This window comes from Oncorhynchus mykiss, chromosome 1 (genome assembly GCF_057628025.1).
Source record: "Oncorhynchus mykiss isolate SJ-2025 chromosome 1, ASM5762802v1, whole genome shotgun sequence".
Lineage (NCBI taxonomy): Eukaryota > Metazoa > Chordata > Actinopteri > Salmoniformes > Salmonidae > Oncorhynchus > Oncorhynchus mykiss.
The window spans coordinates 18,886,038-19,010,475 of NC_143022.1; the positions used below are offsets into that span (position 1 = coordinate 18,886,038).

Here is a 124,438-nt window from a genome sequence, read left to right on the forward strand (position 1 = left end):
TCGAGTAAAGTAGTAGACGACAACACTTAAGCTGGAAGTAGAAGCCTTTACATACTATATACACTGCTCAAAAAAATAAAAGGAACACTAAAATAACACATCCTAGATCTGAATGAATGAAATATTCTTATTAAATACTTTTTTCATTACATAGTTGAATGTGCTGACAACAAAATCACACAAAAATTATCAATGGAAATCAAATCTATCAACCCATGGAGGTCTGGATTTGGAGTCACAATCAAAATTAAAGTGAAAAACCACACTACAGGCTGATCCAACTTTTATGTAATGTCCTTAAAACAAGTCAAAATGAGTCTCAGTAGTGTGTGTGTGGCCTCCACGTGCCTGTATGACCTCCCTACAACGCCTGGGCATGCTCCTGATGAGGTGGCGGATGGTCTCCTGAGGGATCTCCTCCCAGACCTGGACTAAAGCATCCACCAACTCCTAGACAGTCTGTGGTGCAATGTGACGTTGGTGGATGGAGCGAGACATGATGTCCCAGATGTACTCAATTGGATTCAGGTCTGGGGAACGGGCGGGCCAGTCCATAGCATCAATGCCTTCCTCTTGCAGGAACTGCTGACACACTCCAGCCACATGAGGTCTAGCATTGTCTTGCATTAGGAGGAACCCAGGGCCAACCGCACCAGCATATGGTTTCACAAGGGGTCTGAGGATCTCATCTCGGGTACGTAATGGAAGTCAGGCTACCTCTGGCGAGCCCATGGAGGGTTGACTGACCCACCTCCAAACCGGTCATGCTGGAGGATGTTGCAGGCAGCAGAACGTTCTCCACGGCGTCTCCAGACTCTGTCACGCCTGTCACATGTGCTCAGTGTGAACCTGCTCTCATCTGTGAAGAGCACAGGGCGCCAGTGGCGAATTTGCCAATCTTGGTGTTCTCTGGCAAATGCCAAACGTCCTGCACGGTGTTGGGCTGTAAGCACAACCCGCACCTGTGGACGTCGGGCCCTCATATACCACCCTCATGGAGTCTGACCGTTTGAGCAGACACATGCACATTTGTGGCCTGCTGGAGGTCATTTTGCAGGGCTCTGGCAGTGCTCCTCCTGCTCCTCCTTGCACAAAGGCGGAGGTAGCGGTCCTGCTGCTGGGTTGTTGCCCTCCTACGGCCTCCTCCACGTCTCCTGATGTACTGGCCTGTCTCCTGGTAGCGCCTCCATGCTCTGGACACTACGCTGACAGACACAGCAAACCTTCTTGCCACAGCTTGCATTGATGTGCCATCCTGGATGAGCTGCACTACCTGAGCCACTTGTGTGGGTTGTAGACTCCGTCTCATGCTCCCACTAGAGTGAAAGCACCGCCAGCATTCAAAAGTGACCAAAACATCAGCCAGGAAGCATAGGAACTGAGAAGTGGTCTGTGGTCACCACCTGCAGAACCACTCCTTTATTGGGGGTGTCTTGCTAATTGCTTATAATTTCCACCTGTTGTCTATTCCATTTGCACAACAGCATGTGAAATGTATTGTCAATCAGTGTTGCTTCCTAAGTGGACAGTTTGATTTCACAGAAGTGTGATTGACTTGGAGTTACATTGTGTTGTTTAAGTGTTCCCTTTATTTTTTTGAGCAGTGTACATTTTACAGACACAGTATGGTTTACAATAGTTATCTTCCACTAAACCCCTCCCATCTACCTCTGAACACCATCAAGTTTTGATTTCTATTTGTCATATATTTTTCCACTGTGCTGTGATGTTTCACAAAAGTTCTGAACCTTTCTATTCTCATAGATTCTACATATTGTAAATTAAAGACCTTTTTTTTCTAAGAGTATTATAATATTATTAATTGATTGACTATGACTTTTTAAATCACTTCTATGTATTGCTTTCAATCTTTCTGTCCATTGACTTGGCTGTGCCTTACCTGGTTGTGAGTAAATTGGAGATGGTCTTCTTTGGGCTAATGAGGGTGATGGAGAGATCTCCACGTCTGCTATAGGTCAGTGTAAGACGGGCCTGGATGTGCTCCAGAGACCGAATCCAGTTCCTGGTGCCGTGACAAGCTGTCACATTCCACCTCAATGTCAGTTTCCTGCGGAGTTCACTATCAGACAGACAGAGCATCAGGTATAACACATCTAACTGGCCAAGTTGGCATTATGAATTAGTGGAATTACTTTATCAGTGGTGGCTGGTGGGAGGAGCTAATGGAATGGTATCACCCACCACACAAATGGAAACCACATGTTTGACTCCGTTCCATGCATTGCATCCCAGCCATTACAATGAGCCCGTCCTATAGCTCCTCCCACCAGCCTCCACTTCTGTTTATGCTCAATAAAATCTGACGATCATGTTTATGTTTACTGTAAACAGCTATAGAACACACTAGTGGCTGTTTTCCTACTAACTATCCATAAGTGAGATGAAAGGACAATGGTGTTTTCCTTACATGGCTCTGGTAATGAGGTCAATGGTGCATTTCCTTTTAGGTTTGACTGCTTTCCATTTACTGGCCAACTCCACCAGTCTCCCTGCATCCAGTAGCCCATATCCATAGTAATGGCTGACTACAATAAAGCAAATCAGGTGTATGATGCTATAGCTGTGTTTACACAGGCAGCCCAATTCTTATATTTTTCAAAAGACCAATTAGTGAAAAAAATATCAGAATTGGGCTGCCTGTCTAAAAGCAGTTCATTCATTTCAACTCTATTTCTGGCCCTACAGTGTAGCAAATCATATCCCAGTTTCACAAAAAAAAAATGTTATTTTTACCTTCATTTAACTAGGCAAGTCAGTTAAGAACAAATTCTTATTTTCAATGACGGCCTAGTAAATTGGAGATGGTAAATAATGATGGAGAGATCTCCATTCGGCAGAATGACAGATTTGTACCTTGTCAGCTCTGGGATTTGAACTAGCAACCTTCCGGTTACTAGTCCAACACTCTAACCACTAGGCTACCCTGCCGCCCCTGGTCAACTACCTAACTAGCCGCCCCTGGTCACTAGCCACTAGCTGCCCCTAGCCACTAGCCGCCCCTGGTCAACTACCTAACTAACACTAGAAGGTAGTGCTTTATGTCTCACCAGGTCTTCCAACACCATTGGTCCGCCAATCATTCGTTCGAAGATCTACCGGTCTAGATGCTCGCACCACGAGGTGTTGCACATCACGCCAGTTGAGTGTCGGGCTGTGGGAGAAGTTGGGATATTATCATCTTTCTCAATGACTCAAAGCCTCAAATTTACAACAAATAGGTTATTGAGTTACAGGTGCACAGAGACAAGAGAATGGTTACTTTGCCTCCAGAGCCAGTGCAATGATCCCAGCAGCCAGAGGGGCAGAGGCAGAGGTCCCAGTATGGTCTGAGGTGCAGGATTGATGCAGGTCGGTGGTGACCTGGAAGGGAAACAACATCCAGGTACTTTGTTGAGGCTTTGCTTACTGTTGCTGTAGGTGGTAAATGTGAGATAAATATTGACCATTTTCAGAGTTCCACACATCTTCAGCAAACCTTTACATTCATGTGACTACTTTGTTAAGCACAATTAAACTAATGCTAAACTAGTCAAAGATTTAACAGAATGCTTTGTCACTCTAAATGCATCTTTCCAAAGAAATATATGGATGTTAAAAACACTAGTGTGGGATGAGTTGAGGACAAAGAGACTTACAATACTGCGGTGATGAAAGCTGCCACCACTGTAGGTCGTTGTTAGAATGGCAGAGCAGGGTTCACTGTAGAAGGGCAGTGTTCCCCTCTCAGTGGTACTACCAACAGACAACGTGTAAATGCTGTTGGTGTAGCCATCGCAGTTGCAGTTGTCAAAGCTGGCGCCCCCATTGCCTGAAGCCCAGACGTAAATGGAACCCAAGCCACCTCGGCCCTGTAAGGTATTGAATATGTTTTTTAAGACTCATTGTATGATCTTACCGCTTTAGTTGCCAATGCCGATTACATTGTTTTATCTTATCTAACAAAATGGACACTACTGATGAAACAGGTAATATAGGATAACCAGTACAAGTTGTATCATACATTGGTAGTGCCTCTGATAAAGGCTTCTTGGGCCAATGTGTTTGGCCCCTCCAAATTCGTCCCCAAATCTTCAGGTCCCCAGCTGGAGCTGTAGATGTCAATGTGTTGCTGATTCAAATTTAAGGACATGGCTTCTATCAGGTCAGTCACTTGTCCATCCAACATCCGAACTCCTGGACAAAACAGAACAAGTAACAGGACACAAATTAAAGCAGGATAATTGCAGTACAGTTCTATATGCTATTAAAAGAGACCAAATGAGTGAATGTATGGGTAATACTTACCTCCGATCTTGGCCTGATATGCCACTCCAACCCCACACACCCCATTATTTGCCACCGCTGCCACCACCCCAGCACACCGTGTTCCATGCCTATGGAACAGAATACAAAAGGGGTTCATCCATACAGAATGTTGTTACATAGTGCACTTCATACATGATACATGATGTAATATCTTGCATTAAAATCTTAACATCATAGCAAATTACCTCTTTGGTCTGGTCAGAGTGTATTGGGTGTCTGGGTTGGGGTCATTATCGTTCATGTCATAGCTAGCCTGTGGATCCTACAGGTACAATACATTAGGTCTTTATAAGGATCATTTGCCACTTGTATTTTATTTTTGAAATAATATTTGTCTTTTTCCATTTTTGTTACAACACTGTATTGCTGGAACAAAATTCTAAATACATTTAATATTGATGTTCTAGTGCCATTCAGGCAATTTAAAGTATTGATTGGGGACATTTTTGTGGAGGAATGTAACTTTTTCTGGGTGATTTGTGCTTCCCATTAATGTGTTTTTGTATTTTAATATATATATATAGGGTATAATCTGTATATTTATGTTGTATTATACAAGGCACATTTGTAAAAGAGACCTAGGTCTCAATGTGTTCCCTGTTAAAATAAAGGTTCAATAAAAAAATATATAATAACAACTCACATAATTTTCAGCAATGTCTGGGTGGCTTGTCTCTAGGCCATCGTCTAAGATGGACACCACCACTCCTTTTCCTGTGTAGCCTCGAGCCCATGCAGCCACCACATTCTGATCAAAGGCCTCACTCTGGAAAAGCAGTTTGAATACATTCTTTTTTCTGTTAAAACGGGGATAACCATTTGTTTTCACTCAAGGCAGAAAAAACTAAAACAGGCTGAATAAAAATGTAAAGAGCTTGTATTAAGGAAATATACTTCAAACAAAAATGGAAGCTTAATGTTGACATACCAGGTACCACTGCTGATTGAAAAATGGATCAGTTGGTACTGTGAAAGAGTGTCTTCTCTTTCTACTCCTTCCAGATTGCTGTGCAAACCAAAGCACCTACGAAACAGAAAGTACATCATCACACTCATTACAATAAGAGAAATGCTGGGACTGGTTATTCCAGCCAATTTTGGATAGTATTGACCTATTGGCTATTCACCTTAGGGTCCATTTTGAATATAAGATTATGCAAATAGTGTGCCTGCAATGATTGTTTTGCCACCTGTCTTTGCTCCATATGGTAATAGTTGCCATCTGGAAATATCTACAAATATAATATGCCAGAAGAAATTAGCTAGTCATAATATGCCAAAAGATCTACACATAAAAATACAAATCATTATATGACATAAACAGTGAACTAACATTGTTTTACCTTTCCTAGGTTATGGAAACCATGCTTCTTTGCAATCTTGTTGATTTGTTCAGGAGTACAATTCAAATGTAGAGCCCAAATGTTAGTGTAGATGACCTCGGCATACATTGTGCACACATACAACATACACAAGAAGCAACTGATAAACCTCATTCTGTCTGCTGTTTGAACTGATCAGCTGATACATTGTTGGTCATAGAGAAGCAATCCTTTCATTTCGCTAACTCTCATGTCTACAACTTGATTTTAACTGATGTTGACAGTTTCATCACTAACGGTTGTACTTGACATTCGAATAGGCCTACTACACGAGCGTGAACAATAACTAATATTCCCGCCACAGATAATCAAGACTGGCGCGCAAGTATCTGTGCATTGTTTGGTCACTTTTGCGTTGTGTAACGGCATTGACAAGACTATGATTTGGGACCGATGTAAAGACAATTTCAAGTTGGATATTCGACGGATATTCGGCTGTAGTTTTAATTACGTTCACCAACAGCAGTTAGGGACCGTCAACATAGTGACAAATTACATTTTTCAAATGTCAAACATCTTGGCCATGTTCTGTTATAATCTCCACCCGGCACAGCCAGAAGAGGACTGGCCACCCCTCATAGCCTGGTTTCTTCCTAGGTTTTGGCCTTTCTAGGGAGTTTTTCTAGCCACCGTGCTTCTACACCTGCATTGCTTGCTGTTTGGGGTTTTAGGCTGGGTTTCTGTACAGCACTTTGATATATAAGCTGATGTAAGAAGGCTATATAAATAGATTTGATTTGATATTTCAATAGCTCTTTACCATTACTCCTAACACTTTCAAAACTGGTTGTTGCTAACCCGATGGCATAGACACACATTGCACACCCTTTAGTTTGTCCATTTTCATCTCACATGGTTTTACATTAATTTTTCAAAGTTTAGAATTTCAATAGCTCCTTGGTCATGTGACCTGGTGACTTCAAACCAGGTTCAGAATGTCCACTCAGTGGGCCTACACATTGCACATCCTTTACTTTGTCCATTTTTATCTCACACGTTTTTACATTAATTTTTCTAAATGTAAGATTTCAATAGCTCCTTAGTCATGTGACCTAATGTCCGCTGACTACCCTTCTATATTGCACACTCTTGTTTGTGTACTGTAAAATCATGCGGTGTAATGTACATTTTTCATAGTTTCAAATTTGCAATAGCTCCTTGGTCATGTCAATTACACACCTAAGAAGCATGCAGTGGATATACACCCATATTGCATAACCTCTAGTCATGTATCTTCTATATTGTTGTACATTAATATTAGTTTGACAATTAGGGGGTTCAGTCTAGTGTTGTGCTTACCATTTTCTTTCATATTTATCTACAGTAATTGGTAGTTTTAAGTACTTATTTTCCCTATGTTTTATTTTCCACAGTATTTAACAGTGGTACACAATTGGAGTGAGAGAGAATCTCTTTATATCGTTAATATCAACCATAAAGGAAAAGGGCAGAGTATGAGTGTCATGTTATTAATTGTCCAAAGCAGGGATGGAGAGTGAGCTAGTGATGTAGGCTGCAGTGGGTTTGCTGGTCAATACATATACTGAACATGTAACCACAGTAATGGTGGCCAGTAAATCAAAGAATAAAAATGTAATATTGCCAAATAAACAGAAATTGTAGACCTTTCCAATGTGTCAATAGACACTTAACTTCAATTAAGTATGAACAATTTCACAGTGTTATCTTTCTCTTTATCCCTGGTTGATGTACATTTCAGAGCCTCTTCAGTGTGGATGGGGTATAGCATACAAAGACTGCACTAAAGTTCTGCAAACTAAAGGGGGAAAAAAGGCTGCCTAAATATGATCCCAAATCAGAGACAACGATAGACAGCTGCCTCTGATTGGGAACCATACCAGGCCAAACAAAGAAATAGGAAAACTAGAATGCCCACCCAAAATCACACCCTGACCTAACCAAATAGAGAAATAAAAAGGCTCTTTAAGGTCAGGGCGTGACAGTACCCCACCCCAAAGGTGCGGACTCTGGCCGCAAAACCTGACTCCATGGGGGAGGGTCCGGGTGGTGGCTCCGGTTCGGGACATAGACCCCGCTCCGGAATTATGATTAGTTATAGGCAAATGAATACACAAGCCAAATTGTTATGCTGTTTTCCTTATCACTATAATCTAGTAGTAATTTATTAGTAGAGGTAATTTCCTTTATGCCCCATTCTACACACAGCCTAAATTATAGGCACAGAACCATTTACAGGACAATAATAAAAATAGCATATAGGATCCAACCCTATCACAGAGTGAATAAATGTAGAGCGTTTGAAGACTTTAAGAAATAAATATTAAGTGGCAGTTACATCAGTACGTGCTTAAAGAAAGTCATATCACAAAGATCACAGATGACAGTGCCCACCAAATCTATGACAATAGAGAATGAATTGTAAGCACCAAAGTGTGTTTGTCAAAATAATATCTGCAAAGTGTCAGTTGTTCAAAATAATACATATATTTGCAATAGCAATGTATGACATATGCAGTTGAGGAATATTCCAATATACCAACACGACATGTAGGACGGACATAAGACATTCCCACATACAGTAGTTTTTCATTTTTTTATTTCACCTTTATTCAACCAGGTAAGCCAGTTGAGAACAAGTTCTCATTTACAACTGCGACCTGGCCAAGATAAAGCACAGTAGTGTGACACAAACAACACAGAGTTACACATGGGATAAACAAACGTACAGTCAATAACACAACACAGTGTTCGCAAATGACGTAAGATTAGGGAAGTAAGGCAATAAATAGGCCGTAGTGGCAAAATAATTACAATTTCGCATATAAACCCTGAATGTGCAAGTAGAGATACTGTGGTGAAAAGGAGCAAAAAAATAGAAAAAAATGATGGGCTATTTACAGATGGGCTACATACAGGTGCAATGATCTGTAAGCTGCTCTGATAGCTGATGCTTAAAGATAGTGAGGGAGATATGAGTCTCCATCTTCAGTGATTTTTGAAATTCGTTCCAGTCATTGGCAGCAGAGAACTGGAAGGAAAGGTGGCCAAATGAGGAATTGGCTCACTACTATGGTGACCAGTGAGCTGAGATAAGGTGGGGCTTTTCCTAGCAACAACTTATAGATGACCTGGAGCCAGTGGGTTTGGCAACGAATATGAAGCGAGGGCCAGCCAACGAGAGCATACAGGTCGCTGTGTTGGGTAGTATATGGGGCTCTGGTGATAAAAAGGATGGCACTGTGATAGACTGCATCCAATTTGCTGAGTAGAGTGTTGGAGGCTATTTTGTTAATGACATCGCCAAAGTCAAGGATCGGCAGGATAATCATAGGATGCTTTGTTGCGAAATAGGAAGCCGATTCTAGATTTAATTTTGGATTGGAGATGCTTAATATGAGTCTGGAAGGAGAGTTTACAGTCTAACCAAACATCTAGGTATTTGTTGTTGTCCAAATATTCTAAGTCAGAACCGTCCAGAGTAGTGATGCTAGGCGGGTGGGCAGATGCGGGCATCGATCGGTTGAAGAGCTTGCATTTAGTTTTACTTGCATTTAAGAGCAGTTGGGGGCCACGGAAGGAGAGTTGTATGGCATTGAAGCTCGTCTGGAGGTTAGTTAACACAGTGTCCAAAGAAGGGCCAGAACTATACAGAATGGTGTTGTCTGCGTAGAGGTGGATCAGAGAATCATCAGCCCCAAGAGCGACATCATTGATGTATACAGAGAAAATAGTCGGCCCGAGAATTGAACACTGTGGCACCCCCATAGAGACTGGCAGAGGTCTGGACAATAGGCCCTGCCATATGACACACTGAAATCTTTCTGATAAGTACTTGGTGAACCAGGTGAGGCAGTCGGTGATTGCGGTGATTGACAGAGTCGAAAGCCTTGGCCTGGTCGATGGATACGGCTGCACAGTATTATCTTTTGTCGATGCCGATTATGATATCGTTTGGGACCTTGAGCGTGGTTGAGGTGCACCCATGACCAGCTCGGAAACCAGATTGCATAGCGGAGAAGGTACGGTGGGATTCGAAATGGTCGGTGATCTGTTTGTTAACTTGGCTTTCGAAGACCTTTGAAAGGCAGGGTAGGATAGATATAGGTCTGTAACAGTTTGGGTCTAGAGTGTCTCCCCCTTTGAAGAGGAGGATGACCGCATCAGCTTTCCAATCTTTGGGGATCTCAGACAATACGAAAGAGAGGTTGAACAGGCTAGTAATAGGGGTTGCAACAATTGAGGTGATATTTTTAGAAAGAGAGGGTCCAGATTGTCTAGCCCAGCTGATTTGTAGGGGCCCAGATTTTGCAGCTCTTTCAGAACATCAGCTATCACGATTTGGGTGAAGGAGAAATGGGGAGGCTTGGGCAAGTTGCTGTGGGGGGTGCAGAGCTGTTGACCGTTGTAGGGGAAGCCAGGTGGAAAGCAAGGCCAGCCGTAGAAAAATGCTTCTCGATAATCGTAGATTTATCGGTGGTGACAGTGTTTCCTAGCAGTGGGCAGCTGGGAGGAGGTGCCCTTAATCTCCATGGACTTTACAGTGTCCCAGAACTTTTTGGAGTTTGTGCTACAGGATGCAAATTTCTGATAGAAAAAGCTAGCCTTTGCTTTCCTAACTGCCTGTGTATATTGGTTCCTTACTTCCCTGAAAAGTTGCATATCATGGGGGCTATTCGATGCTAATGCAGTGCGCCACAGGATGTTTTGTGCTGGTCAAGGGCAGTCAGGTCTGGAATGAACCAAGGGCTATATCTGTTCTTGGTTCTAAATTTTTTGAATGGGGCATGCTTATTTAATATGGTGAGGAAAGCACTTTTAAAGGATAACCAGGCATCCTCTACTGACGGAACAAGGTCAATATCTTTCCAGGTCGATTAGAAAGGCCTGCTCGCTGAAGTGTTTTAGGGAGCGTTTGACTTTGATGAGGGGTGGTCGTTTGACCGCAGACCCATTACGGACGCAGGCAATGAGGCAGTGATCGCTGAATTCCTGGTTGAAGACAGCAGAGGTGTATTTAGAAGACAGGTTGGTCAGGATGATATCTATGAGGGTGCCCATTTCACGGATTTGGGGTTGTACCTGGTAGGTTCCATGATAATTTGGGTAAGATTGAGGGCATCTAAATTGTAGGACGGCCGGGGTGTTAAGCATATCCCAGTTTAGGTCACCTAACAGTACAAACTCTGAAGATAAATGGGGGGCAATTAATTCACATATGGTGTCCAGGGCACAGCTGGGGAATGAGGGGGGTCTGTAACAAGCGGCAACAGTGAGACACTTATTTCTGGAAAGGTGGATTTTTAAAAGTAGAAGCTCAAACTGTTTGGGCACAACCTGGATAGCATGACAGATCTCTGCAGGCTGTCTCTGCAGTAGATTGCAACTCCACCCCCTTTGGCAGTTCTGTCTTGGCGGAAGTGTATACACATACATAGAGGCATTTTTCAGCTATGATTTTACTACTCAGAATCCAGAATGGATATGACAATGGAGCCAGTACAGGATGTAAATACACCCTTACAACAATCTACTTTTTGATCTTGACTTCTTATCTGGTAAACTGCTACTATGTGTCAAGAAAAGAGCCCCAATTAGGGGTTAGTGTACTCCAGTAAAAAAAGGGCTGGTTTCGATTAAAAACTATTGCCCTGTGTCTCCGTTCATAGGGGCATGAGAGACTAGTTAGTGGTAGAATTGAGTTGGCACTTTATTGGCCCAAACACCCATAGACCCACAAGGTTGAGGTTACTCATGGACAGTCATTAGTAATACTTTTTTTGTTGCATTGTGTCTTCTAACTGTCCAAGAATAGGATCCAAAGTGTTAGGAAATATTTGTTGCCATAAATACAAAGGAGGATGTCTCTCCTCATACCTCTTGCACTTTAGTCAGACTGCCAGACTGTGCACCACAGAGCCAATCAGGAGAGAATACATACAGGTCAACGGTGCCAATTGAAAGTCAATGGTGTGTCTGTGCCTTTTGGATTACTCTCTCTTTGCAGAGATCCCCTGTGATTCAAGTCTGCTCTGTGCATGTCTGAAAGTGGCAGAGCCAGCAGCCAAGAGTTTTTCACAGTATGTCATAAAAAACTATTACACTTATGAATGTACAGTGCCTTGCAAAAGTATTCGGCCCCCTTGAACTTTGCGACCTTTTGCCACATTTCAGGCTTCAAACATAAAGATATAAAACTGTATTGTTTTGTAAAGAATCAACAACAAGTGGGACACAATCATGAAGTGGAACGACATTTATTGGATATTTCAAACTTTTTTAACAAATCAAAAACTGAAAAATTGGGCGTGCAAAATTATTCAGCCCCCTTTACTTTCAGTGCAGCAAACTCTCTCCAGAAGTTCAGTGAGGATCTCTGAATGATCCAATGTTGACCTAAATGACTAATGATGATAAATACAATCCACCTGTGTGTAATCAAGTCTCCGTATAAATGCACCTGCACTGTGATAGTCTCAGAGGTCCGTTAAAAGCGCAGAGAGCATCATGAAGAACAAGGAACACACCAGGCAGGTCCGAGATACTGTTGTGAAGAAGTTTAAAGCCTGATTTGGATACAAAAAGATTTCCCAAGCTTTAAACATCCCAAGGAGCACTGTGCAAGCGATAATATTGAAATGGAAGGAGTATCAGACCACTGCAAATCTACCAAGACCTGGCCGTCCCTCTAAACTTTCAGCTCATACAAGGAGAAGACTGATCAGAGATGCAGCCAAGAGGCCCATGATCACCCTGGATGAACTGCAGAGATCTACAGCTGAGGTGGGAGACTCTGTCCATAGGACAACAATCAGTCGTATATTGCACAAATCTGGCCTTTATGGAAGAGTGGCAAGAAGAAAGCCATTTCTTAAAGATATCCATAAAAAGTGTTGTTTAAAGTTTGCCACAAGCCACCTGGGAGACACACCAAACATGTGGAAGAAGGTGCTCTGGTCAGATGAAACCAAAATTGAACTTTTTGGCAACAATGCAAGACGTTATGTTTGGCGTAAAAGCAACACAGCTCATCACCTTGAACACACCATCGCCACTGTCAAACATGGTGGTGGCAGCATCATGGTTTGGGCCTGCTTTTCTTCAGCAGGGACAGGGAAGATGGTTAAAATTGATGGGAAGATGGATGGAGCCAAATACAGGACCATTCTGGAAGAAAACCTGATGGAGTCTGCAAAAGACCTGAGACTGGGACGGAGATTTGTCTTCCAACAAGACAATGATCCAAAACATAAAGCAAAATCTACAATGGAATGGTTCAAAAATAAACATATCCAGGTGTTAGAATGGCCAAGTCAAAGTCCAGACCTAAATCCAATCGAGAATCTGTGGAAAGAACTGAAAACTGCTGTTCACAAATGCTCTCCATCCAACCTCACTGAGCTCGAACTGTTTTGCAAGGAGGAATGGGAAAAAATGTCAGTCTCTCGATGTGCAATACTGATAGACATACCCCAAGCGACTTACAGCTGTAATCGCAGCAAAAGGTGGCGCTACAAAGTATTAACTTAAGGGGGCTGAATAATTTTGCACGCCCAATTTTTCAGTTTTTGATTTGTTAAAAAAGTTTGAAATATCCAATAAATGTCGTTCCACTTCATGATTGTGTCCCACTTGTTGTTGATTCTTCACAAAAAAATACAGTTTTATATCTTTATGTTTGAAGCCTGAAATGTGGCAAAAGGTCGCAAAGTTCAAGGGGGCCGAATACTTTCGCAAGGCACTGTATGTAAAATGCTAATGTGTATTAGGTCCAGTACAATGGAATAACTAAGACCTGAATTTGAATGCAGTGTGTTCCGATTCCTCCTTCTCTTTCTGTCCAGCAAGGTCAACCAAAAACACTTGGCCTGATGGTTCATGCAGATACTGGGGAAGCAATATAGAAATCTATTGATTCCTTAAATTATTTTAGTATTAAATTACCCATATCACAAACCTCATACCTCTCCACAAAAATGAACCTAAATCATTTTTGAAAAAAGGATTTTACTCACAAAAGACATAGGAATTTATTTTCCCAGTTAGAAATAGTAGGCCATGCATCGAATAACTATTTTCATCAGAAAAACGAACCCTCAAATGCAATATTGCATTTTGTAAGTTGTCTGGAGGTGGCTTGTTGTGAATGCACTCAAGTCATTATCAGGTTATGTAAACTGCGTTCTAATACTCAACGTAGAAGGATTTGTCTTAATGTACAGTATATGAAAGTGATGCTATGAAAATAATTATTTCACGTTATCAAGCTCACTGTGACTGACAAATCATTGCCAATTACTGTGATTAAAAAGAGCATATGAAACATTGTTTTTCATGAGGCCTACCTGTGCACCTTCCTTTAAGCACCTCTGTTTGAACACCTCTCCTGTCCTTGATCCAAACCACATACAGCCATGTGAAAGATAGTTATTGCGAGGATGGAACATTTGTTTGACTTTTTAAAAAAAATGTCACACCCATGTAAAATGAAGGCCTGTAAAGCTTACAGATTTACATCTAATAGCATGAGATGACAGTAGACAAACATCAGTGTGCGATATGAAGGTATAGTTAGTGGACATTCTGAACCTTGTTTGAGGTCAGTAGGTCACATGACCAAGGAGCTATTGAAATTGTAAATTTTGAAAAATTCATGTAAAACCATGTGAGATGAAAATGGCCAAACTAAGGGGTGTGCAATGTGTAGGGCCACTGAGTGGACATTCTGAACCTTGTTTGAAGTCACTAGGTCACATGACCAAGGAGCTATTGAAATTTGAATGTAAAAAATGTTTGTATTTTGTTTACACTCCCTAACTAATTCAACTTGGAATACAAAATGCTGCTCACATTTGCACATGTTTATTAGCTTTGGAACGCCAATTAATGTCCAAATCGTGAAAATAATACCTGTGCAATGTTGTGCGCAATTCTTTACAACATCATGACACTTATTTGGAGTCTGTGGCTCAAGTGGTTTGAAAGCTATTGAGGTTTGAAAGCGCGAATATCCGTCGAATATCCAACCTGAAACTGTCTTTACCTCAGTTGATTGGGTTGTCTAAAGTGATCCCGGATCTGCTCTGAGCTACGTCATAACCCATGAACCACTTGCAAATGTGAAATTATTTCCCACATATTTGGTATTTAAGTTCAGACCAATCAATACGTTTAACTCTTACTTTAGACATTTTTCTCTCCCTGTCAACAAAAAAATATATACCGGTAGGCCCCTATTATTAACTGCTATATTTATTTTAATTAATCATTGGGACGTCCCAACCCTGAACCTAACCATTTTAAATGTCAACTTCAAAGAAGTAGGGACGTCCCAAGGATCACAGATAGGACGGACAGTTCTATCACGTATCCACAGTCAGTGGAAGTCTTCTCATTTTTTGCGAAAGATGGCGGCGTTGGTGGGTGAGTGATGTTATGGCTAATATGCAATGTTCCCAAGTTACTGCGACATAACATTCTGCTAAATATCCGACTTATTTATCCCACTAACATTACTGTATTTCCTATGCCAACTGATTAATGTATTATCTAGGTTTTGCTGTCATTTTCGGTTGTAATCACTGACCTTGCTATCTAGCTATAACTAGCTAGTTGCTATACCTGGCGTAAATCTGAACAGAAACGGCTCTGGCTAGGCTAACTAGCTAATGTTAGCTAGCTAGGGAGAACATGTTTGTTTGTAAATAGCTAACTAGCACGCGTGGAACGTTATGTTCCTCAGTCAGACATGCAGTGTGATCAACCTCTTAGCTAATGGTCATCTAATGGCAAATACATGTATCAAGTATTTCCTTATATAAATATTAACAAGTCAGTTTGGCTAAGTTACAACTAGCCATATCACAAACGTCTGTTATGCCACTCAAGAAATGCGCATTGACTGCCAGTCAGTGGGTTTCCACTAGTTACTACAGCCACACATGTCAATATTGCCTAGCGTAATGATTCATTAAAACAAAAATTGGCTTTTTGGTCGTGATTTTGGGTTAGGCTGTGGTAACAAGTGACAACCTGTGCAGTAACGTTATCCCCCCAGTAAATTGTGTTAGCTAGAGAGTTTGGTGTGGCGTAATGATTTAATTGCATTTTTAAATCTAGCTATGCTTTTTTTGTATTTTCTTAGCAGTCCCTCGCCTCGCCGCGTTTGGTAACTTTTCATCAAGGTAAGGATGCTTTTTTAAAGTTTAATCTGATATTATTTAGGAATGCTTATCTGCTGTCTCTGGCAGCCTGGTTTTAATTAATCACCTTATCAACTGCGTAATTTGTCCAAGACAGGTCTGGCATTCACTATAGTTAGCAACATGGAGGTTCTTTCTGTTTTGGAATCACCAGTAGTCTACATTAAATATGTTTGCCCCATTTGTTATAGTTTAGAGTATTGTGTTATTTCCTTGCAATGCCATTGTGCTTGTGTTGATGGCCAGTCAGTCAGTCAGTCAATCAATCAACTTTATTTTATAAACCTCTTTTACATCAGCAGTTATCACAAAGTTGTCAGTGCCAATCCAATCTTGGTATTTTTTACCACACAGACCCATTTCAGTATTTGTGATACAACAGAGGTTGCTACACCACATTGCTAAAAGCGACAATGCTACAAGGTAATGGAAATCCAGTGAACATCTGAATTTGTCAAGAACTATAAAGAAGATTTGCTCGAGTACTTAATATTCCCTTTTCCTCCAGTGTGGTTCCAGTCAGAGAGAAAAGCACAGCGGTGGCTGCTGCCAAGCCCGCTGCAGTAGCAAGCAGCAAGGGAGAATATGTCATCACTAAACTGGATGATTTGGTGAACTGGGCACGCAGAGTAAGTTACGCAGAGTAAGTTAGGGCTCCGATTGAATACCACACAATATCTCTGTTTTGCAGTGGCATACGGTACATTTTGTATGTTTTCAGTGTCAATTTGGCTTTTATAAAACTCCAAAAGAGCACTCCCCATCCTTTATATTTTTGTAAATGTTTTTCTCCCCAATTTCGTGGTATCCAATTGGTAGTTAGTCTTGTCTCATCGCTGCAACTCCTGTACGGACTCGGGCGAGACGAGAGCTGTTTGTCCTCTGAAACCCAGCCATGCCGCACTACTTCTTGACACTGCCCACTTAACCCTGAAGCCAGCCGCAGCAATGTATTGGAGGAAACGCAGTACACCTGGCGACCATGTTAGCGTGCACTGTGCCTGGCTCGCCACAGGAATCGCTAGTGCGCGATGGGACAAGGACATCCCTGCTGGCCAAACCCTTCCCTAACCTGGATAACGCTGGGCTAATTGTGAGCTGCCCCATGGGTCTCCCGGTTGTGGACGGGAGCCTAGTCAAATAATTAACATCCAATCACATTAACTGTTACACTCTCGCGGGAAACCTTCACTTGCGCAGACATTTTAACAAAACATGACAATTTGAAAAATAAGCCACAGGAGTTTTTTGAGCGAGAATAAAGACGAACTCGTGTATTTTCTGCATTATGCAATGATATGGGCAGTGGCCATGTAACGCTTTTACAACATAGGTGTAGAAGTATACTGGTTATCAGGGGGCTTGCATGATGACGAGTTTCTCACATGACTGGCCTAGCTCGGTGATGTTTATTCTCACCTGAATGATCTGAATCTAGGATTACACTGACTCTCCACAACTATATTCAATCAGCCGGACAAAATTGAGGCTATGATTAAGAAGTTGGAGCTCTTTTCTGTCTGCATTAACAAGGACAACACGTCTTTCCATCATTGTATGATTTTTTTTTTTTTTTGTGCAAATGAATTCAAGCTTATGGACAATGTCAAATGTGATATAGCGAAGCACCTGACTGAGTGAGCTGGGTGCGCAATTACACAGGTGCTTTCCCGAAACGGACGACACAAACGACTGGATTCGTTATCCCTTTTATGCCCTGCCTCCAATCCACTTACCAATATCTAAACAAGAGAGCCTCACTGAAATTGCAGCATGCGATTCTGTGAAAATGTAATCAGAAACCACTGCCAGATTTCTGGATTGGGCGCTCAGTTTTGAAAAATCGCGCTAGAGACAACTTCTCTGCAACCACGTACCTATGTGGATTCTCGGCACAGACTGTGTGTGGAAAATGATTTAAGACCGAGAATCTCTCTCAATATAACCCAACATTGCAGAGCATTCCTTCAAGCACACCCTTCTGACTCATGTGGTGAGTTATTCTCAATGTTATTTTTTTGTAAAAAAAAAATTGTGTGAATTTTTACCCCTTTTTCTCCCCAATTTCGTGGTATCCAATTGTTGTATCTTGTCTCATCGCTACAACTCCCGTACGGGCTCGGGAGAGACGAAGGTTGAAAGTCATGCGTCCTCCGATACACAACCCAACCAGCCGCACTGCTTCTTATCACAGCGCGCATCCAACCCGGAAACCAGCCGCACCAATGTGTTGGAGGGTGCACTTGGCAACCTTGGTTAGCGCGGCCCGCCACCGGAGTCGCTGGTGCGCGATGAGACAAGGACAAGCCCTCCCTAACCCGGACGACGCTAGGCCAATTGTGCGTCGCCCCACGGACCTCCCGGTCGCTGCCGGTTACGAGACAGAGCCTGGGTGCGAACCCAGGGACTCTGATGGCACAGCTGGCGCTGCAGTACAGCGCCCTTAACCACTGCGCCACCCGGGAGGCCGTTATTCTCTATTTTTTATGAACTTTATACATAAGATGGCTAAATAAAGCAAAATTATTGATTTATTATTATTTGTGCCCTGGTCCTATAAGAGCTCTGTCACTCCCCACGAGCTGGGTTGTGACGCACTCATTCTTATGTTTAAATGTATCATATAGTGTGTGTGTGGCAGGCTTACAATGATGGCAAAAAACAACATTTGAGTGTGCTGGAGATACGCAGCTGGAGGTTGAATGTTTGAAGGGGTACGGGACTATAACAAGTTTGCTTTCTCTAAATATTATTCCTTGACCTTTTCACCTTTCTCAAGATGAGTTGAGGATTGTTAGGAAGAGTTAGGGAAAAACATTGACTGACTGAATGAATGATCTTTGTTCAGTTAGGTCAACAAAACAATCGCTCTAATCTGTTTTTGTGGATTTCTACATTAGAGCTCCCTGTGGCCCATGACCTTTGGCCTGGCATGCTGTGCGGTTGAGATGATGCACATGGCGGCTCCTCGATACGACATGGACCGGTTCGGAGTGGTGTTCAGAGCCAGCCCCAGACAGGCCGACGTCATGATTGTGGCAGGCACCTTGACCAACAAGATGGCCCCCGCTCTGCGCAAGGTATTTGACTGAAGAACATGTTTCTTTGGAGAAAGGAGTTCTGCATTTGCTTGAAATCAGCATAGTCTTTTATTGACTATGAATTCAACATGCTTATTTTCCGATAGGTCTATGACCAGATGCCTGAGCCGAGATATGTCATTTCCATGGGCAGGTAAAGTTTTGTCCTAATATTAGGTTCAAGCAGAAAGATGTTAGTGGTTGTCTAGTTTGAAATGAATCACATAATGTCCTTGTAACTTTTTCATTTAAGAATGCCTGATTGTTTAATGTAAAGATTACTGCCAACTGATTGGGATTTAATTCCCCAAACTGTTTTAGCATTACACACACAGTGAGTGCTTTTACAGTGTCGGTTGATGTTTTTCATATGCAGCTGTTAGTTGAGCTACAGTGTATCTTATTACTCTGTCCTTATTAAGCTGTGCCAATGGGGGTGGCTACTACCACTACTCTTACGCCGTGGTCCGAGGGTGTGACCGCATCGTACCAGTGGACATATACGTTCCAGGTATGTATCATTCTGTTATTTGTATTTGATTTTTTTACTCTTTTAAAACAAATAATTTGTTCTGGCCCTGATATACAGTGCCTTCAGACAGTATTCACACCGCTTGACTTAATTCCACTTTTTGTTGTTACAGCCTGAATTTAAAATGGATTACATTTAGATTTTGTCACTGATCTACACATAATACTCCGTCAGTGGAATTAGAAATGTTTACAAATTAATTCAAAATGTGAAGCTGAAATTTCTTGAGTCAATAAGTATTCAACCATTTTGTTATGGCAAGCTTAAATAATTTAAGGAGTAAAAATGTACTTAAGTCACATAGTAAGATGCATGAACTCACTTTGTGCAATAAGTGTTTAACAGGATTTTAAATTGGGTAGTCAATCTCTGTACCCCACACATACAATTATCTGTAAGGACCCTCAGTCTAGTAGTGAATTTCAAACACAGATTCAACCACAAAGACCAGGGAGGTTTTCCAATGGTTTGGATAAAAGGGCCACCAATTGGTAGATGGGTTAAAAAAAAGGGGGGGGGGGGGCAGACATTGAATATCTCTTTGGTCATGGTGCAGTTATTAATTGCAATTTGGATGGTGTCGCACAAAGATACTGGCGCCCTTCCTAACTCAGTTGCCGGAGAGGAAGGAAACCTCTCAGGGATTTCATCCTGAAAAAAATTGATTTTAGAACAGCTAGTTTAATGGCTGTGATGGTAGATAACTGAGGATGGATCAACATTGTAGTTTCTCCACAATACTAACATAAATGGCAGGGTGAAAGGAAGGATGCCTGTACAAAATACAAATATTCCAAAACATGTATCTTGCTTGCATTAAGGTACTAAAGTAATACTGCAAAATGTGACAAATAAATGAACTGTTTGTACTGAATACAAAAGTGTTTTCGTTGGGCAAATCTAGCACAACACATCACTGAGTACCACTCTTCATATTTTCAAGCATGGTGTTGGCTGCATCATGTTATGGGTATGCTTGTCATCTGCAAGGATTAGGGAGTTTTAGGAGAAAAATGAACAGAACAGAGCTAAGCACAGGCAAAATCCTAAACTTGATTCAGTCTGCTTTCCAATAGACACTGGGAGATAAATGCAGGCAAACGTAAATCTGTTTTACCTAATTTCTACCAGCATGTCACATGCAACCAGAGGAAAAATTACTCTAGACCAACTTTACTCCACACAGACGCATACAAAGCTCTCCCTCGCCCTCCGTTTGGCAAATCTGACCATTATTCTATCCTCCTGATTCCTGCTTACAAGCAGAAACTAAAGCAGGAAGTACCAGTGACTCGCTCAATATGGAAGTGGTCAGATGAAGCAGATGCAACGCTACATGACTGTTTTGCTAGCACAGACTGGAATATTTTCTGGGATTCATGCAATGACATTGAGGAGTATACCATCTGTCACCGGCTTCATCAATAAGTGCATCGACGACGTCGTCCCCACAGTGATCACACGTACATATTCCAACCAGGAGCCACTGGATTACAGGCAACATCTTCACTGAGCTAAAGGCTAGAGCTGCCTATTTCAAGGAACTGGACACTAATCCAAACGCTTATAAGAAATCCCGCTATGCCCTCATATTGAACCATCAAACAGGCAAGGCATCAATACAGGACTGAGATTGAATCCCACTACCCCCGGCTCTGACGCTCGTCGGATGTGGTAGGGCTTGCACTACTATTATAGACTACAAAGGGAAGCACAGCCGCGAGCTGCCCAGTGACGCGAGCTTACCAGACGGGCTAAATGCCTCTTACGCTCGCTTCGAGGAAAGCAATGTGCAATGTGAGCAAGACCTTTTAAACAGGTCAACATTCACAAGGCCGCGGGGCCTGACGGATTACCAGGATGTGTACTAAGAGCATGAGCGGTCCAACTGGCAAGTGTCTTCACTGACGTTTTCAACCTCTCCCTCTGAGTCTGTAATACATAGGTTTTAAGCAGACCACCATAGTCCCTGTGCCCAAGGAAGCGAAGGTAACCTGCCTAAATGACTACCGCCCCGTAGCACTCATGTCGGTAGCCATGAAGTGCTTTGAAAGGCTGGTCATGGCTCACATCAACACCGTTATTCCAGAAACCCTAGACCCACTCCAATTTGCATACCACACCAACAGATCCACCGATGATGCAATCACACTCCACACTGCCCTTTCCCACTGGTACAAAAGGAACACCTATGTGAGAATTCTATTCATTGACTACAGCTCAGCGTTCAACACCATAGTGCCCACAAAGCTCATCACTAAGCTAAGGACCCTGGGACTAAACACCTCCCTCTGCAACTGGATCAGGACTTCCTGACCGGCTGCCCTCAGGTGGTAAGGGTAGGCAACAACACATCTGCCACACTGATCCTCAACACCGGGGCTCCTCAGGGGTGCGTGCTTAGTCCCATCCTGTACTCCCTGTTCACCCACGACTGTGTGGCCAAGCATGAATCCAACACCACCATTTTTAAGTTTGCCTGATCAACGATAAGGTGGCCTATAGGGAGGAGGTCCGATGCCTGGCAGTGTGATCCCAGGACAACAACCTCTCCCTCAACGTGAGCAAGACAAAGGAGCTGATTGTGGACTACAGGAAAAGATGGGCCGAACATGCCCCAATTCACATCTATATGGCTGTAGTGGAGCCGGTCGAGAGTTTCATGTTCCTTGGTGTCCCCATCACCAACAAACTATCATGTTCCAAACACACCAAGACAGTCGTGAAGAGGGCACGACAAAGCCTATTCCCCCTCAGGAGACTGAAAAGATTTGGCTTGGGTCCCCAGGTTCTCAAAGTTATACAGCTGCACCATGGGGAGCATCCTGACCGGTTGCTTCACCGCCTGATATGGCAACTGCTCTACAGAAGCTAGTGCGTACGGTCCAGTACATAACTGGGGCCAAGCTTCCTGCCATCCAGGACCTATATACTGGCCAGTGTCAGAGGAAGGCCCAAAAAATTGTCAGACTCCAGTCAACCAAGTCATAGACTGGTCTCTCTGCTACCACACGGCAAGCAGTACCGGAGCGCCAAGTCGAGGTCCAAAAGGCTTCCTAACAGCTTCTACCCCTCCCAAGCCATAAGATTTAACAATTAATCAAATAGCCATCTGGATAATTTACATTGACCCCCACCCCCTTTGTTTTTACACTCCTGCTACTCGCTGTTTATTATCTATTTATAGTCACTTTACCCCAAATGACCTTGACGAACCTGTACCCCCACATATTGACTCGGTACTGGTACCACCTGTATCTAGCCTCGTTATTTTATTGTTTAGTTTATTCTTTTTTTAAACTTTAGTTTGTTTAAACTCTTTCTTGAACTGCATTGTTGGTTAAGGGCTTGTAAGTAAGCATTTAATGGTAAGGTTGACTTACACCTTACACCTGTTGTAAATAAAATGTTCATTTGATTTGAAATTCAACTTTCAGCAGGGCAATTACCTAAAACACAAGGCCAAATATACACTGGAGTTTCTTACCAAGATGACATTTTCCTGAGTGGCCTAGTTAAATTTTTTACCTAAATCTGCTTAAAAATCTGTCAGGACATGAAAATGGCTGTCTAGCATTGATCAGCAACCAATTTGAGAGCTTGAAAAGTTTAAAAAAGAATAATGGGAAAAAAAAATACAATCCAGGTGTGCAAAGTTCTTAGACTTACCCAGAAAGACTCAAAGCTGTAATTGCTGCCACAAGTGATTCTGACATGTATTGACACAGGGGGTTGATTACTTATCTAATCGAGATATAGTGTTTTTTATTTTCGATTAAAAAAAAATAAAAAAAATAAAATTTTACTTCCACTTTGACATTGGTGTAGATCGTTGACAAAAAATTACAAATCAATCCAATTTCGTAACACAACAATGTGGAAAAAGTCCAGGGGTGTGAATAGTTTCTGAAGGTACTGTATGATCAGCAATGTGGAAAATAAACAAATCACAATAATACCTCTGTGAAGATCATCTTATTTACCTTTTTATTTTTTATAGAAAACATTTGACTCTAAGTGACTGTTTTACTTGTCCTCCCATAGGCTGCCCACCCACAGCAGAGGCCCTTCTCTACGGGACGCTACAGTTGCAAAAGAAAATAAAGAGAGAGAAGAAAATGAGGATTTGGTATCGGAAGTGAAATGATGTACGTCTGGCTTTTTGTAGATGTTGTATTTATTGGTGGTCTGATCAGCCAGTAAACCGGTTGGCAATATCCTCAGGAATCACTCTGGGTTGAGCTCTGGCTCCTCCTCTCTGTAGAAACAATAAAGGAATTTCTTGTAATTTGTATCACTGTTCTTGGCCTTGCACAGCTTATGATACTGGCAGGGATATAAATACATTTAGCAATAATAATTAACTGAGCATTTTAAACATTGTTATGGTCATTACTATGTAGATGGAAGGTCACCTTAGGTTTCTTTAGTAGTCCATTCGTTTTTGTAATGTATGTTGGTGTACTTCTTTGTTTGAAGACTCTTTGTGTGTATATTCTGAACCAGTAGATGGTGCACTTGGCACCCCAAAAAATTCTGAGTTTAGACATTTACTTCTATTCACACTGGGTCTACCAAAGAGAGAGTAGTCCCTTTTTTTGAAATATTCCTAAATGTTTCCTTTCTTCCTTGAAGTAATCACTGACCTGACATTGAATTGGTGTAAGCATGCTTTCCTTTTGCAGTGCTTTGACCAATTATGTCATCAGTGTTTACTTAGAGTAAATGAGGATGGATACAATTTACAAGTATTGTCTCAGGGCCAGTCTTTGGTTCTACTCACTAACACTCAATCCCAAATTGACCCCGGCCCTGTATGCAATTGTGTACATCTTAGACAATTGGAAGGTAGCAATAGGGGTGCTATTTCACCTAGCCTATCAGGAAGCAGGGTGTAGCTGTTCATATTTTATAGGAAAGTTGATAGGTGAAAACCGTTTTAACATTTTATTTGCACAAAGACGCTCCCTTTGGATGTAATTTATAGTGACAAATCACACGATCTACATTTAAAAATATATATCACCCTCTAATTCTGCAAGAAATGTAGCATGCATCATAAATACAATTTATGTATTTTCTCAGTGTTTTCAGTAACTCATCTCACCAGGTTTAAGGATTTGTGACCCAATAGTAAATGTGTATAGATTGAGTTAAATTATTGTGAGAGATATGCTATGATGGTTGGCCAATATTCAAAGGTCCTACTGTTCTCAATTTTCTGTTAAAAAAACTTCATAGTTTGGGGTAAGATATGACTAACACTTATCTACCAATCTGCACTGTGCCATGATGACAACTTATCAATTAATGATTAACAAGTTCTAATAGGGACTTTTTCCATCAATTTTCCTAAAGCTCCATGCAGTCTGTTTAAATCATCACTGTATGTCAAATATATTACTTTATTTAATGAAAATAATTGATTTTGCTGAGACTCCTTTTGCCTTTGAAATGCTCAGTGTAATCATGTGGGCGTACATGCACAGCCCTGATTGTCGGATAGGACCGTCTCAACTCCAGAGCCCTCAAACTCAACTCTGGACCACTGCATTTTTTTCATTGTTCACCTCTAATCAGAGACTGATTTAAACTTTGGACACCGGTGGGTGCAATTAATTTATTTAAGACGTAGGCAAGTCGGTTAAGAACAAATTCTTATTTACAATGACGGCCTAGGAAGAGTGGGTTAACTGTCTTGTTCAGGGGCAGAACGACAGACTTTTACCTTGTCAACTCTGGGATTTGATCTAGCAACCTTTCAGTTACTGACCCAACACTAACCACTAGGCTACCTGCCACCCCAATTAACAGGTAGAACAGAAAACCAGCAGGTTCCGGTCCTCGTAGGGTAAGGGTTGAATACCCCTGCTCTACTTCCCAAAGTAGGAGGATACATATAATAAAAGATGACTGGTCATTGGTCAAAATAATCTGATCTCGAGACTCTGGGTTCGCGCCACAGGCTCTATCGCGACCGGGAGGTCCGTGGGGCAACACACAATTGGCCTAGCGTCGTCCGGGTTAGGGAGCGTTTGGCCGGTAGGGATATCCTTGTCTCATCGCGCACCAGCGACTCCTGTGGCGGGCGCAGTGCACACTAACCAAGGTCGCCAGGTGCACGGTGTTTCCTCCGAAACATTAGTGCGGCTGGCTTCCGGGTTGGATGCGTGCTGTGTTAAGAAGCAGTGCGGCTTGGTTGGGTTGTGTATCGGAGGACGCATGACTTTCGACCTTCGTATCTCCCGAGCCCGTACGGGAGTTATAGCGATGAGACAAGATAGTAGCTATTAACAATTGGATACAACGAAATTGTGGAGAAAAGGGGGGTAAAAATACACACACAAAAAAATTATAATACAAAAAAAAAATCTGATCTCATTGTGCTGTGGGCCAAAACTCCATCCCAGGTGAACAGGCTGAAATTCCAGGCATGTTTTTCAAAAAGCTGACACAGAAAGGGCATTGGCATTTTCAATATTTGAGTGTTATTTCATGCTCCTAGTGTGGAAATATCATTGAAAACAGGAAAATCATGTTTTTTGACTTATTTTGCAGCCCCTCAGGAAATAATTGTACTCCTTTCAGAAGTGAAATATGTTAATGACATTTTTATTCACATTTATTCAAGTGGCCAATCGAAAGCGTTTCCACGGGCAGCCCAATTGTGATATGTTGCCCAATTATTGGCAAAAGATAGGATCTGATTGGTCTAAAGACCAATCACTAAATTGGATATAAGATCAGAATTGGTCTGCCTGTGTAAACGCAGACTTAGTATTATGTCAAATATAGTGCTCATTAACATTGCAATGAAGTTCAAATGTAATGCATTCTATAACGAATTGCAAGAGGTTCTATAGCAAGAGGTGCAAAATTGTTTGAGGTGATACCCAAACAAATTCATTTTCAGAGTGGACATGTTATTTAAATTGGTTTATTGTAAGATGGACATCGCTGAGTGCTTGATTTTTGACAGTAAACCAATGTGGCTTTTAAAATGCAGGCACTTGAGAATTAAAGGAATAAAGACATTACGGTGGCATCAAACCACTTCACTCTTTCAGAATGGTGGGTGTAATCATCTTGCGGAAAGCATAGTATTTGCATTCACTTGGAGGAACAATATCCATGGTTGTGGTGCTAATCTTCTCCCTCTTGAAGCCAGCCTCGAGCAGGTGAGGCATCTGGGTCTCCTGAAAAATCATCATAGGAGGAACTTGCATTTTATAACCAAATCTCTATTTTTTATGTATATGGCATGTTATAGAAGGGTCCAGATACTTTTTGTTGTTGTTGCAATTTCACTTGTTTTTGAGAAACTTACCCCAACCAGCGGGTCACTTACTCATTGTGCAGTACGGGGCTCTGAAAAAACATGAACAACGGCTCCAAAAACATCCAAATGCATCATTTTTAGAAACGGGAAAAGCTCTCAGTATAATGATGCAGGTATTCAGATGTACACATGAACTTGTGTCATTCCAAGCTTTATCCGCAACGTTATAATCCATTTTGTGAGACAAACGGCTTCCCCTATCCAGCTATTCTCTGTGTAGCCTGCTGCTAGAATGGACGTAGAGGTATTGCTCGAGTCGCAACAAAATGGAATTACACAATTTCATGTGTACAACATCTGAAGACCTGCATCATTATACTGAGAGCTTTTCCGTTTCTAAAAGGACATTTTGCATGTTTTTGGAGCCTTTGTTAATGTTTTTTTCAGGGCCCCATACTGCACAACGAGGATGAAAGTGTCTGGACCTGTTTATAACATCCCATTTACCTATTCTTGGGGGATTTGGTTGAAAAAAAAAAAGATATATATAAATAAATACAAATAAATTCTCAGATCTTGTAGTTCAGGTCAAATGTATTATTACCTTTGTTTAGTCAAGAAAGGTAATTGAGGACGCATTCTAACAGTGCTACGACCAAGTGCAATAAATATGGTAATAGTAAATGGCAGACACCGGTGATAGATAAACTAAACCAATTACTGTTGTACTGCAGTTATTAAACCAAATCCAATGTACTATAAAGAAATGTTGGAAGCAGGTAGCAGGCAAATTAGTTAGTACTGAAGCTACAGACAGACCAAATAAGCAAAATACAACAGACAAATAGTCACTGCACGTGAATGAAACAAATGGGTTAATGATTTAATGAACATCAAACCAAACAAAATGGAGGGCCACACTTTAAATGACATGTTATACCACAGTAATGATTAGCGGTATAACATCACATATGCAATTACACTGTACCAGACTTGTACTGTAAGTGCAGTACTATCTGAGACAAGGACAGAATACGTGCAAGAAATGAAATGTGTCGTGCCCGAGAGGACACGTGTACACAAGCACCTCACAGAGAGATTAGGTGTTGTTGATCATTGATTGGCTGAGAGCCGGCTCACCTGGAACATGTTGTCGATGTTGTCATATTTGGACTTGAGAAGTTCACCCCAAGAGGTTAGGTTGCAGTAGGTGAGGACACCACGGGGCTTCAACAGCCTATGGGCATGGCCCTATAGAGACACAATTCAAGAATTATATTATAATGGAAACGTCATTGTGGCACGAAAGCCAATGTTTGTAATGAGTGATAGGAATCAGATTCCATTAAGAAATATTTCATTCCATTTGGATTAATTTGTTTAATAATTCATTAATTTGGTGGGTGCTTATATTTGTCCTATTTCGGATGTACAAATGTGTATTAATAAAAAAGTGGGCAATGGCAACTCTGGAGCAATTAGGATTAAGTGCCTTACTCAAGGGCACATCAGCAGTTTATTTTCTCCTTGATGGCTCTGGGATTCGAACTAGCAACCTTTTGGTTGCTAGCCCAACACTAAGCGACCTACCACCCTAGACATCTGCCATATGTTTGCGTTGGATTCAGCTACAATATCATATGTAATACCAAACATTTTTGTGTTTTATAAAGTCTTTAATACAGGAGAAATCCCTATTCCGCTGTTGATTCTGGTGCTTTTGCTAATATATTTGTAATGTGCAGTCTTTGTCATAGAAGTGTTGTACTTACCTTGATGAAGTCAAACTGGTGAGTGTGCCATGTGTCTTCAGACAGAGGGTATGTGTCGTACAGAATGCCTTTGATAGAAGAGGCATTATTAGAATTACTTAGTTATGTGTCTGAAGCAATTTTCCCTGCTTAACAATACAAAGATACAATGGATAGACCAATAGAATGCCTTTTGAAACGTACCATCAAAGTGGTTGTCAGGCAGGCCGCCTACTACCTGTTCCCACAGTCCTTTGAGGGGCACAATCTATGAGGAGAATAATTTAGATACATTTTATTCACATTAAATGAGGGAAAAGTCTAAATAGAACCTAATGTGAAGTTGAAGATGTCTCACTCTATGTGGCTGAGCCTTGGCCCACTTCTGCAATCTCGCAAACACTCCATCATTGCACTCAATGATCCAGTGCTCCTCAATGGGGAAGGACTCGACTTTAGTTGCGGCGATGGCCATGCCAAATCCAATCTCCAGAACCCGTCCACCTGTGGGGGAAAGCAGAACAAGCATCTCAATTGGTGTTTAAGTATCTACCTGTATCAAGACTTGGTTTCAAATACGTGTATTTGGGTATTTGTTATTAAATATTTGTTCTTGGTATTTGAGCATTTTCAAATACACAGCCCAAAACAAGTACTTTTATTTGAGTATTTGAATGGTTATTTGTATAAAAAAAAAGAATAAAAAAAAAAATAGGTGACCAAATTTGTCATTTCAAATTCCTAGGTTAAATGCATAGCGCATTTGATTCAGTGTATTTGAACATTTCCAAATACATTCCAATATTCAACTACTTACTTTTTCCAAATAAAGGTTATCTGAGTACTTGCTTTGAAATGTATTGAAAAGTAACTGAAATACATGAAATGGTATTTGAACCCAGGTCTGACCTGTATTGAAGTATTTCCAATGCTGTGGCACCTTTCATGAAAAGCAAAACAAAAATAATGGACTGTTTTTGTTTATTTGAGAGACCTCTCTGAGAACCACAGTATAGAAATATAAGAAATATATGGGGAAAAGAAGGAGGTGGTGGCACGTGATAGAAAGTCCACTTCAAGGATTTCCACAGAAAAGTCTTTCATTGATGTGTAAAAATAGATTAGAGAAAAATACGATTTGGTTTTGCATCGACCTATACTATTATCAGGCTTATACTCTGCTACTGCTCTGTTGTCAAATTTCCACCAAATATGAGCATTTTCCAATATTAAGCAATATAAAGAAAGTATAATACCCTATTTAATAAACTCGACGGACTGCATTCCTACTACATGCAGCAACATGTGTGCTATGGTGACATGAGCGCGCAAACAACTCCAAAACACAACTTTTACGTGCAAAACGTTGAATTCTAAACATAAAAGTTCAAGTCTGTGCACGTATTGTGTGCAATAAAAGTTAAATCAGTGATCAACAGTTGTAGTTAGTTATAAAACGTATTGAATGGCATGTCGTCATAAATTATTGGCACTCCCAAGTCCTCACTTGGCACGATTCCATGGGTAGAATAACACCTGCTGGAAGCACAAGCATTATGTCGAACATATGTCTAACTCCACTAGCATGTGCATTGGGTGAAACAACTCAGAAGTAATATAAAAAGTAAATGCATTTGTTTCATAAACTTTTCCCAATAGCCTAATTGCTGATTTATTGATCATCTGATTTGACTATATTGCAGCTCTGAATTAAGTGTAGGCCTGGCCAATGATTAGGCTATTGGGAAAATATTAGGCTGTCCTTTACGGCTTATTTATTTCACACATTTGTAAGAAAAAAATATTACAATAATGTAAAAGGTTATTATAGAACTATAAATAATCATAGAATACCGGAATTAATTACTATCTAGTGGCCCCGGTGCGTTCATAGGGACCACCAGCTTGCACATTGTGCGTTGTACCTTTTGAGGAGGCTACAGTTGCCAGCGAGTGCATGTACGGAGTTTCCCAACGTTCCATCACAGGCTTGCCCAAAATCTCGAGATGAGTGTCGGTCTCATTGTAACCAGCACTAGCGTCGTGCCAACCAGCTTTGCAGTCTTCTCCCTTGGAAAATATGGCTTGTGCCGTGGTCATTTTGGTGATTGTTTTTCTCTAATCGCTGGGGAATAGACGGTTGCTGTTTCCACGTCGTGCCAGAGGAAAGTGAGATTTTGCGGCGGTGGGGATTTATATGGGTTAGAAGTGCTGACTCTGCAAGACATGTTTGCAATGTCAACGAGGCGTACTACTGCTGGTCAATAGGTGGCATTCCAAGGAGTGTTGGGGTCACTGACGTCCTTAGTATGGAAAGCTGAGAGAAAAAAAAACATGATGTATTGTATTTTCATGATCGTGGCATATTACAGTCTGTTTTACAGCATTGCACTGCACCCTAGTTTCGTCTAGATTATTTGATCATCTTTATTATCCCACGGGGAGATTTATTTGGTAAAGACAGCTACATAAAACATAAAATCACAGAATAATACAAAATACAATTAATTTGAAAGTGTGATGGGCTACATATTTAAAACTATAACTAATTAATTAACAACATTATACTGACCAGAACTAATTTAGCCTTTTAGTGGAGCAGGCAGAGAGAGGTCTGCAATTATCAAATTGTATCTACCAGCAGTTTCCACAGCGAACCCCATTGCCATCACTTTTTTCTTCTAACTTTCACATACGTTTCAAGTTTTATTAGACTTATGTACCGGACACACATGGAATACGCCGTCCAACAAAATGCTTACTTGCAGGTTCCTTCTTGACAATGCAACAATAATAAGAAATAATATAAGATAAAAATACAAACTGTAAAATCTAATTTTATTGGTCACATTCACATGGTTAGCAGATGTTATTGCAAGTGTAGCGAAATAGCTCAGTAGAATATAATATAAAACATATTTTAGCATAAGTATTATACAGGAAGGCACAATTTATAGTCCAATATTTACCCGTATTTTGGGAAAGAGGGGATTGGTTCAATATTTAGCTATTATAATAAGAGTGGTAAGCAGCAGTTATGATGTGTGTGTAACATTATAGCTTCCGTCCCTCTCCTCGCCCTAACCTGGGCTCCTCTGCACACATCAACCAGTCACTCACGAAGCAATGTTACCCAATGTGCCACAAAAGCCGCAGCCCTTGCAGAGAAATGGGAACCACTACTTATTTTTATTTATTTTTACCCCTTTTCCGTGGTATCCAATTGTTTTTTTTTAGTAGCTACTATCTTGTCTCATCGCTACAACTCCCGTACAGGCTCGGGAGAGACGAAGGTTGAAAGTCATGCGTCCTCCGATACACAACCCAACCAAGCCGCACTGCTTCTTAACACAGCACGCATCCAACCCGGAAGCCAGCCACACAAATGTGTCGGAGGAAACACCGTGCACCTGGCAACCTTGGTTAGCGCGCACTGCGCCCGGCCCGCCACAGGAGTCGCTGGTGCGCGATGAGACAAGGACATCCCTACCGGCCGAGCCCTCCCTAACCCGGACGACGCTAGGCCAATTGTGCGTCGCCCCACGGACCTCCCGGTCGCGGCCGGTTACGACAGAGCCTGGGCGCGAACCCAGAGTCTCTGATGGCACAGCTGGCACCCTTAACCACTGGGGAACCACTACTTCAAGGTCTCAAAGCGAGTGACGTCACCGATCGAACCGCTAGCGCACCACCCCTAGCACCCCATTTCACATCGGTTACACTCACACCTCCTTTTCCGCTGCAACCAGTGATCGGGGTCAACAGCATCAATGTAACAGGATAACTTAAGTCCATCCCCTCGCCCCCAAACCAGGGACCCTCTGCACACAGACAACAGTCACCCACGAAGCATCGTTACCCATCGCTCCACAAAAGCCGCGGCTAGCCATTTCACATCGGTTACACTTTGCAGACAGAGTTCAGTGTGTCAAATCGGAGGGCATGCTGTCCGGTCCTCTGGCAGTCTCTATAGGGGTGACACAGGGTTCAATTCTCGGGCCGACTCTTTTCTCTGTATATATCAATGATGTTGCTCTTGCTGCGGGCGATTCCCTGATCCACCTCTACGCAGATGACACCATTCTGTATACTTCCGGCCCGTCCTTGGACACTGTGCTATCTAACCTCCAAACGAGCTTCAATGCCATACAACACTCCTTTCATGGCCTCCAACTGCTCTTAAACGCTAGTAAAACCAAATGCATTTTCAACCGTTCGCTGCCTGCACCCGCACGCCCGACTAGCATCACCACCCTGGATGGTTCTGAATTGAACCTTGCGAAAGTATTCGGCTCCCTTGAACTTTGCGACCTTTTGCCACATTTCAGGCTTCAAACATAAAGATATAAAACTGTATTTTTTTGTGAAGAATCAACAACAAGTGGGACACAATCATGAAGTGGAACGACATTTATTGGATATTTAAAACTTTTTTAACAAATCAAAAACTGGAAAATTGGGCGTGCAAAATTATTCAGCCCCTTTACTTTCAGTACAGCAAACTCTCTCCAGAAGTTCAGTGAGGATCTCTGAATGATCCAATGTTGACCTAAATGACTAATGATGATAAATACAATCCACCTGTGTGTAATCAAGTCTCCGTATAAATGCACCTGCACTGTGATTGTCTCAGAGGTCCGTTAAAAGCGCAGAGAGCATCATGAAGAACAAGGAACACACCAGGCAGGTCCGAGATACTGTTGTGAAGAAGTTTAAAGCCGGATTTTGATACAAAAAGATTTCCCAAGCTTTAAACATCCCAAGGAGCACTGTGCAAGCGATAATATTGAAATGGAAGGAGTATCAGACCACTGCAAATCTACCAAGACCTGGCCGTCCCTCTAAACTTTCAGTTCATACAAGGAGAAGACTGATCAAAGATGCAGCCAAGAGGCCCATGATCACTCTGGATGAACTGCAGAGATCTACAGCTGAGGTGGGAGACTCTGTCCATAGGACAACAATAAGTCGTATATTGCACAAATCTGGCCTTTATGGAAGAGTGGCAAGAAGAAAGCCATTTCTTAAAGATATCCATAAAAAGTGTCGTTTAAAGTTTGCCACAAGCCACCTGGGAGACACACCAAACATGTGGAAGAAGGTGCTCTGGTCAGATGAAACCAAAATTGAACTTTTTGGCAACAATGCAAAACGTTATGTTTGGCGTAAAAGCAACACAGCTGAACACACCATCCCCACTGTCAAACATGGTGGTGGCAGCATCATGGTTTGGGCCTGCTTTTCTTCAGCAGGGACAGGGAAGATGGTTAAAGTTGACGGGAAGATGGATGGAGCCAAATACAGGACCATTCTGGAAGAAAACCTGATGGAGTCTGCAAAAGACCTGAGACTGGGACGGAGATTTGTCTTCCAACAAGACAATGATCCAAAACATAAAGCAAAATCTACAATGGAATGGTTCAAAAATAAACATATCCAGGTGGCCAAGTCAAAGTCCAGACCTGAATCCAATCGAGAATCTGTGGAAAGAACTGAAAACTGCTGTTCACAAATGCTCTCCATCCAACCTCACTGAGCTCGAGCTGTTTTGCAAGGAGGAATGGGAAAACATTTCAGTCTCTCGATATGCAAAACTGATAGAGACATACCCCAAGCGACTTACAGCTGTAATCGCAGCAAAAGGTGGCGCTACAAAGTATTAACTTAAGGGGGCTGAATAATTTTGCACGCCCAATTTTTCAGTTTTTGATTTGTTAAAAAAGTTTGAAATATCCAATAAATGTCGTTCCACTTCATGATTGTGTCCCACTTGTTGTTGATTCTTCACAAAAAAATACAGTTTTATATCTTTATGTTTGAAGCCTGAAATGTGGCAAAAGGTCGCAAAGTTCAAGGGGGCCGAATACTTTCGCAAGGCACTGTATAAGTACCTAGGTGTCTGGCTAGACTGTAAACTCTCCTTCCAGACTCATATCAAACATCTCCAATCGAAAATCAAATCTAGAGTCGGCTTTCTATTCCGCAACAAAGCCTCCTTCACTCACGCCGCCAAAATTACCCTAGTAAAACTGACTATCCTACCGATCCTCGACTTCGGCGATGTCATCTACAAAATAACTTCCAACAGTCTACTCAGCAAACTGGATGCAGTTTATCACAGTGCCATCCGTTTTGTCACTAAAGCACCTTATACCACCCACCACTGCGACCTGTATGTTCTAGTCGGCTGGCCCTCGCTACATATTCGTCGCCAGACCCACTGGCTCCAGGTCATCTACAAGTCCATGCTAGGTAAAGCTCCGCCTTATCTCAGTTCACTGGTCACGATGGCAACACCCACCCGTAGCACGCACTCCAGCAGGTGTATCTCACTGATCATCCCTAAAGCCAACACCTAATTTGGCCACCTTTCGTTCCAGTTCTCTGCTGCCTGTGACTGGAACGAATTGCAAAAATCGCTGAAGTTGGAGACTTTTATCTCCCTCACCAACTTCAAACATCTGCTATCTGAGCAGCTAACCGATCGCTGCAGCTGTACATAGTCTATCGGTAAATAGCCCACCCAATTATACCTACCTCATCCCCATACTGTTTTTATTTATTTACTTTTCTGCTCTTTTGCACACCAATATCTCTACCTGTACATGACCATCTGATCATTTATCACTCCAGTGTTAATCTGCAAAATTGTAATTATTCGTCTACCTCCTCATGCCTTTTGCACACAATGTATATAGACTCTCCTTTTTTTTCTACTGTGTTATTGACTTGTTAATTGTTTACTCCATGTGTAACTCTGTGTTGTCTGTTCACACTGCTATGCTTTATCTTGGCCAGGTCGCAGTTGCAAATGAGAACTTGTTCTCAACTAGCCTACCTGGTTAAATAAAGGTGAAATAAAAAATAAAAAAATAAACATGTGTGTATGGATGGATGTGTGTACTGAATGTCTGAAACTTTGCGGGAAATTTCAGGAAATTTTCCCATGGTAAATTAAGCCCAGGAATTTGGGGAATTTTGCTTAAATTCATTTAAAAAAGTTAGCTTATAAAAGTGAACCTGTTTTTGTGGGATACACAAGGCAATTCTAGGTATTGTGGCATATTTTGGTTGAACAATCCCCAATTCAATGGAATTGCAACCCTCTGCATGCACAGTGTATTCTTCTATCACATGTGTTGTGCACTCTTCCATCACATGTACAGCTGATTCTCAAGGTCTTGCACACTAATGAGATGCTATTTGAGCCCACACTACTACACTGTCTGAGCCATGAACTACATGCTTTCTGTTAAGTTTTGATTACAATACTGGTTGGGGTGAATATATTTTATATGACATACATGATTTTTTGTTAACTAGTAGCCTACAGGAAAGTGTGTTTAAATCATTTCTAACTTGTTAACAATTTCTGCTACTTAGTTTTTGCTACCATGTGGATTTTAGCTGCTTGAGCCAGCTAACTGAGGGGTGTTAATTCACCGGTTTCCATACATTTAATAAAAAAATGTTTTTTTACAAAGGAGTTGTTTAATCTAACTGCTTAACTATTTATCTGTACATGGAATTGTATTAGAGTTTTCCAAAATTTGTTCTAATCTTTCAGGAAAATGCCACGGGCACTATCTGATGTGTAGAGACATTTCACTGCAGCTAATGTAGAAGGAAAAGCTGTGTACATTTGCAAATACTGTGCCAAATCATATGTGAAGAATGCAACAAGGATGCAGAATCATCTGGCCAAGTGTATAAAGTTCCCTCAGCGCTCACAACAAGAAACCTCTGACAAAAGTCCCGCTACTTCTATTCGAGGGGAAAATGATGAATCAGACACCTTATCGATAGCAACAGCTCATGGTCTTTCTGGAATCAGAAGTGTTTTTGACTCAATGGAGGAACGTAGTTAGTGAAATGCTGATGAATGTCTGGCTCGAGCTGTGTATGCAACTGGTTCACCTCTGATGCTCAAAGGCAATGTGTATTGAAAGAGATTTCTGAATGTTCTTCGCCCAGCATACACCCCTCCAATCAGATATGCTTTATCTACTAATTTGCTGGATGCAGAGTTCAACAGAGTTCAAGTGAAGGTCAACCAAATCATAGAGAAAGCAGACTGTATTGCAATAATCTCTGATGGGTGGTCGAATGTTCGTGGGCAAGGAATAATTAACTACATCATCTCCACCCCTCAACCAGTATTCTACAAGAGCACAGACACAAGGGCCAACAGACACACCGGTCTCTACATTGCAGATGAGCTGAAAGCAGTCATCAATGACCTTGGACCACAGAAGGTATTTGCACTGGTGACAGACAATGCTGTGAACATGAAGGCTGCTTGGTCTAAAGTGGAGGAGTCCTACCCTCACATCACACCCATTGCCTGTGCTTCTCATGCATTGAATCTGCTCCTAAAGGACATCATGGCACTGAAAACAATGGATACACTCTACAAGAGAGCCAAAGAAATGGTTAGGTATGTGAAGGGTCATCAAGTTATAGCAGCAATCTACCTCACCAAGCAAAGTGAGAAGAATAAGAGCACCACATTTAAGCTGCCCACCAACACCCTTTGGGGTGGTGTTATCATAGTGTTTGGCAGTCTCCTGGAGGGGAAGGAGTCTCTCCAAGAAATGGCCATATCACAGTCTGTCGACATGGACAGCTCCATCAAGAGGATCCTCCTTGATTATGTATTTTGGGAGAGAGTGGTAAGCAGCCTGAAACTCCTGAAACCCATAGCAGTAGCCATTGCACGGATTGAGGGAGACAATGCCATCCTGTCTGATGTCCAGACTCTGCTTGCAGATGTAAGAGAGAAAATCTGTACTGCCCTGCCCACTTCACTGTTGCTCCAAGCAGAGGAAACTGCAGTTCTAAAATACATCAAAGAGGGTGAAGACTTCTGCCTGAAGCCCATACACGCCGCTACAGTACGTACATGTTGGACCCCAAGTATGCTGGCAAGAGCATCCTGTCTGGCGCAGAGATCAACAAGGCCTATGGTGTCATCACTACCGTGCCTCGCCATCTTGGCCTGGATGAGAGGAAGGGTCTTGGCAGTCTGGCAAAGTACACTTCCAAGCAAGGGCTTTGGGATGGAGATGCAATATGACAGTCGTGCCAACATATCTCATCAGCCACCTGGTGGAAGGGATTTTGTGGATCTGAGGCTCTTTCCCCTGTTGCCTCCATCATCCTCCAAATCCCACCAACATCAGCCGCCTCAGAGCGCAACTGGTCCTTGTTTGGGAACACATACACCAAAGCACGCAATAGGCTGACCAATACAAGGGTTGAGGAATTGGTGGCCATCCGGGCAAATTTTAGGCTTTTTGAGCCTGACAACGAGCCATCGTCAACAAGGATGGAAAGTGACAGTGAAGATGAGACCTCAGAGTCTGATGAGAGTTAATTCCCATATATTCCCGTTAATTCCCACAGAAAATGTCCACCTCTGAATATTCCCCAAAATGTGCAACCCTATTCAGCAGTCTTATGGCTTGTAGATAGAAACTGTCTCTGAGGCTGTTGGTATCAGACCTCATGCTCCTATACCGCCTGTCCAACTGTAAGGGAGTAAACAAATCATAGGAAGTGAATAAATCATTGGTGGGAGTTTTTAGGCTGCCATTGACTAACACTGAGAAAAACGTATTGTTAACACCTAATCATAAACCAGTCCCCTGAAGTCCACACCAGAGATATTCTATTTATTTGAAATACAGTAATTAGGCCTACATAGACTTGTATGCAGGTAATAACAGTGAAGGTTTACATTATTATTATTGTTTGACTACCTAATCCTTAAAGGCCTGTTTGCGGTGTGTTTGAGTGTGTCAATTACTACTAAATTAATTCAAAACACCGATCACTGTCTGAAATGGAACACAAGTAATGTGAAAATCATTGAGTGGTGCAGCGGTCTAAGGCACTGCATCGCAGTGCTTGAGGCTTCACTACAGACGCTTAGTTAAATAATGGTTAAATAAAAATACAAAATAAAAATGAAGATACCATGCTTAAAGCCACGGTAGTACGGGCCATTATACTGACAATGTTTGTCTATGGAGATTGCATGGCTGTGTGCTCGATTTTATACACCTGTCAGCAATGAGTGTGGCTGAAATAGCCAAATCCACTAATTGTGTCCATATACTTTTGACCATGTAGTGTATCTGTGACCAACAAATATTTGTATTCCCAATCATGTTAAATCCATAGATTAGGGCCGAATGAATTTATTTCAATTGATTTATTTCCTTATTTGAAATGTTACTCAGTCAAATCTTAGAAATTGTTGTGTGTTGCATTTATATTTTTGTTCAATGTATATCATTATGTCAACCCTTCAGAGCCAAGTCAATGGCCGTCAAAGTGCAAGACCATGTTGACCACTGTAATATGTCAGAGGTATAATCAGTCACCTGCGTAGCAATGGTTGCAAGTGGCAGTGAACTCTTTGATGATAATGCTGTCATTGTCAATCAGATCAAGGAGCAATGAAAGCATACTGAGTGTGATACAAGATGGTCATCTTGGAGAGTCAAGACTTGATCAACTAAATCTGCACCCCTGATTGATGTAGATCTAGGCCTACTACACAATAATCTGCACTCATAGAAAACAAACTAAAAACTATTGTAAAAGTGGTCCTTGTGAAAAATGTAGCTCCTGACCTACTGGAACAAAATAACCAGGCTGCTTATTTTGTGCAGGCTAGTTGGCTTACAAAGTCACCCATCCTATCTCCTTGGTCCATGGTCAAGGGTATGCACTCAGTGTATGTGCCTGTGCGGGGCAGTATTATTTTATTTTCTGATCGAATTTGTCAATAAAGAGACTACATCTTGAATTTCAACTACATATCCCAGAACTGTTCGTTTTTTTTATTTTATTTTTTTACCCCTGGCAGGTGGCCCCGTGGCAAACATGTCGTCATTGCGCAGATTCAGTTTGAACCAAAAGCAGAGTGACCTTCCTCTGGTATCAGTACAGTAGCTACAGTAGAGGGGCGGTAGTAGCTACTGAAGCAATACACCGAACCGGTGACAGCACACCAGTTCCCTGCACACTAGTCTAGAAATGAACAGCAACTTAGCCGGAGATGAAGTTGGGTAAGATGTGATCTCCATATAATTAATGACAATTAGTTAAATAGCTATATACATTTTTTAACTTGAATGAATTATTACTGTGGTAGATCTCACCCGCATCACCAGTTTTACTCAGCTAGCTACATTAGTTAGCATTTTGTTAAGTATATGTACTGGTAGCCATCTAGATAGTAAACGAACGTTAGTTGACTTTAGCCTAGCTACTACAAGCTAATAATTTGGAAACGCATGACATTGGTTTAGATACCATTTAAACATTACTTTTCAAGTTGTCATTGAATAATTAATTGGAAAAACTCAACTATTTAGCTAACAAACCACCTAGCTAAATAGAAACTGAAACGAGTCAGCAGCTACAATGTTAGCGGCTAACTAGCAAGCTACTGTATTTAGCTAACGTTAGCTATTGTGTGGTAAAAATGTGGGCACCGCACCATCAGGGGTCGAAGCTTTGCTATCTTCATGTTTACGTTAGTTGTTGCCAATTTTATTTTGAGTGTGATGGTAGAAGTTTGATTGAAGTTGACAGATTAACAGATTTCCCCCCAAAAAATATTAGAGCCAACTAGCTAACGTTAGCTAGCCAACGTCTTCAATTGTAGCTGGCGCGAGTTTTATTGCGCTGTTACTCACTTGATGAACTTGATAGAGGACTCTTTCAGGACATTTAGCGGGCATTGGATTGAGAGGATTTGGATAATGTTGGTTTGATCTATCTAAATTATCCATACGAAATTATAGTTGAGGCTATGATATCTTCCCTAGTTTTGAATGTCGGCATACAGCTGATAAGAGTATAATGTCATATGTAGCTAGCCTAGATCGATGTGCAGTTAACGCTATTTTCAATATCCAGCAAGGATAATTTATTTTAGCTAGCTAACGTCTCTCATGTCTGGCTTATTTTAGCCTGCACTGGATACGTCGCAGTAGGAATAAAACAAAAAAAGACCTGAAGTGTTGTCGGGGCTAAACAAGTCATCCTCTATATTCCAGCCTTTTAATAGAAAGTACCTAGGGTTCATAGCTATGCATAATGAGCCACGCGTAGGACTAACGTTAGGACGTTTTGTGTTGATACGAAACATCAGCTACCTATAGAAACACCCGCTCAAATACAACTCAAGCTATTGTAAGGTTGCATAAAAAGTATAGTTATGTGGCACAGTCGCACAACTAATAGTCACACATTAACGCCACAAAACCATTTGAGACTGGTTTATTGTGTCCACGGAATGATGGACCATCTCAAGTGTCCTCAAAGGACGTCTTTTTTCTAAATTTTATAGGAAACTGTTTGTGGGTGGCTTGGACTGGAGTACAACACAGGGTGAGTCAGCTGTCTAATTACCAACCTGTCAATATTAGGTGTATTGCAATGCAGATAGTGTTGTGCTTGAACATGAAAGTGTCTGCATGGAAATGTTGTTCTGGAGTACCCAAAGGGTAGCATGTTATCATGTATTGCAGTTAAACCACACATGCAGGCTTTTCTCATAATTGCTCAGACCTAGTAGCTTTACAATAGTTTTTCTTTAGCCACAGGCATTCAGAGCCCTTCTCTGTATCATGCTTAATTAGACAGTGTGTGTCTTTGCACCACACTCTTCACTCTGACAGTGTTTTCTGAAGTTATGAGCAGTAGCCACAGTACTATGTATTTCTGTTTGTCCTTCCATGGGATTACCTTGTGTGTGTGGGGGGGCTTTCAATGTGAATGATATGACTCTTACTTGTTGAAACCTCTATGCCATGCCTCCAAAGATACATGCCTGTAATGTAAATGTATTGTTCATGCTTTGCATCCAGTGAACTTTTAAACACATTACCCATAATGTCAGGACACTAGGCTTTGTATATATCCCTAAAGGATTCTGTAATGGCGTCGTCCGACTCATGTCAATGTCCTCTTTTCTATCAGAAACTTTGAGAAACTATTTCTCGCAGTATGGGGAAGTAGTTGATTGTGTCATCATGAAGGACAAAACCACAAATCAGTCCCGGGGCTTTGGTTTTGTCAAATTCAAAGACCCCAACTGTGTCCGGACTGTACTGGAGACCAAACCCCATAATCTCGATGGCAGAAATGTGAGTGTGAAATACGTGTCTTTCCAATGATGCCCTTTGTGAAGTGTGAGATAAGGATTAAGCACTGCATGGGAATGGGGACTTTTTTCAGTAAAGTATTACACAGAGCTAATGAAGTAATAGTGAACCCATAGCGCGCGCTGGCATCTTCAGAAAACAAAAGACTGGCTCTCTGAAGGACATCCCTGGACTGTTCTGATGAGCTATATGCAAAACAGGCTGAATGTTGCCTGTTCAGATGCTTAACAACATTTAACAGATAATTAACTGCAGACAGTGCGTTTTATATGCAGCAATATGAACATGACCATTTTGCTATAATAAAGGTTATTTTCTTGCAATTAAATTGTGATTTATTGTACAGTTAATTGTATTGCACATATTTAATTTATTCCATTTGTATGTGGCCTTATTGAGTAGTCTAATTCACCTGATAAATTGGAGGGAACATTTGAAGGTGCTTTTTCATTGAAGGCTGAGATTTCATCCTTTGCCTTTAGATTGACCCCAAGCCATGTACTCCCAGAGGAATGCAACCTGAAAAAGTACGAACTAAGGACGGCTGGGTAAGGAGCGTATTTCGTTTCGTGGAGGCTAGGTACTGTATGTCCTCTACAGAAATAGGGCACCAAGCCTGGGTAGAATGGATTGAATTGGATCCTTTTTGTCCTTTGATAAGCTGGGTCCTATCTGCCTCTAGAAATCGCGTCTGTCACACTGAGGCTTATTGCTGTTAACATGACTTCTGCTAAGGAGCTTAAAATGTAATTATTTCCAAGTAATTGTTAGACTAAGTGATTCTGTAAAAATGAATTACGCTGCAATCCTGAAATAGCTTGTCTCAGTAACGCTGAAGCGAAGGCACTAGTGCACCCTGATCTGTGTGGACTAGTGTTTGCATCGCCGTGACATTTATACCCCAGGGCAAAAGGAGAGAGAAGCTAATTTCTTCTCGACTGTCTAGCTAGATGATGGTGAATTGCCTCGTCTTCAGTGTGATTCTCGATCTGGCTTTGAGACCCCATTCTTTGTTTCAGAAGGGCAGCAAAGCTGACAGCAATAAATCAAAGAAGATATTTGTCGGCGGAATCCCCCATAACTGTGGTGAACCAGAACTCCGGGAATATTTCAATAGATTTGGAGTGGTGAGTCCTGTTAAGATGGTGTATACTGTATTGTATAGCTTTATACATTTGTTTTATACCTAAAACAGTTACCAGGATCCAATACAGGAACTGCTTCTTGGAAGAACACAGGAAAAACATACTTTTCTGTTAAAATGCTATCAATTTGAGGATATAGAACGTGTCAGTGTTTAAACCATAGAGAGCCTATTAAATTCGTATCCTAATTCCTAATTCTATGGTTCCAACTGAGTGATGCATGCTATGGCAATACTAGTGGTCTGAATCCTAATGCAGCCCATGTTCTCCTTTGTGTAATCCAAGGTCACAGAGGTGGTAATGATCTATGACGCGGAGAAACAGAGGCCCCGAGGTAAAAGCTGATCTCGTTTTTCTCTTCCATACCTCCCATCTCTAAATCTCATGACAAACTATTCTGACCCAAATAGGATAAGCGCATTCATTCCCCCTCACCCCCACCCACCCTCAATTATAACTATACCCCCTGTGTCTTGTGGTGGAACATTTTTTTCATCCTTAACCATTGAACTTTCCCCATGCAGACCTGTTTACATGGTGAGAAAGTTGAATGACGTTGGCATTCATTTAAGACATCTTCCCTTGACTTTGTGTGACAGAATCAGCTTCTGATGCATATAGACTGCATTTACACAGGTAGCCTAATTCTGATCTTTTGCCCTATTATTGGCTAAAGAGCCCGTCTGATTGGTCAAAAGACCAATTTGGTGGAAAGAATATCAAAATTGGGCTGCCTGTGTAGACGTTTTAGTTCTATTAGGAACATGTTAACATGCTATAGAAATACATGTAGTTTGAAATAAGCTTATTGCGATGAAGGTTTATTGTTTTTTGTTATTCAGGATGTGTGAATAGATTTTGGGTCTCATTTCAAACTTTTTAATATTCTTTGACATACAGTGGGGCAAAAAAGTAGTCAGCCACCAATTGTGCAAGTTCTCCCACATAAAAACATGAGAGGCCTGTAATTTTCATCATAGGTACACTTCAACTATGACAGACAAAATGAGGGAAAAAAATCCAGAAAATCACATTGTAGGATTTTTAATGAATTTATTTGCAAATTATGGTGGAAAATAAGCATTTGGTCAATAACAAAAGTTTATCTCAATACTTTGTTATATACCCTTTGTTGACAATGACATAGGTCAAACATTTTCTGTAAGTCTTCACAAGGTTTTCACACACTGTTGCTGGTATTTTGGCCCATTCCTCCATGCAGATCTCCTCTAGAGCAGTGATGTTTTGGGGCTCTTTCTGGGCAACACAGACTTTCAACTCCCTCCAAAGATTTTCTATGGGGTTGAGATCTGGAGACTGGCTAGGCCACTCCAGGACCTTGAAATGCTTCTTATGAAGTCACTCCATCGTTGCCCGGGCGGTGTGTTTGGGATCATTGCCATGCTGAAAGACCCAGCCACGTTTCATCTTCAATGCCCTTGCTGATGGAAGGAGGTTTTCACTCAAAATCTCACGATACATGGCCCCATTCATTCTTTCCTTTACACGGATCAGTCGTCCTGGTCCCTTTGCAGAAAAACAGCCGCAAAGCATGATGTTTCCACCCCCATGCTTCACAGTAGGTATGGTGTTCTTTGGATGCAACTCAGCATTCTTTGTCCTCCAAAGGAGGACAAAAAGTTATATTTTGGTTCCATCTCCCCATTCTCCCAATCTTCTTCTGGATCATCCAAATGCTCTCTAGCAAACTTCAGACGGGCCTGGACATGTACTGGCTTAAGCAGGGGGACACGTCTGGCACTGCAGGATTTGAGTCCTTGGCGGCGTAGTGTGTTACTGATGGTAGGCTTTGTTACTTTGGTCCCAGCTCTCTGCAGGTCATTCACTAGGTCCCCCCGTGTGGTTCTGGGATTTTTGCTCACCGTTCTTGTGATCATTTTGACCCCACGGGGTGAGATCTTGCGTGGAGCCCCAGATCGAGGGAGATTATCAGTGGTCTTGTATGTCTTCCATTTCCTAATAATTGCTCCCACAGTTGATTTCTTCAAACCAAGCTGCTTACCTATTGCAGATTGTCTTCCCAGCCTGGTGCAGGTCTACAATTTTGTTTCTGGTGTCCTTTGACAGCTCGTTGGTCTTGGCCATAGTGGAGTTTGGAGTGTGACTGTTTGAGGTTGTGGACAGGTGTCTTTTATACTGATAACAAATTCAAACAGGTGCCATTAATACAGGTAACGAGTGGAGGACAGAGGAGCCTCTTAAAGAAGTTACAGGTCTGTAAGAGCCAGAAATCTTGCTTGTTTGTAGGTGACCAAATACTTATTTTCCACCATAATTTGCAAATAAATTCATTAAAAAGCCTACAATGTGATTTTCTGGATTTTTTTTCTCATTTTGTCTGTCATAGTTGAAGTGTACCTATGATGAAAATTACAAGCCTCTCTCATCTTTTTAAGTGGGAGAACTTGCACAATTGATGGCTGACTAAATACTTTTTTGCCCCACTAAGTGCTAACATTCCTCGTTTAGTTTGACTTAAATGTTGAAATAGCAGAGCTTCACCAGTGTATTGATAGTAAACAAGCACAATTATGCAGAGGATTCTGCAAAACTACCTCTAACTTCCTTCATACCGGACACAGAGACATACAAATGGTATCCACAAGTTAATCTGACTCTGGGAAGTAGATAAAAGGGCGCATTGCCAAAATCCCAAAGTATCCCTTTAAGTCAGGGGTGTTCAACTCATTCCTCGGTGGGCCGAGTGTCTACAGGGTTTTAGTTTTTCCTGTCAATTAAGACAGACAACCAGGTGAGGGGGGTTCTTTACTAATTAGTGACCATGATTGATGAATTGAGTACAAGGGTATTGCGAAAACCCACAGCCACTCAGCCGTCTGTGGAACAATGAGTTTGACACGTGCTTTAAGTGGAAGTCCTTACTCATTCTGTTTAAATTAGTTGACAGTTAGAATGACAAGACAAGCACGGGTTGATGTTGTTTAGTCTGGTCAGTTTTCTCAGAACAGTTTAAATATACATTAGTTTGGTCTGTTTGCTCAGAGCTGTTTCTTTTGCACTTGTCCTACATAGCAATGATGCAGTGGTCATGAATGACTTCCATAATTTATTCCCCCTCTTCTCCTTCAGAATCCATTGATCTCTTTGGGGAGACCAACAGAATAGTTTGTCATCTGAATTTACACGATGATACGCAGCAATAACCTTAAAGATAATCAAGGATAATATCCAGACTTTTCTTTTAATAAAATACTTTTAAAGTCCGGCATTGAACTAAGTTTTCTTTTGTTTAATTTAGACATGTCTGATATATCTAAAAATATATATATATATATATTACGTGTTTTCCCATATGTAGAAAGTTAAGTATTTTTGTAAGTAAGCCCTTTCTATTTTTCTTTCTCTCTTCTCCTTCTTGTGAATGGTTTGAATGTGATTAATGGTGTCTCTTAAGATTTGTCTTTTCTCCTTTAGGTTATTGTGTACTGAGTGGTATCACAGAGGTACAGGCCAGATGTAAAATCCCCAAATGGAATGTGCAGGCTGTCAATTTGGGGTGTATACAAAGTTTAGATTCATCATATGAACTGAGTTTTGTTGCGCTAAGAAGGACCTAGGATGTTTTGAAACTTGTATTATTTAAAAATATATATTTTCTAGGAATGTTTGCGGCTTTCAGTTTGCAGCAAATGTTCGACTTGAATGTTACCAATATGTCTCTAAATGCTTAAACTAAGTTTTGAATCTAGATTAAGGACAGGTCATCGATGGATGGTATTTTTAGTTGTAGATCAGGCGGCTTGGGAAGGCTTGACATGTAATTAGAGGTTTCAAAATCTATTTTGTCTCAAAGGACATTGAATTGGAATCAGGTTAGGCCCCTCAGTGGAGATGTTCTCACAACCCAATTCTGCCACTGGTATACATTTATCAAAATGAAACTGGTTCAGTGTTGTGTGCTTTTGCTACTGCAAACTCTGAAAAGTTTTTTAGAGCCTTAGATGTGTACTCCCCTTAGACCTTATCAGAACCAGGACATTTGCCAATGTTTGCCTTCTAAATGTACAGTTGAATCAAAGATGGTATGGCTATGCTAAATTACAGTGCTGTATATCCATAAGTTCAGCTAGAGCTCTTTTTCATATCATGAAGAGACTGTAGTCATTGTGCTTAAAGGGTGTGAGAATAACCTAGGGTCTATGTTAGACTTTGTCTATTTCAATGTAAAGCTACCAGAGGATTCACCATCAATCCTTTATCAAGTCTTTGTTGGTTTGCTACTTAATTTCACTGTTTTTGTTTTATATAGTAAGTGTTGAATCCTCACACAGCGGGGTTTTTCTCCTTGTTTTGAAGGGAACTTTGTTTATCCCCCATGTAAACTCTTGACAGCATCATTAGTTATTACTTACACATTCGGAAGACAAAATGGCCTATATCTTTGTGTTGCTGTTGTAAGTAATATTGTAATTTTCCATTTAGGCTTATCCTGGCTGACTCAAAACATAAAACCAAATTTGGGAAAGCTTGGAGAAATCTTTAGACATTGTACAGTTTCTGTTTCTCCATTTTTTGTTATGCATTAACATTGGATGCTGCCAGTTTGTGCTGCACAGAAATATACCAAGGGGCAGATCAAGGTGGGGTTTGGATGAAACTGCATGAAGTCACATCAATAGCACAGGTCAAATTGGAATCCAGTATAGAAATGAATGCTTTGAAACCACTCAAATGTGTCATAAAATCTATAGTTTTTATATTCCTCGGCAGTTCCACTGACTGCACTGCATGTAAATATATTAAAGTTGTATATAAATTACATTTTCAATCCCCTATATAATGCATGAATGCAGTACAAGCAAATGTTACTTACATTTACTTTGCTATGTTAGAAGTATTCAAAAAATATTTTTAAGAGTTAGCATGGAGAGGATTGGTGCAAAGTTTATTGGATGATAAAAGTGCCTCAGCCCCCAAACTTCAACTTGTGTATTGCTGCAAGTCAGCGACATCATCCAAGCCCCAGGAGCCTCCAGCTCAATCTTGATGGATCCCTGTCTTGCTGACCCCAATACTGTTCTTCATCTTGTGTTGTCACAACACCCTGCTACCTTGATTCACTCTTGGTCGTTGGCTAGGTTTTGGATTTATTACTTTCGAGGCCGAACAATCAGTGGACCAGGCTGTCAACATGCATTTTCACGACATCATGGGCAAAAAAGTGTGTAGTTGTAGTTTTATTTTACCCTCAAGATCAAACAGAGGCTTGGGCGACGGGAAGCATTGTTTGGCGCTGTTACCTTTGGAGTTACAGCTCTTATTTCCAGGGGCCACCAATGAGGTTGGTTACTCTTTCATGAAGGCCTAAAGCTCCTGTAAACTTCATGTGATAATGACACGGTTGAAGATTATGGAAATGTGGTACTCCAAATATTTTCCTAAAGATCAGGGCACTATTTTTTTTCTTGACTGCAACCTTTCAATGGCCTGGTTGGCCTTGTACTTGTTGCAAAAAAGACTTGGTCTCCCCTCTGAAATATTATGTACAACTCCTGTAGTCGCCCAAGGCTTTGTTTATTTTGACCTCTCCTTTAGGTTGTTAAAGATATTCCATATCTTACTTCAAATACAATACTTACTCTGGCATTTGAGATTCAAGTTGCCAGTTTTGGAGCATATAATGGTAGATAAGCAGGGGTGAAAGTAGATTTTTATTTCTTCCCGGTACGGGATCTCATATGTTTGCAGGCGATTACAAGGGCCTGATCATAGAATTATGTATAGAATCCCTATTCATTTAATAGGATCTCTAATTTTACTAAATTAATATGTATTACCTTTTCATGTAGCATAAACACAACCAGTCATGATGTTTTCAATCTGATTGTCAAACATATGCTAGCTTTTCCTGTAGACTTCCAGTCATTGTGCTAATGCTAGTTAGTGTTGGCTCGCGAAACTACCTCTACCTTCATACTGAACGCGGATACAGTGTCTGAAATTATTGTTTCCCTTGATAAAGATGAGTAAAAATAACTATAAAATAAATAATTAAAATACTGAGTTATTGTATAGAAAAAAATTGGGAAATTATATTATTTTATGCTAATTGTTGCTCAGAGAAAGATTTTGTTTGACAATCATAAATTGTTTTTAAAAAAGTGTAAAAATTGACAGCCCTGTTTTCAATACCTTTCAATAATTCACCTTATTTTACTTCCACTGGACCTGGGGCCCTTGTTAAGGTCAACGGCTTCATGAACTTTACCCAGTACCAGGACATTTTATCCAAAAACTTGGTTGCCTCTTCCAGGAGACTGAAACTTGTCCGCAAGTGGATCTTCTGGCAAGACATTAACCCCAAGCACACATGAAGAAATTGGTAATTGGCTCTGTGCTGTTATCCTCGCAAGGTGAGGTATTGAGAAAAAAGGGGTGTCATATATTTTGACCGCTACCTTTTTGTGAGGAAAAAAAGTATGACTTGTTCAACTATATCTATTTCTCTGGGCAATTGTATTAGTATAAACGAATGTTTAAAAAAATAAATAATAATAAAAAAAGAATTGTTAATCTGTATCAAGGGTGTCAATCAAATCGAACACCACCATACATAAAAAATTATATCCACAAGTTCATCAGACTCGGGAAGAAGATGATAAAGGGCCACATAGCCAAAAGGAAGATGATGATAAAGGGCCACATAGCCAAACTATCCCTTTAAAACACCAAACATGTAATGACATTAAGCTATCATTATGCCTACACTTGTAGCCTGAATTGATGTCTACTGCTTTCTGTGCGTGTCGGTCTCAGCCAGTCATCTGACTTATAAAAATGTCAGTGTTCTCGTTGAACCACCGTATTTGCATCGTAGGCCTGTATTCCACCCATTTTCAAGTCCGTTCGCTAATTTTTCATCCGGCTGACATGCGGTTATGATAAATGTTGTAAAAGCATACAGTTTTCTTGACATTTTGTTTTAATTATTGTGATAGGCTCATGTTTTACCGGTACGGTGTAAGTCCACTTTCTTTTGCCGGGAAGACTTACCGGCTTACTTTCACCCCTGGAGATAAGTGTGTATTTTACCACAACGAAATCACCTAAAGGATTGGTCTTGTTCAGTTATTTTTTTCTTATTTTGTTGGCAGGTCACTTACTTTTTGAGCTATTTGATATATTTCCTATTCAACTTGTTAAAAAGTGAAACAACCTCAATTAAGTGACCTCAGTTTAAGAATCTCCATACTGTGTTGATCAATTCTGACAACCAAAATGGGTGGGTCTTTTTCAAGGGCTAGTTGAAGCCCCTATTCATTCAATAATTTCTCCCAATGGAGATTTCTTAGCTAATTGGGTGCCTAAAGCCACAGTTCTGTGATACCAGCAGAGTTTTTTAATTTGTATTTATTTATGCCCAGTCATTCATCATTTATAGTTTTAACAAAACACTTTAGCTTAGCTACTTCTGAGACATCCTCTCTTACAGATGTAATTATCTTGACAAAATACATTTTAAACATTTGGAAAAAATTGAGTTCAGCACTCCGATCCCCCCCCAAACGAGGATACTTTTTATTTTATTGAAAGAGAACATTAAATGGCCACACAGACATTTTTTACTTATTTACAAATGTATTCATAGTTTAACCCATTCTGACCTCGTTAAATGTACAAACTAAAGCCATGTCTGTTCATGATTGATATATGAGACCCTACCTACATTGTGCTGTACTCATACCGACTCTCCTTGACTTTGTCCTGATTTCCAGCAGGAATTGGGGCTCGACTTGAGATATTTTTCTTGAGTTGACATTACCTTAGGCTGGGACTTAGGGGAATAAAAGTGATAAAATTAGAAAGTGGAGCACATCAAACTGTGGCACAAATCCCAGGTCTGCTGTTGGGGAGTGTACCGAAGTCGTGGTATCCATCACTCCAGCCGCGATGCCCGAGGGAGAGGACCCAGGTATCTGCGCTATAGGCTAGGCGGGGGGCACTCATGGAAACGTGCCTGTAATTAGGTCGACAGAGAAGGGGAGCCAAAGAAGGTAGCACCACCTTAAAGCAGGGGAAGAATTGCGATTCGTTTTCCTCATGCAAGGTGACCTCAATAACTCAACCTCTATAGAGCCTAGTCTATTTCTATCTAGTCTCCCCCCTAGTTTTAAACCCATTTTTCGCTCTGGTAAACTGCTGGTATCTCTGTTGCTGGCTAGCTACAGCAAGTGACGCTACAATTTTTTTTTTTTAGGGCAGATAATGGCTGGTAGCCTCACAAGCCATCTGGCATGTTAAAAGAACAGGCTTTTCAACCTCATTGAACGTTAGACCAGTCCAATACCAGGTACTTCTATTCTGTCTGAGATGAGCAAATCAGATGGGTATTAGTCAATTAAGCAACATTGCCATTTTCTCCATTATCTGACACAGTATGAAGATTCATTTCTATATTGACTTATGACTATCCATTTCTATTGTCTGCATGTTGTACCTCTTATTCTGATAGATATGATACACATTTCTTTCTACATCCATTTCCCTCTGAAATTCTACTCCAAGTTAAACATAATTGAGATTATTTAAGCGTTAGCCCGGGAAAGGTAAGTCTTGACCTTCCATTAGATGTTTTTATAAAAATTAAAGGGCATAAAAAAAACAGTAAATAGGAATTCTATGTTTCTCAGGTAGACCAGTTGTACTGTAGTTTTCATGACGTTTTTAGCACCATTTTAAATCAATTGTATAAATTGATGTATCAAAACCTTATTGTGACTGAAATACCTGAGAAACATATTGTTAAGCAACTTTTTATCTGTATTAGGCAGCAGTGTTGGCTCAGATAAGATGTAAAACTGAAACCCTCTCAAGCTGATATGTTAAAGATAAATATTAGTAATGGGTGAGTTTAGATAAGGAAGGGATTTTGAAGATAAATTACTGGTCTTGCAATGTGTGCCCTCCTTGTCCTTTGTCCAGGTGGAAGTGAAAAAGGCTGAACCTCGGGACAGCAACGCTCCTGGCCAGCTTGGACCTAACCAATGGGGACCCAGAGGCATCCTGAGTGCAGCCAATGGTTGGTCGGCACAGCCTGCCCAAGGCTGGCAGCAGAGTTATGGGCCTCCGGGTGAGTGGGAGACCAGCCAGGCACGGCTCGATCTCTCAGACCAGGAACATTACATTATTTTATAACTAGAAGAAAGATAGCATTGGAAACTGTTACAATGTCTGATGCCTTATGTTATAACATTGTATTTCTGGGTCAGCGCTGAAATGTAACTTTTAGGAATGGTCAACTTACTGACAACAGTACCACAGTTACCAATTACATATTGCGAGATTGGTTTTGTGCCAGCATAAATAAACTGTCAACTATTTTCTCTTTGAAGGAGTTTGGGTGTCTACAGGCCAGCCCTTGGGTATGTTTTGTCCTTGAATCACTTGAACATTTCAGATATCTCACTAACTTGCTTTTTTAAATAGTAAATAGTCTTGTGTGACAGTTAACTTATCAAGAAAGTATTGCGACATAGACATTGCCTTGCACTTTGTATTTTCCATATTGACCAATTAGTTATTGTCCGTTAAGCACCAGTGTTATCACGGTGTCAGCTGTAATGGCTGAGGTCACTCTGCTCATTTCCCTCTCAAGACAGATAATGGGCTTAATGATTCTTACCTCTCTTCACCCTCGCTTGTCATGTATCATACAACCAACCCCCAAACAATCCCAGCGGTGTTCCTGTATCTTAGGTCAAGCAAGTGCTATTGTAGCTTTAATGCTCGAGTTCTAGAATGCACCACATTCATATACAAGTTGCATTTTTGTTATTTTTGACACGGTTCTCCCCATGTTGAAAATATTGTCTAATATGCAGTGTCTGCTGACAGTGGGTTTCATCTAGGGTATATCTGGGACTGAACATGTAGCAATAGACACCTGTCATCATGTGTGTATGTATATACGTAACTATACGTTGTGTTCTGTCTCAGGTGGGTACGGGCCCCCTTTATCTGCGGGTCGTGGAGCTCCCGCACAGCCCCCCTCGCCATTCAACGCATTCCTCGTCACAGCGGCCCCGGCGGGGGGGTTTGGGGCACCTCAGGCCTACGCTCAACAGGGATACAGTACACCACCTCAGTTTGGTCAGTAGCTGTGCTGTATTGTCATTTTTTTTAAAAGTGTTTCCATCTACATACATTATTTTGTTTTCATATCGTAAATATTGTGATTAACAATATTATGGGCCAAAATATGATTACAGTGTTTTGCTTTGTTAAAAACGTCTACACACATTTACAAATACCTCTTAAGTAACTCTGAAAGGTCACTGCGAGTTTCATATGCAGGCATTGATGAAAGTCAGCTAAATCAGAAAATGAAGGAGGAAAATCATTGTACTTTCACTGCCAGCTTTGTCTTGAATAAATTGATAGCAGTGCTGCAACACCAACAGTAACACACACGTTTATGGTTCTGAAATATATTTTAATGTCGTCTTCACAAGAACGTTAATATAGTCTTCACAATATATTATTTTATAATGCCTAGGGTTGCAGCTCCTACTACAATAATCATGTTATGTTTCTTTTGATTATGATAACCTGTACGAGACATTAACATTTTATCATTGATAGTTCAGAATGTACATTATAATGATTCTTCCATCTGGCACTGGTTTAGGGTACAGTTTTGGCACGCCTCATGGTGACCAGTATGCACCACAAGGAGTGCCGCCCCCGCCCACAACTCCAGGAACAGGGCCGCTGGGGTTTGCTCCAGCCACCACACCTACTCAGGACATGAGCAAAGCACCCACGGGACAGCCGGACTTCCCTTACAGCCAGTATGGTAAGTAGAGCCTCCATGAATTCCTCAGCCCCGCCCTCAACCCTACTGTTATTATGGCCTGTACTGGATGGATCCATTATGTTGGATGCTTTATTGGGTCAACAACCGCCCCCTTGCCAAAGCTCATTACTGCAACCCTCAAACAAGCAGGAGCTTGCCTTTTGGTACAATTTAGCTTTAATGGCATCACATGCATACACACGCTTGCATACATACCCTCCAGGCCATGGAAATGCTATAGAAGTCCCACCATACCCAGGACTCTTCAGTGCCACCCGTTTCAGCATTTTTCCAGGTGGGGCTGGGGAATAATGGGGATGGGTAACCCATGGTAGGTTTGAATTAGATCATCCTGCCTCTCAATGTTTTTGAGAGGAGTTTGAATGCCCACCAAACTGCAGATAAACCAGGTAGATATTTTACTGGCAAAAGTGACAGGCAGTTTGGCCAACTGTTCCCTTTTTGTCACTGACTTGGTTGGCTTTTCTCTCCTGGCATGAGCTCTGGTGTCGATGGATCCTGCATGTTATTTTTCTCTTGAGCGTAATTGGCCTGAAACCAATATTTTCCTACTAACAGATTACAGCTGTTATGAGAAGACTCAATGCAATACATCATTATGAAATGTATCAGGATTTTTCCAGTCACTCTCCAATTATACTTATTGTACCAATAAATCTAGCATTGTCATCAATTGCGGGGCTTTTGCACAAGGTCTCTCCCTCTTTAAACAAAATGCATTGGTAAATCCTTGCTGTTTGGAAGGTTAATTTATGTAGCCTAGTTAGTTCATTCTGTGTTCCCCCTCATTTCCTACTGGCATTTATCCTTCGTAAACAAAATACAATGGGGAGACACAGACTTGGATATATTGCTTTGTTAATATCTCTTAGTGTATAGCTCTTCAAGACTGTATACACTCAGTGGCCAGTTTATTAGGTACATCCATCTAGTACCGGGTCTGTCCCCTCTTTGCCTCCAGAACAGCCATATTCTTTGGGGCATGGATTCTACAAGGTGTGGCGTTCAAATGTTGCTCAATTGGTAACAAGGGACCTAACGTGTGTCAGGAAACATTCCCCACAACATTACACCACCACCAGCTGTACCGTTGACACCAGGCATTATGGGGCCATGGACTCATGCTGCTTACGCCAAATCCTGACCGCATGGCGCAACAGGAACCGGGATTCGTCGGACCAGGCAACGTTTTTCCACTCCTCAATTGTCCGATGTTGGTGATCACGTGCCCACTGGAGCCGCTTCTTGTTTTTAGCTGATAGGATTGGAACCCGGTGTGGTCGTCTGCTGCAACAGCCCATCCATGACAAGGACTGACAAGTTGTGTGTTCCGAGATGCTCTTCTGCACACCACTGTTGTACTGTTCCATTATTTGTCTGTTTGTGGCCCACCTGTTAGCTTGCATGATTCTTGCCATTCTTCTTCGACCTCTCTTATCAAGGAGCTGTTTTTGTCCACAGGACTGACGCTGACTGGATGTTTTCTTGTTTGTCGCACTATTATTGGTAAACCTTAGACACTGTTGTGCGTTAAAAGCCATAGGGGGCGGCTGCTTCTGAGATACTGGCACCAATGATCATGCCACGCCCAAAGTCGCTTAGGTCACTCATTTTGCTAATTCTAAAGTTCAATCGAACAGTAACTGAATGCCCCCATGCCTGTCTGCCTGCTTTATATAGCAAGCCACTGCCACATGACTCACTGTCTGTAGGAGATAACCATTTTTGTGAACAGGGTGGTGTACCTAATAAACTGGTCACTGTGTGTGTATATCTATATTCTACCATAATTTATATTTGACTATATAAATTGTATATTTCCCTGTAACTGTCAGGTGTGAGATTCCCATCTTGTTCGGTGTTTCATGCTTGTGCTTTGCATACCCATCCTGCTCTTAACCATTAGTGTCAGCCGCCTGATTTTAGAATAATTTAGTACAGTAACCATAGCCACAGGCAGCAAAGGGCATTAGCAAGTAGCCCATCTACCCCATGTGTTTCTAATTCAAGATGTATGTGATTTAGCAGGAGTCTCACAGTAGTCAGAGAGAGTGTAATAAGGATGTGTGCACTGATTTTAGCAGGAGTCTCACAGTAGTCAGAGAGAGTGTAATAAGGATGTGTGCACTGATTTTAGCAGGAGTCTCACAGCAGTCAGAGAGAGTGTAATAAGTGTTAATTTAAGCCAAGCCCCAGGTGGCAGGTCTAAGAAGGGGACCATTTTAAAGTAAAGTAGACTCTCTATCTGGGTTCAGTCAACGTAGTCTCCTCGTCTCCCTGATAGGCCTGGGTAACTACCCTCAGGAGCCCTCTTCCTACGGACCAACGCGTCCTTCTCACAGTAATGGTCAGGATGTGCAGGGAGGAAGTAGTGCAGGTAGGTGTGAGCATCGTCTTTTCCAACCACCAAAAGTACAGTTCGGTACATAGACATAACTGCAACTTTAATGTTCCCTTGCATACTTTTCCCCTGCATGTACTTTGGTATGTTTGTGCATACAAAGTACATACTCCTAGACCAGTGGTAGTCACTTTTTCAGCGGGCACCTCATTTTTTTCCACCAGAATTTCTGTGGACCCAATGTTTCCCCCAAGAATTTCTCACGACCCCACCCCAAATAATGACACAGCCTTAAAATGGTTAACGTTAAAATTTTACATCAACAAATAATCTTCTATTCGTTTTCATCTCTTATCAAAATGAAAATAAACCAATAAATAAATTTTCTAATTCCTTCTCAAAAACATTTGTATATTGTTCCATACAATAATCTCTACACATGACCTTTTGTTCCCCCACGACCCTGACTTTGAATACCACTGTTCTAGAGTATACTAAAATACAGCTACAGTATTCATTGACTTGAGGTTGAGTTATTTTTGTCCATATCTCAAGGTATGAATATTCCATCTAACAGTGTTACACCTCATTTCCTGTAGTAGCTGTAGTTTGTTATACTAACAACACCTGCGTCCTCACTTTGTCCACTCTCTCTCTGCATAGCTTTGCTGTTAAAAGGGGGATGATCTAATTGGCAAAATGTGTTCGTGGTGTACTATGTTCAACATTGTTTACTTTTTCTCTTGCTCTCTGTTATTTTGCTCTGTTATTCAATGTGATGGCAGTCAATTCACTTGTTATTTTTCATATGCCATCTCCTTATGACAGCTAAAAGAATGATGATAATCTAAGGGACTTTTGTATGAAGAAAAAAATAACTTCTGGCTGGTGAACGAATACCCAATTTATATTTGATTTCTTTGGTCATATTAGCCCCTCTGCTATTAGCTCTTCTTAATTCTTTCTTGCAGCCTTGTATTATACCATTTCTATTGTTTCATTTCATAAATGTTTTTGTTATTCTGTACTGTCCGACATGAGTTGGAACTGTTCAGACCTGTCTTCACTGAATGTCTATGCAGTTCCCTGCTTCTCTGACTACAGTGGATTGCAGGGAGATGGTGCCATCCAGTGTCTGGAAAAAGAATGTGTGTGCTTGTGTGACTGAAAACTGATTAAGTATTTGTTATACTGTTTTCCTTTTGTTTATGCCTTTCACAAGAGTTCAGATTACATCTTTGAATCCTCAATTATAAGTCAATTGATTTACACTGGAAGCGCCCATTCCTAATTGGCTAACCAAACTCTGAATGTAGGTTCATGGAGGCTCACGATGGAAGGAATACAATATTTAACATGAACATTAGAAGGCCCTGAAACTATGATCAATGAATTTATTATAGGTCAAATAAGGGACTTTCACTTAATACCATTTACGATCCTGATAATGAACCTCTCTTCCCTGTTCTCCACCTACCCACCCTCACAGGTTATGGTCAGGACCTGAGTGGGTTTGGGCATACTTTCGCAGACCCCAGCCAGCAGACTGCCTCTTACGGGGCACCAACAGCACAACCGGCAGTGGGACCCCAGGCTGCAGCAGCCGTTTTTGCTCGTGTGCAGAATCACAACGTAACGGGCTTCCATCCATACCGGCGCTGAGCGTCTCCAACCGCCACAGCGCTCAGTTCTAATGTCAGGGAAATGTGTTCTGGTGATAAGCAAAACTGGATTTCTGGATTGATGTTTTTTGGAACACAAATACACACAATTTGAGAAAGTGAACTCATAAAACCAGGGATTCCAATTACTTCTGTTACAATGTCACTTGATGTAAAAGTTGATGTAAGACTTTTGCATAACCTGTTGAAATGAAACAACCTTTGTTTCTCCCCCCCATGTTTTATAGTAGGACTTAACTACTTTGCAATAGGTTTTGATTTTCTGGTCAAACAATAGCACAGAGATTGGAAAAATTATATATATATAAGGATATGTATATTTATGCTGGATACAGAAATGAAAACAGGGTCTCAAGTTTCCTCAGCTTTAAATTCTAGGGAAAATGTTTTTATTTTTCATTTGGTGGATTTTGTTTACTTTCTGAGCCTTTCTTTTAAAGTTTGTTTAAAATGGAAAATATGAATATATATATATATTATACACAATCTGTGCAATTTTTTAAGACAATTTTGTACTAAAAATGTACACTTTGCTTGTTTTTTATTTAAAGATGTAGACTTCCCTCAGGTGGCTGTTTGAGTGCATTTTTCACTTATGCAAAAAGAAAGGAACTTATTTCAAATAAAAGATATCCTGCCTCTGGTTGCTGTCCTGCATCTTGGCCATCAATGCTTCAACTTAAATGTCACTAAATATGTTTGAGTATAACTACTAGGGATTGGTTACGGCTACCGGATTCTTCCATCAACTCAGTGGCCTTGTGGTTAGTGTTGCCACCCTGAGATTGGAAGTTTGTGAATTTGATCCCCGGCCAAGTCATACCAAAGACTGTAAAAATGGGACCTGATGCGTCTCTGCTTGGCACTTAGGGCAAGAGGCTATGAGCTGTTCCGGCTTGGACAAGCCAAGGCTCGTGCAAGGCTACTTACTCATGCACTGCCGTACCTGTACTACACTAAAATTATTAAAACCATTTAAAAAAAAAAAAATAGATTAACACCACACTATGTGGTCTTTAAGTTGTACAAATTACTTACTAGGCCAGATAATAGCCTCATTTCCCCAAAACCTGACAATAAGATGCATTTAAACTGCTGAGTCCTCTGTGGAAGTGAATGATTTGGACAGACAAGCATCAGTAGATGGCATACTAGTGCTAAAAATAATTATCTAGTATCACCATGTACTGTATGTTTAGTATCAGCTTGGATTGAATACCATGTTGCTTACACCTATCAAATTATTTTGTATTTACATTAATCATGAAGGGGTAGGAGCTGTGTTGTTTCTGGACAGGGCCACAGTCTGGGCAAAAAACAAATACAGTGGAATTATAATGTACCAGGTTTCACTTACTATATCAACTAAAACCTGAATATTCTGTTACACCCAATCAGGTTGGCCCCCCTAGTTTATCAAAAATATATATTTGCACACATATAAACACTGAACATGTCAATGGTTTTCTCTCCCAAGGTAATGCCAATAGGCTTTAGCTTAGCGGGCTAACAATTGTGCAGATGACACATTTTCAAACCCAGTTGGTCTCATGCTTAGACCATGGAATAGCCATCATAAAATATTATTTGACCTATCATTAGCCTAACTACATTATCATGGCACAGAACCTTTGGGTGCCTTTTTTTTTCTTAAGAAATTCAAAGGGCAGTTTTCCCATGGGTGCTCTAGTTCCAGCTTTGTAATTTTTGGTTTGGTTGTAAAATCTATACTGAAAAATATACATGCAACAATTTCAAAGATTCTACTGAGTTACTGTTCATACAGTAAGGAAATCAGTACATTTTAATAAATTCATTAGGCCCTAATCTATGGATTTCACATGACTGGGGATACAAATATGCATCTGTTGGTCACAGCTTCCTTTAAAAAAAGAAAGTAGGGGTGTGGATCAGAAAACCAGTGAGTATCTGGTGTGACCACCATTTGCCTCATGCAGCGGTACATCTTCACATAGTTAATCAGGGTGTTGATTGTGGCCTGTGGAATGTTGTCACACTCTTCAATGGCTGTGTGAAGTTGCTGGATATTGGCGGGAACTGGAACATGCTGTTGTACACATCGATCCAGCGCATACCAAACATGCTCAATTGATGGCATGTCTTGTGAGTATGTAGGCCATGGAAGAACTGGGACATTTTTAGCTTCTAGGAAATGTGTACACATCCTTGTGACATGGTGACGTGCATTATCATGCTGAAACACGAGGTGATGGCGGCGGATGTATGGCACAGCAATAGGTCTCAGGATATTGTCACGGTATTTCTGCATTCAAATTGCCATTGTTTATTGTCTGTAGCTTATGCCTGCCCATACCATAACCCCACCACTACTATGGGGCACTCTGTTCACAACGCAAACTGCTCGCCCACACGACGCCATTCACGTCTGCGGTTGTGAGGCCAGTTATACTTACTGCCAAATTCTCTAAAAATGACTTTGGAGGCAGCTTATGGTTGAGAAATTAACAAACATTTCCTGCAGTCAGCATGCCAATTGCAGTCCCTCAAAACTTGAGACATCTGTGGCATTGTGTGACAAAACTGCACATTTTAGAGTGGCCTTTTATTATCTCCAGCACAAGGTGCACCTGTAATGATCATGCTGTTTAATCAGCTTCTCAATATGCCACAGCTGTCAGGTGGATGGATTATCTTGGCAAAGGAGAAATGCTCACAAACAGGGATGTAAACAAATTTGTGCACACAATTCGAGATAAGAATATGCTTTTTGTTAATGTGGAAAATTTCTGGGATCTTTTATTTCAGGTCATGAGACCAACGGTTTACGTGTTGTGTTTATATTTTTGTTCATTGACTATATTTTATCAAAGATGGTGGATAAATTAAGATGCGCACGCTTCAAGGGGTCAAAAGTCTGGGTCTTGTGATTCTGTGTGGCCAGATAGTTCGTAACAATAGCTAGGTTTCCATCCAATTGGCAAAATACTTTCATGCGAATATTCAAAAATCTGCTGGTGGAAAAATTTGAATTTTCCCACCAGTGGTGTTTCCAACAAACGGATTTGTTGCTTTTAGAAATTATTGCTTGATGACATAGTGTAACCAAAATGTACTTTTTCGTGTTCATGTACCGAATAAAAATCTAAAGTTAATTGTTTGCATCTGATTTTCACCTCTACGGATAGTTTTGCCACAAAAACGGTTGCGTTAAATAGCAAATGTGCCTACTCTGGTTTTACGTGCGCTCTAGCCAACGGATCGCAGATACGGTGCGGGGAGGCTAGTTTACATGATGACATTATTGTGGATAAGAGCGAGAATATTTTTATTTGTCAAAAAGCAGTCAAGCATCCATCATCACGTCACCAGAATAAGAACCTTAATATTTATTGGAAATGAGCATCAAGCTCATCATCGTGCACGTTCACCACCCCAATGTATTTAATCTGCAGCCTAATAAACGGCATGATTTCAAGAGTCGCAGTGGGAGGCCACACGCCATACCATCTCGTGACTCCAAGTTTACTTCAATATGATGGTTATTATGTCAATATTTGCGCATAAAGGCAGAATTCTCATATAATTAATTACCGACACAAAAAGATCCCACCATGTCAAACGAACAAATTATGTGTCGGCATTTATACTATTTTACCGAAACTTCCTATTTCCATCACAGCTGTCATGACAGTGTTATTTTACCGTTATTTAACTAGGCAAGTCAGTTAAGAACAAATTCTTATTTACAATGACGGCCTGCACAGGCCAAACCCTAACGCTGGACCAATTGTGTGCCACCCTATTGGACTCCCAATCATGGCCGGTTGTGATACAGACTGGAATCGAACCAGGGACTGTAGTGACACCTCTAGCACGGAGATGCAGTGCCTTAGACCGCTTCGCCACTCGGAAGCCCGGTATGACTTTTCTTGCATAACAATTGAGTGGAAACGTGGTTAATGACAAGAAGATGCCATATAGGGAATCATTGGTGGATCGTTTCAGCTAGTTAGGGGTTCAAGCAGCGAAGCTGGTGAAACCCTATTGTTTTTGTTCCGGTTCATTCTTCTTTTTAATCTTCTTCTGTAAAGCCGAAATTCACATGCACATTTTCGTGAGAAGGTAAGTCCCAGGAGGGTGCAACCTGGCATGATGGTAAAGGGACAAAAGCCACACCCTCCCATGCAATGCCATGACAATTGACAACATGGTAGGCCAAAAACAAGCGATTGAAAATGCAAACTTTGAAAGGCCATGCCCCTAACCCTGTGTGACCTAGTCATAAAATGTGGTACATACTGTGGGTCCATCTCCTCACAAGGAACAAATTTGCCTCAAGAACCCACAAGGTCCACCATTTAGAATTTTCAGAAAAACAGTTCAAATGCTACTCCTCTTTCACCAAATGACCGATCTTCACGAAACTTGATATATGGTATCTATGGGCCAAGGTCTGTAAACACATCCAGGATAGTATGTCAAACAACATGACCAATAAACATTCACGTGGGTGCGGTCTGTCACATAAATGCATATACTGTAAATCAGCCACAGATATTCGTATGTTTAATGAAATGTGGTACATATGCAAGCACATTCATATCTACCACACGTTGGGCACATTTTTATATCTCTTGATCTGATGAAATTTGGCACAAATGCTCAAGGGTGTGAGTCTAGCTAACCTGTAAAATAGGGTTGAGTTTGGTCACATTGTGGCGCTGTTGGACAGGAAAAAACATTCACTCAAGCTTGTTGCCTCTTGGCAGCCATATTGTTTCAGCTAGAATCTTGGACAATAGTGTGTTTAAAGATGTTCATCCATAGATGCTATGTACCAAATGTGTTGCCAATCGGTCGAGCGATTCTGGAGGTGAAAACGTTTAAAGTAGTTAACAGCATTGAAAATAGTCCAAAATACATCAAAATCATATTATTTTGCAGGGTCAGTTTGATTTTGAGTTCTGATGTATCGTTTGTATGTTGAGTTCTGAAATTTGGCAAATGTGGTAAACAGTACAGAAGTAGCTCATCCGAAGGCAATATGTCTAATTTTACCCTGTTTGAGCTAGAATCATGAAAATCAGTACATAGGTCATTCTCACAAGGAACACATTTGTCTGAAGGACCCATTAAGGACCCATGATGGATTTTCTGCCACTTAAAATGGCACTCTGGCATCAAATGACCGATCTGCTCAAAACTTGATATGTGGCATCTATGGACCAAGATCTCTCAACGCAATATTTTCCAGACTTATACCAAAAACAAAATGGCCGTTATTGACCAATAAACATTCATGTGGGTGTGGTCTCGCACATAAATGCCTATAAATCACTCACGTTTGGTACACATGTTGCAAACAGTGTCAACACTCAACATATGCAAGCACCTTTAGATCGACCACACGGTGGTGCTATAACGGGCACATATTTAGATGTCTTGATCTGTTTGACTCAATTATATGACTCTAACTAACCTGTAAAGTGTGGCTGAGTTTGGCCACATTGTGGCGCTGTCGGAAAGGGAAAACCATTCATACAAACTCATTGGCTCATAGCGACCACATTGTTTTAGCTAGATTCTTGGAAAATGTGTTTGAAGGTGTTCATCCATAGATACTATAGACCAAATTTGGTGGCAATCGGTCAAGCGGTTCTGGAGAAGACGTTTAAAGTAATCAACGTCATGATTTCAACTGCTGATAATTGTCAAATCAACTCAAATAATGTTATTTGTCAAATGCGCCGTGAAATGCTTACTTACAAGCCCTTAACCAACAATGCAGTTTTTAGAAAAATAAGAATTAAGAAAAATATTTACTAAATAAACTAAAGTAAAAAATAAAAGAGCAACAATAAAATAACAATAACAAGGCTATATACAGGGGGTACCGGTACCGAGTCAAGGTGCGGGGGCACAGGTTAGTCGAGGGAATTGAGGTAATATGTACAGTACGTATAGGTAGGGGTAAAGTGACTAAGCATAGATAATAGATAATAAACAGTGAGTAGCAGCATCGTAAAAAAGGGGGTGGTGTCAATGCAAATAGTCTGGGTAGCCATTTGATTAGCTGTTCAGCAGTCTTATGGCTGGGGGTAGAAAGCCTTATGGACCTAGACTTGGCGCTCCGGGACCGCTTGCCGTATGGTAGCAGAGAGAACAGTCTATTACTAGGATGGCTGGAGTCTTTGGCAATTTTTAGGGCCTTCCTCTGATACCGCCTGGTAAAGAGGTCCTGGATGACAGGAAGCTTGGCCCCAGTTATGTACTGGGCCGTACAGACTACCTTCTGTAGTACCTTGCGGTCGGAGGCCAAGCAGTTTCCATACCATTCAGGATGCTCTCGATGGTGCAGCTGTATAACTTTTTGAGGATCTGAAGATCCATGTCAAACCTTTTCATTCTCCTCAGGGGGTATAGGCATTGTCGTGCCCTCTTCACAACTGTCTTGGTGTGTTTGGACCATGATAGTTTATTGGTGATGTGGACACCAAGGAATTTGAAGCTCTCAACCTGCTCCACTACAGCACTGTTGATGAGAATGGGGGTGTGCTCGGTCCTCCTTTTCCTTTTCCACAATCATCTCCTTTGTCTTGCTCACGTCGAGGGAGAGGTTGTTGTCCTGGCACCACACTTCCAGGTCTCTGACCTCATCCCTATAGGCTGTATCATCGTTGCCGGTACTTCCTGTTTTAGTTTTTGCTTGTAAGCAGGAATCAGGAGGATAGAATTATGGTCAGATTTGCCAAATGGAGGGCGAGGGAGAGCTTTGTATGCGTCTCTGTGCATCGAATAAAGGTGGTCTAGAATGTTTTTTCCCTTTTTTTGCACATGTAACATGCTGGTAGAAATGAGGTCAAACGGATTTAAGTTTCCCTGTATTAAGGTCCCCGGCCACTAGGAGTGCCGCCTGGCTTTATACAGCTTCTTGGGTGTGATCTTAGTACCAGCATTGGTTTGTGGTGGTAAATACACAGCTTCGAAATCTCTCTTGGTAAATAGTGTGGTCTACAGCTTATCAAGAGATACCCTTCCTCAGCTGAGCAAAACCTCGAGACCGCCACCCATTGTCTTACCAGAGGCAGCTGTTCTGTCTTGTCGGTGCACGGAGAAAACAGCCAAATGTATATTATCCATGTTGTCGTTCAGCCACGACTCGGTGAAACATAAGATATTTCCGTTTTTAATGTCCTGTTGGTAGGATAGTCTTGAACGGTACTCATCCAGTTTATTCTCCAATGATTGCACGTTGGCCAATAGGGCAGATGGTAGAGGCGGGTTACCCACTCGCAAACTAATTCTGGTGTCAAGAAGGGCAGCAAAGAAGCCACTTCTCTCCAGGAAAAAGGTACAGAGATTGGACTGCGGTAAAGTCATTTTCTCTGATGAATCCCCTTTCCGATTGTTTGGGGCATCCAGAAAAAAAGCTTGTATGGAGAAGACAAGGTGAGCACTACCATCAGGCCTGTGTCATGCCAACAGTAAAGCATCCTGAGACCATTCATGTGTGGGGTTGCCTCTTGGCCAAGGGAGTAGGCTCACTCACAATTTTGCCTTAAGAACACAGCCATGAATAAAGAATGGTACCAACACATCCTCCGAGAGGAACTTCTCCCAACCACCCAGGAACAGTTTGGTGACGAACAATGCCTTTTCCAGTTGATGGAGCACCTTGACATAAGGCAAAAGTGATAACTAAGTGGCTCGTGGAACAAAACATCAATATTTTGTGTCCATGGCCAGAAAACTCCCCAGACCTTAATCCCATTGAGAACGTGTGGTCAATCCTCAAGAGGTGGGTGGACAAACAAAACCCCACAAATTCTGACAAATTCCGACAAATTCCAAGCATTGATTAAGCAAGAATGGGCTGACAGCATGCCAGGGCAGATTGCAGAGGTCTTGAAAAAGAAGGGTCAACACTGCAACTATTGACTCTTTGCATCAACTTCATGTAATTGTCAATAAAAGCCTGTGACACTTTTGAAATGCTTGTAATTATACTTCAGTATTCCATAGTTACATCTGACAAAAATGTCTAAAGACACTGAAGCAGCAAACTTTGTGGAAATTAATATTTGTGTCCTTCTCAAAACTTTTGGCCACGACTGTAAAGAGTTTGGGAACCACTGCACTAGAGGAATGGCTACGTTCTGCGATTTATTTTTGGGCATATCTATCCAAGATATTTGCTCAGCAGCGAGTTGGACTTCACCTCATACATTTGCGAAGTTTTATAGGCTCGATGTCACTGCACCGACCCTGGCGCATACTGTTTTACGTGTTGGATCTTCTAGTGGCAAAGCCCATTTGTGTGATATATCGCACAGGGCAGTCGGTCGTCAAGATAAGCTTGTCTGGCAATACAGGAGTCCGTTTTCCCATAAGTGAAATACCGAAACAAATACTTGAAAAATAACTTTAGGTCACTGGACCACCCTCTTTGCATGTGCGAGGACTAGGTGTTGCTTATTTTTGAAAGACTCAGAGACGCTGACTTGGACCTTTTAGGGTAGGATAGACACTTTCCCCCCGACACACAGGTCTCGACGTCCAGCCAATCATGGCTGGCTTAAAGGCCTCTTCTTAAAGGCTTCTGAGGAATACATACCTCACTCATACTATCAGAGAACGGGGTTACGGTCGTAACCTAAAGTTTTGTTTCTAAACAACCAACCCATCAACGCAATATCAGCTGGGTCTGGCCTACTTAGTCAATTGACTTCGATTGAACCAGAAGACAAAAACGCAGCCTGTGTTAAAAATAATAATAATAAAAAAAAAACATGTTAGGGGGAAAAAAAAGCAGTCTGTGGGGTGTCTCGCTTCCTCTTCCGTCTCTGATATTAGCAATGGTTGATGCTGAAATATGTATGATTTCCGGTTGAAGGGTCGCTTTCGTTAAGGCTTCCCAAATTCGTTTCTGTGATTGTTTTGTCTGATGAGCTACAGGCCATGGACGCAGTTATAACTGGTTAACATCTAATTGCACCATTAAAGCAGAAGTTAGAAACGTGTGAGAGAAAATCTAGGGTTGAACCTGTAAGTACCAAACCTGATGTTGTTATTTCCGTAAACCGACAGTTCTAGATCCGTTTCTAACCGTTAGCTTGCTAGCCGCTGAGGCTAACTCGCTAGCCAGAACAGCCCCCTGCTGTCAACACTGCAGTGTAGCTAGTAAAACTCCGACAATTGCTTAAATTGATCCTGAAATGAATTACTGAAAACGGGTCCTTGTTAAAACATTTTTTTCCCGTTACGTTTAGAGTTTGTTGGATTGCTAATGGCGTGACATATAACAATAAAACGTACTAGTTCACGTTATCTAGCTAGCTAGCCATAGAACCAACTAACGTTACCTAACTCCAATCGTCATTGTCAGTATCCGAGGATGAATCTATTTAACTTTTACTAGCTAGTTAATAAAATCGTTTTTTATGGACCTGGACAGATTACAATCCACACTTGGGCATGTTTAATGTAAGTGAATGTATGGGCTGTGTTGACACTGCCACCAACCCCTAACATTAGGAGTTTTAAATAATTCAAATAACAATGTAGAGTTGCTAGCTATGGACCGCCGGCTTTACCGGCTTTATCAGATTTGCAGCGGACAGTATTTTTCAGTGAAAACACGTTTCTGGCGGCCTTCTTCCGTTAAACACCGGTGTACGTGTACCCTCTGTAAATAGCCTCGCTATTGTTATTTTACTGCTGCTCTTTAATTATTATTATTATAATTATATTTTCTATTTTATTTTCTTAAAACTGCATTGTTGGTTAGGGGCTTGTAAGTAAGCATTTCACTGTAAGGTCTACACTTGTTGTATTCGGCGCATGTGACAAATACATTTGTTCGGAGCATGCTAATTAGCACCTCTGTCTTCCGTAAACACGCACTGTAACATGGATATATGGCCGTGTGGGAACACTAACCCTATAAAGGTGTGTATCAATTTAACCTTTTTGTTTTTTGATAAGGTTCTTATGCTACCAAAACCGTACTGCAAGCGATGCTTGTTAATGTTCCGACCGAGCGTCGCAGCTCTTAAACAAAACTCCCCTGTACAGTAGATGCCTTCGTCCAATGACTCTTATGTGTAATGTAATGGAACTGAGTCATGATCAACGGCCAACCCAAAACTAGCCTTGTACCACGGTAGGTGCTTTTAGCAACGCAGGGGTATTTACATACACTAGCGTTGCTTTCTATTGGATTGGGTTGCATAAAAACACTCCGTGGGAAGCCAGATGTTAAATGCAATGCTATTTCAACTTTGTGTCTGTAGGCAGGAAGGTTGGTCATTATGATTGGGGGAATTTGAGACAAAATATCTAAAGGATTTTGTTATTCAACAGACTTCCAAACATGAGTCTGTTGTAGACCCGCTTCCTCTCTACTTACCTCATGTCAAAAACAAGTTATCCCTTTTTTGTCCACATATGGCAGACATGCAGGACTTTTATTTTGACATGAGGTAAGCAGAGAGGAAGTGGGTCCCACATTTGGGAAGTCTAAGGTCCCTCACCTCCTGCCTGTAGGCTGTCTCTTCGATTTTGTGTCGTCTGCCATTTTGGTGGTTGAGTTGAGACATGCTTGATCAAGTGAAAATATAGTTCAGGAGAGGGCTGAGCACGCACCCTTGTGGGGCTCATGTGTTGAGGATCAGCGGAGGTTGGCTACCTTCAAAACCTGGAGTCGGCTCGTCAGGAAGTCGAGGACCCAATTGCACAGGACGTGGTTCAGACCGGGCTTAGTGGTGAGCTTGGAGGTCACTATGGTGTTGAAAGCTGAGCTGTAGTTGAACAGCATTCTTACATAGGTATTCCTCTTGTCCAGATGGGATAGGGCAGTGTGCAGTGCAATGGCGATTGTGTCATCCATGGATTTGTTGGGGTGGTATGTATGATCCTTAACTAGCCTCTGAAAGCACTTCATGATGACAGAAGTGAGTGCTACGGGGCGATAGTCATTTAGTTCAGTTAGGCTGCCTTTGTGAAGAAGGTGTTTAGCTGGTCCTGGAGCAAGGTGTCGGTGTCCTCGACGTGGCTGGTTTTTCCTTTATAATCCGTGATTGTCGGAACTCCCTGCCAAATACATGTCGTGTCTGAGCAGTTGAATTGCGACTCGACTTTGTCTCTGTACTGACGTTTTGGCTGTTTGATTGCCTTACAGAGGGCATAGTTGGACTGTTTGTACTCGTCCATGTTCCCAGTCACCTTACTGTGGTTAAATGCGGTGGTTCCTGCTTACAGTTTTGTGCAAATGCTTCCATCTATCCATGGTGTTTGGTTTGGAGAAATTCTAATCGTCACAGTGGGTGCGGGCACAACTCAGTGAACGAGTCAGTGTATAACGTCAATGTTACTGAGGTAACCCAGAACATATTCCTGTCGTCATGATCAAAACAATCTTGAAGTATAGTAACCCACTAACCTGCGGATTGTGTAGCTCATTTGGATAAAAGCATACATATTCTTCTTTTTAGGGTTGCACATTTTGGGGAATATTCAGAGGTGGAAACTTTCCATGGGAATATAAGGGAATTAATGGAAATATATGCAAATTAATATTAATACTGTTTAAATATTTGTTTTTTGCATTGGATATATTTACCATATCATATGGAGACAGAAACATTAACATTTTACCTTATCATAAGTGGACTTAATTGCAAATGATTAAATCCTTCCAATAGAAATAAAAACAACTATTTAGTTCCGAATTTAACTTGAATTTAGTTGACTCTTCACATGAGATGATTTCACTGAACAACAAAAGGGAAAATTGAATGATCCATCACATCTCCCAAAAACGGTTTCAACATACATCTGTAAAATGATAGTCTAGAAACTAAACTTCTCACTGGACCTCCTCAATGTCCACCTCTTGAACATCAGACTCTGAGGTCTCATCTTCATTGTCACTTTCCATCCATGTTGACGATGGCTCGTTGTCAGGCTCAAAAAGCCTAAAATTTGCCAGGATGGCCATCAATTTTTCAACCCTTGTATTGGTCAGCCTGTTGCATGCTTTGGTGTGTGTGTTCCCAAACAAGGACCAGTTGCGCTCTGAGGCGGCTGATGTTGGTCGGATTTGGAGGATGATGGAGGCAACAGGGGAAAGAGCCTCAGATACACAAGTCCCTTCCAACAGTTGGCTGATGAGATATGTTGGCACGACTGCCATATTGCATCTCCATCCCAAAGCCCTTGCTTGGAAGTGTACTTCGCCAGACTGCCAAGAACCTTTCCCTCATCCAGGCCTAGGTGGCAAGACACGGTAGTGATGACACCATAGGCCTTGTTGATCTCTGCGCCAGACAGGATGCTCTTGCCAGCAAACTTGGGGTACAACATGTACGTAGTGGTGTGTATGGGCTTCAGGCAGAAGTCTTCACGCTTTTTGATGTATTTCAGAACTGCAGTTTCCTCTGCTTGGAGCAACAGTAAAGTGGGCAGGGCAGACTGTGATATGGCCATTTCTTGGAGAGACTCCTTCCCCTCCAGGAGACTGTCAAACATGATGACAACACCACCCCAACGGGTGTTGATGGGCAGCTTCAATGTGGTGCTCTTATTCAAATCAAATTTTATTAGTCACATGCGCCTTTACAGAGTCAATGCGTGGGGCCGCTGGCCAGCCGAGGTAGTATGTACATGTAGGTAGAGCCAATTAAAGTGACCATGCATAGATGACAACAGAGTGGCGGTGGGGCAGCCACCTAACTAGATGTCCTGGAGTCTTGTGGTTTGGCGGTAGAAGCTGTCCAGAATCCTCCTGGACCCAGACTGGCTTGTCGTGCAGCAGCAGAGAGAACAGTCCATGACCAGGGTGGCCGGAGTCCTCGACAACCCCCTCTTCTCACTTTTCTTGGTGAGGTAGATTGCTGCTATAACTTGATGACCCTTCACGTACCTAACCATTTTCTTGGCTCTCTTGTAGGGTGTGTCCATTGTTTTCAGTGCCATGATGTCCTTGAGGAGCAGATTCAATGCATGAGCAGCACAGCCAATGGGTGTTATGCAAGGGTAGGACTCCACTTTAGACCAAGCAGCCTTCATGTTCACAACATTGTCTGTTCTCAGTCCAATTTCCTGCTGTGGGCCAGGGTCATTGATGACTGCCTTTAGCACATCTGCAATGTAGAGACCGGTGTGTCTGTTGTCCCTTGTGTCTGTGCTCTTGTAGAATACTGGTTGAGGGGTGGAGATGGTGTAGTCAATTATTCCTTGCCCACGAACATTCGACCACCCATCAGAGATGATTGCAATACAGTCTGCTTTCTCTATGATTTGGTTGACCTTCACTTGAACTCTGTTGAACTCTGCATCCAGCAAATTAGTAGATAAAGCATGTCTGGTTGGAGGGGTGTATGCTGGGCGAAGAACATTCAGAAATCTCTTCCAATACACATTGCCTTTGAGCATCAGAGGTGAACCAGTTGCATACACAGCTTGAGCAAGACATTCATCAGCATTTCTCTGTCTACATTCCTCCATTGAGTCAAAAACACTTTTGATTCCAGGACGACCATGAGCTGTTGCTATTGATAAGGTGTCTGATTCATCATTTTCCCCTCGAATAGAAGTAGCGGGACTTTTGTCAGAGGTTGCTTCTTGTGAGCGCTGAGGGAACTTTATGCACTTGGCCAGATAATTCTGCATCTTTGTTGCATTCGTCACATATGATTTGGCACAGTATTTGCAAATGTACACAGATTTTCCTTCTACATTAGCTGCAGTGAAATGTCTCCACACATCAGATAGTGCCCGTGGCATTTTCCTGTAAAGATTGTTGTAAAAAAACCCCAAATACAATTCCATGTACAGATAAATAGTTAAGCAGTTAGATTAAACAACTCCTTTGTAACATAAATGTTTTAAAATGAATTAACACCCAGTTAGCAGGCTCAAGCAAGCTAAAACCCATATGGTAGCAAAAACTAACTAGCAGAAATGGGTAACAACTTCAAAATGATTTAAACACACTTTGCTGCAGGCTACTATTTAGTAGTTAACAAAAAAACATGTATGTCATAAAATATATTCAACCACCCAGTATTGTAATCAAAACTTACCAGAAAGCTGTCTTAGTCCTTGGCTAAGACAGTGTAGTAGTGTGGGCTCAATAGCATCTCATTAGTGTGCAAGACCTTGAGAATCAGCTGTACATGTGATGGAAGAGTGCACAACACATGTGATAGAAGAATACACTGTGCATGCAGAGGGTTGCAATTCCATTGAATTGGGGATTGTTCAACCAAAATATGCCAGAATACCTAGAATTGCCTTGTGTATCCCACAAAAAAAGGTTCACTGTTATAAGCTAACTTTTTGTTTGTTTGTTGATGAATTTAAGCAAGATTCCCAGGCTTAACTTCCCATGGAAAATTTCCGTGAACATTTCTGACCCTTTGCAGCCCTACTTCCTTTCAGTATTAATTGGATGGTTATGTTAATGTACTGTAGGCTATGTGAGTGATCTCATTTAGGCCTAAAAAATGAAGGCAGATCAACAAGCCTGACTAACCTCTGAATTGTATAGTAATAGCCAAACATTCCTCAATCTGGTGATATATTCGTGTTGAGACATTAGAGGCATGTAGCATTCTCTAGCATTGTCCTGAGTCACACATAGTTAGACCATCGCAGGAGAAAGGTTTTTCCCAAGTGAGTCGCTGAGCTGTGCCTCAATGAAGCAAGTCAAAGAACAATGGTGTGGAGATTTCTTCAACATAGCAGTTTTTAGGGAATTGTTTTGTGAAGTCTTGTTCATCCGGGATGTTTATGGCAGATTCTGTGCTGTTTCTCTGGCTTGTCCTTGTACGATAATCCTCTTTCATGCAGGGAATTTTCAGTCTGGTGTCAGTCTCCTACGTATTCTAAAAAAAAAATATTTAAAATGTCATGGTAGGGTTTTAGCTTTTGTTTCACACTGTAATGTTCCTTAAGAGAATGGGCATGTATTATAGTGACTGTATCAAATAAATCCAATGTCTCTGTTTTAGGTTTCCAAATCTGGTTCAGGCTTGTTGGCCGGTTAATGCATAGAGTTAAGAGGGTGAAACTTGAAGACGAAACAGAAGGTAGTTGGAAAAGGTGCGTAACTAATCTTGCATTCTACAGTGCTCATTTGGTCAAATGTTGGACCTTTTTAACCTATACAACTAGCTGGTCCGTCTGTTCTCATCGTTTACTTGTATTCAATACTCAGTAACATGTATGTACTTATATTCAGCTTTGTATCATGTTGTTGGTGACTTCTATTGTTATGGGTCAGTTATTCAGCTTTCAGAATGACTGCTGTAGATGAGCTCTCGGACAGCTCGGAGGTAGTGGAGATGGAGGACGTGCCCTCCCAGTTCTTTGTGGAGAAGCACTCATGGGACGGCCTGCGGAACATCATCCATAGTAGCCGCAAGTACACGGGCATGGTCATCAACAAGGCCCCGCACGACTTCCAGTTTGTCCAGAGGCAGGACGAGTCAGGCCCATACTCCCATCGACTCTACTACCTTGGTGAGGTCACACCTCCACACCCTCACTGGAAATCCCATTATGGATTTTGAGGAGTCGTCATAACTTCTGTCAACAAACAGCACCGCAATGGTGACAGTACGGTGTATCGTTATTAACTTATGTGAATAGGTGTGGGAAATGGAGGAATCTCATGTGTGTATTTGATCTCTTCACTTGTGTTTGATTCCCTCTGCACCATTAATGTTAGAAGGTAGGCTATAGGGAACATTACAATGGGAAGAAACTCTTTAGGACAACCTCAGAACAACCAATATCAGTGACAATATCCTTGAACTTTGTGGTTACACAGACAAAAGATAAACAGACTTAGCGATGCAAATATATTCTTTAACTCAACCCGTTTCTTCCACTCCATGTTCATATAGGAATGCCCTATGGAAGTAGGGAAAACTCATTACTTTACTCAGAGATTCCCAAGAAGATTCGGAAAGAGGCCCTTCTGGTGTTGTCGTGGAAACAGATGCTAGATCACTTTCAGGTAATGAACCCTCAGCCCCTTCCGCTGGGCTCCCTTTTGCCACTTGTCGGATTTCTGGGAAATCTAAACATAAATGTTGTTCACCTCAAGAAGTTCGTCACACATTCACAAGGCATTTCTGCATGCATGTCCTCATCCACAGCACTGATGTGAACTATGTAGAGGAGGACATACACGGGTCAGCTCAGTTGGCACCTAATGGAATACTACTGTACTTCCGACCTTTGGCAGTGCCTGTGTTTTGTCTATGCTCTGTTTATGACACAGCCATCAATACTATGCCCCCCAAAAAACATATTATCATTAATTTCCCCTGTAAACACGAGTGGAAAAATGAAGGTACCACTATTGTTGCCCAGAAAACCGCACTTTGGTTAAAGCCAAAACACGCTGGTGTTCATGCGAAGCTAACACTGCATTGCTGTCTCACTGTCTGCTACGTATCTTCCCTGACCATCAGGCCACCCCTCATCATGGGGTGTACTCCCGGGAGGAGGAGCTGCTGAGGGAGAGAAAACGTCTGGGGGTCTTTGGGATCACATCGTATGATTATCACGCCGAGAGCGGCCTTTTCCTGTTCCAGGCCAGCAACAGCCTGTTCTACTGTCGGGACGGAGGCCATAATGGCTTCATTGTGAGTATTATTTACACGACACAGCTCATACCTTCCTATTAAAGTTAGGATCATACTGTTGTTAACACAATACAGTTATCTTGGCATCTTGGTTATTTAGGTGGTCATGAAAGCAAAGTGTCATGAAAGCAAAGTCCTTCAAATATATGTACGGTAGTCCGAACTTGTACATTGTGAAAATGAAGAAGTGTGCAAAGTGCTCTGTGCGTTTTTAAAGGAAATAATTGTTCAAAGTACTCTGTACAGTCGTGGCCAAAAGTTTTGAGAATGACACAAATATTAATTTTCACAAAGTCTGCTGCCTCAGTTTGTATAATGGCAATTTGCATATACTCTAGAATGTTATGAAGAGTGATCAGATGAATTGCAATATCCCTCTTTGCAATGCAAATGAACTGAATCTCCCAAAAAACATTTCCACTGCATTTCAACCCTGCCACAAAAGGACCAGCTGTCATCATGTCAGTGATTCTCTCGTTAACACAGGTGTGAGTGTTGACAAGGCTGGAGATCACTCTGTCATCCTGATTGAGTTCAAATAACAGACTGGATACTTCAAAAGGAGGGTGGTGCTTGGAATCATTGTTCTTCCTCTGTCAAACATGGTTACCTGCAAAAAAACACGTGCTGTCATCATTGCTTTGCACAAAAAGGACTTCACAGGCAAGGATATTGCTACCAGTAAGATTGCACCTAAATCAACCATTTATCTGATCATCAAGAACTTCAAGGAGAGCGGTTCAATTGTTGTTCAGCTGCAGGATCGGGGCACCACCAGTACAGAGCTTGCTCAGGAATGGCAGCAGGCAGGTGTGAGTGCATCTGCATGCACAGTGAGGCGAAGTCTTTTGGAGGATGGCCTGGTGTCAAGAAGGGCAGCAAAGAAGCCACTTCTCTCCAGGACAACATCAGGGACAGACTGATATTCTGCAATCGGTACAGGGATTGGACTGCTGAGTACTGGGGTAAAGTCATTTTCTCTGATGAATCCCCTTTCTGAATGTTTGGGGCATCTGGAAAAAAGCATGTCCGGAGAAGACAAGGTGAGCTCTACAATCAGTCCTGTGTCATGCCAACAGTGAAGCATCCTGAGACAATTCATGTGTGAGGTTGCTTCCCAGCCAAGGGAGTCCATGACCAGGAAACTCCCCAGACCTTAATCCCATTGAGAACGCGTGGTCAATCCTCAAGTGGCGGGTGGACAAACAAAAACCCCACAAATTGTGACAAATTCCAAGCATTGATTATGCAAGAATGGGCTGACAGCATGCCAGGGCAGATTGCAGAGGTCTTGAAAAAGAAGGGTCAACACTGCAACTATTGACTCTTTGCATCAACTTCATGTAATTGTCAATACAAGCATTTCATAAGTACCAAAGGCTTTTAATTATACCTCAGTATTCCATAGTAACATCTGACAAAAATATCTAAAGACACTGAAGCAACTAACTTTGGAAATTAATATTTGTCATTCTCAAAACTTTTGGCCATGACTGTACATTGCTAAAGTGAAGTATACAAAGTGCCTTATACACTTCTAAAATAAAGAAGTATACCAAGTGGTCACCTACAAGTGTTTGTGATAGAAAAGACTTTGACATGTAGGCACTCTGGTAACCAACCTGTCTGTTGCATGGTAACTTCTATACCTGAAAGTCTGTGTGATGTTTAGCAGGCGTCCCCCATGAAGCCTGTAGAGATTAAGACCCAATGCTCAGGCACTCGAATGGACCCCAAGATCTCCCCAGGCGACCCCACCTTCATGGCCTTCATCAATAGCAACGACCTGTGGGTGGCCAGCATCGAGACTGGGGAGGAGAGGAGACTCACCTACTGCCATAAAGGTTGGCACAAATGATGTATAGCAGTGGTCACCAAACTTTACTGAATCAAGATCACTTTCTGAGTCAAAATTCAAGCCGAGATCTACCTCTCAGATAAAAAAACAACTTAAGTTTTTGCAACATTAACCATATAAAAACAGTTATATAGCAATGAGGTTTGTGCTATAGGCCCAATACAATATTATTCAACATTTTAGATATATGATCACACGTAATGGATCATTTGTTGTATTACTTGTGAGGCACAGCTGAGTGAGCATAATTTTTTTTTTTTACTGGACTGAAGGCCTGCATCTGATGGTCAGTGTGAGGGGAGAGAGGGTAGTGATGGGCGTTCTGAGTCTTTTCGGTGAGCTGGCTCATTTGGCTCCATTCACGTAAAAGAGACTGCTTATTTGGCTCCCAAACTGCTCTTTGTTCAAAATGCTTAAAAAAACGACCTAGAACCATGAACAAATGTACTATCTGCAATGTAAAGCCCAAAAGGTAGGAGACCATTATGTCAGATTGTGAAATGCGTGTTCAAGTACATTTTTACCTGGACAAATCGTTAGATGGCCTGCCAAAAAAATAGGTTTTTTTTACGATAAAGAAAAGGCTAATAATCACTGTTTGGAAAAAAGACCGTTCAATGCATGGCTGAGCACGTATAGCTTAGAGTAGGCCTAGGCTATATCAGATAGCCTACCTACCTTTCTTTGGACAGAATTTATTTTTTGGCTTTTTATAAACACATTTCCTGTAATTCTACTAGACTTTACATGACTAGAGGCATTGGCAGAATCTTTTTTATTACAACAAATTACCAATAGCCTACTTTACTGACAAACATATCAATAAAAATGATGTCCATATAAATAGGCCTACAAGAAGGGGAGACACAAACAGAATATAACATCCATCTAAACTGGAGGAGGAAATTGTCCAAAAACAAACTTTGCACTGACCCAACAATGATAAAGAGTGAATATGCGTAGTGCACCCTCACCAATTAATTTGAGAATTTGGATAACTCAGACAGATTTAGTATTTTCATTGCTTTCTCATTACATCAATAACCATTTGCTTTCCAAACTATGTTTTCCCGTGATTGTATTTTTAAATATTCCGATATGCCTGGCTGGGCCTCTACTTTTCACTGACAGTCGCTACACAACAATCATCTGCCCATATTGTGCATGCTGCCTGTAGGCAATGCGATGTAAGAGTCTAATGATCCTCTGTGGCCAAATCATGCTTTAGTAGCCTATTTTGAATTATTTTATTTCTGTATAATAGACAGGAGTAGGCTAATCATGAGCTATATAATTTGGGCAAATTTAATTCAATTTATTTAGAGAGCTTAGCTTCCCCTAGCTTGATGAATGAGCCCCTTATGCATGGGATTATATATGTGTGTGTCTTCTCGAAATAGACTAAATAAATTGAGCCTAGGCTACAATACAACACAGTAAGCTTAACATTTTATGTTTGTTTCATAATTATCACAGTTAAAATCGGAGAGCAACATTAAAGTCCACAAAGCATATTATTACAGTTGCATAACCTAGGCTACACAGCATGGTCACAATATTGATTCAGGAGGACCATGGACAGATACCATCCAGACAGCCTACGCAAAGAAAACAAGAGCGCGGCCTCCGCCATTTCAGCACTACCAGCTGCCTGGACAGCCTCTCCAGCGGACGAGCGTTAGGCCTTATGCTGTTGCAAAAAGTGTCATCATGGCTTATCTTAATGGTTTTGTTCCTAATTTTCCAAGCAGTGAAATCTGCAGCTATGTCCTTGAAATCAAGTGCTCTGAGTAGATCATTCCCTAGAGCCATAAGATTAAAATGTTTGTCTTTTCCTGTCCCATTGTTGATTTGTCTGTTTTTGACGAGCAAGCTTTGAAAAGCACCACTGGCCTGATGCATAGGTAACGGGTAAAGTCAAGAATATTCGCAAGGCAATGTCAACATTGTGAAAGAATGCTTGTAGATTGCTCTGTTAGAACATGTGAAGCAATTTTCCCCCCTACTTTTAATACATTCTTTAAACTGGACAATTTCATCTGGAAAATCATGTTGCAAGTCAGATTGATATTTATTTATTTATATATATTTACTTTGAAGGTTGAGTGCAGATCCATGTAGGTCTTATGTGGAAAGTGAAGGTATATTGTTAAATCCAAAGCAGTTGTTTAGCTCTTTGTATGACTCATACCTCCTATCCAACTCATCAATAAGTGTGTCAATCACAACGGTGAACACAAACAGCAAATTTCTGCTAAACTGTCATTGATTAACGACAGTCAGGCTCTGCCTCTTTTGACTCATCAGCGTGTTTTTGTCATCTTCTCAGTTGTTAGGTCTGTAAAGCGTTGGAACGCTTGGCGACGTCCTTTCCTTTTGCCTCAAAGCTATCAAACTGATCCTGGGGCATAGCCACAATCTCTAAAGGAGGCCACCAAACGAACACCCTTAGACAGGTCCAGTTGGACTACCTTAAGTGCAGTGCTTTCTGAAAACGTTGGAGTATTGTGTTTCACAAGTTAAAGAGAAAGCTATTTCAAGTTTATCCATTTGGGTGTAGAGTGGTAGAGCCATGTTAGATTTTCATCCTCAGATACTTCTAGAAGAGACTGACTAACATTGGCATAATTGAGGCATAATGCTTTTGTTGATTGTGCATGGGCAGGCCACCTCATACTGGAAAAGGATTTGAGGGTTTCAATTAGACTGTTTTCATTTGGTTCTAAACCTGATATCGCAGTCTGCCACGCCAGGTAGATTTGGAGCAAAAGTTAAATATTGACTGCACAGGGCCTCCCAAGTGGTGCAGCGGTCTAGGCTTGAGCCAGGGGTTCGATCCCAGGCTGTGTCATAGCCGGCCGTGACTGGAAGACCCATGAGGCGGTGCACAATTGGCCCAGCCATCGTCTGGCTTAGGAGAGGGTTTGTCCGGCTGGGATTTCCTTGTCCCATCGCGCTGTAGCGACTCCTTGTGGCGTGCTGACTTCGGTCACCAGCAAGACAGTGTTTCCTCCGACACATTGGTGCGGCTGGTTTCCGGGTTAAGCGAGCAGTGTTTCAAGAAGCAGTTCGGCTTGGCAGCGTCGTGTTTCAGAGGACGCATGGCTCTCGACCTTCGCCTCACCCGAGTTTGTAGGGTAGTTGCAGCGATGGGACAAGACTGTAACTACCAATTTGAATATCACAAAAAAGGGGTAAAAGTAATAAAATAAAAAAATATATTGACTGCACAAACGTTAAACACGAATCTGTCTCAAGGCAGCAGTTTACAGTATTTACCCCAACCAAATGCAGAGTACAGTTGAAGTCGAAAGTTTACATACACTTAGGTTGGAGTCATTAAAACTCGTTAACAAACAATAGTTTTTGCAAGTCGGTTAGGACATCTACTTTGTGCATGACAAGTCATTTTTGCAACAATTGTTTAGAGATGATTTATTTTATAAATCACTGTATCACAATTCCAGTGGGTCAGAAGTTTAAATACACTGAGTTGACTGTGCCTTTAAACAGCTTAGAAATTTCCAGAAAATGTCATGGCTTTAGAATCTTTAAGATAGGCTAATTTACATCATTTGAGTCAATTGGAGGTGTACCTGTGGATGTATTTCAAGGCCTACCTTCAAACTCAGTGCCTCTTTTCTTGACATCATGGGAAATCAGCCAAGACCTCAGGAAAAAAAATTGTAGACCTGCACAAGTCTGGTTCATCCTTGGGAGCAATTTCCAAACGCCTGAAGGTACCACGTTCATCTGTACAAACAATAGTACGCAGGTATAAACACCATGGGACCACGCAGCCGTCGTACCACTCAGGAAGGAGACGTATTCTGTCTCCAGGAGATTTAATGTACTTTGGTGCAAAAATCGCAAATCAATCCTAGAACAACAGCAAAGGACCTTGTGAAGATGCTGGAGGAAACAGGTGCAAAAGTATCAATATCCACAGAAAAACGAGTCCTATACCAACATAACCTGAAAGGCGGCTCAGCAAGGAAGAAGCCACAGCTCCAAAACCGCCATGAAAAAGCCAGACTACTGTTTGCAACTGCACATGGGGACAAAGATTGTACTTTTTTGAGAAATGTTCTTTGGTCTGATGAAACAGAAATATAACTGTTTGGCCATAATGACCATCGTTATGTTTGGAGGAAAAGGGGGAGGCTTGCAAGCCGAAGAACACCATTCCAACCGTGAAGCACGGGGTGGCAGCATCATGTTGTGGGAGTGCTTTGCTGCAGGAGGGACTGGTGCACTTCACAAAATAGATGGCATCGTGAGGGAGAAATTATGTGCATATATATTGAAGCAAAATCTCAAGACATCAGTCAGGAAGTTAAAGCTTGGTCGCAAATGGGTTTTCCAAATGGACAATGACCCCAAGCATACTTCCAAAGTTGTGGCAAAATGGCTTTAAGGACAACAAAGTTGAGATATTGGAGTGGCCATCACCAGGCCCTGACCTCAAGCCTATAGAACATTTGTGGGCAGAACTGAAAAAGCATGTGTGAGAAAGGAGGCCTACAAACCTGACTGTTACACCAGCTCTGTCAGGAGGAGTGGGACAGAATTCGCCCAATTTATTGTGGGAAGCTTGTGGAAGGCTACCCAAAACATTTGACCCAAGTTAAACAATTTGAAGGCAATGCTACCAAATATTAATTGAGTGTATGTTAACTTCTGACCCACTGGGAATGTGATTGAAAGAAATAAAAGCTGAAATAAATCATTCTCTCTACTATTATTCTCACATTTCACATTCTTAAAATAAAGTGGTGATCCTAACTGACCTAAGACAGGAAATTTTTACTAGCATTAAAACATTTCAGGAATTGTAAAAAAAAAAAACTGAGTTTGGTTGCCCTTTGTGTTGTGCAGAAAAAAAAAGTTTGGGTATTTTTTGGGGGTAAATCAGTTTGGGTATTTTTCTGGTTTAAGTTCTTGGGCCTGCTGCGTTTTTATCTGTATTTTATATTCTGGGCCCCACACAGGCCATCATTTCAGTAGGCAGGCTAGCTAGCAAGATCTTTGTAACCGAGTACATGTCATGCCATATTTGGGAACAGCTTTCTGATTGGAATATGAAAGACACATGACTCACACAATTGACCAGTTGCATTTATTTATTTTGCAGTAGATGTTTTTTTTAATGATTCAGTTACCCATTCAAGGCAGAGCCTCCCAGTTACCCACGTGGGCCCACTACCTCCTCTCCTCTCCCATGGTGGTTGCAGTAAAAAATATATATATATATATACGCTATATTACATGTTTTACTTATTTTGTTTTGCTGCCTCTTGGGCCCAGCGGCTTCAGCCCCGGTAAGCCACTACGTTAATTCGGCCCTGCTCACAGTATCAACTTTGCTTTTACTTTGACTTTTTTTTTGTTTGTCTTTGGCTCGAGGAAACTGTGATCGGTGATCCGAGCTATCTGATTGGCCAACAGTAGGCATATATACTATCAACAGCACGAAACGAATAAATAAAACAAATAGGAACGCAAGGCTTCATCGCTGTTTTCTTTACAGAAATGTTTGGTGATTGACTAGGGGCGCGTTCGTAAATTCACTCTGGCTATCTACTCCGATTTCAGAGCACTCTCGTCTGAGTGCACCAGAGTGCAGAATAACGGATTAATTTACGAACGCTCAGCACCCGTTGAAAATGACTGGTGTCGGTAAACGTTGGCAAAAAACATATTTAAATTGTTGCCAGCAGCACAGTTAGTCACCAACGCTCTGGATAACATGATAACAGCCTAACCAGCTCTGCTAGGGTGTGAAAAATGGTCAGAGTGCGGTGTTATCTCATTTGTGTCTGGAAGTAGCTAGCCAACGTTAGCCCGTTAGCTTGGGTGCTTGACTGCCATTGTGTGGTCAGAACGCTTGGATCAACTCTACTCCTCGGCCAGAGCCTCCAAGTGTGCGCTCTGAACACTCCCAGAGCGGAGCACTCTGAATTTACGGACGCACACTCTGGCACTCCAGAGTGAATTTACGAGGAATGCCTTGGAGATCGACTGGTTGGTGACCACAGTATACCGGTCCACCGTATTGGCACTCCCCAGAAGAAGCAGTACTCCTTAGGAATGAATGGGATTCTACAGTATTTCAATTAGCTGTTTCAAGAACAAAATTACATGTTTTTTTTGTTGTAGTGGGGCCAGTAACATTAGAACTTTCAAAAATTAGGAGGATAGACTTTCCTACAGCCATGAAGGTTGGCATGCTACTAAACAAGCAAACTATTTTGAGACTGATGTTTGTCAGCTTTCAGAGTTGTGGTATTTCTCAATTGAATAGATTTCTGTTGAATGCACGCTCTTCAATGTATCAGAAAGGGTGCTCTCTTGGGGTAATACCAAAGATGCATAAAGGCCTGGATTTCATTTGCATGACATTTTCATCACTAGGCAGGTAGCCTAGTGGTTAGAGCGTTGGACTAGTAACTGAAAAGTTGCAAGGTCAAATCCCCGAGCTGACAAGGTAAAAATCTGTAATTACAATAATTACAATATAGCAATTAAACACTGGAATGGTAGATTGGCAGAAGATGAATGTGCAGGTGGAGATACTGGGGTGCAAAGGAGCAAAATAAATAAATACCAGTATGGGGATGAGGTAGGTAGATAGATGGGCTGTTTACAGATGGGCTATGTACAGGTGCAGTGATCTGTAAGCTGCTCTGACAGCTGGTGCTTAAAGCTAGTGAGGGAGATGTAAGTCTCCAGCTTCAGAGATTTTAGCAATTCGTTCCAGTCATGGGCAGCAGAGAACTGGAAGGAAAGAAGACCAAAGGAGGAATTGGCTTTGGGGGTGACCAGTGAGATATATCTGCTGGAGCGCGTGCTACGATATATATGATGTGCAAATATACTAGCAAGAGTTTTCTTTAAAATAGTATCATGTAGTGTTGATGACCAATTTTGTTATTATTTTAATCTTTTAAATTAAGGTTGTTAATGAAAGGGCATCATCTTTTAACGTAAAATGGAAAGCATAGAGCATTCTCCTGACAGTGCATCCTTCTCTACCTTTTCTTAGGGATGAATAATGTGAAGGAGGACCCCAAGTCTGCAGGCATTGCCACCTTTGTCATCCAGGAGGAGTTTGACCGCTTCACGGGCTACTGGTGGTCGCCAGCTGCTCCTGAAGGTTAGTCTTTTCTGGATGGTTTTTGTGATGCTTGTCCTTATGTTTCCTTTCCCTCTACCAGAGATGTAGCTTTTGACTGAACAGGGACTCCTGATTTCTCTTTATCTTATCAATAAAATGCACTTTGTTTTTCATTACTACTGTAAGTTTAATAATTTAAAAAAGGTTAGTTAAATCTTACTGGATTGTTGAAGACAAATTAAGCCAGGTTAGGCTACTCAAACACAAAGCACATAGTGGTGGAAAAAGTACCCAGTTGTCATACTTGGGTAGAAGTAAAGATGCCTTAATGGAAAATTACTCAAGTAAAAGTTAGTCACACAGTAAAAGTCTAAAAGTATTTGGTATTAAATATAGTTAAGTATCAAAAGTAAATGGAATTGGTAAAACGTACTTAAGTATCAAAAGTACAACACATTTCAAATGTCTTGTATTAAACAAATAGCTAGGGGCACATTAGCTAGGGGCACATTCCAAAACTCAGACATAATTTACAAATGAAGCAGGTGTTTAGTGAGTCCGCCAGATCAAAAGCAGTAGTGATGACCAGGGATGTTCTCTTTTTAAGTGTCTGAATTAGACCATTTTCCTGTTTTGCTAAGCATTCAAAATGTTACGATTACTTTTGGGTGTCAGGGAATATGTAAGGTGTAAAAAGTACATTATTTTCTCTAGGAATGTAGTGAAGTAAAAGTTGCAAAAATATAAATAGTAAAATACAGATACCCCAAAAAACTTTAGCACATACTTGCTTTTGAATAAAATGGTCAACTCAATAAGTTTCTCTTTCAGACCCAGATGGGGGGAAGACCCTCCAGTTACTGTATGAGGAGGTGGATGAGTCAGAGGTGGAGTTAATTCACGTTCCCTCCCCAGCCCTGGAGGAGCGCAAGGCTGATGTTTACAGATACCCCCGCACAGGTCCGCTCTCACCCTCATCCCCACCCCAAATCGCCTTTTTTTAAGTATTAGTAGTACTGATTCATAACTTTTTATTGAACTGTATTGGCTATTATCTACATTTTCATGTGACTATTGTGGCAAGGCAGAGTTGGATTTTATGCTTCAATATACAGTACCAGTCAAAAGTTTGCAAACACCTACTCTTTCAATGGTTTTTCTTGATTTGTATTATTTCCTACATTGTTCAATAATAGCAAAGACATTAACTATGAAATAACATATGGAATCATGTAGTAAGCTAAAAAGTGTTAAACAAATCTAAATGTATTTTAGATTCTTCAAAGTAGCCACCCTTTGCCTTGATGACAGCCTTGCACACTGGTATTCTCTTAACCAGCTTCACATGGAAGGCTTTTCCAACAGTCTTGAAGGAGTTCCCATATATGCTAAGCTAGGGCTGGGCGATATGGCCAAAATATTATATCATGGTATTTTTTTTTGTTTTTGAAAAGTAGAAGTTCTACATGATCCTAGGGTGGCAGCACATACATTCTAAGTGAATCTTTCTCCATTCTGATTGTTTTATACTGTTCAATTCAATTTCAACCAAAACAAATTTCAGCACTTTTATCATTTCTGCATTTCCTGCACTCAATTGCAGTGGTGGAAAAAGTACCCAATTGTCATACTTGAGTAAAAGTAAAGGTACCTTAATAGAAAATGACACAAGTAAAAGTGAGTCACCCAGTAAAATACTACTTGAGTAAAAGTATTTGGTTTGAAATATACTTAAGTATCAAAAGTACATGTAATTGATAAAATGTACTTAAGTAAAAGTAAAAATCATTTAAAATTCCTTATATTAAGCAAACCAGATGGCACCATTTTCTTGTTTTTTTTATATTTACAGATAGCCAGGGGTATACCAACACTCAGACATAATTTACAAACAAAGCATTTGTGTTTAGTGAGTCCTCCAGAACAGAGGCAGTGGATGACCAGAGATGTTCTCTTGACAAGTGCGTGAATTGGACCATTTTCCTGTCCTGCTAAGCATTCAAAATGTAACGAGTACTTTTAGATGTCAGGGAAAATGTATGGAGTAAAAAGTACAGTATATTCTTTAGGAATGTAGTGAAGTACAAGTTGTCAAACATAGTAAAGTACAGTTACCAAAACATTTTTATTTAAGTAGTACTTGAAAGTATTTTTACTTTACACCACTGCTCAATTGACAATTTCACACTGCCACATAGGGCTGCACGATATGGGCAAATAATCTAGGACTTATATTTTACCAATTGCGATTTGACTTGAGAAGTAGAGCAAAACTGTTGGAATCATGGAAATAGAATGTCTATTCTAATTCTATAGTTAGACTATAATAGTGTGCACTTTGAATAGTGTTTGAGATTACGGCAAATTAAAATGCCAGGGCGGTGTTATTGGGACAGGGTAAGAACCAAAGTGTTTATAAGTGTTTCCTAGGGGATCCTACAAGCTTTAAATACATTGCATGTTTTCTCTTAGCTACTTCATGTAGCTAACATATTCCTGCTTTGCATATTCCTCTTTGATTTGGAAGATACTGTTGCACAAACAACATGCTGATTTAGGTCTACACTGTCACTGGTATTATCAGGCCGTATTAGCTAGCTACATTTGCTCTTACTCAGTACATCTCACTAGCTAGCTATTAGTATTAGCGGCTAACATTTAATATCTCACAAGATTCAGGGCAACTTGCTAAGTGAAGACAAACTAGCTGTTTATTGATGTAAGAAACAAACTAATAGTGTCATTATAGAATGCTAGTGGATTTATATTAAGCTGCAAAGTGAAAACGACATTCTTGTCATCATCAGCATTGTTGTATGTGCTGCATTGACCATGCAGACTGAGCGCAAGTGTGTTGTGGTCGAGGAACATCAAATGCTCTCCTTGAGTGAAAGGGGGCATGGCCTTGTGTGCCTTGAATTCTAAATGAATCATGACCTGTCACCTGCAAAGTACCATCACACCACCACCGCTTCACGGTGGGAACCACACATGCAGAGATCATCCGTTCACCTACTCTGCGTCTCGCAAAGACAAGGCGGTTGGACCTAAATTCTCCAATTGGGACTCATCAGAGCAAAGGACAGATTTCCACCGGTCTAATGTCCATTACTTGTGTTTCTTGGCCCAAGAAAGTCTCTTATTTTTGGTGTCCTTTAGTAGTTGTTTCTTTGCAGCAATTCATGAAAGCCTGATTCACGCAGTCTCCTCTGAACAGTTGATGTTGAGATGGGTCTGTTACTTGAACTCTGTGAAGCATTTATTTGGGCTGCAATTTCTGTGGCTGGTAACTCTAATGAACTTATCCTCTGCAGCAGTGGTAACTCTGGGGTCTTCCATTCCTGTGTCGGTCCTCATGAGAGCCAGTTTAATCATAGCGCTTGATGGTTTTTGCGACTGCACTTGAAGACACTTTCAAAGTTATTGAAATGTTATGTATTGTGTATTGACTGACCTTCATGTCTTAAAGTAATGATGGACTGTCGCTTCTCTTTGCTTATTTGAGCTGTTCTTGATGTAACATGAACTTGGTCTTTTACCAAATAGGGATATCTTCTGTATACCACCCCTACCTTGTCACAACACAACTGATTGGCTCAAACGCATTAAGAAGGAAATAAAATTCCACAAATTAACTTTTAACTAAGCACACCTGTTAATTGAAATGCATTCCAGGTGACTACCTCATGAAGCTGGTTGAGAGAATGCCTTGACAGCTTTGCACACACTTGGCAAAGGGTGGCTACTTTGATCCATCTCAAATATAAAATATATTTGTATTTGTTTTTAATAGTTTTTTGGTTACTACATGATTCCATATGTGTTATTTCATAGTGTTGATGTCTTCACTATTATTCTAGAATGTAGAAAAGAGTAAAAATAAATCAAAACCCTTGAATGAGTAGGTGTTTCTGGTACTGTACATTTGAGTAACTTGAGCTATTAGACAGGAGTGCCAGACAATACGTGATATCTAAGACGGGTAACTTGTATTGCCCTCCTCCATTTTTCTTTTCAGGGAGTAAGAATCCTCAAATTACTTTCAAACTGGTAGAAATCAGAACCGACCACCTTGGCAGAGTAAGAACAGCATAAAAAGTTCTCATGGTTTTGAACTGTATTGGTCTGTCTTCGTATTCTGCATGTCATCTTGTATGTTGCCTTCTGTTCCCTTTTTGTGGTCTTTTATGTGTTCCATATGTTTCTGTATGTCATTCAATGCCTTTCTGCCTATTCTTATGAGTCCTTGTTATCATTAGATTGTAAGCACCCAGGACAAGGAGTTGGTCCTGCCTTTTACCACCCTGTTCCCTGGGGTTGAGTACATCGCTCGCGCCGGCTGGACAAAAGACGGCAAATAGTGAGTTCAAAAGATTGGAATAAACACAACTAAGCAAAGCTATCTGTGCGGATTATATCTGTGATGTAAAGGTGTAATTGTTCCTGTCATTGAGTAAAGTCCTTGTAAATATGAAAACCTCACCAAGCCTTGTGGTTTCATCTCAGATATTTTTTTTATTTAGCCTTTATTTAACCAGGCGAGTCAGTTAAGAGCAAATGTATATTTACAATGACAGCCCGATCGTGTTACGTAGGTCAACACCACCTAAAGTTCTATTCCATCCCACACTCACCAGCAATCTGGACTAGTTCTCACACCATTGTGCTACCGGCTGGGCTGAAATGGCAAGTTAACCACTCCTGGTGGGTGACAGTTGTCTTGAGGTCTCCGCTAAGGCAAACGTCACCGCATCAAGAAACCAATCTCAATCTTAATGCGGGCTGGTTATCTTTTGAACAGCACTTATCTCTTCTCTCCAGAGGGGCATATCACAGAGCATGACCAAAAAGTTAGCCAGCTACAGTAACTATGATTTGATATTCATATACAGTGGGGCCCACTTAAAAAGATGAGACCTGTAATTTTCATCATAGGTATACTTCAACTATGACAGACAAAATGAGGAAAAAAAATCCAGAAAATCACATTTGTAGGATTTTTAATGAATTTATTTGCAAATTATGGTGGAAAATAAGTATTTGGTCAATAACAAAAGTTTCTCAATACTTTGCTAAATACCCTTTGTTGGCAATGACAGAGGTCAAACGTTTTCTGTAAGTCTTCATAAGGTTTTCACAAACTGTTGCTGGTATTTTGGCCCATTCCTCTAGAGCAGTGAGGTTTTGTGGCTGTTGCTGGTCAACACGGACTTTCAACTCCCTCCAAAGATTTTCTATGGGGTTGAGATTTGGAGACTGGCTAGGCCACTCCAGGTCCTTGAAATGCTTCTTACGAAGCCACTCCTTCGTTGCCCGGGCAGTGTGTTTGGGATCATTGTCATGTTGAAAGACCCAGCCACGTTTCATCTTCAATGCCCTTGCTGATGGAAGGAGGTTTTCACTCAATCTCCCGATACATGGCCCCATTCATTCTTTCCGTTACATGGATCAGTCGTCCTGGTCCCTTGGGAGAAAAACAGCCCAAAGAATGATGTTTCCATCCCCATGCTTTACAGTAGGTATGGTGTTCTTTGGATGCAACTCAGCATTCTTTGTCCTCCAAACACGATGAGTTGAGTTTTTACCAAAAAGTTATATTTTGGTTTCATCTGAACATATGACATTCTCCCAATCTTCTTCTGGATCATCCAAATGCTCTCTAGCCAACTTCAGACGGGCCTGGACATGTACTGGCTTAAGCAGGGGGACACGTCTGGCACTGCAGGATTTCAGTCCCTGGCGGCGTAGTGTGTTACTGATGGTAGGCTTTGTTACTTTGGTCCCAGCTCTCTGCAGGTCATTCACTACGGCCCCCCGTGTGGTTCTGGGATTTTTGCTCACCGTTCTTGTGACCATTTTGACCCCGCGGGGTGAGATCTTGCGTGGAGCCCCAGATCAAGGGAGATTATCAGTGGTCTTGTATGTCTTCCATTTCCTAATAATTGCTCCCACAGTTGATTTCTTCAAACCAAGCTGCTTACCTATTGCAGATTCAGTCACCCCAGCCTGGTGCAGGTCTACATTTTTTTTCTGGTGTCCTTTGACAGTTCTTTGGTCTTGGCCATAGTGGAGTTTGGGAGTCTGACTGTTTGAGGTTGTGGACAGGTGTCTTTTATACTGATAATAAGTTCAAACAGGTGCCATTAATACAGGTAACGAGTGGAGGACAGAGGAGCCTCTTAAAGAAGTTGTTACAGGTCTGTAAGAGCCAGAAATCTTGCTTGTTTGTAGGTGACCAAATACTTATTTTCCACCATAATTTGAAAATAAATTAATTAAAAAGCCTACAATGTGATTTTCTGGATTTTCTTTTCTCATTTTGTCTGTCATAGTTGAAGTGTACCTATGATGAAAATTACAGGCCTCTCTCATCTTTTTAAGTGGGAGAACTTGCACAATTGGTGGCTGACTAAATACTTTTTTGCCCCACTGTATACTGTAACAAATTATTTTTCATTTAATTAAAATAGTGTATATACCCTTTCAATTTCAAGGTTGTCTTTCTCTACATCAACTAGGAAATATGGAATTCATGAGGCTATTTAGCAACGTTAGCCAGCTAATTATTTGACCCTGACAACCCACTGCTCCTCTGTGCAGTGCATGGGCGGTACTGCTGGACAGGAGCCAACAGAGGCTCCAGTTGGTCCTGCTGCCCCCGGCCCTGTTCATCCCTGTAACCCAGGACCAGGCCCAACGGGAGGAGAGTGTGGAGGCTGTGCCAGAGGGGGTTCACCCCTTCATCATCTACGAGGAGATCACCGACATCTGGATCAACGTGAGTTAAAATAACTCTGGCTTCGGCTCTAATGCCTAGATTTTGACTTGAGATCTAAGCATGGAACTCAATATGTAATAGAAATCATCCTTACTGCTTGCAGTGCCCTGATTTGCACGAAGTTGTAGTTTCATGCCCTTGGTTGATATTGCTGTTATGTGTACTGTAGTTTTTATTGGTTAATTTGTAGTCACATGAATGTTAAGGTAAAATTCTCTTCTAATTATACATTTTGAAATGAAAAGATTTAGTCTTAACCTTTTGAAACCAGAAAAAGCTCTTTCTTCTAGGACTCATGTTATGGCAAGGCCTTTTCTTTGTTTCAGGTCCATGACATATTTTATCCTTTCATTCAAACAAACGATGATGAGATCACCTTCCTCTGGGCGAACGAGTCCAAAACTGGCTTCTGCCATTTGTACAAAGTAACCACGCTGTTACAACAGGGCTGCTACCAGTGGACCAGAGACTACATGCAGACAGAGGGTAGCAGAATACACTGTTTATACTCTGATTTATGGATTAATGGTAAAGATGTGAATAGAGGTGCACCTTCCCAAATCTATTTCTGATAATATTTTTGGGAGGTCAACTCCATAGGAGGCTGCTGAGGGGAGGACGGCTGATGATAATCAATGGAATGGGTATCAAATGCATGGACACCACGTGTTTGGTTTGTTTGATACCATTCCATTTATTCCGTTCCAGCCATTACTATGAGCACATCCTCTGCAGTTAAGGTGCCTCAAGCCACCTGTGGTCAACTCATTTAGTCTACTGGTTGTTCCTTTCAGAGGACTTTAAGTGCCCGATCAAGGAAGAGGTGACGTTAACCAGTGGAGAGTGGGAGGTGTTGGCCAGACATGGCTCCAAGGTAAGCCCTAGACACACACCTCTTATCTAAAATGAATGCCTAAAGGGTTTTAGCATTTTAAGGTGGCGAGCATGGAAATCACCCCATTTATTTTGTGCCACAGCCCTTTGTCACCGCTCATCAGCTATCACAGTAGAAAGCAAAACATCCCAGTCATTGTCTCCCCTCCCTACCAACTCAGATCTGGGTGAACGAGGCTACCCAGCTGGTGTACTTCCAAGGCACGCGGGATACGCCCCTGGAGCATCACCTATACACTGTGAGCTACGACTCCCCGGGGGATATGGTCAGGCTGACCAAGCCAGGCTTCTCCCACAGCTGCTCTGTAAGCCAGGTAGGTACATTACCTTAGCGACAAGCTCTGTCATCTTCTTTTTTCCTTGAAATTAAGCTTGGAGGTTTTGGCATTTTAGCTTTTTGAAGATTTAGTTGACCTCACCTGTTCTTATGTTTCTGCAGAATTTTGACATGTTTGTCAGCCATTACAGTAATGTCAGCACACCTCCCTGCGTCCACATCTACAAGCTGATGGGCCCTGAGAGTGATCCACTGCACAAAGAGCCTGAGTTCTGGGCTAGCATGATGGAGGCCACAGGTAAGTAAGAAAGGGGGTCAGTTAGGGCTGGGAATTGCCAGGGACCTCACGGTACGATATTATAACGATACTTGGGTGCCGATACGATATGTATTGCGGTTCTCACGATTCTATATGTATTGCGATTCAATGCTGCAATTTTATTGCGATTTTAGTGCTGCAAACAAATTGCTTACTATATGTCTGCCTCAGAGAGACGAGAGGGCATGAGAAAATTAGTTTGATCAGTTATGGAAATGAAAGTGCTGAAAACATGTTGGCTCACTATTTAAAAATATGGAGTACAAGCTATTGGATGAAAAATACCAGAGTTTTGGCGTATGTGTGTGTATACATACATACAGACATGCATGCATACATACAGACATGCATATACACACACACACATTTTCTTTATTTTTACTATTTTCTGCATTGTAGAATAATAGTGAAGACATCAACTATGAAATAACACAAATGGAATCATGTAGTAACCAAAAAAGTGCTAAACAAATCTAAATATATTTTATATTTTGAGATTCTACAAAGTAGCCAACCTTTGCCTTGATGACAGCTTTGCACACTCTTGGCTTTCTCTCAACCAGCTTTGAGGTAGTCACCTGGAATGCTTGTTAAGTTTATTTGTTTGGCCTATCAGTAGTGTTGGTAACAGACCCAAGCCTGAACAGCTCAAGAACAGCTCAAATAATCAAAGAGAAACGACAGTCCTTCATTACTCTAAGACATGAAGGTCAGTCAATCTGGAAAATTTCAAGCACTTTGAAAGTTTCTTCAAGTGCAGTCACAAAAACCATCAAGCGCTATGTTGAAACTGGCTCTCATGAGGACTGTCGTGTCTTTACTATCATTAACTGAAGTTTTTATCAAAGATTCTCTGTAATTAGTTATTACGCGATTAGACTGATTAATCATGTAACTGTAATTACTAGGAAGTCGGGGCACCAAGGAAGAATATTCAGATTACAAAGTTATAATTTCCTAATATAACTTTTCAGATATTTTATCTGATTAATTAGTCTTCGAATTAATGAATTATTTATTTTACCTCACGTTAGTCTCATTCCAAACGTTGTAAATTGTTGGTTATCTGCACGAACCCAGTCTTCACTGAGTCATCCATACATCATTTTTCTTAAATAATTGATTTATTACTAAGTAATTCACAGAAATGCATAAACAACCAAACAAACAAGGTAAATGTGGTTACATGAAATGATAGGAGAATGTGCCCTAGTGGGCTAAACCGGCATGGCGGCTTGTTAGACAAAAGCGGAAGTGGGGGTCGACCTAAGAAGTCACTACAGAGTGATAATTATAACAATTGAAATGCTAATCCTTTACACATGAACGCTCACTCATTCGAGAACAATTGCAATCAATATATATATTTACGCTCAGTGTGTCGTCTTGATCGCTGGTGAAAAGTTTGTTTCTTTTGTAGAATTGTCCGTCTCTCTCCCTGTCTCTCTGTCGTGGTTATAGAGGTTAGTTCAGAGTGACATTCATTCATTATTATTATTATCCATTATAGAATGGATGTTTCGGCGGTTGTCGTTCTTCAAATTCAATGATACCGAATTCCTAGCTGCAGACTAGTAATTAATACCAAAGACTTGTTCTTATTCTGTCGGTATCGATAGTCTAAGAGTTTAACCACATGGTGTGGTTAAAAGATTCAGCAATGGTCTACAACCTTTGTCTCCCCTAATGGAGAAAAACATGGTCTGCAACCTTTAGCCATCTCGTAATTGAGGTAAGCTCGGTCTGCTGATCGAAAACCCGAGTGGGGGTTTTATTCGTAATGGCTTAAAAAGGGCTGTTCCAGGAGGCCTGACCCTAACTGGTTTTAACTGGATTTAGTTCAAATCAAAAGGTAATTGTATTTTTCTTCATTAAACAGTCCAAAATCATATTACACAATTATACAAACAGTATCATACTCACTCATTCATCTTATACAACAATTAGATGTAAACCTCATATCTGAGGCTATTATATAAACAGCGTTATGGTAATGTGGTCACACCTTCTCCCATGAGCTTCCCCAAGTTGTGACAAACGGACCAGTTCGTAGCTGGATTCTTCAGTCTTTTATACTTTCTCCGGAACATGAAATTTGTTCGTACCTCAAGTTCTGTGAGGTGGAAGGATTTCCTTTGTCCTCTATGAAAATGTACTCTCTGTACTGTGTGTCCATGAGGAGATCCTCAGGAATTTACGACGTCTCTCTGACCACAGCAACCTAGTTGAAGGAGGAAAGGGGGAGGCAGGGAGAGGGGGATGGGGCTTGCTATACCCAAAGAGGCCAACGTCATGACAGGACTGACACAGGAAAGGAAGACCCAGAGGATAAGTTCAGTGGAGTTACCAGCCTCAGTAATTGCAGCCCAAATAAATGCTTTACAGAGTTAAGTAGCAGACGCATCTGATTCATCAACTGTCCAGAGGAGACTGCGTGAATCAGGCCTTCATGGTTGAATTGCTGCAAAGAAACCACTACTAAAGGACACCAATAATAATAATAATAAGAAGAGACTTGCTTGGCCCAAGAAACACGAGCAATGGACATTAGACCGGTGGAAATATGTCCTTTGAGATTTTTGATTCCAACTACTGTGTCTTCGTGAGACGAGGGGAGGTGAACAGCTGACAGAGCTCCAGAGTTCCTCTGTGGAGATGGGATAATCTTCCAGAAGGACAACCATCTCTGCAGCACCCTACCAATACCTTTATGGTAGAGTGGCTAGACTGAAGCCACCTGGCACCATCCCTATGGTGACGCATGGTGGTGGCTAGGTCTGTGGCGGTCACAAAATTTAGTCAACCGATTGTCAAGCAAATAAGCATGGTGGTGGCAGCATCATGCTGTGGGGATGTTCGTCAGCAGCAGGGCCTGGGAGACTAGTCAAGATTGAGGGAATGATGAGCGGAGCAAATACAGAGATTCTTGATGAAAACCTGCTCCACAGTGCTCGGGACCTCAGACTGGGGCGAAGGTTCACCTTCCAACAGGACAATGACCCTGCAGCACATGGCCAAGACAACACAAAAGTGGCTTCAGGGACATGTCTCTGAATGTTCTTGAGTGGCCTAGCCAGAGCCTGGACTTGAACCCGATCTAACATCTCTGGAGAGACCTGAAAATAGCTGTGCAGCAGTGCTCCCCATCCAACCTGACAGAGATGGAGAGGATCTGCAGAGAAGAATGGGCGAAACTCCCCAAATACAGGTGGGCCAAGCTTGTAGCGTCATACCCAAGAAGACTCGATGCTGTAATCGCTGCCAAAGGTGCTTCGACAAAGCATTTAGTAAAGGGTCTGAATGCTTATGTAAATGTGATATTTTTTTTAAAATATATTTTTTGAATACATTTGCAAAAATGTCTATAAACCTGTTTTTGCTTTGCTTTGTCATTATGGGGTATTGTGTGTAGATTGATGAGGGGGGGAAAAAATGGAATCCATTTTAGAATAAGGCTAACCTTTTAGGGCTAGGCTTCCAGCTAGCGGGACAACTTCCAGTGAAACTGGAGTGCGTGCAATTCAAATTAATAATCATAAATATTATGGATATTTAGGTACATACGTGTCATATCGGTTGAAAGATTAAATTCTTGTTAATCTAACTGCACTGTCCGATTTACAGTAGCTATTACAGCAAAACATGTCATGCAATTGTTTGAGGGCGGCGCCCCACATCAAAATATTTTCAAACTGGCACAGGTTTCATAAATTTACAAATAGCGATTTAAATATTCACTTACTTTTTGAAAATCTTCGTCTGATACATCATCCAATGGGTCCCATCTATAACATGTAGTGTCGTTTTGTTCGGTAAAATCCTTCTTTATATCCCAAAAAGTCAGTTTTTAGTGGGCGCCATCGATTTGAGTAGTCCACCCATTCAACTTGCAGAGAAAGGAATCCAAAAATCTACCCCTAAACTTTGTTTCAACAAGTCAAAATACGTTTCTATTTACTCCTCAGATACCCTAAAATGTAATCAAACTTGAATATTTCTTATGGAAAGAAGTATGTTCAATAGGAAGCTAATTTTAGCAGGTGCGTAATGTCTTCATGGCTTGCGCAAACATTAATTTCCAAGACTGTCCTTCCAATAAAACTGTTATTTCTTATTCGTTTTTTAAGTTACAAGCCGGAAACCTTGAACATAGCTTCCACAGGGTGTCAGCAGTCTAATTTTTAGTGTGACCTTATACTTGCCATTGTAAGAGGATGGTCTCTCTCTCAAAACATTTCTGGTTGGTTTTTCTTTGGATTTTCTCCTACCATATCTTTTGTGTTTTACATTCTCCGACATTATTTTAACATTTCTACAAACTTCAAAGTGATTTCTTTCCAATGGTACCAATTATATGCATATCCTGGCTTCAGGGTCTGAGCAACAGACCGTTTACATTGGGCATGTCATTCAGGCAGAAATTGAGCGAAAAGGGGCTAAGAAGACTCGATGCTATAATCGCTGCCAAAGGTCCTTTCACAAAGTACTTAGTAAAGGGTCTGAATTCTTATGTAAATGTGTTATTTCTGGGGTTTTATTTATTTATTTTTATTACATTTGCAAAAATGTCAACCTGCTTGTGTGTAGATTGAGAGGGAGGGGGGGTATTTTATCCATTTTAGAATAAGGCTAAGTTAACAATGTGGAAAAGGTCAAGGGGTCTGAATATTTTCTGTGTGTGAAAGTATCGATTTTATAATATCGTCCAAAATAATATTGTAATATCTAAGTATCCCACTCATCACTAGGGTCAATGCATTGAAATCTTCTGTTGGCTTTTCACCTCTGACTACAAAACATGAACACATCAATGAACTGTGTTACCATAAGCACGCTGTCGGCATCACACTTAACTCACATGTTGAGACTACAGAATGGCCCTGCAAATTCAATGTTGCTTATTTATAGTTGAATGAGTCACTTTCCCAGGGCAGTCACATCAATAGAATCTGCCCTTGCAATAATAACTCCTCCAATGGAATGAACATCTATAGTATCTACAGTTGACCTCGATAGTGATATGCATTTGACTTCATATTGGTGTTAATGTTATTTCTCAGGGCGCCCAGGAGATTACATCCCACCAGAGATCTTTACTTTCCCAGGGAATTCAGGGTTCCACCTCTACGGCATGTTGTACAAACCACACAACTTGGTACCTGGCAGGAAGCACCCTACAATCCTCTTTGTGTATGGAGGCCCCCAGGTTTGTTCAATAAAAATATTTGTATTCTGTAATATAGTCTTGTTTGTGACAGTTTGGATTTCAAGGCTAGTTATATAAAAAAAAAATAATGTTAAAGGTTTTATCTCGTATGTTTTTAATGTTGAGGGGGGGGGGTTTGTGTGCTCCAGGTGCAGTTAGTAAATAACACATACAAAGGAGTGAAGTACCTGAGACTGAATACGCTAGCGTCACTAGGCTACGCCGTCGTGGTCATTGACGGGAGAGGCTCCTGTCAGAGAGGCCTCAAGTTCGAGGGAGCTCTGAAAAACAAAATGGTAAACAGTAACACGACTTCACATCTCTACTAACCATACACCAGTGTTGTAGGTGTCAGTCTTTCACCTAGGTTCACCTGTGGTTCTCAGGGCCAGGTGGAGATCGAGGACCAGGTGGAGGGGCTGCAGTATGTGGCTGAAAACTACACTTTTGTGGACCTGAGTCGCGTGGCCATCCACGGCTGGTCTTACGGCGGCTTCCTCTCCCTCATGGGCCTCGTCCACAGGCCCAACGTCTTCAAGGTGAGAGGAAAGTTCGAAGTCGCGCTGATTATTCTTTGGACTATGTCACAACTTCACCTCACATGCATTCTGTGTAAGAAATTAATTGTGACGGCAGGCTGTGTAGTTGTATGGCTTTGAACCATGAAGGGGTAGTAATGTGGCCCAGCCCTGGTTTAAATCAACAAGCTCAAAATATTGACTCTAAAACTGAATTTAACGCTCCAAAATCTTGACTGGTTGTACTGTACATATGGTTACTGTTCACTCAATCAGTTAAAATTAAGTCATTTTAGCATTCATTTAAAAGCCTGGTTGATTTGAGGTGTCCTTGTATGGTCTAGGTGGCCATAGCGGGTGCCCCTGTGACGGTGTGGATGGCCTATGACACCGGTTACACGGAGCGCTACATGGACCTACCTGAGAACAACCAGCAGGGATACGAAGCCGGTTCTGTCGCCTTGCACGTAGACAAGCTGCCCAGCGAGTGAGTCATCACCATTCATTACTGTTTACTGTCAACCTCAGGGTGCTTCACAGGCAATACATAAAGGCAGCATTAAAGAGACTCCAAAGTGCGGCTGTCCTGCAACACTTTTCATCACTTGTTTTTGATATGGTCCTGATGGGACAGACTTGCTTGGAATGTATGTCTCAATTAGCCTGATCCCAGCTCTGTTTGTGCTGTATAGGCAACTCTTATGACAATGACCATAGGAGTTGGCTATACATAACGAACAGATCTGGGACCAGGATAAGTTCTGATGCGAGGGGAAATTAAAATGTGTTTTTTTAAAAAGCTTTTCTAGGGATAATCTTTTAGATTTTGTTTTCCTACCCAGGCCTAACCGGTTACTTATATTACATGGATTCCTTGACGAGAATGTGCACTTTTTCCACACCAACTTCCTGGTGTCTCAACTGATCCGTGCGGGGAAGCCCTATCAGCTACAGGTAGGAGGGCAGTGGGTTTAGTTGTGTACATGTGCCCCATCTTACACAGACCGACAACAGTGTTCATTCAACTTCATTGTATAAAATGGCGCGCAATGATGAGAGAATTGAATATGTGGAGTGGAACCCTTTCCCAGGCTTTAGTTGACACGTTGTTGAAAACAAACACGCATTCGCTACAAAGAAGAAAAGTGTGGGACTCATTTATTTTTCAAGGCCTCTTTTCAGAGCACATTAAAATAAACATTTTATAAATGAGGAAGACAGGTGCTTCCTTTCCGGGGGCTTTCTCTTTCCTCCATCTGTTCCTTTGTCTCCATCTCTTCAGATCTACCCCAATGAGAGACACAGCATCCGCTGCCCAGAGTCTGGAGAGCACTATGAGATTATGCTGCTGCACTTCCTCCAGCAGTACCTCTGAGGGCTGCAGTTGAATGAACAGAACCACTGCCCAATGTTACCATGCCCCTTCACATATACCACAGGAGGCTAGTGAGTGGAGGACTGGTCATAATAGCTGGAATGGAGTGAATGGATTGGTATCAAACATGTCTGATGTATTTTAAACCATTCCATTTATTCCGTTCCATCCATTACTATGAGCTGGTCCTCCCCAATTAAGGTGCCACCTGTGATAAACACACTGTGCCCCATCATCTGTGATTTGCATCCGATCCCTCACACCACTCTTAAAAAACAAGATTTTTTATAACAGCCTGGAGAAGCCCTCCCATGCTACCAACCCCTTCCCACGCCGAGAGCAGAGGGTCGTCACCTGTCAGTTTTTTAACTGGACAATGACTGCAAAGAAGGAGAGAAGTAGAAAATATAGAGCAAACATGAGCATTTTGAGAAAAAGAGCTCGTTAGCATCATGGAGTGATTTTCTGTTTTTATTTGGGATATTTGTTCCACACCCTGTTAGCAAGGGGGACCAGTATGAAAGTATATGGACTACTTTTGATCGCTCTGGATAAGAGCATCTGCAAATGACTAAAATGTAAATGATTTTTTTTGTTCATACTTTGGACTGTGCTGTTGTAAGTCATGGTGGATTACAGTGTTGTGTGGTGAGCCAAATGGTGTGGCCGCTGAGGACGGAAACCACACACTACCTGCAACTGGTATTTTAAGTGTGTATTAAAATAAAGTATTTTTAGGAATTCTTCTTTTATAACCAGTGTCTAAATGTAGTCATTAAGAGTCATTAAGTCATTAAGACTACTATCTCCAATGCCATTTCACTCTAGTGATCAAGTCTTTGCTGAGCTTGTCGCCTCAGACGCAGGCTTCTTTAGCTTTTGATAACTTTTACTGACTTTCATCTCAATCGCAATGTTAAATGTATCAATAGTGTCACATGTACAATGCATTCGGAAAGTATTCAGACCCCTTCACATTTTTTACGTTACAGCCTTATTCTAAAATGTATTATTTTATTTTTTTCCCTCATCAGTCAACACACAATACCCCATAATGACAAAGGTAAAAAAAACATTTTTTTTTACATTTTTGCTAATTTATTTAAAATAAACAGCAGTTACCTTATTTACATTACTGTTCAGACCCTTTGCTATGAGACTCGAAATTGAGCTCAGGTGCATCATGTTTCCATTGATCATCCTTGAGATGGTTCTACAACTTGATTGGAGTCCACTTGTGGTAAATTCAATTGATGGGACATGATTTGGAAAGGCACACACCTGTCTTTATAAGGTTCCACAGTTGACAGTGCATGTCAGAGCAAAAGCCAAGCCATGATGTCGAAGGAATTGTCCGTAGAGCTATAAGACAGGATTGTGTCAAGGCCAAGCTCTGGGGAATGGTAAAAAAAACATTTCTGCAGCATTGAAAGTCCCCAAGAACACAGTGGCCTCCATCGTTTTTAAAGCTGGCCACCTGGCCAAACTGAGCAATCGGGGGCGAGGGCCTTGGTCAGGTAGGTGACCAATAACCCAATGGTCACTGACAGAGCTCCTCTGTGGAGATGGTAGAACCTTCCAGAAGGACAACCATCTCTGCAGCACTCCAACAATGAGGCCTTAATGGTAGTGGCCAGACAGAAGCCAGTCCTCAGTAATAGGCACATGACAGCCTGCTTGGAGTTTGCCAAAAGGCACCTAAAGGACTCTCAAAACATCAGAAACAAGATTCTCTGGTCTGATGAAACAAAGATTGAACTCTTTGGCCTGAATGCCAAGTGTCACATCTGGAGGAAACCTGGCACCATCCCTACGGTGCAGCATGGTGGTGGCAGCATCATGCTGTGGGGATGTTTTTCAGCAGCAGGGACTGGGAGACTAGTCGGGATCGAGGGAAACATGAATGGAGAAATCCTTTATGAAAACCTGCTCCAGAGCGCTCAGGAAATCAGACAAGTGCGAATATTCACCTTCCAACAGGAGAACGACCCTAGGCACACAGCCAAGACAGTGCAGGAGTGGCTTTGGGACAAGTCTGAGTGGCCCGGACTTAAACCGATCAAACATCTCTGGAGAGACCTGAAAATAGCTGTGAAGCGACGCTCCCCATTCAACCTGACAGAGCTTGAAAGGATCTGCAGAGAATGGGAGAAACTGCCAAAATACAGGTGTGCCAAGCTTGTAGCGTCATACCCAAGAAGACTTGATGCTGTGATCGCTGCCAAAGTTGCTTCAACAAAGTACTGAATAAAGGGTCTGAATAGTGACAGTACCAGTCAATCGTTCAAGGATTTTAAAATTTATTTTTTTACTATTTTCTGCATTAGAGAATATTAGTGAAGTTATCAAAACTATGAAATAACACATGGAATCATGTAGTAACCTAAAGTGTTAAAAAAAAAATCTAAATATATTTGATATTCTTCAAAGGAGCCACCCTTTGCCTTGATGACAGCTTTGGACACACACTTGGTATTTGCTCAACCAGCTTCATGAGGTAGTCACCTGGAATGCTTTTTCAACAGTCTTGAAGGGGTTCCCACATATGCTGAGCACTTGTTGGCTGCTTTTCCTTCACTCTGCAGTCCAACTCATCCCAAACCATCTCAATTAGATTGAGGTCGGGTGATTGTGGAGGCCAGGTCATCTGATGCAGCACTCCATCCCTCTCCTTCTTGGTCAAATAGCCCTTACACAGCCTGAAGGTGTATTAGGTCAGTGTCCTGTTGAAAAACAAATGATTGTCCCACTAAGAGCAAACCAGATAGGATGGCGTATCACAGCAGAGTTCTGTGGTAGCCATGCTGGTTAAGTGTGCCTTGAATTCAAAATAAATCAGTGTCACCAGCAAAACACCATCACACCTCGTCCTCTATGCTTCACGGTGAGACACATGCAGAGATCATCCGTTCACCTACTCTTGTGTGTCTCAAAGACACGGCAGTTAGAATCAAAAATCTCACATTTGGACTCATCAGATCAAAGGACAGATTTTCACCAGTCTAATGTCCATTGCTCGTGTTTCTTGGCCCTATCAAGTCACTTCTTATTGGTGTCCTTTTTAGTAGTTCAATTCAACCATGAAGGCCTGATTTCATGCAGTCTCCTCTGAACAGTTGATGTTAAGATGTGTCTGTCACTTGAACTCTGAAGCATTTATTTGGGCTGCAATATCTGAGGCTGGTAACTCCTAATGAACTTTTCCTCTGCAGCAGAGGTAACTCTGGGTCTTCCTTTCCATTGGCGGTCCTCATGAGAGCCAGTTTCATCATAGCGCTTGATGGTTTTTGCAAATGCACCTGAAGAAACTTTCAAGCTGTTCTTGCCATAATATGAATTTGGTATTTTACCAAATAGGGCTGTCTTCTGTATACCACCCCTACCTTGTCACAAAACAAATTGGCTCAAATGCATTAAGGAAATAAATCCCACAAAATAACTTTTTACAAGGCACACCTGTTACAGGATCGATTTGTTTCACACTTTTTTTGTGTGGCTAACATCCAAGTTAAGCAAGCGGGTGTTAAGCGCGGCTTGGCAGTTCATGTTTTGGGGAACGCGTGACTTGACCTTCGCCTCTCCTGAGCCTGTTGAGGAGTTGCAGAAATGAGACAAGATGGCAATTGGATATTTGGAAAAAGGGGGTAAGAATAAGGCTGTATCGTAAAACAAAATGTGGAAAAAGTCAAGGGGTCTGAATACTTTCCGAATGCACTGTAACTCCGTTATCAGTCATATGGTACAAAAACAACCCCTGGAATTCTTATGCCTTTATTGTAAGGATGTCTGTAATTTATGTTCTATGCACTGTGTTCTGTTTCTATGGGGCGTTGGCCATTTATGCAAATTAGACATGATAACCCTTAATTTATAACTTGGGGAATACTAAGCTTGGTTGTGCTTGTATCTGTCTGTAATTTTAAGTGAAGCGGTTGTATCGTTTTTTATTTCACTAGGAGCGGTATGTTTTATGATTCTTTGTGCAATCTTGAGTACAACTATAAACCTTAAGGATCCAGAAATACAAAATAAAATAAGTCATAGATTTAAGGACTCATTTCACCCAAGCAATCAACCATTGCAAATATAACTGTCACTTTTACATTTCTTTAAGATATTTTGTTTGAAGTAGTTTAATTCAAAGAATTTTGAAAATGGATATTAATTTACAATATATTACTATTGGAAGTATAGAAGTGACAATATGACGTTGAGTTTCTCACATTCGACTGACAAAGTATAACAACTAAAATAAACAGTTGGACCCTTCCAAAGGGTGTAAAGTGCTACAATGTATCAGGCGATGTGACTGAAATAGTGTCCACTGAGACATTGATCCAAAGTGAATGAGATGTTCTTGCAAGATTGCTACACAAAAGCAGATGTTATGAACAACAAAATTCATGGTAATTCTGCTAACATCTTGTTGACAGTGGGAAATTAAGTTCTTAAACTCACAGGCTCAATATTGTACACTTTTTGTATACTATTTTTATACTGAAGGTCTAATAATAACCGTGATCCACTGTAGCTGGGGCAATCTTCAATACAGTGGTCCTCAGGGCATGGTTGGTCTTCCAAAACATCTGTTCCTTTGCTGTCGTCTTTTGAAGTATGTTGGGTTTTCTACAGTACTTGCCATTCAGGTTGGATTGGCCGCAGTTGCTGAACCACCAGCCACCTATGAGGAAACAAAACACTTGTTAGAGAACACACTTTTAGCTAAGTTCAGTGAGGTAAAAAAAATAGGACATTTTTAGAGTAAAATGTTCAAGAAACACTAAAATACCTGAGAGTCGCTTGGCACAGTTTATGTCTGTGTTCAGATCGTTGTCTCTGTCAATAGTGGAGAAGGACAGACCTGAGGGCCCGGTGGTTAAGCCACTTTCTAGTCTATCACATTAATTCTCGGGGAGGTAGAGGGTGTAGTTACTCTCTTCTCCATCCAATTGGAATGTATGCTGCACAGACTGAGCCTCTCCCATCCAATCAGACAGCTCCACCAGCAATGTGAGCTCTTCCTGTTTGGTCAGAGTGTGGATGTTGTCCAGTCCCAGCCAAAACTCGCCTAAAAGAGAATTAGAATCCAGATTATTTACATGAACGTGTGCATTATTTAAACATGAATATTGGCTGTATTGAAAGGGTTTCCATATACATTTGCTCTAATGAAATAACACCTTTCAGGCTGCCAAAGCCTTTTTGATAGGCCTCCCATAATTGATTGAAATTTTGGGATCCATCTTGCAGTCTTTGGATGACAGTCCATCCACCTTGTGTAAAAGAAAAGACTGGAAGAGAAGGAATTAGCCAAGTAATGTTCCAATTGTTCCACAGCCGATTGGGTTTTCTCTGTGCAAAGCAACTTTTTGGAGAAGCCTGTATCCGCCAGGACAAATTCCAGCCATTGGCGATATCGAAGTTTAGAGCAACTAAGAACAAGGCGATTTAGTTTCCCTTTCACTCACCAGCAGTAATTTCACAGAAGACGTCAAAGGGCTGAGAGTTGCGAGGCTGGATGGCGTACACTCCATTATTTCTCTCCCCTTTCAGGAACAACTCATGGCAGTCCGTGACCAACTCTGAAACAGCAAAAACGAAACATGTTGATCAGTAACCATTCATTAAACTTATTCGGTGGCTACTTGTATAATGATCTAGGGCAGTGGTTCCCAAACTTTTTAGTCCCGTGCCCCTCCAAAAATTCAACCTCCAGCTGCGTACCCCCTCTAGCACCAGGGTCAGCGCACTCTGAAATGTTTATTTTTTATTTCTTTTTACCATCATTGCAAGTCTGCCACACACACACACACACACTATATGATACATTTATTAAACATAAGAATGAGTGAGTTTTTGTCACAAACCGACTCGTGGGAAGTGACAAAGTTAGGACCAGGGCACAAATAATAATAATCAATAATTTTGCTCTTTATTTAACCATCTTACACACAAAACCTTATTTGTTCATCAAGAATTGTGAACTCACCACAGGTTAATGAGAAGGGTGTGCTTGAAAGTATGCTCATAACTCTGTTGCGTTGTATTGGAGAGTCTCAGTCTTAAATAATTTCCCATACAGTCTGTGCCTGTATTTAGTGTAACGCATACAATTCACTGGCTTGTATGCGAAGCAGTAATTGTTTCAAAACATTGCCTGTCATGGCACTGATGCGTCGTGAAGCAGTGTTGTTTGATGAAGTCATTGTTTGTTGTATAGTTTCGTTTGACCTTTTCCTCCAGCATTGTCCCAGCCATATCTGCGGCAGCAGGAATAATTAAGTCCTCCACAATAGGCCCCGTTGGAAAATATAAATGGGCTGTTTTGAAAATGTGAAGAAATGAAAAAAAATATACACTGCTCAAAAAAATAAAGGGAACACTAAAATAATGAAATACTTTTTTTGAATGTGCTGACAACAAAATCACACAAATTATAAATGGAAATCAAATGTATCAACCCATGGAGGTCTGGATTTGGAGTCACACTCAAAATTAAAGTGGAAAACCACACTACAGGCTGATCCAACTTTGATGTAATGTCCTTAAAACAAGTCAAAATGAGGCTCAGTAGTGTGTGTGGCCTCCACGTGCCTGTATGACCTCCCTACAACGCCTGGGCATGCTCCTGATGAGATGGCGGATGGTCTCCTGAGGGATCTCCTCCCAGACCTGGACTAAAGCATCCGCCAACTCCTGGAAAGTCTGTGGTGCAGTGTGGCGTTGGTGGATGGAGCGAGACATGATGTGCTCAATTGGATTCAGGTCTGGGGAAAGGGTGGGCCAGTCCATAGCATCAATGCCTTCCTCTTGCAGGAACTGCTTACACACTCCAGCCACATGAGGTCTAGCATTGTCTTGCATTAGGAGGAGCCCAGGGCCAACCGCACCAGCATATGGTCTCACAAGGGGTCTGAGGATCTCATCTCGGTACCTAATGGCAGTCAGGCTACCTCTGGCGAGCACATGGAGGGCTGTGCGGCCCCCCCCAAAGAAATGCCACCCCACACCATGACTGACCCACCGCCAAACCGGTCATGCTGGAGGATGTTGCAGGCAGCAGAACGTTCTCCACAGCGGCTCCAGAGTCTGTCACGTGCTCAGTGTGAACCTGCTTTCATCTGTGAAGAGCACAGGGCACCAGTGGCGAATTTGCCAATCTTGGTGTTCTCTGGCAAATGCCAAACGTCCTGCACGGTGTTGGGCTGTAAGCACAACCCCCACCTGTGGACGTCGGGCCCTCATACCACCCTCATGGAGTCTGTTTCAGACCGTTTGAGCAGACACATGCACATTTGTGGCCTGCTGGAAGTCATTTTGCAGGGCTCTGGCAGTGCTCCTCCTGCTCCTCCTTTCACAAAGGCGGAGGTATCGGTCCTGCTGCTGGGTTGTTGCCCTCCTACGGCCTCCTCCACGTCTCCTGATGTACTGGCCTGTCTCCTGGTAGCGCCTCCATGCTCTGGACACTACACTGACAGACACAGCAAACCTTCTTGCCACATCTCGCATTGATGTGCCATCCTGGATGAGCTGCACTACCTGAGCCACTTCTGTGGGTTGTAGACTCCGTCTCATGCTACCACTAGAGTGAAAGCACCGCCAGCATTCAAAAGTGACCAAAACATCAGCCAGGAAGCATAGGAACTGAGAAGTGGTCTGTGGTCCCCACCTGCAGAACCACTCCTTTATTGAGGGTGTCTTGCTAATTGCCTATAATTTCCACCTGTTGTCTATTCCATTTGCACAACAGCATGTGAAATGTATTGTCAATCAGTGTTGCTTCCTAAGTGGACAGTTTGATTTCACAGAAGTGTTATTGACTTGGAGTTACATTGTGTTTAAGTGTTCCCTTTATTTTTTTGAGCAGTGTATATTTTGCTTAGCCCAAATGGCATTGCACGTACCCCACTTTGGGTATACCTGGTCTAGGGCAATGCACATGTTTATCAATGACTGTATACAAAGGACTGAAAGATAAATGTCTACTGTCGTGGCCAAAAGTTTTGAGAATGACACATATTCATTTTCACAAAGTCTGCCTCAGTTTGTATGATGGCAATTTGCATATACTCCATGTAGTGTCTTAACACTTAGTACTTATTTATGTAATAAGAAAGACTCTGAATACAAGCAATTGAACTGGAGCTTCACATTTACTCAAACTAGTTAGTACCAGAGTAACATAGAACAACACTGCGCATGACCAAGGGTGCTCCCGCCTTAAAGGGGACATCAGTAATTAACAGAACATAACACTCCAGAATGTTATGAATAGTGATCAGATGAATTGCAATTAATTGCAAGATCCCTCTCTGCCATCCAAATGAACTGATTCCCCCCCAAAACATTTCCACTGCATTTCAGCCCTGCTACAAAAGGACCAGCGGACATCATGTCAGTGATTCTCTCGTTAACACAGGTGTGAGTGTTGACGAGGACAAGGCTGGAGATCACTCGGTCATGCTGATTGAATTCGAATAACAGACTGGAAGCTTCAAAAGGAAGGTGGTGCTTGGAATCATTGTTCTTCCTCTGTCAACCATGAAATACGTGCCGTCATCATTGCTTTGCACAAAAAGGGCTTCACAGAAAAGGATATTGCTGGCAGTAAGATTGCACCTAAATCAACCATTTATTGGATTATCAAGAACTTCAAGGAGAGCGGTTCAATTGTTGTGAAGAAGGCTTCAGGGCGCCGAGAAAGTCCAGCAAGCGCCAGGACCGTCTCCTGAAGTTGATTCAACTGCGGGATTGGGGCACCACCAGCACAGAGCTTGCTCAGGAATGGCAGCAGGCAGGTGTGACTGCATCTGCACGCACTGTGATGCATATACTTTTGGAGGATGGCCTGGTGTCAAGAAGGGCAGCAAAGAAGCCACTTCTCTCCAGGAAAAACATCAGGGACAGACTGATATTCTGCAAACGGTACAGGGATTGGACTGCTGAGGACTGGGGTAAAGTCATTTTCTCTGATGAATCCCCATTCCGAAAATGCTTGTCCGGGGAGTAGACAAGGTGAGCGCTACCATCAGTCCTGTGTCATGCCAACAGTAAAGCATCCTGAGACAATTCATGTGTGCCTCTTGGCCAAGGGAGTGGGCTCACTCACAATTTTGCCAAAGAACACAGCCATGAATAAAGAATGGTACCAACACATCATCCTCCTCCCAACCACCCAGGAACAGTGTGGTGACGAACAATGCCGTTTCCAGCATGATGGAGCACCTTGCCATAAGGCAAAAGTGATAACTAAGTGGCTCGGGGAACAAAACATCGACATTTTGTGTCCATGGCCAGGAAACTCCCCAGATCTTAATCCCATTGAGAACTTGTGGTCAATCCTCAAGAGACGGGTGGACAAACAAAACCCCACAAATTCCGACAAACTCCAAGCATTGATTATGCAAGTATGGTCTGCCATCAGTCAGGATGTGACCCAGAAGTTAATTGACAGCATGCCAGAGCAGATCGCAGAGGTCTTGAAAAGGGTCAACACTGCAAATATTGACTCTTTGCACCAACTTCATGTAATTGTCAATAAAAGCCTGCAGAGGTCTTGATGTCCATATTCTATTATGATGTATTAGGCTTACCAGTTAGAGAAGCGACTCCTTTAGTGTAATCCTTCTTTGCTATTTCCTGATGTTTCCGCCTGACAACGGACTTCACTCTACTCTGTTTAACCTGAGGGAAAAGACAAACATGTTCCATCAGATATTGTACACACACCTACACGCAATAAGGGTTATTGTACAGTACATACCTCGCCCTGGAGTGCCTGTAGGTGCATGTTCTGTTTCCCCAGTTTGTCCTGCTGTTGCCTTATTCTGTCCACCAGGTAATCTGTCCGTTTATTCTGTGCCTCCAGTAACCTCTGAGGAAAGAAGTGACACAAATGAGATCTGTTTTCTGTTTTTCGTTGTTTTTCGATCTCTTCTTCCGACTATATTGATAATGTGGGGCACGGATGTACTTTCCGTAATTGCAGTATATTGAAGGTTGACTTGTATAACTTCACTGTCCATCACAAGATCAAACTGTCAATGTTAGTGAAACCTGTGTTCAAATACTATTTAGGGTACTTCAATGACTTCCAAAGACATTTGGAAGGATTTCAATCTTTTTAAAAAACAACTAGGAATTAGAATGTAGTTGGAAATACACTTTGAAATTACTCAAATACACAGTATTTATAGAAATATATAAAAATACTCATGCATGTGAACCAGGTCTGTTTGGTACTGTATTTGAATTACGTTTTTGAAAATACTTTCAAATAATAGGCTATTTATAGGAAAGTATTTGAAATTACTTTAATATTCTTCCATCGAAGTAGTTGATTCGGGCCACATTTTTTGAAAATATTAAAATACACAAGTATTGGAACCCTATCATGTGAGTCAGCAGCTAACTTTCTATTTTGGACCTCGTTTTTGTTTTATTCCGTTTAGCATGTTATTAATCATATTTAATTAAGTAATGGAAGATTTACTCCCCTATAATATTTTAGGTATCACCCACAGTGCATTGTGAAAAAGTGCCAGATTGTTCTCTTACCTGGATGAAGTTGGCATCATCACTGCGGTTGTTACTGCTGTTGTTCAGCTTCAGCCCCCGTCCTTGCTGCATTCCATCCACCCGCTCTTCTAGCCTGTCCATCCTGGTGTGGATTCTCTGGCGCTCTGCCCTCAGTTCCTCAGCACTTGCATGCACCTCAGCAGACATGTTCACTACCATCTCCTGGGCTCTGGTCTTCAGTGCCTCTCCTCTTGGTTTTCTCAATGTGTTCTTTGAGGCCCTGGCCCAGCTGGAGAAGCTAGTGGGCCACCACGTTCACGTCATCCAGGAGGCGTACTGAGCCCTGTCTCTCCCAAATGAGAAACTGGTCCCCAAATGGACCAAGACGGCCGCTAACAGCAGTAGGAATGCCATTGTTGGCTTCATCTTTGTTTTCACTAGTGTCTTTGGTCGAAGCAACAATGCTGATCTTGGTTCAGCTCAGCTGGAAAAGTCTTGTTCGTTCTTCTGTTACATAGCCTCAGAGGTTTATATATCCTGTTAGTCACATGCTGCTGATACTAGGCAGTTCTGATTGAATGCTCCCCGGGTAGTAGGGGTGTAGCAAGCAAAGTCTAACTCTCCATTGTCCCTCTAGTCACATTCTTTTAGGGAACATGGACCTTGATGAGCAATAAGCTGTCTAATACACCCTCATAGTACATTATTGACAGGACCAGTATGCATTATGTGACGTTATAAAAAATAAAGTGAGTAGCTTTGGCTTGTGTGATCCAGAACGTCTCAAATGAGTTTCAGTAGCCTGAAGCAGCTTGATGTACAAGTACACCCCCTGGATAGGACGCTGTTCTATGTCAATGCTGAGTGCCAAGCAGAGACTCATCAGGGCCCATTTTCCCAATCTCTGGGCCATATTCAACAAAAATGTTTATTGCTGTAAGTATTTTGGGAAAGAAGATATGAGATGTGTTTATCTATCTTGATTTTCCTTTTAAGGAAGTTAGTTTTCACCTCATCTCTCATCTCTGAAGGAAGTTGCTGTTAATTTAGTTTGTTTCACATTCATTATTGTTTGTTTAGCAGTGTTGCACAACAGATATAGCCTATCCTATTAGATCCTGTTATTCTGGTGCACTCAAGCTAGCTGGACAGTCATGATCATCATTATGTGTTTTGGAAAGCTGATTCAAACAGAGGCTGTGTGTGAAGTAGGGGAAAGTTCAGGCTCAGAGAATAGTGGTATTTTGGGGATTATCAATTTGACGAATCAAGTGGTGACAGCCTTTGATTTGCATTAGACACAAGTTTGTTTTGATAGATCCATTATGCCAAACATTTGTGAGGACATTTATTTAATTAATACTATTGTTTTTCTGTTCCATCAATGGTACTTTTGACTAAGAATTTTACTTGAAGTACTTTTATGAAATGGTTTTATACATATTACTGTGTATTTGTGTAGTTGGCTATTTAAAATTAATATGAGGCTTAAGTTCCATATGTCAGTGAATGGTAGCATTTTGACAGCGTCTTCGGTTGTAGACAAGTTGCATAACCTTTTTCTCAATAGGTTATATTGACTAGAAACCATTGTGTGGAACAAGAGCCTGAAGAGAACATAGTGCTGTATTGAAACCAGAAAAGTTCCTGTGGGGAATAAAAAAGCACTTATGTTTATGCAACGTAATAAGCATCCTAAGAGTGTTTCCAAAACTATCTGAGGGAAACTTTAAAGCAGGGGTCCCCTATTCCATTCAGCCATTTTTCCCCCATCTTGAATGGGTGGTCGGGGCCGGAACATAGTTAGTTATTTTTTTATTTTTTTATTTGACCTTTATTTAACCAGGTAGGCAAGTTGAGAACAAGTTCTCATTTACAATTGCGACCTGGCCAAGATAAAGCAAAGCAGTTCGACAGATACAACGACACAGAGTTACACATGGAGTAAAACAAACATACAGTCAATAATACAGTATAAACAAGTCTATATACAATGTGAGCAAATGAGGTGAGAAGGGAGGTAAAGGCAAAAAAGGCCATGGTGGCAAGGTAAATACAATATAGCAAGTAAAACACTGGAATGGTAGTTTTGCAATGGAAGAATGTGCAAAGTAGAAATAAAAATAATGGGGTGCAAAGGAGCAAAATAAATAAATAAATTAAATACAGTTGGGAAAGAGGTAGTTGTTTGGGCTAAATTATAGGTGGGCTATGTACAGGTGCAGTAATCTGCGAGCTGCTCTGACAGTTGGTGCTTAAATCAAGTGAGGGAGATAAGTGTTTCCAGTTTCAGAGATTTTTGTAGTTCGTTCCAGTCATTGGCAGCAGAGAACTGGAAAGAGAGGCGGCCAAAGAAAGAATTGGTTTTGGGGGTGACTAGAGAGATATACCTGCTGGAGCGTGTGCTACAGGTGGGAGATGCTATGGTGACCAGCGAGCTGAGATAAGGGGGGACTTTACCTAGCAGGGTCTTGTAGATGACATGGAGCCAGTGGGTTTGGCGACGAGTATGAAGCGAGGGCCAGCCAACGAGAGCGTACAGGTCGCAATGGTGGGTAGTATATGGGGCTTTGGTGACAAAACGGATTGCACTGTGATAGACTGCATCCAATTTGTTGAGTAGGGTATTGGAGGCTATTTTGTAAATGACATCGCCAAAGTCGAGGATTGGTAGGATGGTCAGTTTTACAAGGGTATGTTTGGCAGCATGAGTGAAGGATGCTTTGTTGCGAAATAGGAAGCCAATTCTAGATTTAACTTTGGATTGGAGATGTTTGATATGGGTCTGGAAGGAGAGTTTACAGTCTAACCAGACACCTAAGTATTTGTAGTTGTCCACGTATTCTAAGTCAGAGCCGTCCAGAGTAGTGATGTTGGACAGGCGGGTAGGTGCAGGTAGCGATCGGTTGAAGAGCATGCATTTAGTTGTACTTTTATTTAAGAGCAATTGGAGGCCACGGAAGGAGAGTTGTATGGCATTGAAGCTTGCCTGGAGGGTTGTTAACACAGTGTCCAAAGAAGGGCCGGAAGTATACAGAATGGTGTCGTCTGCGTAGAGGTGGATCAGAGACTCACCAGCAGCAAGAGCGACCTCATTGATGTATACAGAGAAGAGAGTCGGTCCAAGAATTGAACCCTGTGGCACCCCCATAGAGACTGCCAGAGGTCCGGACAACAGACCCTCCGATTTGACACACTGAACTCTATCAGAGAAGTAGTAAATCATAATTATAGTAATTATTATAGTAATTATTAGTTATAAATAATTTGTGCGCTGAAAATTCACTGAAAGGATTCTAAACAGATAAACATATTTGAGAAAAACCGAGTAATGTAAAACCTTGATTACATTGTGATATGATCACATGCCTCTCTGTGGGGGAATACTTGGGAACAAATCTTTTAAATTAAAATCACTTTGAGCTCGTTTCCTGGTGATTTTACAGTCATTTATGTCCAAGAACAAAATATATATATAAAATTACCTGTAGGCCGAAATTGGGGAATCGTGTTTTAAAGACGCATATCCTGGACTGCCATCCTGCATGTCACCTTGTACTGCTAGGATACTGTAGGTCAGGATACTGTGGTTGTTGACCTCTAATCCACTGGTGTCCAGGAAGTGTTTTTTTTATGCACACCAGAACACAATGGTCAACTTTGTGATGCAACTTAATTGTAATTAGATGAACCTACACTTTTCCTGACCCAGTAAAAACAATTGCTTCCTGCAAGTTTGAGTAATTTATCATAGTAAAAAAAAAAAAAAACTTCACACAAACTATTATGTAAATCTGAACATGTTTGCAAATTGTATGTTTTGCATACTAGTTTGCAAAATTATTTTAAGTCAAGTCATCCAAACTATACTGGACAAAAATATAAACGCACATGTAAAGTGCTGGTCTTATGAGCTGTTCACAAATGTGTTTTTTAATCCCTGTTAGTAAGCATTTCTCCTTTGCCAAGATAATCCATCCACCTGACAGGTGTGGCATATCAAGAAGCTGATTAAACAGCATGATAATTAGGTGCACCTTGTGCTGGGGGACAATAAAAGGCAACTCTAAAATTCCACAGATGTCTCAAGTTTTGAGGGAGTGTGCAATTGGCATGCCGACTGCAGGAATGTCCACCAGAGCTGTTGCCAGAGAACGTAATGTTCATTTTTCTACCTCCAACGTCGTTTTAGAGAATTCAGCAGTACGGCCAACCGGCCTCACTATGTGTAACCATATCAGCTCAGGAACCCCACATCCAGGTTCTTCACCTGCGGGATCGGATGAGTCCAGCCACCCTGACAGCTGATGAAACTGAGGAGAATTTCTGTCTGTAATAAAGCCCTTTTGTGGGGGCAAACTATTTCTGTTTGGGTGGGCCTGGCTCTCCAGTGGGTGGGTCTATGCCCACCCATGGCTGTGCTGTGCCCACCCATGGCTGTGCTGTGCCCCTGACCTGTCATGTGAAATCCATAGATAAGGGTCTGAGTTTATTTCAACTGACTGATTTCCTAAATACGTATGAACTGTAACTCATTGAAATTGTTGTATGTTAAGCAGTGCGGCTTGGTGGGGTAGTGTTTCAGAGGACGCATGGCTCTCGACCTTCGCCTATTCCGAGTCCATACGGGAGTTGCAACGATGGGACAAGACTGTAACTACCAATTTGGATATCACAAAAATTGGGGGAGGAAAAAGGGGTAATTTGCATTTATTTTTGTTCAGTATAGATAAAGATCCTTACAATGTACAGTGCAACATTGTTTCAAGGTCATTGCATTGGTTATTCAAATCAAATGTTATTTGTCACAAGCTCTGACTACAAGTGTAGACCTTACCGTGAAATGCTTACTTACAAGCCCTTAACCAACAATGCAGTTCTAAAAATGGAGTTAAGAAAATATTTACTAAATAAACTAAAGTAAAAAATACATTTAAAAAAAGTAACGCAATAAAATATGCTATATACAGGGGGTACCGGTACTGAGCCACTGTCGTTACTCTGGTATAAGGCCTATGTAGCTAATAATGGTCAAATTAATTTCATAAGCAGTGTAGGAAACCTTCACAAGACACAAACGATCCCAACCATAGGTTTAAATGTCACAGCATTCTAAAGAATAGTGGGTCATTCCACGAAATGAGTTCCTTCTAGATATTTTAAGTAGAAATTGTGCACCAACGTTCTTATATGAAGTGCCCTTTAATAAACCAATAGAGAATTCCCCCCCCCAAAAAACTTTTGCTAAAGTGTCAAAATTAAGCATTTTGACATGTCAACTGTGTTTCACTTCTAGGAAGACGTTTAACACACGTCTCCAAGTTTCGCTATCATTGTAGGGCCCTATTTAGTTACTTTGACAAAGTTATTTAATGTGATTAGTGATTAATGTCTGTCCCTCATTTTAAGGATAACACAAGTGAACTGAAGTCTCGTTTTAATATGGTGAAACTATTCCTTTTGGGGAAAAAAATGCAATATGAGCTGGTTTTAGTCTTTTTTGATGTTTTCTCGTGTTTTGTGGTGGAAAATAGGGTGGGTCCAGCATAACACTACAACTCTGTTACACATAGATGGACCAGCTATATATATATATATATATATATATATATATATATATATATATATATATTGATTGTTTTGTGTGTGTAAATCTTGCGTTCCTGTTGTACATAACAAGCTTCCATTCCCCCTGTCACAAGGGGATTTATGGCTGGTTTAAGAAAAAATTGTCATCTGTTACTTTTCTAGTATTTATTTATTTTTATTTAAACTCTTGATGAGCAAACTTGTTTTTTATTAAGTTGAACATGTGCTCTTTGTCTGAATGTTAAAATGAGGTGAAATCAAACGTCTCTTTTGACCAAGTTACACTTCTCAAAAGGCACGGAATTGGTGGAGCGACCCAAGTATTGTGCAAAGCCATGTACATTTAAATACCATATGGCCCTGGTATGGTGTGGGATTGTGAAGACTAGATTTCTACCACAGCAATAAAATAACTCTCATTATTGTTTTTCCTTTGCAGGTTTGTGTGTGAATGGTGAAGATGGTATCATGTGGCAGGAGTCTTGTATCAGCATCTTGAGGCAGAAAGTAAAAAGAAATGTCCTCTCACTGTCAACTGAGTTTATTTTCAACAAACATAACATGTGTAAATATTTGTACGAACATAACAAGATTCGACAACTGAGACATAAACTGAACAAGTTCCACAGAAATGTGACTAACAGAAATTGAATAATGTGTCCCTGAACAAAGGGTGGGTCAAAATCAAAAGTAACAGTCAGTATCTGGTGTGGCCACCAGCTGCATTAAGTACTGCAGTGCATCTCCTCCGCATGGACTGCACTAGATTTTCCAGTTCTTGCTGTGAGATGTTACCCCACTCTTCCACCAAGGCACCTGCAAGTTCCCGAACATTTCTGGGGGCAATGGCCCTAGCCCTCACCCTCCAATCCAACAGGTCCTAGACATGCTCAATGGGATTGAGATCTGGGCTCTTCGCTGGCCATGGCATAACACTGACATTCCTGTCTTGCAGGAAATCACGCACAGAATGAGCAGTATGGCTGGTGGCATTGTCATGCTGGAGGGTCATGTCAGGATGAGCCTGCAGGAAGGGTACCACATGAGGGAGGAGGATGTCTTTCCTGTAACGCACAGAGTTGAGATTGCCTGCAATGACAACCAGCTCAGTCCGATGATGCTGTGACACACCGCCCCAGATCATGACGGACCCTCCACCTCCAAATCGATCCCACTCCAGAGTACAGGCCTCGGTGTAACCTTTATTCCTTTGACGATAAACGCGAATCCGACCATCACCCCTGGTGAGACAAAACCGTGACTCGTCAGTGAAGAGCTCTTTTTGCCAGTCCTATCTGGTCCAGCGACGGTGGGTTTGTGCTCATAGGCGACGTTGTTGCCGGTGATGTCTGGTGAGGACCTGCCTTGCAACAGGCCTACAAGCCCTCAGTCCAGCCTCTCTCAGCCAATTGCGGACAGTCTGAGCACTGATGGAGGGATTGTGCGTTCCTGGTGTAACTCGGGCAGTTGTTGCCATCCTGTACCTGTCCCACAGGTGTGATGTTTGGATGCACCGATCCTGTGCAGGTGTTGTTACACGTGGTCTGCCACTGCGAGGACGATCAGCTGTCTGTCCTGTCTCCCTTTAGCGCTGTCTTAGGCATCTCACAGTACGGACATTGCAATTTATTGCCCTGGCCACATCTGCAGTCCTCATGCCTCCTTACAGCATCCCTAAGACACGTTCACGCAGATGAGCAGGAACCCTAGGCATCTTTCTTTTGCTGTTTTTGAGTCAGTAGAAAGGCCTCTTTAATGACCGTTCCACAGGGGAATGTTCATTAATTGTTTATGCTTCATTGAACAAGCATGGGAAACAGTGTTTAAACCCTTCACAATGAAGATCTGTGGAGTTATTTGGATTTTTACGAATTATCTTTGAAAGACAGGGTCCTGAAAAAGGGATGTTAATTTTTTTGTTGCTGAGTTTATTTCCATGGCTGTTTCTGATTAGACATGCACAGCTGGAGTGTTCTATGACTGATTAGTTGAGATCTATAAACCCACAAACAGGCTTCTAAGTGTAAATGTGTTAATCCTTGATTATGATTTTGATTAATGTACGCTCGCATTGTTAGTTTTGATTTAATGGGATCATTCAATATCTTAACATCAAGTTGCACAAATTGTTATTTAGCTGAAGAGTAGAGGACAGTAGATATACCATTACTACAGTGAGTGAAAAAGTATTTGATCCTCTGCTGATTTTGTACATTTGCCCACTGACAAAGAAATTATCAGTCTATAATTGTAATGGTAGTTTTATTTGAACAGTGAGAGACAGAATAACAAAAACAAAAATCCAGAAAAACGCATGTCAAAAATGTTCTAAACCGATTCGCATTTTAATGAGGGAAATAAGTATTTGACCCCTCTGCAAAACACGACTTAGTACTTGTTGTTTTTCTGTCTCTCACTGTTCAAATAAACCTACCATTAAAATTATAGACAGATCATTTCTTTTTCAGTGGGAAAACTTACAAAATCAGCAGGGATCAAATACTTTTTTCCCTCACTGTATATACGCCTTTCCATGAAACACATGGTTACACTTGTTTTATTTCAGGGGGTGTGGTGGGGGAATTGACATTTTATGTTAGCAACCACACAGCTGTTATTTTCAATGCAGGAACTGAAATTCCATTCACCTTCATGTTGACCCATCACCCAGATTCCAAATGTATAGTACCTGTGTTCTGCATGTTGTCTGTCTTTCTATAGTCCTTATATGAACTTGTGTCCTAGATTATCTTCTCTATATCACTGTTAATTTACCTGTTGCCTCTTTTTTAATTTAAAAATCTATTTTGTGATGTGACCAAATGCTATCAAGTTGGTGCTGTCTAGGGTTATTGGGACATCCCTAACCTAATGCCTAACCTTAACCATTACCCTTACCCTTACCCCGACCTTAACCCTTACATGGTCAATTGGTAACATACACCATACATGCACTTGTCCACAAATCAATGTACACCCCAAGTTAATTGTAGATGTGGTAAGAAATACCTTGTGTCTACTGAATTCAACTGGAATTTTCTTACTTTTAAAAGATAAGTGTCATGAGTGGAATGCCTGCTGGAGCAAACATTGACCATTACTTAAAACTTTGTTATACACACATGTTCAACCCTTGCTCAGCTAATCAAATAGATTTTCCCATGATGTTGCAACTGTGGCGTGACATGAAGATACTCTCCTACATTCTGCCCAATTTCAGTCACTGTATCCTGGAAATATATTCTGCCCAATTTCAGTCACTGTATCCTGGAAATGGATTCTGCCAATTTTCAGTCACTGTAACCTGGAAATGGATTCTGCCCAATTTCAGTCACTGTATCCTGGAAATGGATTCTGCCCAATTTCAGTCACTGTATCCTGGAAATGGATTCTGCCCAATTTCGTTCACTGTATCCTGGAAATGTATTAAACTCTTACCTATTAGTTTTGTAGGACCAACTGTTCAGACGCTAGACGTTTTCGTGAGAATACCGATTTTTGGGACGTCTCATGGTCTGACAAACCCTGTTGTAGCTCGGCCACCTTCCACCGCAGATGCGGAAGGCCACCATTGGTGGATGTGGTGGATTGAGACGCAGCCCATGCAAGATAACAGATATCTCTTAAACAGACAGATTTTGATGGGGCTTTTTCTATTATGCTAATTAGATTTCAGAGGGGGTATGACTCTAGGGGTTTTTAACATGACTATGTTCAACTCATTCAGGTATTTTAAAATAACTTTCTGTCTGTCAAATCCAATACTCTCTGAGTCCTTTTTACCAGGACAACAAATATAACAAATATGTTTTTCTCTCCATTTTGGACTTTAGCATGTCCTTAAAAATGACTGGTTTCTTGTCTTACAGTAGATAGGATACGACACAATTTATCTTGCCAGTACACAATATCCAATGGATTTTATGACTTATTGATGCCTTTAGGCGTCAACTTTAAGCAGATGAAATTATAACTAAGAACTCCCCTGAATTTATAGAGTAATATACGTATATCCCTTGTCATCCCTTTGGCTAATTTACAGGCCATATGGAAAATATATTTTCTGAAGAAGAAGTTTGGGCCATAGTTGTTGGTGGTAGTTTAGAGTCTGGAATCTTATGACAGAGCAAGCTTGGTTGCTGCCTATGGCAGGGGAGAGTGTGATAATCCAGTAATTGCTCAATTTGGTTTCCTTACAAGCAGTTTCAGTATTACATAGCTGAGGATAGCGCACTCATGGAAAATCTGAGTCAGTCAGGAAACAACAATGCCAACTTTTCCCAATGGTCATCCTCTTACTGTTTTTTGCTGGCAAAATCAACTAGATAATCATCATTTATGTGTATACAGTGGGGCAAAAAAGTATTTAGTCAGCCACCAATTGTGCAAGTTCTCCCGCTTAAAAAGATGAGAGGCCTGCAATTTTCATCATAGGTACACTTCAACTATGACAGACAAAATGTGCTAAAAAAATCCATAAAAATCACATTGTAGGATTTTTTTATGAATTTATTTGCAAATTATGGTGGAAAATAAGTATTTGGTCAATAACAAAAGTTTATGTCATTGCAAGTATTGAGAGAGGTCAAACGTTTTCTGTAAGTCTTCACAAGATTTTCACACACTTGCTGGTATTTTGGCCCATTCCTCCATGCAGATCTCCTCTAGAGCAGTGATGTTTTGGGGCTGTTGCTGGGCAACACGGACTTTCAACTCCCTCCAAAGATTTTCTATGGGGTTGAGAGCTGGAGACTGGCGAGGCCACTCCAGGACCTTGGAATGCTTCTTACGAAGCCACTCCTTCGTTGCCCGGGCGGTATGTTTGGGATCCTTGTCATGCTGAAAGACCCAGCCATGTTTCATCTCAAATGCCCTTGCTGATGGTAGGCTTTGTTACTTTGGTCCCAGCTCTCTGCAGGTCATTCACTAGGTACCCCGTGTGGTTCTGGGATTTTTGCTCACCGTTCTTGTGATCATTTTGACCCCACGGGGTGAGATCTTGCGTGGAGCACCAGATCGAGGGAGATTATCAGTGGTCTTGTATGTCTTCCATTTCCTAATAATTGCTCCCACAGTTGATTTCTTCAAACCAAGCTGCTTACCTATTGCAGATTCAGTCTTCCCAGCCTGGTGCAGGTCTACAATTTTGTTTCTGGTGTCCTTTGACAGCTCTTTGGTCTTGGCCATAGTGGAGTTTGGAGTGTGACTGTTTGAGGTTGTGGACAGGTGTCTTTTATTCTTATAACAAGTTCAAACAGGTGCCATTAATACAGGTGGAGGACAGAGGAACCTCTTAAAGAAGAAGTTAGAGGTCTGTGAGAGCCAGAAATCTTGCTTGTTTATAGGTGACCAAATACTTATTTTCCACCATAATTTTCAAATAAATGCATAAAAAATCCTACAATGTGATTTTCTGGATTTTATTTTCTCATTTTGTCTGTCATAGTTGAAGTGTACCTATGATGACAATTACAGGCCTCTCATCTTTTTAAGTGGGAGAACTTGCACAATTGGTGGCTGACTAAATACTTTTTTGCTCCACTATATATCGTCTGTAAATTGCAATTAGGAGGAAATCAAAGTGTTACGTAAATGCATTTAAAAAAAGAGACATCACGCCTGCTATTTACATAGGCTTTACACTGCTGAAACAACTTTTTATTTTGTTTAACTAAGCAAGTCCGTTAATAACAAATTCTTATTTATAAAGACGGCCTACCCTTGCCAAACCCTCCCCAACCCGAACAACGCTGGACAAATTGTGCGTCACTCTATGGGACTCCTGATCACGGCCAGTTGTGATACAGCCCAGGATCGAACCAGGGTCTGTAGTGAAGCCTCTAGCACTGAGATGTAGTTCAATAACATACTGTGCCAACCTGTGGGGTTAGAGAGTGTGTGTCCCCCGTGTAGCAATGGCCAGCCCCCATACAACCTTCACCCACACTAAGCTTTATCTCCTTTAGATAGCCTATATCTGTCTTCTGCAGCTTGTATAGACAATAAGGGACTTGCATAACAGAACAAGGTTTCACATTCCATTCCTGAGGGTGCATATTTGTGTTCTAGTCCAGCACTGATTCAACTAATGAAATTGGCTTGGTGAAACAAACATGCAACCTCCTACAGGATTGTAATTTGAGCGAGTTTGCTACAGCATGACAATAATCCTGCAGCAACAGGAAATGTGAATTACTATGTGGATTTTAATTAACGGAAATGTTTTGTTGGGGTAGATGCATTTTTCCTTATGGGTAAATCAAGTCTGACATTTTAATTGTTAATTACAAAGTGTAAATTACAAACTTTAGAAGTCTTTTAAACCATGAATATTTGGCATGACAGGCCCCCTTGCTCTGACAGATGTCTGTAGGAGTCTACCATGTCTCAGGGCAAGCAGACCCTCCTCACAGATGTAGGATCTTAATTTGATCACTATTTTTTTTTGCTGAGAATTTGCAAACAAGTTTGTATCGCAAATTCTCAGCAAAAAACATCTGTGAGGAGGGTCTGCTTGCCCTGAGACATGGTAGACTCCTACAGACATCTGTCAGAGCAAGGGGGCCTGTCATGCCAAATAATGTCCCCATTCAAATAGTGTCCCCCACTGCGTCAGAACTCATTGAATCCCATTGTGACGTAGAGGGGGACACTATTTGGCATGACAGGCCCCCAGGAATGGAAAAATAAATAGAGAGGTCAATGATGATGTTATTATGACTAGTAATTGTTGTAATTTAGCCTCTCAGTGAACAGTAGTGTGGAAGCTAACTATGTTATCATGGCTCACTGAAAGGTAATCAGTCAGAAAGTGACCTCCGCTAAATGTCTAACAGTAACCCCAGGACTCTTCATCTCCTGGGAGTTCTCTATTCTGCTGTGGCCATCAACCGGGGGTCAGCTTCTGACCTGGAGGAAAACCCACAACACTCATCCTGGCGCCATTCTCTGGCATCCTCCACTCCACCACAGAGTTCAATGAACTAAGGATCTGGGAGAGAAATATTATGTTAGTATTTTTGCACTCAAAACATTTCAATCTGAGCATAGATATAAGAATAAACAGACATGGACTTTTATCTATGGCTCAAAATGAAAATGTGAAACGGAACTAATCTAAATGCTTGGCAGAAGGAACACTGGAAATAAAAAACCATGGGAAACTAGTCCGTGGTCTTCATTGACACCTAGCCTACATTAATTGCATTACTCAAATGGCACACATAACAGTGATTAAACATGGAAGGGACATTTTAAAATGAGATATGGGAAACTGTAGAAGTTAGTAGCTGAAATGATTGATCACTTATGCCATTCTCTCATGGATCTTGAAGGTCTCTGCCAGTGTCTGTTGTTGTTACATTGTGTCAATGTCATGTTGTGCTCCTCAGTTTTACCCCTGGACCCATACCAAGGGAGGGTCAACACTAACCTAGAATTGGAGCAATAAAAACAGTCTCCTCTTCCTCCTCAGGATGTTGACACAACAGGTCATCCCAAGGGATTTTTTTATATGTTTTATTAATTATCTCAATATTAATCAGTGCTTGTTTTCTTCAGCCCCACTGCCTGTCCTTTTGTTGTACAACTAATGAACCATGCAGTTTTCCCATATGATGGATGTTGGGGTGGTGCTGGAGATTATGAATATGAAGTTGAAAAATTGTGACATTTTCCTTTAACTTATCTCTGGCTCGGTTTCTCTGGTAAATCACAGAGAAGGAGCGCTATCTGTGCGCTCACCCTGGTATCCCCTTTCCCACTTTTAGCATTCTCCTTGCAGTCTATTTCCGCAGTAAAAACCCTGTTATAAAATAGTGGCTATGTCAGAGTTTCGACTTCACAGCAGTCGGTGACGGCAGACTGAATGATCTACAAATCACCTTTCATCCTAAATAACTGCTCATTATTATTTGTAGATCAGTCAGTCCGCTCAATCATTGATCAGCAACTGCTCTCAAACACGGCTGATGTTTCTCTTGAAGATACATTCTGCTGATTCATCAAAGTAAAGATATTTTCAATGTTCATGACAGAGCAGGGAAGCCATTACAAAACTTTGGTCAGATATGTGTGTGGTTAGTCAAGCACTGTTCCCTCTGTCACGCTCTTGTAAAATGGAACAATATTTTATTCAGTGACCAGATTTATCTTAACCCTACCCTTAGAGGCTTTACTGGTCAGTAAGTAGTGCTTTGTACAATCTGAGAAATACAGTAACTGTAATGCAATAGTGGTCTCTACTGTTAGGCCATATGGTTGCAGCCAGGTCAATAGGAGAAATTGTGAGACGTGTTGACATGATGCGAGAAGGCATTGAAGATGACCCTCCCACTTTGCGAAGCATAGACTTGGTTAATTCTTACTCTGCGAAACCTAGACTTGGTTAATTCTTTATAGATTATAGTTCAGTTTAATTTTTTTTAACATATCCTAGCAGACTGCAATTTTATTCCCAGTTAATGAGTTTTTGTAACTAGCACTGAACAATAAAATAGTAACTGCTGTCTGGAAAACATAACATCTGTAGTAGCTGTTTCTGTTTGTAATTAAAAAAAACTGCTGGTCAGCAGAAAGGAACAGCTGCAAGTACAAGAAGGATGCTCATAAAAAAATCTGTTTCTCATTTTACTGGCTTCCGCTATACACACACACAATGCTGTCCAGGCATTGTAGGAGTGGTAAATATTAAGGTGACTTTCCCCATCACACATCTTTGCATTCTCAAGTGGGAAGTATTGCAATTGCTTTTATCCAAAACACTCCTGCCCTCCATGCGCTTTCCACACACACATGCATCACTTACCTCATTACATTACCTCACATTGGGGACATTCCTGTGAATGTATTGTGTAAATGGTGGTTTCTACAGTGTTATATTGTATATCTGTATTGATGTTAATCTGATGATATTTTTGTTCTGAGCCAACACACCAAGATAAATTCCTAGTATTGTTTGTTGCATGGCTGTAATGTTTCCTGATTCTGATTCAATGTCCTATTACAGTCACCTCAAAATGGCTTGCAATAGAGCAGACATCCTATGAATGCTTTGAAGTTAACACAATTGAATCACATAGAATAAAAACATCATGCAAAAGTAATTCATAGCAACAAAACCTTACTGTTCAGTGTATTATTTTTGATTATGAAGGCATGATCGTTCTAAATAGATAATGCTATTGAGCAGAACATATTAAACGTCACTGACATCCTTTTCATGGCAAATCAAGGCAATATCCTTTCCTATGCAGGCTTTCCAATGTGTTCTGATTTAAAATTGGTATTTGACCAGATAACTATATTCTTCATAATTATTTTCATACAGTTATCACAAGCTAACTTAATTCCAAAACATTCCACTATGCACTAAATAGCTTGAAGGCAAACATGAACACATCTTTGCTCAAATAAATACAGTATATTTTACACTTCAGAGACTACATTTATGAATTAGAGCAGTAGTGAAACTTTTGCCATTTTTATCAAATGTAGAAAGAAGATCTGTTGGCAAAACAATAACTTATTTCTCATTACTTACTGACTTTATTGTCCCCATGGGGAATTTTTTTTGCAGTGTCATGTACACGTTTAAAGTGTACATGACA

General features: G+C 41.3%; 5 protein-coding genes and 1 pseudogene across 19 annotated transcripts in view; 3 read left to right on the forward strand and 3 right to left on the reverse strand.

Moving 5' to 3' along the window:
* LOC110531970 (proprotein convertase subtilisin/kexin type 4) overlaps window positions 1–5,955 on the reverse strand; it is an 18,285-nt gene extending 12,330 nt beyond the window's left edge. The window contains exons 1-12 of the mRNA XM_090184113.1: window positions 5,670–5,955; window positions 5,454–5,558; window positions 5,255–5,350; window positions 4,970–5,092; window positions 4,512–4,588; window positions 4,276–4,394; window positions 4,022–4,194; window positions 3,657–3,869; window positions 3,281–3,381; window positions 3,069–3,172; window positions 2,457–2,546; window positions 1,901–2,039 (exon numbers count right to left, since the gene is read on the reverse strand). Of these exons, the coding sequence (XP_090040239.1) occupies window positions 1,901–2,039; window positions 2,457–2,546; window positions 3,069–3,172; window positions 3,281–3,381; window positions 3,657–3,869; window positions 4,022–4,194; window positions 4,276–4,394; window positions 4,512–4,588; window positions 4,970–5,092; window positions 5,255–5,350; window positions 5,454–5,558; window positions 5,670–5,822 (1,493 nt within the window). The 5' untranslated portion in view covers window positions 5,823–5,955. The remainder of the gene's footprint in view (window positions 1–1,900; window positions 2,040–2,456; window positions 2,547–3,068; window positions 3,173–3,280; window positions 3,382–3,656; window positions 3,870–4,021; window positions 4,195–4,275; window positions 4,395–4,511; window positions 4,589–4,969; window positions 5,093–5,254; window positions 5,351–5,453; window positions 5,559–5,669) is intronic.
* Window positions 5,956–14,739: 8,784 nt separating this feature from the next.
* On the forward strand, window positions 14,740–23,789 carry ndufs7 (NADH:ubiquinone oxidoreductase core subunit S7). 4 transcript variants are annotated; one of them, XM_090194930.1, is made up of 8 exons: window positions 14,740–15,110; window positions 15,832–15,871; window positions 16,244–16,312; window positions 16,398–16,518; window positions 18,790–18,969; window positions 19,077–19,123; window positions 19,392–19,480; window positions 23,546–23,789. In XM_090194930.1, the coding sequence occupies exons 1-8, from the start codon at window positions 15,095–15,097 to the stop codon at window positions 23,641–23,643; spliced, it is 660 nt and encodes a 219-aa protein (XP_090051056.1). In that variant the 5' UTR covers window positions 14,740–15,094; the 3' UTR covers window positions 23,644–23,789. The 4 variants fall into 4 exon arrangements, with proteins under 4 accessions (XP_090051056.1, XP_090051100.1, XP_090051169.1 ...); XM_090194974.1 differs by having other exon boundaries at window positions 14,784–15,110; window positions 15,835–15,871; XM_090195043.1 differs by lacking the exon at window positions 16,244–16,312 and having other exon boundaries at window positions 14,784–15,110.
* LOC110495805 (guanidinoacetate N-methyltransferase) lies at window positions 23,466–31,842 on the reverse strand. 2 transcript variants are annotated; one of them, XM_036957325.2, is made up of 6 exons: window positions 30,457–31,842; window positions 28,890–29,035; window positions 28,736–28,799; window positions 28,553–28,620; window positions 27,921–28,031; window positions 23,466–23,759 (listed from the first exon to the last, which is right to left on the reverse strand). In XM_036957325.2, exons 1-6 carry the CDS (start codon window positions 30,629–30,631, stop codon window positions 23,694–23,696), a joined length of 630 nt encoding a protein of 209 aa, XP_036813220.1. In that variant the 5' UTR covers window positions 30,632–31,842; the 3' UTR covers window positions 23,466–23,693. The 2 variants fall into 2 exon arrangements, with proteins under 2 accessions (XP_036813220.1, XP_036813164.1); XM_036957269.2 differs by lacking the exon at window positions 23,466–23,759 and adding an exon at window positions 26,098–26,697.
* A 7,590-nt stretch (window positions 31,843–39,432) lies between these two features.
* dazap1 (DAZ associated protein 1) lies at window positions 39,433–58,384 on the forward strand. Of its 7 annotated transcripts, XM_090195566.1 has the most exons (14): window positions 39,433–39,609; window positions 40,899–40,939; window positions 41,531–41,697; window positions 42,198–42,263; window positions 42,735–42,842; window positions 43,146–43,194; window positions 47,981–48,063; window positions 51,825–51,972; window positions 52,235–52,264; window positions 52,839–52,991; window positions 53,530–53,697; window positions 56,003–56,095; window positions 57,142–57,211; window positions 57,549–58,384. In XM_090195566.1, the coding sequence occupies exons 1-14, from the start codon at window positions 39,578–39,580 to the stop codon at window positions 57,751–57,753; spliced, it is 1,413 nt and encodes a 470-aa protein (XP_090051692.1). In that variant the 5' UTR covers window positions 39,433–39,577; the 3' UTR covers window positions 57,754–58,384. The 7 variants fall into 7 exon arrangements, with proteins under 7 accessions (XP_090051692.1, XP_021427084.1, XP_021427248.1 ...); XM_021571409.3 differs by lacking the exon at window positions 57,142–57,211; XM_021571489.3 differs by lacking the exon at window positions 57,142–57,211 and having other exon boundaries at window positions 39,446–39,609; window positions 42,738–42,842.
* An 8,155-nt stretch (window positions 58,385–66,539) lies between these two features.
* LOC110496031 (dipeptidyl-peptidase 9) lies at window positions 66,540–102,776 on the forward strand. Of its 4 annotated transcripts, none has more exons than XM_021571701.3 (21): window positions 66,540–66,768; window positions 72,738–72,828; window positions 73,010–73,248; window positions 73,635–73,747; window positions 74,208–74,381; window positions 76,054–76,225; window positions 83,285–83,395; window positions 84,188–84,316; window positions 87,375–87,436; window positions 87,616–87,716; window positions 89,957–90,134; window positions 90,461–90,620; window positions 90,929–91,008; window positions 91,190–91,342; window positions 91,468–91,603; window positions 96,685–96,830; window positions 96,980–97,126; window positions 97,217–97,369; window positions 97,693–97,835; window positions 98,191–98,302; window positions 98,631–102,776. In XM_021571701.3, exons 2-21 carry the CDS (start codon window positions 72,773–72,775, stop codon window positions 98,721–98,723), a joined length of 2,658 nt encoding a protein of 885 aa, XP_021427376.3. In that variant the 5' UTR covers window positions 66,540–66,768; window positions 72,738–72,772; the 3' UTR covers window positions 98,724–102,776. The 4 variants fall into 4 exon arrangements, with proteins under 4 accessions (XP_021427376.3, XP_021427462.3, XP_021427542.3 ...); XM_021571787.3 differs by having other exon boundaries at window positions 66,571–66,768; window positions 76,057–76,225; XM_021571867.3 differs by having other exon boundaries at window positions 66,600–66,768; window positions 73,018–73,248.
* Window positions 101,219–113,005, reverse strand: LOC149985425 (angiopoietin-related protein 4-like; annotated as a pseudogene). Its single transcript, XR_016485775.1, has 7 exons — window positions 109,281–113,005; window positions 108,487–108,597; window positions 108,317–108,407; window positions 104,192–104,305; window positions 103,904–103,996; window positions 103,513–103,791; window positions 101,219–103,404 (listed from the first exon to the last, which is right to left on the reverse strand). The product of XR_016485775.1 is annotated as an angiopoietin-related protein 4-like (transcript).
* Window positions 113,006–124,438: the final 11,433 nt, after the last annotated feature.

What these genes read in the sequence shown, in the direction of transcription:
- ndufs7 (XM_090194930.1), top strand. An exon ending in TTTGGTAACTTTTCATCAAG is followed by an intron (nt 15,872 to 16,243) that starts GTAAGGATGCTT and finishes TTTACCACACAG; the next exon opens with ACCCATTTCAGTATTTGTGA. An exon ending in AAAAGCGACAATGCTACAAG is followed by an intron (nt 16,313 to 16,397) that starts GTAATGGAAATC and finishes CTTTTCCTCCAG; the next exon opens with TGTGGTTCCAGTCAGAGAGA.
- LOC110495805 (XM_036957269.2), bottom strand. Translation starts at nt 30,631, where the DNA reads ATGACCACGGCACAAGCCATATTTTCCAAGGGAGAAGACTGCAAAGCT. An exon ending in GCCTGACAACCACTTTGATG is followed by an intron (nt 28,621 to 28,735) that starts GTACGTTTCAAA and finishes CTTCTATCAAAG; the next exon opens with GCATTCTGTACGACACATAC. An exon ending in ACATCGACAACATGTTCCAG is followed by an intron (nt 26,698 to 27,920) that starts GTGAGCCGGCTC and finishes ATGATTTTTCAG; the next exon opens with GAGACCCAGATGCCTCACCT.
- dazap1 (XM_090195566.1), top strand. Translation starts at nt 39,578, where the DNA reads ATGAACAGCAACTTAGCCGGAGATGAAGTTGG. An exon ending in GGACTGGAGTACAACACAGG is followed by an intron (nt 40,940 to 41,530) that starts GTGAGTCAGCTG and finishes CTTTTCTATCAG; the next exon opens with AAACTTTGAGAAACTATTTC. An exon ending in ATAATCTCGATGGCAGAAAT is followed by an intron (nt 41,698 to 42,197) that starts GTGAGTGTGAAA and finishes CTTTGCCTTTAG; the next exon opens with ATTGACCCCAAGCCATGTAC.
- LOC110496031 (XM_021571701.3), top strand. Translation starts at nt 72,773, where the DNA reads ATGCATAGAGTTAAGAGGGTGAAACTTGAAGACGAAACAGAAGGTAGT. An exon ending in TTACAGATACCCCCGCACAG is followed by an intron (nt 84,317 to 87,374) that starts GTCCGCTCTCAC and finishes TTTTCTTTTCAG; the next exon opens with GGAGTAAGAATCCTCAAATT. An exon ending in ACAGGCCCAACGTCTTCAAG is followed by an intron (nt 97,370 to 97,692) that starts GTGAGAGGAAAG and finishes TGTATGGTCTAG; the next exon opens with GTGGCCATAGCGGGTGCCCC.